This window comes from the organism of the source record quoted next, unplaced genomic scaffold, assembly GCF_019419815.1.
Source record: "Pyrus x bretschneideri cultivar Hongxiangsu unplaced genomic scaffold, Pyrus_bretschneideri_v1 Contig78, whole genome shotgun sequence".
Classification (NCBI taxonomy): Eukaryota; Viridiplantae; Streptophyta; class Magnoliopsida; order Rosales; family Rosaceae; genus Pyrus; species Pyrus x bretschneideri.
In genome coordinates, this window is record NW_025999818.1 from 499,453 (window position 1) to 643,631 (window position 144,179).

Sequence of the window (144,179 nt, forward strand, 5' to 3'; positions counted from 1 at the left end):
TCCATAAAAACCTCAATAATTTTCTCAACATAATCTGAAAATATGCTCATCATGCATCTTTGAAATGTGGCAGGTGCATTACATAAACCAAATGGCATGCGACGATAAGCAAATGTACCAAGGGGGCATGTGAAAGTGGTTTTCTCTTGATCTTCCGGAGCTATCACAATTTGATTATAACCTGAATATCCATCAAGAAAACAATAAAAAGCATAACCCGCTAACCTTTCAAGCATTTGATCAATGAATGGTAAAGGAAAATGATCCTTCCTTGTAGTGGCATTGAGCTTCCTATAGTCAATACAAACCCTCCAACCTGTTTGGATTCGCATAGGAACAAGCTCATTTTCGGCATTTGTCACCACAGTTACTCCGGATTTCTTTGGAACACATTGCACCGGAGACACCCACCGACTATCTGAAATTGGATAGATCACTCCACAATCCAAGAGCTTGATTATCTCCTTCTTCAAAACTTCCATCATTGGAGGGTTGAGTCAGCGTTAAGCCTCTCGAGATGCTTTGGACCCCTCCTCCAAAAGTATACGATGCATGCACGTGGTCGGGCTTATTCCCTTGATGTCAGCCAAGGTCCAACCAATTGCAGTTTTGTACTCCTTTAACACCCTCACTAACTTACCTTCTTCTTGTTCCGTGAGTGAGGAGGATATGATGACGGGCAAGGTCTCTTGATCTCCCAAGAAAACATACTTCAAATGGCTTGGCAATGGTTTAAGTTCAAGGGAAAGTGGCTGCACAACTGAAGGAATGGGCTTATTAGTCGAAATTGGAATTGAAATTGGGTCCGAAGACTTACCAGATTGTAGTGGCAATGACTCAAGGGCAGTCACTATCTCAATCATGTCAACACTAGGGGGCACAGCATGGTGCTCTCCATGCATGCCGTGGGTAGGCAATAGCCCTATTTCCTTGTCCTTGAGTTCCACTCCTCTTGTAATGACCAATTCAAGTGCATCTTCGTTCAATTGTTCAAGATGGTCCTGCGCCAACGAATCAATTACATCAATAGCAAAACATGAGTGATCATCAAGAGGGTACTTAATAGATTCAGAAAGATTGAAATTAATAACTTCCCCATCAAATTCCATGGTCAAAGTCCCATTAAACACATCAATCTTCGTGCGGGCGGTTTTCATAAAGGGGCGGCCAAGAAGAATTGGCAACGAAGGGGAATGGTTTGATTCTTCCATTTCCAGCACGTAGAAATCCGCCGGAAAGATTAAATGATTGACCTGCACTAAAACATCTTCCAAAACACCCTTTGGATAGGCATTAGATCTATCAGCCAATTGAATAATCACACCATCATTTTTTAACTCACCTAGGTTCATAGATGCATAAAATGAGTAAGGCATAACATTAATAGATGCACCTAAGTCTAGCATGGCATGTTCAAAACGATTTTGGCCAATAACACAAGGAATTGTAAAACTACTCGGATCTTTGCATTTAGGGGGCAATTTACGTTGCAAGATAGCTGAGACATTTTCACTTACCTTTACAACCTCTTTGTTCGAAATTCTCTTCCTAGTGGTGTTGGAATCGAAAGGTCTCAGCCTAAGTAGGTCAAAGAGTATAGGAGTGCAAGTTCAGTGAAGTAGGCTTGCGGCACTCCCTTGGATGGCAGATTGCACGGCATGCTTCTTCTCCTTCCTTCCTTGCTGTGGCACTAGAGAGATTTTGGTGTTTGTGGTGTGAATTATGGTGTGAGATGGCTGAATGAATGAATGAATGAGTGAATGGATGGATCCCCTCTTGCGGCACAAACTTAAATATATATATATATATATGTATGATGCACGGCTGAAAACCCTCAGAATTAGGTCTAGGTTTTGGTAGAAATCAGGTGGGAAAAGGACTAGGTGCACCAAAATCCGAAGGGAAAAGGATTGCAGGTTCTAGAGCTTCTAGAAGAGGAAGATGCGCCACCTTTCTAGGGATTCTAGAAAAGGTGGTGCGGCATGCATTTAGGGACAAATAGGGTGTTCTAGAACGATATATCTAGGTGTTTTAATGTGAAATTAAGTCCTCATTGTAGCTGGAATTAAGGTAGCAAAAGATTAGGATAGGATAAGATAAGGTTGTTTGGATAATGTTCCATGTTTCATGCTCTTTCCTTATCTTCTTTGTCTTGAACTTGTTTCTCCAGATTTGTAGCATGTTCCTAGCCTCTTTTGACTTCAAATTCGTCCATCCACCTTGCTTCCTATACAAGCTATCCATTCTATGCCCAAAACTACTCCAAATAGCTCCAAAATGCACTTTCTTGCCTCTTTTGCCATTTAAACCTGCACACACGAAAATAGCGTAAAACACTATAATAAATGGAAAATAACTATGTAAATGCAAGAAAACAAGCTAACTAAGTCGCATAAATATGCTCCTATCGACTCTACCATGTTGCATCAACATGTAGCCTAGACAATTGAGTGAAGCATCCTCTAGATTTTGAAATTACCGTTGTCGTCAAGAAGACAGAAGCTTAAGTGAGACAGTACTTCAACTGTTGAAACTCTGCTCACATTCATCTTCTAAATCAACTTTGACTCCTTTCTAGGTTAACTTTGTGAACGTAAGGTTATGGCTGAGAAATCATTCACAAAGCACCGATAGTAGCCAACAAGGCCAAGGAAACTTCGTGTCTCCATATCATATTGTGAATGCTCCCAATTTTCAAGTACTGCAACCTTTTAGGATCGACAGGAAAACCATCTGCTATGATCACATTGGTGTAAACTTGCAAGTGCACAAGATAGTTGTAATATAGTGTTTTGCAAGTACAAGTATCATTCCCACGAGGATTCTAGTTCAACCGCCAATTTGATAAACTAAATTGAATATAATTATATTAAAAACATGCAAACATGAAAATATAAACCCAAACAACAAACTAGACTCGATCTTCATTAATAATTCAATCAAAGAACGTGAAGAGTTTGTTGTGATGATTTTATAAGCGAACAAAAACATAACATAAAACTAAAACTAAGATTAAAGAGAATAAAACATTGAATTTTAAGGTAAGTGATGAAAATCTAGGGATTCAGAATCAACCACAAGCAATCCAATTCAGGTTCAATACATTCAATGGAATATTTTGTCTCTTAGATGATAATTCTCGTATCTAAGTCTGGTTAAGGCACTATAGACCATAGTTCTCCTTACGTATATGATTCTCTCCGGTTAGAGCATAGGTCGTATATCCTAACATGTAGTCTATCCGGTTAGGGCATAAATTTAACAAGTAGAAGTCATTGCGTACAAGAGAACTAGAGAATCATGCAACCATAAATCTTGTTACAGCATCTATGTAATTCACAACCCTTATTCACAAGAAGCTAGTTCAAATTATGTGTTACACCTCAAATCCTTCTTCAAAATACTATATGCAAAGCCCTAAGGTGATCAGTGAAAAAACTTCAACACAAAGCATTCAATTCTTGTAAGGAATAAGAATTCATCCAATAAAACAAAATGTCCATCAAATAGTCATTGAAAACCATAAAGATTCATGTTAGGGCATCATCCTAGCCCTAGAAAAGGGTTTAGTTATTCATAGAGTACGAAAACTTATGAACGATATTGAAATATAGAAGAATCCAACGATGGTCTATAGCTGCTGCTTCTCCTCTTCAAAACACGCCCCCCTTTGGTCTCTCCAAAAACCTCTACTTTATATAATAGACAAATCTTATCATAATTAGTTCTTGTGATATCTTTCATCATTTGTATTGCATGACTGATGATGTGGTGAGTAAACTTCCCAAGTAATTACTTCAGACCCATTTGAAAGAGGATTAAAGTCAACTAAACACGTCCTATCTTGGGCTTTGGGCTTCAACTGAATTATCCCAATAGACTTTGCAATTTCCTAGTAGACTTGGCTGACTAACGTCCTGTATGAAAATCATCAAAACATCGTCTAGAAAACTCGAAATCACAATCCGTAAAATTTTTCTTAAAGCTAACATCCATATCTTTCCAACGGGATAAGGTAGAACAACTAGTTCCTTCTTAGCAAGTACGGTTTATTTCATCAAGTTGGCTGATCTGCACAGACAGTTTCTACTTCCAAGACACAACTCGTTTCAATTGTAAAATCTATCCTTTTTGTTGTGGCTTCATCTTTACTCCTCAAACCTAGGAAAAACACAAAACTAAGTGACAGATAACTGAATCCACTTCTTGATCGGGTGGTATTCTAGGTAGACGTGGATAGACATTAGAAAATTGGATGACCAGGTTGAAGGAAATTTTTTGAAGAAATAATGCTATGTTTGGATGAGGGAAATAAGCTTGGAATTGTGACAAAAGTCAATTTATAAATTGACATGCACCAGTTCCCTTGTTTGGATTTGCAAACATTGAAATTTAGAGTTTCCGTGTGGAAAAAAAGAAAGAAAAAAAACCTGAAATTTGGACCTTTAATTCCCAAGGTTAAATTCTATGTAAATAGGTGTCATTTCTAAATTGCAATGAGCGAGAGTTTAAAAATAACAAATTATGTATTCAAATTTTATTGTTCTTTTAGGCTAACCAAACAAGAAAATTCACACGTTTTAAAAAATAAATTTCATCATTTCAATTTCCATGATTGTAAAATTCCTTAGTCATCTTAAATTTCCTCATCCAAACAAATTGTAAGTTTATTAAGCAACATAATACATGCATTTAATGATTAAATGGCGGAAGCAACACTCAACTCAAAACTTAAACCATGAAATTCAAAACCTAGTAGTTGTGGTGAACCAACACTCAACTCAAAACAAAGTGAGTTGAGAAACATTATACCTTTGATGAATCATTTTTGCATGAGCAAAGGCTAATCACCCAAGAGAGATGGTCTTCATTCCTTACTTCTTTGCTCCATGGATTTCTTGGAGAATGATGGATGAATGGATTCTCCAAAAGTCTCCAAAGTTGGAGGCCTCTATGTTCCGACACCAAGGATGATGAAGGAAGAAGATGAGTGACATATAGGAAGGAGATTGCTAGCTAAATCCCTCTTATGTGGCCGACCTCCTAGAGAGAAAAAGAGAGAAAAATGTTCTCTCATCTTTCCTCAAAGAAACCATAATAAGGGATGGAGTTATAAAGTTTCTCAAATGAGTGGCAAACTTGTAATAAGTCCACCAACACCATCTTTTCTCTCTGTGGCAGGCCACATTTAGTTAATTAGGGTAATTTGTGATACGAGCATATTTATGCAACTTTGTTATCTTATTTCTTTGCATTTACTTAGTTAATGTCCATTTATTTTGGTAATTTAAGTTATTTTCATATTATTGTAGGTCCAGTTGGTAAAGATGACAATAAATAGCCAAATAGAGCAATTTGGAGCAGTTTTGAACTTGGATTGGATAGCATATGGGTTGGACGTTTTTGGTGTTTAAATGGTGTTAAACATGTGCTAAACTCTGGTGAAATTAAAGTTGAGGCTTGGAAGACAAGGAATTACACAAGAAGAGGAATCCTAGTTGAAGAGGAACATTATCTTATCCTATCTTATCCTATCTTATCTTATCTTATCTTATCATATCTTATCCAACATTATCTTATCTTTTCTCCAGCTAAAAGGAGGAATCCTAATCACATTTCAACACTTTCTACATGATTCTTAGAGTTCTAAAATAATTTAAAATTCCCAAAACCTTTTCCTCCTTGGATTTAGCCGTTTCCCCCTATATATATGAAATTCCTGCAACGATTTAACGGGTGCCACGCCTACCATTCATCCATTGAAGTTGCTAGAATTTTCAGAGTTCTTTCTCTCTTTGTTTTAAGTTTCAATGTTTATTTTAGATTGCTTCTCAGTCACGATGAACATGCGTAACTGAGTTTCTTTTTAGCTGGAGGTGAATTCGAAGCCATGATCATATGTTTTATATAAATTGATTACATCTAGTTATTGTTTCATAAAACATGAATGCGATTTACTTATCTGCTTTATAGAGAACTTATTCTTGTATGTTTAGTTTGCTTGCAGGGATTTGATGCTAGAATATAAAGGAATTTCACCTAATCGTTATGAACTTATATTCGCAAGTAGTAAAAGTCACTAGTCATGATTAAGTTAAGTAAATTCTTGGCAGGAGTATCATGCTTTTCATAGTGACGAATGCCTTGTCAATGCTTATGATTTTCACAGAACTTAATGATCTTTGAGATGTATCTCTATCATGTTTTTCATAGTTAGGGAAGTTGAGAAGAATAATTTGGTTGCGTCGCTGAGTCCAATTCAATGAACTTAGGAAAATCTGAGAGTTAATTAGTGTTGTTCACAGTTAATTTGGGGCATTGTCATTCATGGTTTATAGGAATAATAACTAGAAATCGATTTGTATGCATATGATGCATGTGTGGAGAAGAATCCTTTGGCCATCCTTTCATCCATATTTCATTCATAACTTAATTTACTTGCTGCCATTTATTTTTGTTTTCATTAAATTCGTCCAAAATCTCCCCCCTCATTGTTTTGATGTTAGTTTAACTTAGTTTTCAGTTTTATGAGTTTAATTTGTGTTGATTAGCATCCCTTCTAATCCCCGGAATAGAATGATCCCTACTTACTCGTACTACGATTGCATAATTTATAGGGTTTAATTTGTGTGTTAGTTTCTACCACACCAATTTGTTCATTTTGTTTTAGTTATCACACAACTTAAACCTTATGTGCATTTTGGACCAAAACTCATTTGGGTCCCGAAACCAAAAACTAACTTAAGGTCTAAAACAAATCCTTCATTCTTAATTAAGTAACTTGTAATTAATCCTTGCCCTATCCAATTAAACTTCTTAGTTGTCTTTACTCATCTGCATTATATCCTTTAATCATTACCTTACACGGTGTGCAATCCATTAGGTTCCTTTTAGCGAGGCAGTGTGTGAGTAGAACTCTTAGTAATCGATTGTGAATTGAAACTTACTTTCAATTCTCCCTTTAGTGAGTATACATCTTTAGGGCTTCCACAAGCCATGAGTGACACCTAGCAATACATCATGTACTGCTAGGTTCCTTGCCCTATCCAATTAAACTGTTTAGTAGTCTTTACTGATCTTCGTTATATCCTTTAATCATTACCTTACACGGTGTGCAATCCATTAGGTTCCTTTTAGCGAGGCAATGTGCAAGTAAAACTCTTAGTAATCGATTGTGAATTGAAACTTACTTTCAATTCTCCCTTTAGTGAGTATTCATCTTTAGGGCTTCCACAAGCCATAAGTGACACCTAGCAGTACATCATGGCTGCCCAAGCTAATCAGAAGAGGTTGGAGAACCTATTCAGTTTGGGTTACAAATGCAATACAGTCTTTCTCTAATATAAAACACTTGATCACATTGTTTGGTTTGATAGGTTGTTCATATCTACTACCCAATGTGATTCTCTTACTTATATGATTACCTTGAATGTGATTTGGAACGACTTGCTAAATCTCATCCATATCCAAATCAGATCGCAGTGTCTTGTGGAATAAGCATGGCCATCCAGCGAAGTCGTCAGAACTCTGCCTAGTGCCCTGGAGTAAAGTGATGATGGCACCGCTACTCCATCTGATACAACTCTGGAGCTGGTGAGTGCACGACCAGACTTTTGAGGTAACTATATTCAAATCAGCCTTACTCTGGCATTCGAAAATCAAGGTCCCACATCTATGACGTAGCCATAAAGTTTAAACCATTCAACTGAGATGTTTTATAGATCCTTCTAGACTATCTTAGAGCTTGTGGTGTAAGAACTACGTTGTTACGTCTGCTGAGTATCATCTTGTCTCTAAAAGAACCCATTCCTTGAGTTCTATCTCTCATTCATTTGCTTTATCTTAGGATTATGCTTATACAAACACTGCTCTTAAGCACACATGCATTAAGTCAATTGGCATATGCAACCCCAAATCTTAACTTGATTAAGACTTATCTTTCTTTCAAACTACATCTTATGGAGTTATGTAACATTTTGGAAGACATTCTAATTAACAATCATATATTTCTTGGAAGTGTATCCTATATATGGGTAATTTGATAATATTTAACGAACCACATCTAATTAGAGTTCGTTATTCTCCCAATGGAGAGTGATCTTCGATGAATGTGATACAACATGAGTAATATTATCTTATGGATAAATGCCACTAACATCTAAGTGAATTAAGCTTAACAACTTTGTGACTATTTCTTCTTTCCAAAAGAATAAAGATTCGAACATTTCACCTTTATACAAGTTTAACAAGAAGGCATTGGATTCGGATCAAATGATCCAAAGCATCCATATATGGCCAACTTGTAATTTATGTTTTCATGGTGTCACAATTCAATAGGGTTAGTCACTACCTTGTAACCTTTTGGGTTTTAAGCATCATTATATTCTAAATAGTTAGCACTTACGCATCATCTCTACGATGTAGAGACAATCAATCGGATTACAATAATACAAATATTTACTAATAAAGAACAATGTTTTGTCAAACAAAACAATTCATACATCTCTTAAAACTATAGTGATGGAATTAAGTTCCTTATTCAAATTGGAATGTAAAGTCAATCTTTGTTTTTTCAATTTCTTTGGTAGTTCGAATGAGGAAGTAAGTAATAACTACTTTCACATGTATCCATATCTTTATTCACATTCTGAATGAGAAGTACTTTCTCTTCTCTCACTAATCTTCTACTTCATACTAACTCTTTTACAACAATTGCAAACATAGTTACTAGTATAGAATCAAACATTCAAGTAGAAGAACCAACTGCTTTGAACTAGTATAGAATAAAAAATTCAAGAATAATTTACACCGTCAAAAGGTGTGTTCTTGACACTTGCAAGACATTTCTTGCATCCTACCCCTTCCAATATCCATCCCTTCATAAAGAAAGTTTGTTCCCTTGGAGTTATTTTTCCTTCTTCATTTTACTTCTCTTATGACTGCAATAGTCATGGTCCCTAAGCTCCTACTGTGTCTTGAAACTTATTTCAAATGTGTTACACACATCAAACGATGTGGAGAGTGCGTGGTAATGGTTCACCATATAGTTTACAATAAACTTTGCGAATCATTAGGATAAGCACACAAAGGTGAAGTCCTAACCTAGTTTCTATCTAGTGAAATGGTTTAACACTTCAACACTCAATGATTCAAAAAAAATCATAAGTCCATATGATTTTAAATCATCATTCGTTGTATTGATGGACCATTTTTGTCAAACAACCATCTTGTTCTAAACAAGATTACAAACTTTCAAGAGTTGTTCAAGACATCTCTCATTTCTTCATGCAATAATTTGTAAGTGAAGAATCATGGCACATAAAGTGTCCATGCCCTTGTGCTTACCTCTCAAGTTCCTTGTTCATTTAACAAAGAAACAAGCACTAGTGTTTATGTTAACTAAGGGTTGTTCAAAGCAACTCTTATTTCTTCATACAACGATTGGTAAGTGAAGAAATATGGCACTTAAAGTGTCAATGTCTTTGTGCTAATCTTCTTAAGCTCCTTTGTTCATTCAACAAAGGAATAAGCACATGTTGTTTGTGTTATCCTCTTTATGATAGACATATCTAACTTGTTCTTCCAATGATACATTATCAATAGGATTATTGTGAGGATGAGACTACTTAGGTACATATACAATCTATTCAAGACAATCTATGAGATTGTGGCACCAAGTATGGAAACTAAAGCCTTTGATTTTTCATTGTCAAGTTTTGGATAGCGTTTTGGATATACTAATAAACAATACATAATGAACATAAATTGATTGATTTTAAGCCATTTGATCCGGTTCTTTAAATCAAATGGCACTACCCACTATTTTGAAAAATTACATATCCCTCAAAAGCAATTCAAGAGTTTTGGAGAAAACTCTTAGTAAGGTATAGGAGACTCACTATTACCGGCCCACCTCAGAAGAATATCATACTGGCTAGCTTTAATAATAATGAGAGAGTACATTTACTCATTTACATCTCATGTAAGTACCCATCTTATTTGGCCTCTAGAGAATGATGCATCAGAAGAATGTCATATTGGCACCATTGTACTTAGTTAAGTTATTCCCACTATGCCAATTCATGCAGGGGTTCAAAAATGGCCTCAAAAGAATATCATATTGGCCATACAAGTTGCCTAACGTACAACATCATGTATGTATATAGAACCCATCCTGAATGTAAGCACATACTTTGTATTCCCCATAACTGGGTGAAGACGGTGTATGAGTCACAAACAATTGGAGTCTACCACGGTGGAAGGTCACAAAAGAGTATTCAAAGCACTCTCATGCTTGTCAACTTAGTAACAATTTTATTGAGGGTTTTAAATCTCATCACATATAAGCATGCATCTTAATCAGATTAAAACAATTTGGTCGTATTACAACTATTGATTCATGTGATTGATTTTAGTAGTATATGATACTCCCACTATACATGTAAAAAAATTTTAAAGCAAGAGTACATGGTACTACTAACATAAGCTTTGCATTCATTGATGGACTATATAGTTGCCTAAGGGCCTTAGGATGACTATGAACCTTTGATTTGATCCGACACGAGCCTAATGTTGGATCTCGGTCTAGGGATGGTGATTGATTTTAGTTGCGTGTTTAATCATATTAAGGTGTGTTTCCCTATTAAGCGTTGGACCCAACTACTCCAATTTCATGCATATCAAATAAAACATAAGAGGATTGCTTTAAAAGTAAAGAAGAGCTTATGCTCTTTTACAACATTTGATCAAATCAAATTACAACCAAAATCTAATCTACACATTCCCATGGTTTAAACAAATTTGAAAGATGGCCTATCACATAGCTTAATTATCGTAGGCTAAGGTTCATTATCACTCTTTCTTAAAGAGTGATAACCCATCACATAACTCAATAGTCGTAGGCCTATCTCATTTAAAGAGACAAAACTATTTTGTTCTCATCCTAATTTGGGTCAAAATGCAATAACCTGAACTTTTGGGCTACAGTGCAAACACAAACTTTTGGGGTTACTTTGTAAAAATACAAAAGTTCACTAATTCATGTAATTACAACTAGAACCCAAAAATTTCAACAATTAAAAAAACTTCATTAAAGGAGAAAAAAAAAATTTGTCCTTTAGTGATTTTGGGCATTTACGTAAAAACGTAAACTTTTGGGTCAGAGTGCAAATACACAAAAGTATAGAAACTTTATGTAATTGCAATAAAGCCCCAAAAGTACCCCCATTATAGTGGTGGACTGACACGCTGGATCCTAATATTCCCCGAACACTAGAGTAGGCACGTGCTGGTCGACACTCGAAGGTGATGAAGACATATTAGGAAGCATGAGAAACAATGAAAATAAATAAGACTTATAAATTTAAATGTAATTAATATATAAATGAGGAACGTGTTCAAAGCATACAATTAATTCAAGATATTAGAAAGGAAATAATATAAAATTGAATGAGCAAAGGAATGGGTCCTACACTGAGAGGACTCGAAGATGCCGATGCGGAATTGCCTTGACGCTAGGATTGTATGCCTCGATTCTAAGTCCTGAGGGGGCGCAAAACAAACATGAGTGGACCAAGTTGATATATATATATATATATATATAATACGAAAACAGTTATTCAATAACATACTAACCCCCAAAGTTTTATGGAAATTCAATAATACGTTTTTCCGAAAAACCTAGCATGCCATAAAACTTTTCATAAAACATATGTCGTATATAGTGTGCTAACTAGTGGTATCATAATCGACCCGAAGGCCCTTACATCACCCAACCCAAAGGCCTATATATAAATTTCATCGCCTGTTGGCAGAACAGTGACCACTAGATGTGCACAAAACATTGAATATAATCTTTCTAAACATAGGTACATATATCTCAAAATCATCTTCATAGCATATAGTCATCCATCATATATACTATAAAGAATTATCAAGAAAACATGTTCATAAATAGTATATAGCCATCCATCATATATACTACAAAGAATATAAGTTCGATAAAATATGGTATTCCAAAATATTCTCAATATAGCATGATAATCATACAATGTAAATCCAATTTACTTATAAAACGTTTCGTAAAATGTAAACATTAAATCATGCTTTTCATGTATGCATTTTTACTAATAAAACATGCATTTTAGAAGGGGTCCACTCACAGATACTTCGCCGCCAAAGAGCCACACAAACTAGCGAAGACGGAATCGCCATAACAATTGCCCCTAAGCACATAAAGGGTCCAATTAATAAAAATATATTGAAATGATTGAATTTCAAAAAACGGACGTCAAAAACGGATCCAAGACGTCGAAACTAGCCTAGGAGGGGTCCCAAACAGACCCGAAAAAGTCAACAAAAGTCAACGTTGATCGGTCAAAGTCAACGGTCAGTGTTGACCGAAGTCAACGGGTCCAGGTCGGGTCAGGTTAACCGGGTCTGGGCTTGGGTTAGATCCAGGTTAGGCTTTGGGTCAATGGGTTGGTAACCAAACCCAAGGGGAAAAGGTTTAAGGTTAATGGGTTTAGGGTTTTGGGCTTAGACCCCAGCCCAAAGGAAAAGGGTTTAGGGTTAAACGGGCCGAGGGCCCTGGGTTGCATAAAAAGAGGCTTGGGCTTGAAAGCCCAACCCAAGTGCCTTTGGGTTTTGGTTTTTAAAATGAATAAAATGGTTGTTGGGTTGGGCTCGAGTCTCACGAGCCAAAGGCCCAAGTTCCACATGGCTCGAAGAGCTGAAAGACAAGGGTTTGGGTTTGGGCTACCCTAAGGCTTGGGCTTGGGGTTTAGGCCCAAAGGCCTTGGTTGCTTGTTCTCGTTGGGGAAGGAAGCCAGATCCTTCCGTGCTCTGATCAACGACCAACCAACACTATAGGGTACGATTTAACCATGAAATTGAAGGTAAAGGTGAGAGGGAGAGGTTCCTTACATTTGATTGCCATGAAAGGACAGAATCGGTCAGAGATTCGAGCTCGACTACATGGCTCGCCGAACCTAGGTGTGTCGTAGGTGTCCCAATGCTTCATAGAGACGGGGGAGAAGGAGAGAGAAGGTCCAGGTAATGGTGTTAATGTTGTGGTTCGTCGGAAGGGATGGTGTATGGGTGTGTGGGTGCGGATCGTTGGGGAGGGGACAAATAGGTGTAGAGAGATATATGGGAGTAAGAGGGATCCGAGAGTGAGAGAGCTGAGAGAGTGACTCGGGTGAGAGAAAGAGTGAGGTGATGGGGGTGTGGGAGCTGCCATGTGGCAGAAAATGAAGAGGGGAACTGGGGGAACAAAACAGAAGGTAGGCCCCTTGGCACACCAATTAAGGCTTGAAAACAACCCATTTCAAAACAAACATCCCAAAGTTAGTGAAATTACAAAAATACCCCTTTGTTCTGTAAATCCTGGGACAGGTTGCTGCATGCACGGTTTTAACGAGTGTTGATGAAAAAACGAGAGGTAAGGTGGTGATTGAATAGTGATGTGAATAGTGATGAGGAATACTGATGAATAATGTTAATCATCTCACAAGTCACATCAACTATTACAAACAAGTTTCAAATAAAATTCAAAAACAATTTTTAATCAAACACCCAAATCTTTACATTCCTGTTATGAACATGAAAAACACAACAAGAACATTTAAAAACATCCATGAAAGCCCATAAGAGTTCCATGAACATTTTTCACCCAAAGACACCCTAAAACCTCTCCAACTTAAGGGAAATAACATATTAACAAACTAGGGTACTTAGGGGGTTCCTAATATCACTTTAAAACTCTTTTAACAAGACAAACATGAACCCAAAAATCCACCCTATGGATTTGGCCGAATTTCCCAAAACAAAAGGCAACAAATTTTAGCTCCAAGTTTCATGCTCCTATGAACTACATCTACAACAGTTGAGATGGCAATTTTCAAGCAAAATTTAGATTCAAAGAAGCAAGAACATGCTTGTAACCATTACAACATGCAAATCAAAAGCTATGAACAACAAAACCCAAAAGGGTTCACCAACTACTAGACTTAGGCTCTTGATACTACTTGAAGGAAATTTTTTGAAAAACTACGTTCATTAAGCAACATAATACCTGCCTTTAACGATTAAATGGCATAAGCATTTTTCTATGCACTTTAAAACAAAACTTAGACTATGAAATTCAAAGCCTCGTAGTTGTGGTGAGCTAAGACTCAACTCAAAACATAGTGAGTTGAGAAACATTATACCCTTGATGAATCCCCTTTGCATGAGCAAATGCTAATCACCCAAGAGAGAGGGCCCTACTTCTTGCTTCTTTGCTTTATGGATCTCTTAGAGAATGGATTCTCCAAAAGTCTCCAAAGTTGGAGACTTCTAAGCCCTGGTTTGGTACTGAGGTGCTTCTGAAATAAGAAAAAAAGAAAAAAATTTCAAAAAAAGTTAGGAGCCTTTTGTGTTTGGTAAACATTCAACTTTAACTTTTTTTTCAAAATTTTGGGTGAAAAAAGCCAAAAACACAAAGCTGTAAAACCCAGTTTTGCTTCCACAACTTCTGCGCGAATTGATTTCGCAAGAGGTGCTAAGGCCTTTAATGAAATTTTCCAATACCCAAATGGCCCTTAGCAATTAAATAAATTACACATTATACCCCGTCGACTTCGTTGCCGACCTTGCCATGTCTCTTTTCCGTACTCTCTGACTATAAGCATTTTCGGATTTCTGGGACAGGAGCAGCATAAGGTTCATCGAATTTCTGGGCTTTGTCAAAATTCGGGGCCTCTTCGTCAGATTTTTGGGCTTTGTCAAAATCTAGATCGCACAAAGAATGCTAGATTTGAATGCTTCTGCTTGACACCCAAAATCTCAACAGGAAAGCCTCAACACCTTCGCCCCTAACACCAACGGTAAGTCCTAAAATTGGAGTCCATCCTTCCTCCTCAAATCAGTTGATGCGACCTAGCCTTCCTTTCTCTGCGACCCAGCCTTCCTTAGGATCTGGCAGAGAAAGACAAAGAGAGAAGGGGAGAAAAGGAGTGAGTGGCAGAAGATAGAGTAAATAGAGGTTCTGCAAAAATAAAATAGGGACAAGGTAAAGAAGAAATGACCCTTAGAGAAAAGAATAGAATAAAAAATTATAAATATCTTAATAAAAAAAAGGTAAAGAGTACATTCTTCAAAGCTCACAGCTATTTATAAATAGTTTATATAAATATTATAAATGTCATAATAAAAGAAAAGATAAAAAATATTGTTATATAATATTCAACATCCCCTTTTTGTTGGAAATGTGCCCTAAAACCAATCATATAATCATACTTTACGGAAATTTCACACGTTAAACTAATCTAGTTTAATATAAAGGGAAAATATTATTGTTGAAAGCCGTCTCATATAAATGTTATATGTTTAAACGATAAATCCAAGGAATATGTAATTGGGAGAATGTGATCTAAAAAAGTTAGATTCATGAGACCATTCTCTTTCTTATATATATCCTAAAAGTTTCTAATCATAGGATTGCCAATTAGGCATTGACAGTCCGTTAAGATCAGTATGTGCTATGTTTTCTCTTAGGGAGAGTGACTGGTCTCGAGTCATTGGTGTGATTGACACCAAGACAAACATGTAGGTGCTCAATAGAGAATGAGTTCACTGAACGCGATCAACAAGGAGTTCTCATACTCATGTCACATGATAACTCATGGTTAGGATAATGCAAAGTAGTCCTTTGACTTGAGGCATCATAGTTGTCTTGTGGTTAGGTCCTTGATCTTTGACTATGTCAAAGTCACTCCGTCAAAGGGTGTCCCATAGCATAGTTGGGGTTAAGCCACTTAGTCATGGAGGTAAGTGAATGCGCAACAAGGGATCTCTAACCTTCAAATCGTTTGAGGGAGAATACGCTATGATATGATTAAGAATCTCTAGCCAGAGTATGAATGAGATTTCGGAAGTCGTTCCAAATCACGTTCAAAGTAATCATATAAGTAAGAGAATCACATTGGATAGTAGACATGAATAAACTATCAAACCAAACAATGTGGTCAAGGGTATTGTATTTGAGAAAGACTGTATTGCATTGTAATCCTAAACTGAATAGGTTATCCATCTCTTTTGATTAGCTTGGGTAGCCATGATATACTGCTAGGTGTCACTCCTAAAGGTGTATAATCACTAAAGGGAGAATTGAAAGTACGTTTCAATTCACAATAGATTTGCAAAGTTCTAATCACCCACTGCCTCACTAAAAGGAACCTAATGGATCGTACACCGTGTAAGGTAGAGATTGAAGAAACAATGGAGATGAGTAAGGATAATTAAATGGTTTAATTATTTATGGCTAGGATTAATTAATATGTTAATTAATCAAACGAATAAGTTCGTATTAGACCTTGGGTTAGTTTTGGGCCTTAAGGTCCAATGGGATTTGAATGTCAAGTCCAATAACTCAAGTTGTATGACAACTTGAAAACACAAAGGGCTTGAAAGCCCAATAAACCCATCAAGGCCGGCCATAAGAGTGAGGGGTAGTGAACTTGGCTTAATTGCAAATTTGCCACTCAAATGTGAAGTGGTATAAATGCATCTTTATAGCTATTTCATCAATAGGGTTTTCTTTGAGGAAATTGGAAAGAACACAACCTCTCCTTTTCTCTTTAAGAGGCCGGCCAACCTAGAGGAAAATAGCTAGCAATCCTTCTTCCTCTAGGTCACGCATCTCTTCCTCAATGCTCTCTTTGGTGTGGAGACTTAGAGGTTCCCTATTTTGGGAACTTGGAGAATCCATTCCATCATTCATCCAAGAAGTCATGGAGCCAAGAAGCAAAGTTCCTCCATCCACATCCATGAAGTCAAGGGGCAAGGAGACCAAGGAAAGAAGGCCCTCACATAGGTGAATATCCTTTGCTAAGCAAAGAGGTGCTTCAAAGGTATAAAAGTTTCTCAACTATTTTCTTTAAGATTTGAGTTAAGTATTGGTTCACCACAATTACTAGGCCTTGAATTTCATGGGTAAAGTTTTGTTTTTGAGTGCATACAAGCATGATTCCGCCTTTTAATTGTTAATTGCATGCATAGATGTTGCTCAAGTGAACTATTTTTCACAAATATTTCCTTCACTTTTTTAGTCATTTTACATAGTCACAGCTGTTTTACATAAAAATTGACCAACGCTATAACATTGCTTTTTTTTTTTGCTAAAAGCACTTTTACAAAAAAGTTTACCAAACACTCTACTGCTTTATTTCACAACTATTTATTCTCACAGCATAACAGAAGCAGTTTTTTTTCAATGCATAACAATACCAAACCAGCCCTAAGTTATAACACCAAGGATGATTAAGGAAGAAGATGAATGACATAGGATGAAGAAGATTGCTAGCTAAATCCCTCATACGTGGCCGGCCTCCTAGATAGAAAGAAGGTAAAATGTTCTCTCATCTTTCCTCAAAGAAACCCAATGTAGGATGGAGCTATAAAGTTGCTTTTATAGTCATTACAAATGAGTGGTAAAATTGTAATTAAGTCCACCAACACCATCCCTTCTCTATGTGGCCGGCCACCCTTAGTTAATTAGGGTAATTTGCTCGTTTTATTTTAGTTCTCACACTACTTAAACCTTATGTGCCTTTTGGACCAAAACCCATTTGGGTCTCAAAATCCAAAACTAACTTAAGGCCTAACGAACATTTCATTCTTGATTAATTAACTTTTAATTAATATTTGCCATATACAATTAAACTATTTAGTTGTCCTTACTTATCTTCGTTATATCTTTCAATCATTACCTTACGCAGTGTGCGATTCATTAGGTTCCTTTTCGTGAGGCAGTGAGTGATTAAAACTCTTACTAATCGATTATGGAAACTTACTTTCAATTCTCCTTGAGTGATTATACATCTTCAGGGCTTCCACAAGTCATGAGTGACACCTTGCAGTATGTCTTGTTTACCCAAGCTAGCAATACGGTATTTCTCTAATACAATACTTTTGATCAATATGTGACATCGGAGTGAAGGTAAGATCATGGATCCCCAACTTCTTGTACCAATTTATAACTTCGGACTTGGTAAATTGTAATCTATTAGTATTGTGTGGGGGATCCTGAATCGGCAGATGATGTTCTTCCAAACGAAGGACTTAACAAACGCGACAATGATTCTTGTTAAAAGCTTCTCTTCTATCCATTTCAAGAAGTAATTTGTTGCCACTATCAAGTACTATATGTTTCCTAAGGCTTTCTTAAGAGGTCCTACTAAGCCGATACCCCATTACATGAAAGGCGATGAACATGTCAAAGTATTGAGTTCTTATGCGTGTTGATGGTTCATAGGAGCATACCCTTGGCATTTATCGCAACTTTGGGAGCAACTAATTGCGTTTTGCTGCATGATGGGCTAATAGTAGCCTGTAGTCATTGCTTTCTGGGCCAGCGATCTTCTTCCAACATGGTTTCCACATACTTCATAGTGGAATATCATTTAGAATTTGCAAGCCCACTTCTGGCGTAACACATAGAGTATAAGGCCTGGAATAGGAGCTTCAGTAGAGCTTTACGCGGATAATCAAATATCTTAAATCTTTTTGGACCAGCTTCCTAGCTAATTAGCGATCTTCGGGTAGTGTCTCGTCTCGTATATAGTTGATGGTTTCATCTCTCCAGTTTTCTCGAGCATCGATCACAACAATGACCTCCGACTATATTTCGTGGATACTTGAGATTTTCAAGAAGGGGATTGTTTGTCGAAGGGAGTAATCCACGTTTGAAGCTATCTTGGCTAGTGCATCAGCATGTTTGTTTTCTCCTCTTGAGATCTACATAATTTTTGTAGTTTTCAAATCTTTAGAGGAGTGTTTTGACCTTGCTTAGGTAGAGCCCTATTGTAGGATGATGGACGGCTTAATCCCATGTGACTTGATTATCTATAAGCATCGAGTCATAATGAACCAGTAGCTCTCTTACTTGGAGCTTTTCCGTGATCCTGAGTTCTACCAAGACTGCCTTATACTCCTTTTCATTGTTGCTTGCTTTGAACCCGAGTTTTAGAGCATGTTCAAGTATGGAGCCGTCTGGCATTTGTAAACCATTCCTACACATAATGACTGGAACAACCTTGCGAATGTCACAAACTTAACACTTTACGTTGTTCCACAGTCCACCCGATTTTGTGCATCAACAAACTCTAATATGAAGCCGAACATGTTAAACACCGATGATTAGTTCTGATCAAATTCAAAGAGAATCAGAATCAGCTTTACATTGAATTCAAAAAGTGCTAGTTTTGTTTAGACGAGGCCTCTTGAGACATGTGATCCCAGTAGATAGCATTCTTGTTAATCCCCAAAAGGTTGCATCTATGGAAAATTGGAAACTCTCAAAGTGTTGCGAAATACGAGACTTTCTTGGTCTTGCCAATTACTATTGGCAGTTTGTAAGGACTTCTCGACCAACCATAAAGCTAAGTGTTGTTTCACTCAACCGCTTGTCCTTATACATTTCGATGACAACAACAATTTCGAAATCTACAGTGATAATTCACTAAATGATCCTTAAAACAGGAGATTCTTAGAGATGAGAGCTGGCTAGCCAATCCCCATAATAACGAGGATTTTCCATGTAATCCAACAAGGAATCCATCGGCTCCATTCGCATCTTTTCATCACCAACAACATGCAACCTTGTTCAATGAAGCAACACTTATCCAGTGCAAGCCTAGAAGTTACATCATCAGCAGAAACTTATCCAGCCAGCCACTGCAAAATACTTGTTTATAGGGTAAATTACACTTTCATACCTCAGGTTTGGGGTCTATTTCAATTCCTTACAACATCTTCAAAACATTTCACTTTCATACCTTAAATACTATTTTATTTCAAAATAATATCTCCGACGTGGTTGCCACATATATGCCATGTGGCTGCCAAATGTCTGCCACGTGGCAAATAAAATAATTTTTTAATTTAAAAAAAAAACCTGAATTTAAAAAAAAAAAAAAAAAAAAAAAAAAAAAAAAAAAAGAGAAACCCACATCTGCAAGAAGAAGAAGAAGAAGAAGGAGGAGGAGGAATGGAGATGGGTCTGGCTAGGTGGGGAGATAGGTCGAGGTGGGTGGGGGGACAAGAAGAGGGTCACGGGGGGTGGTGGGGGTGGGTGGTTTGGGTTCTGGGAATTTGAAATCCAGTTCTAGGAATTTAAAACCCATTTCTTCTTCTTCTTCTAGGTCGTTGGGGGGAGGGGGGTGGGATGAACAACCTTTTTTTTTTTGTTTCTTTCTTCCTCCCTCTTCTTCTTCTTCTTCTTGCAGAAATGGGCTTCAAATTTTTTTTTTTTTTTTGAGAAAATTTTTAAAAAAATTATTTTTATTTGCCACATGGCAGACATTTGACAGTCACTTGGCATATGTGTAGCAGCCACATCAGCATATAACAAATCAATGGATGGAAAATGTAACAAAGGTATTATTTTGAAATAAAATAGTACTTAAGGTATAAAAGTGAAATGTTTTGAAGATGTTGTAAGGAATTGAAATATACCCCAAACATGAGGTATGAAAGTGTAATTACCCTTGTTTATATTAAAACTGATATAAAACCACATTCCGTGTGTATTCGATACCAAACAAAATATAACAATCGACCAATCTATTGAAAAGTTTAAGGTTTATAACCCTTTATATAAATCCTTTGACCTGCCAAGAATTTAGATCAGTTGACATACGAGCACCATTAAGATGCAGTCCACGTTCTTTTGCAGCGACCATTCTACAAGACCATACATCCGAAGCATGAAATCCTTTAGGGCCGATAGCTGTGACGAATTTACCTATAGTTATGTTTGCAGCCACGATTAGATTTTAACAGGAGTCATTAAGAATATGTAATGAATTTAGGCAGACTGTTACCTAAAGGAAAAATGAAGAAAATAATAGAGCAGATACGTACAATTGATGTGTCAATAAACCCAGATTTATGATACAAAAAATTCTTGGGACTCCATTGGGGATGACCAATATTGCACAAGTGATTCTACAGTCAACCTTCGTGTTGCACTAAGCATAGATATGAAAAATCGACAACCATCAATTTTGTATTCTTCAAGAGGATTCCTGTGCCCGAAACTCCTTACGTTTACCTGCCAGATATTCCATGTAAGCCCGTGACTATGTCCAAGCTAATTGAGATTTAAATCGACAAAAGATAAAGAATACCGCTGAGCTGAGCCTGTTCATGTTTACAAGATGATCCCTCCAGAAACAATCAAGGGTTTTCACAAGAACTGCTCTCTGTTTTCAGATCAATATTTTAGTCAAGGAAATTAACTATTAAAACAAAAATTAAAAAAACAGATAAACATCTGGTAAGATAATATGTAAGCAAATCTGGAATTTTTACACAAATCTTCTCATCGAAGTTTCATGAAAATACTACTATTTTAGGGCAAACTCAAACCCATTTGTTTACAACCATTAAGCATGCATCATATTTACGTTAACCATATAGCGACACAAATTCCAACTTAAGAGTGCTGGAAATCTTTTTCTTCTCAAACGCAATAATAATGATAAGCTAATAAATCAACGTTAGCATTCATCAAGGGAAGTGATTTCACACCCGTTTAGCTTCTCAAACACCCATCTTTATTTATGGGGCATCGGATTGAATAAGTCAAACGGAATCAACAGATATGATTAAACAAGGGTATGTAAGAGGCTAAAAAGGGTGTGAGAAAATCACTTACCTTCACCAACTACCATAGATATAAAAAGTAATAATGAATGATCGAAGAGAAGATTCTTACTTCCACTTCCTTAACATATCCATCATCATAACCAGATTCTTGAATAACATCCAAATATGAAGCAATTAAAAGATCTCCAAGGTATTTGCGGAGGAGGCTAGTAGTAGCATGGTACCGTCCATTCCTAAAGCAGACATATCAGGGAATGATAAAACTCATAATATTGTTAAAAGGAAAACAGAAACAACAGAAATGATACAAAATAAACGAAGCATTCCAAATTATGGGTATGTGTGAGGGACGGGAGCGTGCACACACAAGCAGAGAGTTCACTCACTTAGTCATATCATCAGAGCATATAGCAAGCCAGCGTTTCAATGAAGAGCTCTTCTTGCGGATTCCTCTCAGGGCATTTGGAGGTCTTGGCAAGTTTGGAAGGTGAATGTCATGAATATCTCTAGAGTTTAGTTCATGTGAGTCTGCTAGAGACTTTAGTAAAACTTCCTCTGTAATGCCTGTAAATGAATCTGGAGAAGCTCCATTCCATGAGGATTCATGTTAAACAAACAAGGAAATGCAGGAAAGGGATACAAATGTATCAGTTTACCATCCAGTAGTTTCCCAGAAATTGTCATAAACTCCTTCAAAAGCTTCCCCAAATTCCAATTTCTTGGATGCTATTAAGCAGTAGGGAATCAGTACGATGAATTAGGGGATAGAAGTATACAACAACCAATTGGAAATTCCGTACTACCTTCAGTGCATCAACGTTTCCAAAGACAATTTCATCTACCACTGCCTGCATGTACCTGTTAACGACTTTCAATGAGTTAATTAACAACAAAGATGCTGCAAAAAATTTGAAACTTGTAAAAACATATTAAATTATAATCATTTGGACATTAAATTAAATGGGAGAAATTAGTAAAAACAAGAAAGTGGAACCCAGCTAGATTTAACAAATCAAGCAGAGTGGTATAAAATATGAAACAGGCCAAGAAAGAGAGTAGCAACAATTAGCAATACAATTGCATGCTTTATCTGCCAGTTGTACACTTTTCAGAACACGAGTACTGAATGTTGTCACACTCGGCAAGCTTAAGTTTTCCGATGCTTCAGAGTCTCACACTAAAATAGTTTTCAATTATCTAAAGCTACTTTCAGGTAGATAATGACTCAGTTATGCATTCTGGGCACTCCATTCTAATTTTACGTATCAAGAATTCTAAAAGAAAGAGGTCTGAAAATTAAATTACAAGTTATCACCAATCTTTCTATAACCCGGTGAACCCTTTTTCTTTTGTTCCTTCTCTGAAACACACATTCACTAACAATACCCAAGTATTGTGTAACGGCTAAAGGATGTAACTTCAAACAAGCATGCTACTGTAAAATGAGTACCTTGAGTGTGGGACTTAGAAACTTACTGGTAAATGTTCTGGGAACAACTTTCATCATCACCCGTTAAAATGGACTGTCTAAGTTCATAGACATGCTTTCTCTGAACCTGGAAAAAGGGAACAACACAATTTAACGAACAAGATGCTGGGTTTTTCCAGCCCATGATGAGTTGTCCTAGGTCTATTAGGAATTATAGTCTTAGAGGATTAAATTGTTTACCCAATTGAAGTTGTTTTCCCAATTGGAGTTGTTTACCCAATTGAAGTTGTCTACCCAATTTAAATTGTTTACCCAGTTTAAATTGTTTACCTAATTGGAGTTGTTTTCCCAACTGGAGTTGGTTTCTCAATTGGAGAAGAATTCATAACCAGATTCCAATTAGGATTAGTAATCCTTATTGAATAAGACCTTGTCTATATTAGAAGGCTATTGCCAGCAAATAAATTGTGTACCACTCAAGGAGTTAGAGTGAAAGAATATTGTAAGGGCAAACTGTGTGCGAGAGAAAAGAAAGAGATAAGAGTAGAGTGTATTTCTTGTTCTTGTTCTTTCAGGTTTTTGGTCAAGTCTTAATCCTAAAGGCTTGGCAAGATTATCCGCTGTACTCATTATTGATATGGTGAAAGATCGTTGTTACTGCCCCATGGACGTAGGCACATATAGCCAAACCACTTTAATGCTTTGTGCTATTTATCTTGGTTATTTTGTTTTCGATTTCCAAGTTGTCTTGTTTTTCCCATTTTTAAACACGATACAACACAAGCAAGCAAGGGTCATCATCATTTAAGCTTGACATGCAAGTAAGAAGGACCCTTTTTTCCTATTTTCCAGTTTTGAATTTATGCAAGTAACTTACCTGCACAACGCATCACCTAAAGTTTGCTAACTAATGATAAAGATATACCTGATTTAGTACTTAAATCGTAGAAAAGGGATACAATGTCCAATGGTTACTCCTCATGGAAATTTAGGGATTACAAAGTTTATTATACTGCTCTCCAGTGACGAAAGTTCAAAACTGAATAATAAATCAATGTGATTAAGAACAAGTTTGCTCAGTGTTTGTAAATAGTGCAGCAGTTACTACTCCAATAAAGACATTGTGTTATTCATAAATGCATACCTCTAATACTTCATCAAACTCAACAAGGCTCTTCCTTATGCCAAAGAAGTACTTCTCTGCATTAACTTGCAGGGCCAGTAGCTAAAATTCACAAGTATTAAGCAGATACTTTTAGAAACAAAAGAGAGTGAACAATAATGTGTGAGATGATTAACTGAGAGGTCGCCAAGCACGCTTAAAATATCAGAGAAACGGATAAGAACATCATTGACAAGAGATCACGAATTACCTGTTTAACAATTGCACCACCTTCAATTGGCATATCCTCATCATTTGTAATTTTGGAAATAAGTCTCACAGCCCACTTAGTGTCAAAATTAAACTTTTGAAACATCTCATCCTGCAAGCTATTACATAAATGAACAAATAATAAGGCATGGAATAACCATGAGTTTTACAGTCAAGAAAACATGCGCAGTTCAAGACCAATGTGGGCCAGCTCTTAGACTTGCAAAAACCACCAGTTGGAACAGAAGGTTGCATGGTCCAGTGTGAACCAACAATAAAGATGACTGAAATCATGATCAATAAACCAGTCTGACTGGCCATTACATTGATTGAGATGAAGCAATGTTGACCGAGCAGAAGTGAGCTATGACAACTTGGTAAGGTTTTATTACAAGATAATACCAACAGACATGAACAGACCACAGATGCTATAGACCCACCACAAATCATGTCTTTGTGCGACCATATGAATACTGAATCCATGTAAGCCTAACCCGCTGACGAGTGAATTACCTCACCATAAATCGTGTGGATCCAGGATCACCTTGCCTTCCAGCTCTTCCACGAAGCTAATGTAGTAAAAACAAAAAACATTATCATGATAATCAAAATAAAAATTGTCAAACGAAAGAAACAACCAATATATAAAGAAAACTCTTGGCAGTTCCCAAAATGGAATTGGATGACCACATCAAACTATATTTAGCTCATGCATAAGTCCATTCTTCATGACCAAATGGTAAATAAATATGAATACAAAATGTATGCCAAAAACAATCACCTGGTTATCTATTCTGCGAGACTCATGCAAAGATGTTCCTATCACATGAAGACCCCCAAGATTTTTTACTTCAGACCCTTCTTTAAAACAGTGTACCTCACAATCCTTCAGAACAGACAGATAAGCAAGTGCAATTGTAGGGCCAAGAGGGTACATCTCCGACTGTTCATCAACAAGCGTCTCTAAATCTTTCAAATCTTTTGACTGACTCATTTCCACTGACTCTGATATCATAGATTTTGCCTCCTTATATGTCCAGCTCTTGCCTTCATTTTTGCAAACATACTTGGCTGCAAGATGCATAAGAGAATATTAAGAAGTTGTTCGGATTTTAATTGGAAACTAGTTTATACTTTTCAAAGAAGATGAAACTAACTAAATTACTTAATACCCAATGGTTTCAAAAACAAAAAAATTGGATCCAAGAATGATACCAAACAGGCTCTAAAAGATTATGATTACAGATTGATGACTAATGTGCATTTGTAAAAGCATAAAATATTTTTGGTGAGAGCACAGTCACAAACCCATTAGTGCTGTCTTAGCGAGAAAAGCTAATGATGATGGACCGACCTTTATCTTGGACAATACCTACAACAAATGATTAATTAGAAACAGATTCAAATTGGCATGCAGCTTAAAGGATCAACAATGAATCACCTTTTGTGAAATTGCCTCTCCATCAACATCAACATTTGGAGCTTCTCGTGTCAGGAACGAAATTAAACTGTCTTCTATGATCTCTTTTGCAAGCATCTTCAGTCATTGCAAGTACAAAAGGAATTAAACCACTGTTTAGTTTCTACTTATCCACACTGAGTCCAGACAAAGATGCATTAGAGTAAAGGATAGATGCATATGCATGAAGTACATGTTTGAATAGATTCCTGAAAATAATGTGTAGGTTCATTTAGAATAAATTAACAAGGAAAAAGGCACTTACTTTTGGATTTCCTCCCAGAATTATGTCAGTGCCTCTGCCAGCCATATTGGTAGAAATGGTAATGGCATATTTTCTTCCTGCTTGGGCAACAATTTCAGCCTCCCTTGCAGCATACTGATGAGAGAAGTGCATAAACACAACGGCAATGTAAAACCAAATTGTCAAATGAGATTATAGTTAAAAAATAAAAATTTATAGACCGCCATGTGAAAGCTCCAATCAAGTTAAATTTCAATAAACCTTAGGCCGTGCATTTAGAATATTGTGGGGGATATTCTGTTCCCTCAGCAGATCAGACAAGTACTCAGAATTCTCAACACTGCATTATTAAAATGAGAGATCATAGTTATAAATCTGCTGATCTCTGCATACTCAAGACATGAAGTCGACCAAATACTAGTATCTCCTCCTCATGCATAAACTTATCCAGTGTAAATATGATTTAGTTTAACTTTAATCCAATAAACAAGTCATTTGGATCAACGATATGCCATTTGGTCCAAATACCATTAGAATTCTTACAAAAGCACATGAAACAACATGCCTCCACAGATATAACCATGATGACAAAGTTTGAAATAGAGACTGAAAAAGTTTCAGCAGCTTTATCTGAATCACGAATCCTATATATTTCTGATTCAACCCTCCACCATGACCATGACCTAAGTAACTAACATACACGGCCATGACAATTATAAAAGTCAAAACAGATATATAATTCAGCATCTGGGATGATATAAAAGGTACCAAAAAATGCTTGACTATCAATGATATAATGCAAACTCCTCTTGGTCACAAAGTACAAAACTTCTAAAGTTTAACATGCATATGATTGCTGAGTCACTGACATAAGAAGGTTATAACATGGCAGCCGCTTTATTATCACAGAACCAGATGCAAGAATTTAAACATATTAAATTAGATTTACCTGGTAGTTCCAACCAAAACAGGACGCCCCTGTCTGAACATGTACTCCACTTCTTGACGAACATATTCCCACTTTCCTTGAGCAGTCTAAAATAATACAAACCGAAACCTTCTGTCAAGTTGACGATAGAGTTTATTGGAATTTCGAGGTATAGAATTTATAGACATCAGATATACTTGAGGGTGAGCATTAAATATCCTACCGCAAAAGCTTGAATTGGTAAATCATTACGAATGTTTGGAAGATTTGTTGGCACTTCAATGACTGGCACTTGAAACATCTTCAAGAACTCTTTCTCCTGAAATTATTGAAGGGTAGATTTACATGAATATGCAATTATGAATACAAGTTAACCAAAAAATTTACTTTGAAAAATACATCAGAATGCTTGTAAACGACATACTTCCGTTTTTGCAGTTCCAGTCATTCCTGACAGTTTTGGGTAGAGCTTGAATAAAGATTGATAAGTGATTTGTGCCACAACAACCGAATCAGCCTAACAAGTACATTGATATTACAACTTTGAACTAGGATGGTATATACATCATGTAATGAATTGCAGTGAAAAAAAAGAAAAAAAAAGAAAAACCTTCAGGTACTAGTTGCCAAACATTTGGATGTACCTGAATCTTCAAGCCTTCTTTAGCTTCCACAGCCTGATGAATCCCCTCAGACCACCTTCTCTTCTCCTCAACTCTGCCAGTCAGCTGTAAATATTTTAAGAACTTTGAGTTTCTAATGAGTCACTTAATTTCTACTTGTTTATAAAGTGCACCATCGATGAATTTTTGATCCACATTTATTTCAATGATTCTATTCCTTCTGTCATCAATATAAGCCACTCAATGATTGGATCAAAGACAACTCAAAATTTATAAAAATGGAATTTGGGATAATCAACTTATCAATTGAGGAAAGTGAAATGTTGAATTGGTCTTTCCTTAATTCACTTAGGGTATCTAAAATTATGATGCATACCACAGTTTATCTTTTGTATATAATAGTCTGCCTAATAAAAATATAAATCATACCTCATTTATTATGAGAGCCTTCCCATTTCTGACAATGTATTGCACACCTTGACGATAGAACTCTTTAGCCTTCAACGCATTCATCACAAATCTACATATTTCAAATTTCAATGCTAAAAAAATAAGTTGAGACAAAAACACACACCTTGATTGCCTATTGGCCACATTTTAAACTTCAGTACTTGCTAATAATTGCTGATGGTAGGTCAAACAATTGTGATAATTTAACGGAGAAGGTCTATTATATGCCTATCACTCTCAGGTGTGTTATGTGTAAACATGGAGCACAGGGCTTAACTTGTATAAGAACGGTTGAGTTTGATCATTACCTAGCCCAAGGATCATTTTCATCCCACAAGTCATTTGTTTCAAGGGCCATCTCAGCAAGAGCTATTCCTTCTTCAGTCAACTCAACTGAATTATCTTTAAGTTCTACATTGTAATGCTGTAATGTTGGTGATTATGAAACATAAAAGTTATTCTCAACATATCAATACCATATCGACATGATATCAATAATACAGAATTAGGGATGACACATTGACGACATATTGAGTATCCCACTCCATGACAGTGGAGCAGGATCCCCTTCAGAAGTTCTCCCTCCTATTCCTATATATATATATATATGCGTGGGAAAACAAATGAATAGCTGCAGAAAGTTCATCTGAAAATAATAGGAAAGACTAATCTCACAATTCCTCGCACAAGCAAATCTGCCACTTTAGCAGCCACAGGATAGCGTGCAGCATCTTTACTAGCCTGAGAAGGACAAAATTTAATAATGAATGTGTACAACAATGAGATCTTTTTACAAATGAAATTACACATTACCATACCAGATTAAGCTACTATTAAAAGAAAAGAAAATCAGCATTCAAATTATAACATAAAAAATATAAAATGGAAACCTTACAAAAAATTTACCTCCCCACTAATTAGCAATGGATTTCGTCCTTCGTCAATAAGAACTGAGTCAACTTCATCAACTATTGCAAAATGAAATGGCTTTGGCCTGTTTTTACAAAGTAAAACTGCTGACATTAGAAATAAATAAAAAAACATGTATTCATGAACTAAAATTATTTGAGATGTACCATTTCATAACAAGCTGTCCACTGTTTCCAGCAAGGTTATCTCGTAGATAGTCAAAACCAAGTTCCTGAGTGAATCATTATGAATGAGATATCAGGAAGACAGAAATTTTCTTCTTCTTTTGTTTTGGTGGGAACAAACTAACTAGTAATCATCTACACCATGACTAGCAAACATTAGAAAGAAAAACAAAAGGTTTCTATGCAACTACCACAAAGAGTAATGCAAATAATACCAACAAGCAGTAGAAATGACTTACTGAGTTATTAGTGTATGTTATGTCACAGCTATAGTTGGATCTCCTTTCTTCAGCTGTCATCCCCCTCTACATTGGAAATAGGAACTCAAATAAACATTGAATTAAATACATAAATAAATTGAAGTGTATCCAAGTTAAACAACTGCAGGCCGCCATGTCTCATAATTAGGAATCAAGTCTATTGCATACAGATTCACATGGAGAGGAAATTACCTGAACAAGACCCACAGTAAGGCCTAAGAAGCGATGAACACGACCCATCCAGTCAGCATCTCGTTGTGCAAGGTAATCATTTACGGTTACCACTGTTTCAACAGAGAGCAAATTATGGAATTAAATTTTGACAAATGTACACGATAAGGAAAAGTACAAACAATTGGGCATTCCACCCATTGTACAACTACACTTGCAAACAAATAAAATTCTTCTATAAGATCCAACACAGAAAACATACCATGAACACCTTCACCTGTCAGGGCATTAAGATATGCCGCCAAGGTGGAAACCAACGTTTTTCCCTCTCCTGTTTTCATTTCTGCAATGGACCCATCATGAAGCACCGCCCCACCAATAATCTGGTGTTAACATTGACAACATATATAAACAAACAAAAATATTAAGTTGACAATTTACACATAAATTACATATGTAGAAACTATATGTACAACCGCAAATGTAATCATGAACGTAATGAAAGCGAGAAATAGGAAACCTGCACATCAAAATGACGCATACCAAGCTTCCTATTTGCAGCTTCACGAACAACAGCAAAAGCCTCTGTAAACATTATAATTCAAGAAACAGAATTACTCCAAAAGTTTAGAATCCAATTAAAATAATGGACAATCTTCTAGTAAGCAGAGAAGATTTGGAACCAGCTTGGATATCAGCAAGTGTCTCCCCCTTTCCCAGCCTTTGCCGGAACTCCGCAGTTTTAGCAGTAAGCTACAAGAAACAAAAACAACCCAGTTTTCAAAAAGCCAAAAGAAATCCAATACAACAAACAAACAAATAGAACGAAACCACCAAACCTGGTCATCAGAGAGACTCTGTACTTGAGGCTCGAGCGCATTTACAGACTTCACAAGGCGGTAATAGTCCCGAACAACCCAGTTGTTCAAACTAGTGACATCACTCCAAGTTTCCCTTATAAGACCCAAGTTTTCCTAAATCAAAGAACAACCCATTCACGCATTTCATCAAACAGATGATGGGCAATTGAGTAAAAGAAAAAAGCGTACTGAAAGACGGAGGATATATAAATTTACCTTAATAGAGGCAGCAATGGGTTTGCTTCTGAGCCTGAGACGACGTCGTGGAGGCCGAGAGAAGGTAGAAAACGAAGAAAAGGAGCGGGCTTGGTCGGGGAGGACGGAGGTGGAGAGTTGTGAGAGAGGTTTAAGGGATAGGAAATAGGGGTTTTGGAGAGAAGGCAGGGCAGCCATAGCTATGGAGCTCTCTCTGGGATATGCAAGTGCAGAAGCCGAGTAGGAAGCGGGAACTGGTCAGCTACGATTCTCCCTCCAGTGAAGACTACAAAATACATACAATATTAACATGTGTGTTAAATACAATACAATGTATTTAACGTAATTATCGTCTAACCGCCAAGATGGTGATTATAGTTGTTAGGGCCCAAAAATGTAACGCTCCAATCCAACCAAGTTCCAAGGCCCAATTATTATGCAAAGCCTATATTCAAGCCCAAACACATGCCAAGGCGCATGATCAACGAGGAATATATTTACCAACATGGCATGCTATGATGTTTAAGCCAAATATTCACAACATGCTTCCTTAGCCACAATTCATGTTAAGCCCAAGTCACATATTTCGGGCTTGTCAAGTGGATTGTGATGTGGATGGTTATGAAAGGTTATCGGGCCTACGTGAAATTGGGGTCATGGAAGGCTTTGGGCTGCTTGGGAGCCAAAAGATCCAAGGCCATACCCTTTGCATTTCACGTAGGCATCATTGAGAGAGAACTAGCCTAGTTTATCCTTTTCCCTAGCAAAGCCAACCCCCTTGGTTATGATTAAACTAGTTTCTTGCATCAAATGCATGTTAAGCCTAGTAAATCAGGCATTTAATGCTGACTTTCCCTTCCCAGCTTGCACAGATAGCTAACGTGCAAAAGCCATGAAGCGTGCTACCAGATTTGCACTTGCAGAAGGCCACCCCTGGGAAAGATACACCTCAGGGAGCAGTAATCTGTAGGTCTCAAAAGTGCAGATAGTTTACACCAAAATGGAAATAATAGGATGGCTAGGAAGAAAGGAGAGGAAGACCAAGCCACAAGGGGATATTCCCTTGAAACCTAGAGAAGAAGCCTTCACGTACATAAGGAGGGAGAGAAGCCATTAGAAGGGGATTCAGATTAACTGAGAGGAGGAGATAGAGAAAATGTAGTGCAAGAGAACCACGAAGAAAGAAGCCCAAAAAGTTCCATTTTAGTCCAAAAGCATACTCCAAGTCTCAGTCATCACCATTGATGCAACCTTGGCAATTTCCACAAGCCTGCTATCAAACATCGCAACCATTAGAAGCCTTGCTAACACCATAGGAAAGCTTAAAACATGCAGCTAAGAATGTCATGCAACCATGCCAACCTCCTCTCTCTCATGTAAATTGATAATCTTCTAACTTCCACACCACGCTCCGCTTGAGCAAGTTATTATCTTGATCTTTCATGCTATCTTCGAGCCGTTGATGTTACCGAAGTATTTCTTAAGACAAGCTAACTCTTTCGAGATATCTCGGGACTTGTTACGAACCTGTACCAAGGGAGACAAGAGGACGTTCTCAAAGCCTAAGTCCACCTCGATCTAAATGTCCCCCAACAATAGCCAAATCTAGGAAAAAAAAAAAAAATATTTGAGTCCAAGTTGGTGGGTTTTAAGCCTCAAATTGTATACTTGAACATGTAAACAATTTGAGATCAAACGTTAGCGTAATTGCATTGGTTAGAGCGCACATGCTGCCTTATATAATTATATTCGAATCTCCTCACTACGATTTAAATTAGTTCAGTATAGTATAGAATATCAATTCAGTCTCAAATTGAACTGATATACAAAACCACCAAACTGGTTCAGTTTACCAGTTTGCACGGTTCTTTTGGATGTCGACCCAGCCCTAAATCTTAACGGGACGTTAGGAATTTCTTACATGTCCATCGTTTAATCATGTATGTAAGCAAGGTGCAATACTTCAGGCAAAACACGCATCGTTACGACTTGTATTAGTATATACAATCATCATTTCTTCTTATCAGAAAACTATACATAAATAATCATATTTGTATCAAATGTTTCTCTGTCGTGAACTCTTGTATCGTATTTATATGACCAGCATTTTGACAAATATATTGTGTCACGCTCTACACGAAATTGTGTATCTGCAGGACTGCTAGGGTGCAAAGCAGCAAACATTCCCAGTAGCACGATGCTTGTCTATGACTCCATGCCACTCTCTGAGTGGGACTTTAAACTTCGTACCATCGAGGATACACAAATCTGGTGTTAGATTTCCTGGCTCAACAAGTACTTGGCATTGGCTATGGCTAAGCTTTCCACAGACGAAAACAAACCCAGCACAACAGCATACCCATGGTTGGTCATTTACCATAGTAAGATACCTGTAGCAACCAAATTAAGATATCCAATTTACCGTGTCATAAATAAAAAGGGAATTGAACAAAATCATCGTTGAAAAAGAAGTGAAAAGAAGAGAGCAAATTGTGTAACTGGTTACCGCAATGGAAAAATATGAAACATACCACGATATTCCTATTAGCACATCCAACAAAAAGCTTTCCTTGCCAACCTAACAAAGTTGTTATGACAGAATCACAGGGGATGGATCCAATAAGTCTCGAGTCTATTTGGAACTCGTCGCCAGACAATTCCTGTGACACGCAAATGAATTTGCATGAGTTCAAAAGTTTGATAACATAGCAAACCAGCTTCATCACATAAAAATACTGGAAATAAAATAAAATAGGATGAAACCATATTTTGCACATGTACCTGTACATTGACAGTTTTATCCAACCCTCCCGTGAAAAGCCATTTTCCCTCCATGCCAGAAGCAAATACTGCACCGTTGTGCATTTTAATGGATTTCATGAACACATCATTCCTCCAGACCTGAAGAGATCCGAAAAAGAAAAGGCAATTTAAAAGAAAAGTTGATCAGAATGACAATGGTCGGGTTGATTAGTCCATTCTACAATGCCAACTTGAAAACTTGAATGCTACGGCGATCAAAACCTTCGGGACAAAACTTAGTATATAACCTTAACTAGTTTTAGGGTCCTGAATGGATTCATGTATGTTCATCCTCAGCATGGAATTTACCCCATACAGCAGGAGTCATATCTTAACTATACGTGGTAGGATATCAAAAGACTAACTTGAGATGCAATCTATAAATGCCCAAATGAACACATAATTCTAGCCCGGATCAAGTAAGAATAGGGGTAAAAAGAACACCTTTACACATCCATTGTCATGAGTTGCAATAAGCATGTGCCTGTCAACAGCAAGAGATAAGACAGAGGCCACGTTTCCTGATGTGTCTTCGCCTAGTACTGTCAAAGGACTGTGATCGCTAAGACTCCATAATCTGATGGTTCCATCCCAACTACCGCTATAAAGAACACCATCACAAACTGCAAGCGTTGAAACTACTGATCTATGACCAGACATAGTGCATGACAAGGTGCCATCCTGAATTTTTTCAAAAGAGAGTTTCTTCCACATAAAAAAGAGATGCATGCCAGTAGAAAATAACAGACAACATAAATAATGCAAACCCCTCACCCGCATTGACCATGCCTTTACTGTTCTATCTCCGCTGCCAGTATAGACATATCCATTTCGGCAGGCCAAGGCATGAATGCCACTAAAGCGCCAATCTTTATCCTCGTGGAATGTCTTTAAAGGCTCTTGCCGGAGAGGGGTACATGTGCCCCAGACAAATATACCACCTCCACTGTCACCACTAATGCACAAGGGTTGCTCTTCATCTACATAAATTAGAGCCTTGATGGTATGTTCATGGCCCTTAAATGTATGTACATGAGAGAAGTCCTACATGAAAGTTGCACTGACAAAACTTAGCGAAAGGGAAACATGGAGAAAATTAAATTGATATAAATCACCAAATTCAAACTATATGAAGTCCAACTTATACTCTAAGAGGCCAAACTCCAAAAGGTTGGCTTCTTGTGTGAATATTAGGAAGCACACAAACAACATAATCAACAGTGCCCGCTTGTCAAATCATTTATGATATCAAGCATGCAATAAACAGATTAATAGAAACAAAGCTGCATTTATAAGTTACGACATAAGAAGAAATTATATGGAAGATGTGGTAGCAGGCACTCATGTTTGTGCATTTCAAACAAAATTATTATTAGCAACAGTGAAGGTAAAATGCTAACACACTCATCCATGCGCTCTCAAGCGCGCGCACACACACACACAATTAATTACATGAAAAAACTAACTCCAAAAAAGACAACCATTTCAGTCTGTACCTGCAACGACCATACATGGATAGTTTTATCGAACGAGGAGCTAAATAGAAAGTCCCCTACAAAAAGAAGTAAAATCCATATTAAATTTCACATACTTGATGTATAGAAAAAAGTATGCACTGAGTATGACAAATGTTCAGTTTACATATTCTTCTCTTGGCTGTCCGAGAGTTATGCACCATTGGAAAAGGAAGATGCCAAACTGAGGGGATGTTTGTTGTTTCACACAAATCACTTAACACATCTTAACGTAAGTTCTATGATGCTTTAGGCTTGTTTAATCATCTTAAGATGTTTTTTAGATAAAAAGATATACACACACACACACACACATTTTGTTTGCTTTCGTTAAAATTTAATTGTTTGATCAGTTTATTGAACATTTTAGTCTCAAACCTGCCCTTCCATCATTCTTCGTTTTACAAGTCATATCCACAAATTCTTTCTTCCCTAATCGAACAACGCCCCCTCCACCTAACTGGTTGATATTTCCCTCACCTTGTGTCGCCCAAAAAAGGAACACTTCTATTAGTTTCAGCCGTCTGTTGGAATTCTTAGAACCTAATAAACAAAATGGGCAGACTACTGCAGCATAAACACTGCTTAACCGAAACAGCATGAGATGTGCTACCTAAAAAGTATTGTGTAATGATTATACCTCCAACAGCTAACCCTGTAATAGCATCACGATGACCCTGCAGAACTTTAAACTTGACCTTTCCCCCTGATAGGCCATCAAAAAAATCACTGTCAGCCCTCTCATCCCCAACTTGATCAAAATCTGATCCTCCACAGATTTCATTTCCTTGCAGTCCATTTTCTTTTGGTGTTTCTAATATTTCCTTGCGTGTCCCACAGAGTTGCCCCAGAATCAAGCAAAAGCTTCCACTATCTTCCTTAATCACCCCCTCCAAACTGGCCATGATATCACATTGCGGCTTAATAATCAGTTCCCTGATGCATTTCATCAGATCCATCACAAGTGGGCGACTTGCTGGATCATAATTCAAACATTGGCAGAGGTTTTCCCTTAGGGATGCATATTCCTGACCCAATCTCCCTTCGATCAAAGCACGGACTCTTTCAATCCAGCTTACATAAGTTACATGGTCAAAAAAAGAGATTCCACAATTCTTCACAAGCTCTTCATCAAACTCTTTTCCAAGTAGCAGTCTTAGAAACACACAGGCTAATGACCAAACATCTGAGCCACATCCAACCGGATATCTCGAGCTATCACATTCTACTGCAACGCCCTGTTTCTGCAACAGCTCAATCAACACCTCCGGGCTAACAAAATCACCATCTTTAAACAAATTCCAAAATGCCACTTTCAATACTTCAGCATCAGTTGATTCAGTTCCTATTCCACCAGAAACAGAATCTACAACACTTCTCCATACCTTCCTTCCTGTCACTAACACCTGATTCAAATCCACCTCAACGTGACCAAAATCATCGAAACTAAAGCACGAAAAACCAAAACATCCAGCAACAAACCCCTCTGAATTCAAACCAGACACCACCTCACACACCTCCATAGCAATCATTGCAAATGCAGGCAACCCATCTTTAGTAAAACCATCCTCCCCAGCTCCCAACTTCCCCAAAAAACTCCGATTTCGCCTCTCACACCCCAAATACAGAAACCCATCTTCCAAATTTCCCCAAAAGCCATAAACTTTACACACTCTCCTACAATGCCTCACAGAAACTCTCAGCAGCAATCCCATTTCGTTCCTCTCTTCCTCTCTCATTCCACTCAAACACTTCAAAACCCTTGCAGTGTAACTGAATTCAAACCCAGAACTATCCGAACCCGGTAACGAACCGACCCGAAAAAGGCTGACACTCTCGTCCTCTCTAAACCAAACCCGACCCGACCCGAAACCAGAACCAGTTCTTCCTTTCAACACAGTACAAAGCTCATCTCTCGTTCCATCATCAACCTCGGTTTCCACCGAAACGGCGTCGCTTGGAAGCACCCAGTCCTTCCACGTGACGTAAAACTCGTCGGACCAAATGCACGGCAAGAAACTACCAAATCCATCGGCCGATTGTTTATGGGGTGTTTGGGAAATACCGGAATTAGGGTTAGGGTTTAGTGAGAGGGAGAAAGAGAGGAGGTCGATGTTCTTGGGCAGAGCTGTGGGTCCCTGCGGAGGGTACTTGACGAGCTGGGTGCACGCCGGGCAGCGAATCGTCTCGGGGTACCGCTCGGGCAGCCTGACCAAACAGGCCTCGCACGCCGAGTGGCCGCACGCGAGTACGCGCGGAATTGTGGACTCGCTGTCGTAGTTCTGCAAACACACCGGACACTCCGGCAACTCCGGCGACTCCATGTCTCCTTCACAAGCCAAACGACATCGTTTCGAGATTATATTACACGTTTGGATTTTTCTTCTTGTTGGACCTTTTATTCCGCTTAGTTTTGTCATATTATCGAAACTACCCTTCACACATATATAAATCTCTCTCTCCGCACTTGCTGAAACTCGAGTTTGCTGTTCGCGTCGTGACGGAAGGGGGATCTAAAGAGCTCAGCAGTAGCTACGCTTTTGTAAGGAGGTCCGAGGTACGTTTTCTGTTTGGTTCCCGAGAAAATTTAATTCGCGCCCAAATGAGCATTGATTATTTATTTCTTTTTCTTTTTTTTTTTCAACTTCTGGTGGATCACATAGGAAATTCTGACATACTTTAGAAATCTGTACTCAAATTATTGTTTTGGGATCGAAAATTCAGTAATTTTATTCGATTTTAACGGTAAAGATTTGATTTTTAAGTATACAAAGCAAAGAGATCTGGTGGGTTGCAAACCCTTTTTCCCTTTCTTTTGAATTATGTGAATTTTTTTTTTCATTTATTTACTTATATTTCTGCAATTGAGCATTTCTGGGGTTTTTGTTGTTGATATTGTTTCATGTGGTCAGCTAGGAGGCCATGGCGGGGCCGGGCAGTTCGATGCTGTATTCCATCCTTCTGTTTACTGTGATTCTATCACTTCAACAGATGTACAGAGGGAAGTTAGCATCAACGGAGTTGTTTACCATTCTTGGGGGTTTCATTAGTTCTCTCCTATTTCTTGCGCTGCTCACCGTAAGTTCTAAACCTCATTGTTTCAAAGAGATTGTATGATTTGTTCTCTTGTATGTCAAGATTATACAGTTATACTTATCGGCGTTGGTTTCTGCTATTGCAGTTCATTGGCAATTTCCAAGAAACAAGTGGTGTAAGGACTGGCTGGGGTGCGGGTGAGTGTCTGTTAATTTCTTTTTTATTTATTTAGTTCTTTGAGAGTCGGTGTGAACTGGAATCTTCTGAAATTCTATACATGTCAAGGAAGATTCATGCTTGCAGTTTGTTGGATTTGACAACATATCTAAAGTTGTTGAAACACATTGAATTTTTAACGTAAATGAGCCAGCGGGGAGACACAGAACTTTGTGCACAACCTAGGTTTCTGCATCTTGGTAACCTATTTGTCAACTCTCATAATGGCTTGCTCCTTGACATCTCTAGGTTTCCAAGCCTCTAGGATTAGTACTTGACAATATAAAACCTGAAAGAACAAGAACAAGAACAAGAAATACACTCTTATCTCTTTTCTTTTCTCTCGCTACTACTTGAGTGGCATACAACTTATTGTTTTGCTTCAATTCAAAACTAGTGCAGTAGTCCCTTTATGTAGACATAATTAAGGTCATCTTCAATAAGGAATACTCATCCTAATGGGAATTTAGTTATGAATCCTTCTCCAATTGAGAAACCAAGACCAATTAGGAAAACCACTCCAATTGGAAAAACAAGTTAATTTTCTAACACTATAAATCCTAATACACTTAGGACAACTCATCATAGGCTGGAAAACCCAACACTTATTACATATTTCTTTGAAGTTTGTAGGACGAAGGAAAAAGAAAAAGGATTTTCTAGTGTTTGGGAAAATTAGAAACAAAATTACAGCGATAATGCAACTCTTTTATTCTAGTAACCTATTATACAAATTTTCTAGTGTTTGGCTTTCGTTGTGAGGAAGGAAAATGGAGATGGATGAAACATAAAGCTGCATGAAAGTTTCTTGCATGACTCAAAATGTTTCATGTTGAAGTTTTGTAAATGATTTTTGTTGTAAGGCTCATAAATAATCTGACCTCGCTTCAGTTGGTTGTGCAAGCGTAGCACGTATGAGTATAAAAGTTTTCAAACTCAATCTTTGCGTTATTTCTATTTAATTTATTTGTGGTAGCTTCTGAGAAGTGTATCTGTGAATGAATCTCAGTGCTCGAGTTTCTAATCAGAATGTATTCACCAAAATTATTTATTTTTCCTGTTTGCAGTCATTATAGCTGAAGTAATTGCTCTTATTGCTGCTGGCACTGTGCATCGAGTTTGCATCACAACATGGTAAGTGCATGTAATCAAGTATTCTGTGAAAAATATTCATGCGTCTTGTACTCCTGATCCTGAGTGCATTTTCAAAAAAAGAAAATAGGAAGAGGGGGGATTTGAATTCAAAATATTTGACACAGAAGCCAACATGCCATATGATTGACTGCACAGCTTTTTTGAGTGTCTAGACTCTTGGACATGCCGTTAAGTTGTCTTGGAGATGTATATTGACGACAATGCTAACGATCCAATTTTACCATGCAGTTTCTTGTTTTCCGCTTGCTTACTCTATGAGGTCAACAAGCTTTCAGGGATAATGCTAACCAAAAGTGAATCTAAAACGAAAAGGTACTGAGCGGAATTCTACGGTTTAGGATATGATGGTCTGCTGTTCTGTAATTTTGTTGTTTACTTTCCTAATGAGGTATAATTTAGAGAGAGAGCAAAAAGGAGTATCATTTTAATATGTTTCAGATATTTTTCAACCTTACAAACCCGAAAGATGTTATCTGTTGCTTGGCTGCTTGTTACAGGATCATCCACCTACCATCACTTCCTTGCTTAGTTACTTATCTGCTTTATGCCTCTTCTGTCTGCATGTTGTCAACAAAAAAATTTCAGACAAGCATGTGCTTTTCACTTTTCAGTAGGGATGGTTTAATCATCTCGCAATTGTGCAATTTTGCAATTTTGTGAAACCCTAAGACCATCTAGTTTCTCAACAACAGACAGCAAAAGCTGCATGAAAGTTCACCAATACTTTGACGTGTGCATGCTCGGTACAAACTGCTTCAACTTCATGCACTTCCAGACTTGACGAAAGACACTAAATGCCTCCTCAGTCTCTTGGAGTAAACCTTTAGAATTCGTATCGTTTGAGGCCCTATGGACATTCTTGAACTTGTTAGCCTTACAAAAAGCGTCGATCAGCGCATTGTACACAACCACATTAGCCCTGATTCCATTCCTTCCATCTTCAAGAATGCATCAACAGCATCTTCACCCTCCCTGCCTTGCAAAGAACATCAACCACGATACCATAAGTTACCATATCAGGATTACAACCCACATCAATCATTTCTCTGAACACCTCCCTCACCTTAGGCGAGTTCGGATCCCTCCCCCATCCGTTAATCAATATACTGAAATGCATATATGCCCATGAGTACTCTGCATCCAACATCTCCATCTCCGTCCACAAATATTTCATCCATGTGAAGGAGAGTCGGAACGTAGTAGCTCCACATATTGAAAACAGGCAATCAACCGTATATTCTAAAACTCTCTGTCCATTCCCACCGTCTTCAGTAGCTTGGTGAGGTCATAGGACTTGAAGCTTTTGCCATAACATAAACCCAGATCCAGCGGAGTTGTGCCGTCCTGGAATACACACAGCAGTTTCGGTAGTCAGTTTAACAGAAAAATCCTTGCTCCTTCTCTACTATATATGGAAGCAATCCGAAACGGAATTGTTTTCTTTTTCCATCAATTTTCCAGAAAGATGATAATCTCACTCAAATTTTGTTTCAAACTTTCAACATCCATTGCAGTGAACACAATTAGGGTTCTACAAGTTGTGTTTTGAATTGGAAAATATATTATTTGTTGGTTTTCAAGAGTCTGTAGACCTTGAGATCATGAACCACACCAATAACTGAACCAGCTGCAGCAGATAGAGCAACTGCAAGGACGAAAAGACTCAGGATTTGGAGGCAAATCCATCTCATGTTCCACTCTGCTATCTTCTTTTGAGCAATGTACATCTCCACAGGGAAGTAAACTGTGAGTGGCCAATACCCTAGAGCCCCGAGAAATCCAACCACATCGTTAAAGAACGGGAGAATCATGGAGATCACTGTGGTTAGAATCACAAAAAAGGTCATCCACACCAATTTGGAGAGGTTATGGTTGTAGGAACCAAAACCCGGGATTGGTATTTTGATGTCTTTTGTGATGAACTGGCTGTTTGGGAAACTTTTTGCTGCTGTTTTTCGACTAATGCGAAAATGGGTTGGGCGAAAACTTGGTATGCACCAACAAGGTGGATCACAACGGCGGCATTGGCTATGTCGATGAGCCAAAATGGGTTAGATAAGCCTTTGTCAATGAAGAGGTTTCCGGGAGCTATGCCTGCGAAAGCAGCGTGGCCCGTGCAGCCACATAGAATGTAGAAAATGGATGTCACTGCCAAACTAAATCGAGTGGCCTTCTTCATTGTCTTCATTTCAAGTGGTGGGGATTTAACTGTGTCCCGTTACATTTATATGGTTGGATTAATTACACGAAATCATCACGAAAAGTTTAAACATTGATAATTTAATTTGAAGAAGATATAAACCTGAATTTCAATGAGGATGATTGAGTAAGAGTACGCAAAAGCTGTGTTACAAAAGTGCATGGAAGGTCCTCCACATCTTCTGGGCAGGAGTCACAACCCCAATACTCATTCCAGTCATACTTCCCTTGATTTTTCGATTTTCTGGTATATCCACAAAAAACAAGACTGAACTAAATTTACAAGAACCATTTTAATCCTCAAAACCAAGTTCAAATTTTAAGGCATTGTTTGACATTCGAGTCTCGTGTCGACCTAGAGTTTGGGGTAACTCACCTTTGAATTTGATATCAAGCAGGGAGAATAAATGGAGGCGATTTTAATGTATTAATCTCAACTATTGATATCAAATTTAAAAGTGAGTGACCATGCATTTCTTGGTCACCTGGTGACGGCGAGAACATTTCTCCATTCAACATAGCAGTAATAGAGAAAACTATGTGTACCAGCGACTTTAGCAACTCCAGGGGCTAGTCCAATTCCTGAGTAAGTGAAGGACATGACTGCAGCAACAATGGAGAGTCAAGACAACTTATCAAAATTTGGAATTTGAGACAATATATTTTCTGAGATTCCAAATGCTAGCAGATAGGGATAGTAGCTGGTATGACATGGATCTTTTCCACCACTATTGTGGAAGCAATTAGACCTCTTTATAGCCCTGTTTAATCAACACGAAACTCATTAACTCAGAAAATATTATGTGATAAAAAATTATCAATTTCTTAATTGAGTTTAAACACTCGAGAATTACACCAGGCTTATAGAGGCTGTTACAGTATAGCCAATAGTAGCTCCAAAAAGGGTCAATTACTGAATAAAGACACACATTTTGACCCCAAGTTTACCTGAGAAATTCAAATTAACACAAACAAATGGGGATAAAGACCTTTGGAGAAAAGGAGGAAAAGAAAATCACTTGTTTCATATGTCCAAAACAATCAAAGTATTACGCAAAATTCACCAAGGTGGGATCGAACAGCATCCGAGTAGGTGCAGTTCTCTTCCCAGTGACGGGATCCCGATAGCAGGAAATGAGAAGTGATGACGGAGAGCATGACCATCACAACAGGACCAGCAATCCATCCTAGCTGAGCCATGGCCCAAGACCCAACCACAGCAGTGATTATGTGTGAACATGCAGTCCAAATAGTTCCTTGTACCACAAACAACGCAAAATTAAAATGAATAACAATTCAACATGAATTTACCGGTTTGTTTGGGAAGGCCATCGTCATCGATGTAGTTGGAGCCTCCCTGCACATTGAGTGAAACATCAATAACTGGGTTGTGATGAAGCTGCAGCTGCTTCCTTGCGGCAGTGTTGTCACCCATGAAATTAAAATGCAATTATGCAAGTCTCAGTGCCAAACAATTCTTTAGTGTTCTTCTTTAATGCATCCAAGTGTAGTTTAACGTTCATTGGTATTAGTATTAATGATAAATTTGATACTAACCAATATATATATGCTATTTGTTCGCTGAAAAAAAATATGCTGTTTATTGACTACATTATCCATTACGTGAAAATATTTTGGCATGTCTCTTATACTGCCACGTGGTGTAATTATCTATTTATCCTGGCTTATGTGTATTTATATAGTTTAACTTCATGAATAGATACACACGCACAGATACAAATATGGTGTTTCCAAATTACACCATATTGTCCATTGATGTTGGGATGGTGCTTACCTCCTAAATCGCCTTATCCTTGGAAATAGGTCAAGTGATTGACTGAGTGAGTGTGTCACTACTAAGTACTTCAAGTTAGAAGACAAGTTGAATGGATTATCGCACGTTAAAACAATATTGACTTCTAATCTAGCGCGTGGTTGTGCCTCATAAGCAATACTAGTATACTACTAGTAATTAAACATTTTCTTATTTAGATTAGATTAATTACATTTGCAGATCCATATATGCATAACCATATAAACAATACTAGTATACTACTAGTAATCTAACAGTATTCTGTACTGTCGTACAAAACCAAACAACTTCATCACATTGCAGTACGCATTCAGTTAAATGCCAAAACCATGTAGCAATGACCAATGGCAGTTCAGTAAATGATGCCTTTTTAACTAATCCAACGCAATCGCTTTAAAACCGAAAGATGCAACGTACTTTTGCTTCTTAAAAATACACGTTGCACGAATAGAAGCATGAGAAGTTGCACTTTTATGCAGTAGCTGCTTATGTTGTAAGAGTTTGGAGCTCAGGTGTGGAGGACATGTACTGCCTGCAACATCTGACCGCACTGCTGCAACGGCTAAAATTCATGAATTTCACTTCCTCAGCTCGTCCTGACCAATCGGACTGAAAGTTCACTCCGCCTCCAGATCCCCCACTTTTTGGATATAGACTAATCTGTTACTTTTCAAGCAGCTCTCACATTTGAACCTAGAATTACCATCCCCCATTCTACTTGAAACACTTCTTCTCGAACCATCAACATTTCGCTTATACAACAAAGACGAGTTTGAACTCTCTAACGGTTTCAGCTTATAGGCTTCATAAGCTTCATGCCTATGTGCCACAAAATTAAAGGCAACCCTAAATAGTCTTCCTAGGAACTAAGGGCAACCGGAGATTATCATGAAAAATCTGCATATTTCCTTTATTTCCATTATGACCTCAAAATTAAAGCGCAAACCATGACACTGATCATATCTGTCATTCCAAGTCGCTTTAGACACCAAATTAGCAATCAACAAAGGATTCAGATCAAGATGTTAATGTTTGTATTTGTATATATTCATTGTGTACGAGTGAGAAAGAATATGAACATTCCTCAGTGATTTACAGAGGCTGAAGCATTCAACCATTCTGAGAAAGACAAAACACAGTAACACAAGATAAAGGAGAGCTAAACCTGATTAGAAACCGACATAGCTGCCCAAAACCATCTGAGCCCTAGCTACTACAGACCTTCTAGAGATGCAAAATAGTTTTCTCCGGCCATGAGCAGTGAGTACTTGAGGAATTTGTTAGAGTCAAACTCCTGGTCCTCTACTCATTTGTTAGAAGTTCCCATCTTGCTCTTTCACTTGGCAAGAACCTAGAAAACCCAAAAGCAGTTTTACGTGACTCATTACCAAGTGGCATTGGTCTGTCTGGTAATTTGGGAATATCAATATCACCCTCCAACATCTTGAGGGCCTCAGAAATTGTAGGCCGAAGAGCAACCATAACATGAGCACAAAGAAGTCCAACAAGAACAAACCTCTCCATCACACCCTTTGGTCCACCCTCCCTTATTGCCTCATCAAAAATTTCATCCACATTCCCTGATTTCAGAACCATCCATGCCCAATCTGAGATCAAAATGAACGAAGAACTTGGATCAGAATTTGGTGAGTCCAGTACTTTCCTTCCACTCATGATTTCAAGAATCACAATGCCGAAGCTATAGACATCACTCTTCTCCGTCAGCTGTCCATAGAGGGCATATTCTGGTGCCAAATAGCCACGCGTGCCAGCAACCCTTGTGGTGACCTGAGATTGTCCCTCTGAACTTTGTTTTGCCAATCCAAAGTCCGCAACTTTCGCCTTCATTTCCGAATCCAAGAGTATGTTTGCGGCTTTTATGTCTCTGTGATAAATGGCAGGCTTGATCCCATAATGCAAGTAAGCAAGGCCTTTTGCCACATCTAGGATTATGTTCTTTCGTTGAGGCCAATTTAATCTCTCCTTGCTGCTCAATTGATCACTGAGATTCCCATTCGGCATAAGATCATAAACCAAGAACCTTCTTTTGCCTTTCAAATCATCACTTGTTACACAACAGCCTCGAAGTGAAAGAAGATGCCGGTGCCTTATTTTACTTATGATTTCAACCTCATTCAAAAAATCTTCATCTCCTTTCGAGTCCAAATCAACAACATGCTTCACCGCAACAAAACTCCCATCAGAAAGTGTTCCCTTGTACACAACCCCATATCCACCTTGCCCAATCATGTTCTTTTGAGCAAATCCACCAGTGGCTCTTTCAAGCTCGGATACAGCAAACCATTTTGCTCCTGAATTGGGCAGATAGTTTGCTCTGAAAGTAGTCACATAATCCTCATGAAGTGCATTTTGCTTCTTCTTCTTATCCCATCTCTTGTACAGAACTATAATCCCAACGGAAACCAAAACACCAATGACAGCACCCGACACCCCAAAACCCCATATCATCAAACTCTTCCCGCTCATCTCATTCATCTCCTTTTCGCGTGCGGAGCCATAAAGAGGCAACCCGAGAATGCAAGTAGCCGTTCCGCGATCACTCGGCCCCAACTGGTTAACAATCCCAGCAGCATACAACACAGTGAAGGCAAAGCATTTCTTGCCATTTGGGTCGAGACCATACAACTGCTCATTCACCAACTTGCCGGCCTCAACACAAGATTGACATTCTGTCAGTCCCTCTAAGTCTCCTTTGCAGGCGGTGTCCAGGGGGGTCAGTAGCCCGACCCTCGCTATCCAGTCCTGGACTGTTATTATCCCGGCACAATGAGAAGGGCTGCCCACAAACTGTGTTGAGTTAAAGCACATGGGGACTCGAGATGCAAGCGCGAGGGGTTCGAGTTTGGTCTGCAGATGCAAGAGGCAGGAGGATAAGGAGTTTGAGTTGGGGAGTTGGAAGAGTGAGGTTTCTCTGAGGTGTTGGGCAAGGCCTATGCCTAGGAAGCTTAGGAGGGTTTGGCAGCAGGATTTTCCGAGGGGGTCTATGCACACTGAATGGTCCCACGGTAGAGTATCAACGTAGCTGAAATCTATGGGACATGAAGAGGAGGAGGAGGAGGAGGAGGAGGTGGAGGTGGAGGTGGAGGTGATGGAGATTATGAATAGGAGGAAGACTAGGGAATATGGGAAGGCCTTATTCATCTTGATTTCCTGTGACTTCTGATAATTGTGGTGTTGGGACAGTTAGATGTTTAATAACGGATTATGTCAATTTACACCCGAGTTCGAATGTTATTCCGAGTAATTTAGAACAGATTAACGGGTCGTCGGTGAAACGAATAGAGTTTTTGGGGGTTTGAGTAACGCGTGGTCAAGAATGGTAGGCGATGGGTCAATGTGCAGACCAAACTCCTCATTTTATGTGGACTAGTATTAGTCGATAACTCGACATGTTTTTCGTATGTAGAAAGCTACTACAAAATTTTCCTAGCACGTTGTTGCGGATCGAAAATTCAACTTTAAATTATTTTGTAAGCACAAACACACACATATTCAAATATAGAGAAATTAAAATGGAGACTGCAGAGCGAGAGTAATGTCTAAATTTATACAATTTATACAAAGAACATTGTCAAATGTCTTGCTATTTACATACAAAAATGGTCAGCCTGCTATTTCCCATTGATAAATATCCTAGTTTTTCATTGGCACTGCCACTTGCAGATAAAACATTTCAAAAGATGAGATTGTTTATAGACACAAAAAAATGGGGAATTGATGTTACGATGGGCTATTTAGACGCATAAAATATGAAGGAACATTGTTCTTGTTTGTACAATGGATGAGAATATTGTTCAGTGCAGTACCAAATGTTTATTCTCGGAGCAGCAGCTGTAGACAAGTTTGTGTTATTGTAAAAAAAAAACAAAAAAAAAGGGAATGTTAAGAGATATGGAATAAGTTTTGTATATGAATGGATTTACACTGCTGAAAAAATAAGAATAAACTGCTAGAATAAGAACGAATTACAAAATGATTTGCTTATTTTGGTAAGAGATTAACAAATCAGGTATAATTTATGAGAGTAAATGTAAGAGCGGATAAAACACTTTAAATAACTGTAAGTTTTATAGAAAAACTTTTCAATCCAACATCATCCAAAACTATGAAATAACAGAATCTATACCAAGATAAAAAATAAATAAAAAATCATATAAACCACCTAGGTATAAAGAAATAAAAAGTAGATCAAAATTCAGGATCGACTTAAGCTTGGAGTTAACAAAATGGTTTTGAGAGTAGTAAATGTTCTGTTGGATTTGAGTTCCTTGTAATGAGATATCGACTCTGCACAAACAGTACAATGGCAAAAATGGTAGCCTATTTAAAAAATGAAACCAAATTAAATAAAGAGAAGGACGCTAAGATGAACGAAATTGAAACCCCAGACAACAAATTGATAGCTAGGAAGAAAGGAAAAAACGTGCATGAATAAAATTTTCAATTTCTAACTGCCCCTAATTTATAATTAAGCTAAGCAAATAAACAGTGAGCACAATACAATCTTAACAATAAGAACTGTCAAATAGCATCATATATTTATGAATTACTTTGCACAGAAATTTCAAAAATAGATAACTAACTTGTAATTTAGAAAGTTTGTCCTCCACTTGCTTATTGATTAAGAATCTAACTTTGGAAGAGAATTTCATGAGCTGCAAAACACAGTGAAACAAAGAAAATCAAACAAACACAAAAGGAGAATTCCATAGTTAGTTATTCGTTGATTATTCGAACTGATTGTGTTTTTACAGGGTTGACTATAATGATATAATTATTTTCATATTTTGTTAGATAACTCAATGTGTGTGTGTATATATTCATAGAGCTATATTGTACTGGTTGTGTTCTTGTAATTTCTATTTTCCCTTTAAAATTTCAAATCCAAAACCACCCATGCTTAAGTCAAGTTAATTCCCGTAAAAAAAATTATATAAAATTTTCTGACACCCATGTAAAACTTTAGCATGCATAGTTCTTTTAATTCCAACACAGAAATATTGGAATTTCCGACAACATACCAATACGAAATCAACTTAAACCGTAAAATCTGAAATTCCAATCCCAAAAACAAACTATAATTTCAAAAACCACAAACACGCAAAACCAAATTAAATCTGCAAACAGTTCAGAGTGATAAACAAAAATTTTATTAATCTCTTATATCTCACAAAAAAAAAATGGATATGCATGACCACTTCAGCTCTTAAAACTAAAAGGAAATATCAAGGTTTCTTACCCAAATCCATCAATTTGAATCAAATCTCTGCAGCCCTGCTTGGAATCCGTCTGAAATCACCTCGATGAACACAAATCTTATACATGCAGAACATTTTAGATTAAGTTGTGAGAATGAGTGATCATGAGATTAAAGAAACAACCAAATTCCAAACGAAGTATTAATTGTTAAATGTACAACATCAACAACAAAACTAAATTTTTACATATGCAACCCAAAGTTAACACTAATAAAAAAAGCATGAATCAAATGCATAAACAAAAGAAGATGTTAAAACATGAGAAAAATTACATGGAAAAGAAAACAATGTTAAATATCTTAGGTGTTCCATTTACAATTATTCTTTATTTCTGTATATTTAAAATACCAATCATTGATTTGGTAGAAACCAACACACAAATTAAACCCTATAAATTATGCAATCATAGTATGAGTAAGTAGGGATCGTTTTATTCCGAGGATTAGAAGGGCGGCTGCTAACCAACACAAATTAAACTTATAAAATTGAAAACTAAGTCAAACTAACAACAAAACAGTGACTGAGGGGATTTCGGACGAATTTAATTTAAACAAAAGTAAAAGGCAGCAAGTAAATTAAGTTGTGAATGAAATATGGATGAAAGGATAGTTCAAGGATTCTTCTCCACACATGAATCATATGCATACAAATCGATTTTCAGTTATTCTTCCTATAAACCATGAATGACAATACCCCAAATTAACTGTGAACAATACTAATTAACTCTCAGATTTTCCAAAGTTCATTGAATTGGACTCAACGACGCAACCAAATTATTCTTCTCAAGTTCCCTAACTATGAAAAGCATGATAGAGATACATCTCAAAGATCATTAAGTTATGTGAAAATCATAAGCTTTGATAAAGCATTCGTAACTATGAAAAGCATGATACTCCTACCAAGAATTTACTTAACTCAATCATGGCTAGTGACTTTTACTACTTACAAATATAAGTTCATAACGATTAGGTGAAATTCCCTTATATTCTAGCATCAAATCCTTGCATGCAAACTAAGTATGCATTCTTAATAAACATACAAGAATAAGTTTTAGTCATGATAAAACACTAAAAGGGAAGTCACTAGCCGCACAAAATCAAGAGGATGAGTTGGTTACAAACTTTCCTCATCGTGACATAACTGCAAGGTGAAGCAGTTATGGTTTTATGCGATCAAAACTGCTGCATGGTCACTCTTCTCGAACACTAGTTCATTAAATACAATCCCTATCAATTGTAGAGCCTCACAAGCCCTAGAGAAGAGAAGAACACATCCTTCATCCTAACCATTTTTCTGCAGTAAACTCATTACTGCAAACCCTAGTATTGATAGCTTTTTGATTGCTTGCTTCTGGTTCATTATGGCAAACTCTGCTAGTAATTTTAAGACATGGAAGCAGCAAATTGAGATGCATCTTGGCATGTTGGAATTCATCATCGCATTCTCTCAAATTCAGCCACCTGAATTAACAGACACAAGTCTAACTTCTGAGAGAGACATTTTTGCTATGTGCGAAATTCAATGGAAGAACACATCAGGGGTGGCATTCAAAAGTGTGACTTAGCAAAGCAGTACATGGCCAAGATTGAAGAAAAATATAAAAGATCTGATAAGGTTGAGACTGATAGACTTGATCGATGGCAAGTTTAGTAGTGTAGGGAGTGTCCAAAGGATCTGCTTAAGCTTGTCAATTTGTCTAACAAGCTTAATGCAATGGATGTAGCTATTGTAGACCACTTCCTTGTTCATTTGGCTTTGTACTCTTTGCCAAATGAATATGAACAAATCAAAGTGAGTTACAATACTCAAAAAGAGACATGGGATATCAGTGAGTTGATTTCCATTTGCTGTCAAGAGGAAGAGAGAATGAAGAAAAGCAATAATGAAGTTGTGAATCTAGTGCAGTATGGAAAAGGAAAGGCCAAAGCTTTTGAACCAACCAAAACTACCACTTTCAAAACAATCAAAGCTGCATTAACCAAGTCAGGTTCTTCTTATCTTGGCACCAAGAAACATGCTCCATTACTACCATAGCTGTCAAAACTAATCTTGCCTCCACTAGCACTGGTCTTAGAATTGACAAAGTTGATATTAAAAGTGTTATCATTGTGGTTCCACTGAGCATTTGAGAAAGAAGTGTGCTGCTTTTAAAGCTTGGCTTATTAAGAAAGGGATTTCAAAACCTGAAGGACCAAAGTAAGGAGCATTACAATGTCCAAGTTGGAAATGGAAAAAAAGTCAATGTTGAGTCAGTTGGTCAAGTCATGTTAAAACTCTCTTCTAGTTATGTTTTAGTGTTAAATAATATCCTTTATGTACCTTCCATAAGAAGGAACTTACTTTTAGCTTCAATGTTTGTAAGGGATGGTTTTTCTTTCATTGGTGATGACAATTGTATTCATTTTTTCCTTTAAAATAAGTATGAAAATTTGCTTGGTTATGCATCATTCAATGGAGATCTCTGGCAGTTACAATGTTCTTATTTTCATGAATGTCTCAATGTGGAAACCTTAGCTCCTAAGAGATTGGTCACTAATAATGATTCTTCCATGTTATGATATCAAAGATTAGGACACATCTCAAGAAAACGATGCTGAGATTAATGAAAATGGGACTATTGCAGCACTTAAATTTTGAAGGGAAAACCACTACATCTATTAAAAAGACTAGTTCCACTAGAAGCCAAGGTCTATTAGAAGTCATTTACACAGATGCTTGTGGTCCATTTCCAACAAGGATAATTTGTGGGAACTGTACCTTTGTGCTCTTCATAGATGACTACTCTAGGTAAACTTATTTGTATTTAATCTCTGAAAAATCTCAAGTGCTAAATTATTTTAAAATTTATAAATTAGAAGTGGAAAAACAACTTGGGAAACAAATTAAAGTAGTAAGATCAGATAAGGGAGGTGAATATTTTGGAAGGTATCCAAAAATGGGACAACAAAAAGGGACCCTTTGCTTTGTTGCAGCAAGAAGGGAACATAGCACAATTTACAACACCAGGAACCACATCTCAAAATGCATTTGATGCTAAAATATAAGGGAGTTTACCTAATAGTTATGAACTTATATTTACAAGTAGTGGAGGTTGCTAGTCACGATCGCGTTAAGTAAATTCTTGGCAGGAGTATCATGCAGTTCATAGTTCCAAATGTCATGTCAATGCTTATGATTTTCACATAACTTAATGATCTTTGATATGTATCTCTATTATGCAGTTCATATAGGGAACTTGATAAGAATAATTTGGTTGCGTCGCTGAGTCCAATTCAATGAATTTAGGAAAATCTGATGTTTAATTTGTGCAGTTACCGGTTAACTTGGGGCATTGTCATTCATGGTTTATAGGAATAATAACTGGAAATCGATTTGTATGCATATGTGTCATGTGTGGAGAAGGACCCTCTAGCAAGCTTTTCACCCCCTTAAGTCACCTGAATTCCGTGCAACCTTTACTTAGTTCTGCAACTTATTAGTTTTAAGTCAATTTTCATCCAAACAAACCCCCCTTAGTATTTCGTGTCAATTTACTTAGATTTTCGTCCAAATCACCCCTTAGTGCTTGTTTTGAGTTATTTGAGTCAGTCTAGCTTAGTTTTGTGTTATTTGAGTCTAGTTTTCAATTTTTGAGTTAAGTTAGTGTAGATTAGCATCTCTTGTAATCCCCGACCTAGAACGATCCCACTTTCATATACTACAAGTATCAAAAAGAGGGTTTTAATTTGTGTTAGTTTCTACCACTATCACTAGTGTCCGGCAAACTTTAAATGCACCAGTAATGACAACAAAGGAAAATCCACATCCGGTCGGACATGGAAATTGTTGACAGAAAATTTGTAAACATGAATCTCTCTGGTCAACAACTCATTTCTCTCACACAAGGCAACTGTAGCTACACCAACGCAGAGGTGCGGGATGATGAACTGGAGTTCTCAATATCATAACAATCTGGATGCCAGAGATTCATTACATCCCATTCGTAATATTTTCGTGACAGCGTTAATATACAAAACCATAAACGAAAGTAGTCCTCACCAGGGATTTTACAGATAAAAATGAAAGTCTTGTAAATTTGTAATAGAAAACGGAAGCGAAATTCATCTCATCCTGCTTTACAGCTGCAAACCGGCAATTTCCACAGCACATGCTTCGTCGCTCCCAAAGAGAAACGTTTGTGAACGCTAAACGTATCAAGCTCTAAAGAATGATCGTCGTATAAAATATTAAGAGAGTTCCTCCTTGTTGAACTTGTTCCAAGCTTCCTGTTCCAGTAAGAAACCAACGCTTAATAAAGCCTTAATATAGATACTTTGCTTGTATTAAATATTTGATGCGTTGATAGAGGTACCTTAAGGATATCGAAAACCTTCTCTGCAGTATATTTTTGTTCCAGACTAGCACCTTTCTGTTGAACCTTATCAGGATGGACACACAATGTGGCCTTTCTATAAACCTTTTTGACTGAACCAGAAGTGATCAAATCTGTCAATGAAACGGGTTCCCATCCAGATTCTGCCCAAAGGACCTGTTAATCATTCCCGAAAAGAACAAATTAGTTGGTACTCAACAGGTTTTATGACATCTTGGGTGATGACGCAAATAAGGCCCAAATTCTAAACAACTCAGAAATCGAAGGTCAAACATTATTGTACAAGAAAGCAAGTGAAAGTTTCAATTTTCTTTCAGACGTCATTGTACACGTAACTCTAACATACTGCCTTCAGATGTTGTGAACGCGTAATTTTGAAATCTTATAAAGCTCAGAATTCAAGTGAAAGATAACTAAAAAACCGTTTAAACTTTTATAGTAAGATGTTCAAAAAACAAAGAAAAGGGGAAGACAAAGGACAGCCGATCATTTATGGTGCACTCAAAAACTATAGTTTATGCAAAATATTCAAAGCATACTTCTATGTAATATTACATACAGATTGCAAGGATGACAGTAATGCGCGCATGTTGCCTTCTTTCCCATAAGACCAGCTCTTTATTTTAATATCCAAATTCTCGGCAATTCTCTGCAAAGCAATATGAATAATACAACTAGGTCAATAAATATAACAACTGTGATGTAAAAACAAAACCATATAAAAGCACGAAATACAAGCCACTCCTAGACCCAAAAGATATAATTTACAGCATATTTTAAGATTGAAGATAGATAACCAACCAATTTGTAAAGAATCCCCATGCACAAAATCATGAAATACGTGCCAATGCAATGGATTAAATAATACTTACACGTCTATCTTCTTGCTCCTGCCGAGTCTTCCTATCACGTTGGTTCATATCAGCCACTGCTTGCAACTAATTAAGGAGGAAAAGAACAGTCAAATTATGCCAGAGTATAGATACAAAAATAGTTAAGCCTAAATCTACAATAAATTCGCAGGCCAGTCCATCATGAACATTATCTATGTTCTATAGATCTTAGATCCAGCATCAAGATGATGTAGCTGAACCTTACGAGGATAAATAACATTTAATTTTTAATAACTGTTTTTCACCTAGCTTATGACTGAGTAACATTATGCTCAAATTGCGAACATTGCATTATCGCAGTGCAGGTAATAACATGGAAAGGGGTCAAAAGAACGAAACAAACCCCGAAGGTATAGTAAATTTTAGAATAAAAAAGGTCTTGTACAATTCATGTTTGTTTATTGTGTCCTTTTCCAAGTAACTTCTCTCTATCTGCTCCTCACTTTAGCTAGTTCATTTGTATGGACCTTCCTTTTGCAGTCATCAAAACACAAAAAGAGACAAAGAAGAGCAATAAAAGAAAAACAGCAAAGTGATAAGAGAGAGAAACACAGACCGCACGCTGCTGTGATCTCTGGTGACGTGCCAATCTGGCTCTTCGTCTTTCTTCACTTTCGCCTTCAACTTCCTCAAATTCTACAAACCCAGTGGAAGCTGATGCAAACAATAATATCATAGAAATCGGCAAAACAAGAGGCTTTTCTACAAATGAAGTAGAACTTTTAACAACTAATTACCTCCATCCATCGAAAAAAGGCCATCAAAAAGACCAGTTGCAGATGAAGACTTCTTCATGCTATTTGAGGTAACAGATGCCCTTTGGGGCGTAGGTCTTCCTCTGTTGTTTGTCTGCGAATCAAATACTGAGTCCTGGAAATTGCACGAGTTAAATAACTACATAAGTCACTGGTGTTGGAAATAGCATCTTACTAAAGTTATGCTTCTCACCAAATTTGTAGGTTTTGACCTTGGTACACTGTTTGATCTGAAACCCATTAGATCATCTTCAATCAATCTGCCTCGTCTGGTGGCTGAGGTCTCTACCCTTTCTTCATAAGAAGGAACATTTGTGCGTCCAGTTGCATTATTTCGCACCGTAGCTCTGGCAAATTCCTCAAGTTCATCAATAGAAGACACACCAGAGCTCCTTTCTGCAATCAATTAAGTGTGTAATGAAGGGAAAAATAAAATTCAACTTTGCTTTTTAACTTGAGGAAGGAGGAAAACCTTTATCTCCCTTTGAAGCTTGTGCTGACTTTGGAGGGGATTTCAACTTTGTGGAACTATTTGATGAAACGCCGGGTTTTGCTCCTCCAGAATTGCTGAGCTTACTGATCTGTTCCAGTTCTGAAAAAATATCGGAGGAATCATATCCAAGTGTTGAAGCTGAAGTAGAAACTGACTCTAACACCACAAAGGGGTCGTCCATAGATGAACCGAAGTTTGATTTAGTTGAATGAACGGTTGATGGCAGAGGACGATTTTCGGGTGCTCTGAACATAAAGATTTTAAAATGAGAACATCCGCGTTTCTTACCCAGGTTACTTATAGGGACATTAGTAACTACATTATGGCATCCATACACAAAAGTCATACAACTTGCTATGATCAAGTAAGTCGGAGTAATCACATCCGAGAACAAACCAAGGTAACACGCACATTTGAACAACATTTCCATTTTCATTCAACAGAAGTATAAGAGTAATTTACAACAGTAAATGCAGTAGGCTGAGACAGCGATGAGACTAAACTGTGCTGCATTATATATGGAATGTTAAACTGGAAAAAAACAACACAATGTATCACCGAAATTACGAAAAATCTAATGAAATCCCATCTTTTAATGATTAAGCTAGCCATAAAAAGAAGATCATCAATTGACATTAAACTAAGACGACATAAAAAAAATTGATTAACTGATTAACCTATCATTCGGTTGATCAAAACAAACATACCCATTATTGGAAGGGGTGCTTCCACCAAACCCCGGAATCAAATCATCAAAATCGCCTCCCTTCTTGGCCACCTTTCCGGCCGAATTAACATTTCTATCGTTCTTCACGTTCAATCCTTGCAATTTTTGTCTCACTCCGCTAAGATCACCCAGCAAGTCATCAACCGGAGCACTCTGCTTCGAACCGGAAGCAAATGACCCGAAAATGTCATCATCTTTTGCACTACTCTTACCAGAACTAGAGCTCTGAAGGCCAGGCATTCCAGCAAACACATCGTAGTCATCATTATAGCCACCAAACGACGACGTTTTCGCATTCGAACCCACAAACATCGAGTCGAAATTGAAAGAAGAGCCACCCGACTGCTTTACTGGCTTACTGGGTGCGGTGAAGATGTCGTCGTAGTCGTCCAATCCTCCAAAGCTGCGTGTTTTGTCGTTAGAGCTCGACTGGAAAAGCCCGTTCGGACCATCAAAGAAGGACGCGTAATCGGAATTGGGATTGACGGGAGGAGATCCGGAGGAGTACGACGACGTTTTGGTGCTTACACCCGAACCGACCCCGAAGTCCCAGGATTGGGCGTCGTTGGCGGCAGCGGGTCGTTTCGATGAGGCCATCGGAGCCGATTTTCCTTGGGGCTTCAACCCAAATCGCTCCGTCAACACACCGAACTCGTCCATATCGGAATTCGACAGAAATTGGTCACAACTGAGCTACAAAGAAATCGAATTTTGGGAAAAGAAAAGGTGGGTTTGATCGAGCTAAGAAAAACTCTGAGAAAATTACGAACTTTAAAAATCTGTGTTTTGTATAATTTTGATATATGATCTACAGATTCTACAGTGCGTGTAATTTGAGGGGGAGGGAGAAAAAATGAAATTTTCTGCAGGAAAGGGGGAATTGGGTTTCAGATGGCGAGGACGAATTGGCGGCGATCGGGTGATGGGGAGAGTGAGAGAGAGGGAGGGAGGAGGGCGTTGGATAGTTTTCCGGGGATTTGTGTGAAAGAACGCGGCTTTTCTCTTTTTTCTTACTATCTCTGTCTCTCGCGATTCCCCTCTCTGTCTCTCTCTCTCTGTAGTGGCAGACCACGACAGTTGCCACGCAGCTTCACAAATGCTATAATTTTTTTATGAGAATTATTATTAGCACTCCAAAAATCTTATTTTATATTCCAAACTTTCTATATTAAGAAAGAAAAATACACTTATGAGTAGTGTAGAATAAGATTTTTGGAATGCCAATAACACTTCCATTTGTGATTTATTCTTCAATTTTCACTTTTTTTTTTTTTAATTTCATTGGATTTTAAAAAGTTTTTTTTATTAGCACCCATATAATATTAAATCCACCTCAAATGTGCAATGACAATTTTAACTTCATAAAGTTAAATAAAAAACCTAAATACACCCCAAATCACAACTTTAACATGTATATCCTACAATTATTTTTCTTCAACTCTCAAAACCAATCTTATCCTCTATTGTAGTACAAAACCTAAATCAATGAAATCACAAACACATTGATCACAACTTTAGAGCACAGGGATATTGATCAATAGCCTTCTGATTTTCATTCACCGTACCACTACAAACTTCATCTCCGTATGAAATCAACAAATCTGCCTTGTTATGACGATTTTCACAGAGGGGACTCAGAATTTGCAGATTCTCATTATGGCGCTTCAAATTACACCCAAACAGGAAGGGAAGGAGAGGAGCGTCCAAGTCAAGCTACTCGCCCCTTTGGCTGTGATACCAAAAGCTCTCGCAGATGCACATATGATTGGTTGTTTTGTACATACAATGAAAATCTTCAATCCAATGATTCATGGGGACATTCTATCAACCCCACATTCTTCTTCAACCTGGTTTTATTGAGTAAAATTTTTTTTTTTTAAAATGTGGAGTGGAGTGTAGGTAAAAAAATGTGGGGTGTATGTTGAGAGTATGGGGTGTGAGGGTATTAAGATCAACTCCAGCATTTGTAGTAGCCCGGTGGACCGGGGACTTTTTCAAGTCAATTGCCTCCCTTCTTTGCTCCAACCCATGCAGGTGATTGGGCTGAGGGGGGGCCCGAGTGAGAGGGAGGGCTCAAATCGCAGGCTCGACCGCCTGAGGCCAGATGATCCAAGACTGACGTCAGCCATGTAATTAAAAAAATTTGCGTCAGGCGTATGTTGCACAAGTGTGCGTGGGGGCACGTCATTGACAGCTTTTCAGTCAGTGGGGCCCATGATTTGATTTTGAAATTTTACCATTTCCTGGGGGCACGCGGCAGCTTCTAGGCCATTGGATTTCAACGGATAATTATTCTGGACCATTGGATTTCCAACAGTAAAAAAAAATTCAAACCTCCTCCAAACGACTAGATGACATGGCACAATATCAGCTGTTGGATTTCAAATCAACGGTCCATGTTATTCGCCTTTAAAAATTAAAAAATTAAAAGAAAAAAAAAGAAAAAAAATCAGAAATCTTACCATTGTGCGATGTGGCACAATTTGGAGGGTTGGATTTCAATTTTTTTTAATCCAACGGCATAAATTAATTAAGTTAATAAAAAAATTTAAAAATTAAAAAAAAATTATTTTACTTTTGTATAAATACATTCTCATTATCTTCTACCTTCCACCACAATTTCATATTTTCTCAAATACTTTCAACCACATTCCAATCTTTCTCTCAAGGTTTCAATCCAATTGGTTTCCAACAAAATGACTAATGATGCAGGTATGAATTGGACACTTATTGAAGATGTTACATTGTGTTCTAGCTAGGTTGAAGTTACTCATGATCCGATAACGGGTAATGAGATGTAGTTGCGAGAAATGTGGAGTCTTATTCATACCCTTTTTCTTGAGAAAATTGATGGGAAAGAACGAAAGAATTGTTGTCCAGTCGTTGGAGAATACTCAGCCAATCATTTACTCATTAGAGAAACGCCTTGGCACAAGCTAGTAGTAATATTTGAAGTGGAGAAAATTTTGCAGATCAGGTAACAATATATTATTTATTTGTTTGTACCATACCCAAATTTACATTAGCTACTTTGATTATAATTATTTCTTCTCCTGCATTGTGTAGACACTTCAAGCACAAGCTTGGTATAATGCCAAAAACAAAAACAAATCATTCACCCCGTGGGAATGTTGGAATATTGTCAAGGATTGTCCTAAATTCAGAGTTGTGCATGTCGGTCCAAAAGTTGTCATGAACAACACCCAACTACACTCTACGCCCGATCATGACTTGCATGTTCATGAAAGAAACACAGAATAAGTGCCGAAAGCGACCCCTGAACAAGGGTTGGGGTTGACCCGTTATCCAAGTAGGCCTCAAGGTAAAAAGGCTTCAAAAAGAAAAGGGAGTGCTTCCAAGGTGAACTTGCTCGCCAAGGTGAATTGACTTTGGATCGGGAAATGGCTAAATTTGAGGCTGATAAGGCTGAGATGAGGCAAAAGTTCCAACTGCTGAGAGATTATTTCAAGTTAATGAGAGAGAAAGAGAGCTACTTAGGCAAGAAAGGGAAGATCGTAAAGAAAAATGAAGGGCTCAACAAGATCATGACATTATGAATGAGCCTGTAGAGGTGATGTCTCCAAATTCTAAATATTTTTGGAATTCGGAGAAAGTGGACGTGGTGCGAAGGAGGCGTGCAAGAGAAGCGAGAACAATAAAAGATGGTCCTAGCACCACAAATTAGTTAGGTGATGATTTTCCATTCACAAGGGACTAGGGAATTTGTTTTTAATCGGAGCCCATAATTTTCCAATCACTTTGAGTTGTAATTTCTTATTTATTGAATAGAGTACTTTATGTTGTTTACAATTTATTGAATTTAGTACTTTGTTTAAACTAAGAGTATATTTATTTAATTTGGTACTTTATTTAAACTAACAGAATCTTTATTCAAAGGACATAAACACACCAAATAAAATTACATAAACATACCAAATAAAATTAAATAAACACACCAAATAAAAACAAACACACTGAATGAACTTAAGTTTCTTGAGCTTGTTTCAATTCCCACTAGTGCTCTATCAAGTCAATTTGCCGGGCTTTGTGAATGTATGAGTCATGAAGTGAAGTATATCGTTGAATGAGCCCTTCATTGTAACGTCCATCCTTTTGTAATGGCTCATGTTGCATAGGTTCTTCGGTGGCATCATGAGCACAATATATTTATGTTTTGGAATTGTTCATCATGTCTGGCTCATATTCATCAATGGCATCATAATCATGCTCATACTCATCTTCCACAATCATGTTGTGAACACGCTGGAAAAACCGTTGCATCTCATTGAAGAAATACTTGTTTGAAATCGCACCCGCACCTGATCTGACACGATTGTGTCCACCACCACTCCTGCTGCTTCACGATTTCCCAGAACCTGCACCACACCATCCTGCTGCACCACGACCACTACTTCGCACTTGCCTGATGCACGATGTACTTGACAGCATCGCACCCATCTACACCCGCACCCATTAAAGCTGCATCTCTCGACCCTAATCGAACTATGTGATCCACAGTTCTCATGATCTGACGATCGGTTTTCTTGTCCAGAAGCTCTTTACTCCACAAGGTGCTACATTAGTTGTCTGCTTGGATTGGTTATTGAACCAAAAGGCCCACAATCTTGTCTGATAGTTGTTTGTTAGCCTACATTGCAAAAGGAAGTGAACATGAAGGAAGGAGACGACTTGTTTGCAATTAAGGGAAGATGAAAGGAAATAAACGTCAAATAATGAGTAATGCTAAAGAGACTAAATTTGTAGATAAAATTTTGAAAACTAAAAGACATGGAAGTTGATCGTTAGTTCATTACTTAAATGTTGATAAACAAACTTATTCATATTGGTGACGCATCATTTAGTTTGCAAATTTAGTTTCCCCATTACCCTTAAATAATAGGGTAAATCTCAGTTTACTACTCTCAAGTTTCGTGGTTTTCAACATTTGGTACATGAAGTTTTTTTCGTACTAGAGTCATACCTAAAGTGTTAATTTTGGAACAGTCTTATACATCTATTAGTCTAGCTGTTAAGTCTCCGGTTAACTGATGACATGGCACCCATGTGGATAATGACTGGATGCCACGTGTCATTAAAGGGTTCACGTGGAAATTAAAAATTAAAAAAAAACATTTTTTTAACCAAATAAAAACCCTTTTGTTACTCGTCTTCCTCCCAGAGGAAGTTCGATCCGCCCATCCATCCCCAATCCCCTCCTCCATTCTCTCTTCCGCGTCCCACCCAACCTTCCTCTCCTACCTCACCCTCTGGCCACCTCTTCTTCCAGATTAGCTGGACCCACTTTTCCCTGCAAATACCTCAAAACCAATGGAGACTACGAAGAGTTCTTACACAAACTCTAATCTCCTTCAAGAACATCCAGTAATTTGATTACAAAAGCAAAACCCAATTACCGGAATCCAAAATTAAAATTATCAAAAGCTAAATCTTCTAGGCCACACAATTGCCTCCTGTAAATTCTACTTCAAACTGAAAAATTCAAGCAAAACCCAATTACCCAACAACCACCTGCAAATCAAACTAAAATATTCAAACAAAATTCAATTACCCAACAACTTCTGCAAATCATAAACTCAAAATTGGGCATGTGGGAGGACAGGACTTGTGAGCTTGTTCACTTTGTGAACCTTCTCGTTGCAAGCCCAGCACACGGTGGGAGGACAGAAATCATAAACTCAAAAATAGATGCTTGCAGCGATTTGACGAGGGGGAAGGCTAATTGGATACTCACGGTGGGTATTTGATGAGGTGGGTCCGGCTAATCTGGAAGAAAAGGTGGCCGGAGGGTAAGGTAGGAGAGGAATGTTGGGTGGGACGCATAGGAGAGAAGGGAAGAGGAGATAGGGGATGGATGGGCTGATATAACTTCCTCTAGGAGGAAGACGAGTAACAAAAGGGTGTATTATTTTATTTTATTTTTGTGATAAAATTTTTTTTTAATTTTTTTAATTTTTAATTTCCACGTGGACCCCCTTAATGACACGTGGCGCTCAATCATTGTCTACATGAGCATCACGTCATCAGTTAACTGGAGACTTAACAACTAGACTAACGGATGTATGAGACTGTTCCAAAATTAACACTTTAGGTATGACTCTGGACGAAAAAAACTTCATGTACTAAATGTTGAAAACCACAAAACTTAAGAGTAATAAACTGAGAATTACCCTAAATAATAATACCTAATGACACTACGACTCAATCAAAATATGACATATTGTAAAATTTAACTATGGTTTTTTAGTTTCATAATTACATAAAAATGAGAATCTATTATAAAGATAAAAAGAAAAAGACCAATCACCTAGCCCTCCACCTAAGAATTCGCCCCTCCCTGGTAGAAGCTGATGTCAAGCATCGTTTGACTAAACTTTGAGAGAAAAAGCTTTATATTTTCCATTCTCAAAGATTTTTCTATCAAGGTTTGCACAATATTTTGAAAATTTGTGTTTGCAAAAAGAAAATGGTTCATCACCTAAAAAATAAATAAAACGAGAGAAAACAAATTAGAGTTCAATCATATGTAGTCGTTTTCAAGACCAAAGTCTAAACAATTCCAATTAATTCACTGAGAGAAAATATGAAATGATGGGATTTCAATTGTCACATCCCGGCTCGGGGTGGAACCACTTCCCGGGCCCGCTCCACCACCGTAGCACGATATTGTCCGCTTTGGGCCCCGACCACGCCCTCACGGTTTTGTTTCTGGGAACTCACACGAGAACTTCCCGATGGGTCACCCATCCTGGGAGTGCTCTCGCGCGTTACTCGCTTAACTTCGGAGTTCCTATGGAACTCGAAGCCAGTGAGCTCCCAAAAGGCCTCGTGCTAAGTAGGGATAGGAATATACATTTAAGGATCACCCCTGGGCGATGTGGGATGTCACAATCCACCCCCCTTAGGGGCCCGACGTCCTCGTCGGCACACACGCGACCAGGGTTAGGCTCTGATACCAAATTGTCACATCCCGGCCCGGGGCGGATCACTTCCCGGCCCCGCTCCACCACCATAGCACGATATTGTCCGCTTTGGGCTTATTCCCTCACGGTTTTGTTTTTAGGAACTCACGAGCAACTTCCCAGTGGATCACCCATCATGGGATTGCTCTAGCCCCCTTCTCGCTTAACTTCGAAGTTCCTACGGAACCCGAAGTCAGTGAGCTCCCAAAAGGCCTCGTGCTAAGTAGAGATGGAATATACATATAAGGATCAGTCCCCTGGGCGATGTGGGATGTCACAATCCACCCCCCTTAGGGGCCCGACATCCTCGTCGGCACATTTCCGGCCAGGGATAGGCTCTGATACCAAATTATCACATCCCGGCCCGGGGCGGATCATTTCCCGGGCCCGCTCCACCACCGTAGCACGATATTGTCCGCTTTGGGCTTACCATTCCCTCACGGTTTTGTTTTTGGGAACTCACGAGCAACTTCCCAGTGGGTCACCCATCATGGGATTGCTCTAGCCCTCTTCTCGCTTAACTTCGGAGTTCCTACGGAATCCGAAGCCAGTGAGCTCCCAAAAGGCCTCGTGCTAAGTAGGGATAGGAATATACATTTAAGGATCACCCTTGGGCGATGTGGGATGTCACATCAATTCTTTGAAGACAAGGGAGATTTAATACATAAACTGGAGGAACGGGATGAAAGGAACAAGCATCCCTTAGGAAACTGATCAACCCATATTAAAGTTCTTTTTCCACCTTTAGACTTGCAATTGAAGCTTTTCCGGTGGAGGGACAAACATCTCGTAAGGGGGGGCAAGACAAAGACAATGAGAAGGGGATTTCTTAGAAGAATTCCACTTGGACTGGTAGTGAGAACCCGGTCTCCAGTAGCTAATTGGGAAGGTTCGAAACAGATTGACCGGATCAATAGAGGAGGGGTGGGGTGTTTTTGTTTTATTTTAGTTTTAACGATGAAAATAATATTTTTAAGTTTTTTTTTAGGTATAAAAAATTTTAGTTAAATTTTATCATGTGTCAAATTTTGATTGAATAGTAGTGTCATTAGGCATTATCCAGTGGCATGTTGAGCCCCACATAAGATTTTCTCCACATGGGTGACTTGACAAGGTGGTTGTTAGGCTTGTATTGGGAAGTACGTTGTTGGCCACCGCAAGGGTCACTAGTTTGTTTGGATTGGTGACCACTTGAATGACGTTATGAACATGGCAAATTAAATATTTTGCTTATTTTTTTGGAAGTTTGTTCGAAAATTTGCACTTGCATTGGAAGTTTGCACTAGTACTTGCATTGGCAATTTGGCATATGTACTGACATTGGAATCTTGCATTGGCATTGGCATTGACAATGACACTGGAATCTTGCACCAGCATTGGCATTGGTACCTTACAATTAAACTGATCAAATTTCATATGGGAATTGGTATCAGAAGTTAGCATAACAGAGCTTTGCATTCACATCTGTCTATTGGTAAACCCATGTTGTGTATCCCTAGGAGTTTGACAGGAGTGTTGAAAAATATTAATATTTAGGTTTATTTTAATGTTTGGTTTTTTGGGTCTAGCTCGTTAGTATTAAGGTTTCATTTCCTTGTTTATTAAGGTTATGTTAGTTTTCTATATATATATATATGATACTTTGTGACTCTATAGGATAAGAAGTCAATTATGATGTAGTCCATTCGAGTAATGTAGCAGTCTCGGCGAATTTGTATATTTGTTCGTTTTCAATAATATTCTTAGTTTTTTAATCCCTTGGTTTACTTGTTCGTTATGTGTACTTTAATTTTCAACTATCATAACATAAGACATACATATGGACCATTATTGTATGTTTTGCATAAATTATTATTATTATTATTATTTTAGAAAAACACTTGTATTGCATCATACATTTTTAACTGTTTTCATCTGAGGCTTCCACTCAGTTTAACTAATATGTTGTGTACATGTTTGACTTGAGTGGACGTCACGCCCGTGTGGTATTTGTCTTAGTTAGAAATTTATGTGTTGCATTAATAGTTAAATGATCTATGAATAGAGTTAGTGTTGATTGCATATAAGATTAGAGTTAGTGTTGATTGCATATAAGATTAGAGAGGTTTTTATAGGCTTTTATTATACGAAGCAGTTTAGAGTAGATGAAATTTTATGCCAAATTACTGTATTAATCAAATTATCAATCCTACCATATCAAATTATTGTGAAAATTTGTATCATTTGGTAAAGGTACGATATTTGTATGAAATGATACATTTTCGATACGATAATGGTATCCAAAACTATTACCGGTGGTATATTGTATTGAAACAATATTATTAATAATATATATACATTTTATTAATTTATATGTAACTATATACTATGTGATTATTATTAATGATTATTCTTGTATATTTCACTTTTTCCTAGTCCTTCAGCATCTCCTTTCTCACCTTTGCTTGATTTTTTGTTTTTTTTTTTCGGTAACACTCTTTGTTTGTTTCTTCAATTGTACAAGGAAATAGAAGTGGAAACAAGTAAGAATGTTTTAATTTATTTAGTAAATTAAATGATATTCAACTTTAATTCTTGTTTTAAATGCTACTAATATGTTTTTTTTTTTTGGTAATGTATGCTTGATACAAGCTCAACCTTAATTTTCTACAAGCTCAAACTTGAAGAATTGATCAATGAATTTTTAACTCGGATACATTAGAACACTTTCAATTTTCGTTTGGTTTGAAATTTTAACTTCTATTTGGGTTTTCCAATTTTCATTTGGTTTGAAATTTAACTTCTATTTAGGTTTGTAAACTTAACTTCTATTTGATTTGGTTTGTAACTTTTATTTGGACTATAACCTTAATTTTTATAATGAATCTTGATGCATTATCTGATTTACTTTATGTGTGTGAATTGTGAAGATGAATGAAAATTGATGAATCTTGAATTTAGGCTACAATATATGAGATAAAGGCATAAAAATTGAAGACAAAAAAGCGTCTAGGGCTTGAATTGGACCGAAAAATTTTAGATTTCGGCCCAAAAAGTGGTTCAAAGTAAATTAGCAATTACCATTATCATATCATGTCAACTAAACTATTTAGCATACTGAAATTCGGTATACCGAAAATTTGACACAATAATGATAATAGATTTTGTATACCAAAAGTTTGGTTTGGTAATTTGTATGGAGTTTTTGATACAGTAGCTGTATCAAACTCACCCCTAATTTAGAGAGCTCTGGCTTTGATTTTTATTTTTGGTAAAAACACCTTGACAGAACATGGTGAAACTTCTATTACTAATAGAACAAATTTACAACAAAGACCCAAAACATGTACACAAAGCAAAATGGGACCTTTCAAACAAAACAACAAATGCTGGACCAAGTGATTAGACCCAAAAACACACAAACCAAAAAAAACCCTAGTTCTTCTGCTACTAAAGCCGTCGCAACTTCTCTTGATCAACTTGACCAATATACCCTGACGAAAGCCAGAATTTGAACCTAACAACGCCTCAAAAAAGGTAGGAAAAAGACTCCATCATCCAACAACCAATCCCTCTTCGATTGCAGCCACCAAGTAAAAGAAATCAAAGAAGCTAGTGGGATTCTGTTAGGACCTTAGAATTATTAGACAGTTGTCAAGTCTAACCTTTATAGTATTTTGTCTTGTTCTGGTAGACTTGGTTTCATCCGACGGTAATGAGGGTAAAGTTATGTCTCAATCTGAGCTCTTCCTCTCTAGGGTTGTATATAAGGAAAACTAATGAAAAGGGCTTGAAAACTTTGAGTTTTAATGATAAGGACAAAATAAAGGGTAAAGAGAATAGTACCAGGATTGACTTTTTAGTGTAAAAATGTGGTTTTTCTTTAAAGTGAACAGTACCATGGGCTTTTCGTTAAAACTCCCTAGTATATATGCCCCCTTTCACTTTTTTGGGAAAGGTATGAAATGAAATGAAAAATTTGATGCTTTAGAATTTCTTTTCCTTTTCTCTGTTCTTTCTGCACTGTTCTATTACTTGGATCCTATCATCTGGTATCAGTGACAGGTTGGTGCCATCCATAGGCAAGAGCAAGGCCTGTACAGTGGTGGTCAACACCATGAAGGCCGACCCTGAACTCGAATACCAACAACACCAAATCCTAGAGCAGCTTAATGGTTTCCATGATTCGGTGTCCTTGCTCGACAGTCGCCAGAAATCGTTCCAATCGAATCTGACGGACATTCAGGCTTCTTTGGTTAATATTAGCCTTGTCCATAACCACCTCATAGAGGAGATTTATGCCTCCAAGAACCACCCACCCCCGTCCACCACCCCCTCCCAAATCTCAATCGGTTCCCTTCACATTCCCCTTAGTTCCTCTTCCACCCTGCTACCCCCACTTTCCCAACCCCTTCCCTCTGCCCCTTCTCCAATCTAAGGACCCCCTACTTCTGTTCCCCCTCTCTCCTTTACACTCTAATCCCTGGTTACCCACAACCCTTTCATATCCACTTCACCTCTACCACCACCTTCCTCCTTCCATCTTCCCCACCAGCCCCCCTTCCCTCATACACCACCATTCCCCTTCCACGAACCGACACACATGAAGATTGAGCTCTCCCACTTGTCTGGTGATGACCCATATAGTTAGCTTGCCTTAGCCAATGAGTATACGGATTACCATGCCGTCAATGCCGCCAACCGGGTCATTATTGCGGGTCTCCACTTCTCTGGGGATGTTACCTTATGGTTCAAATGGTATAAATTGCATATTGGGTCTGGGCTTTGGGCCACTTTTACAGACTCCCTTCTCCAACGGTTTGGGCCGAGCGACTAATTGAATTTCCATATGTTTTTTTTCCCATGTCACTCAGAAAGGCCCCCTAGAGGCTTACATTAATGACTTCATTCGGTTGTTTTGCTGAGCCCAGGGATGGTCTGACTCCCAACTCCTTGGGGTTTTTCTGGGTGGGCTCAAATTTGAACTTCAAGATAACGTTTTGGCCCAAGAACCTTTTTCGTTAACCTGCACCATTGAGTTAGCCCAAATTTACGACAACAAGCATCAACATCGTATAGGTCCATTTCGCCTCTTCCCTACCCGTTCCCCCATCATAGCCTCTGCATCATTGTCATCTCCTCCACCCATATCTCCCAAGCCCGCTCCACCCCGTTCAACCAGACCACCCCTACGCTTCTCCTCCGTGGAAGTCCGTGAACGCCGTGCCTGCGGCCAATGCTTGTATTGCCCAGACAAATACTACCTAGGACATACATGTGCCACCCCGCACCTGCTGCTTTTGGATGCCACATCTATCTCTGAGGTCACCACCGAAACACCCCTAGACGAACCACTACCAGCCCTCGAGGATGTTTCGTTGGAGGACCCTATCACTCTCAATGCCCTATCTTCTCCCAAACGCACTCGTGGATATGTTATGCACCTGGTTGGTCACATTGGGTATCTGCCTATTGGGGTTTTCGTCGACTCAGGGGCTGACCTTAACTTTCTCAACCCTTCCGTTGCTACCCAACTTGGCCTCCACATCGACCATTCTATTACTGAGCCTGTAACGGTTGCTAACCGTTTATGTTACACCCAATGGCTTGCTTTAGATGTCCAGATCCGATTGCACGACTACTCTTTTTCTTCGAACATCCAGCTTATATCCGTGGTGGAGGTTGCGACTTAATCCTTGGGGCTGAATGGTTGGAATCTCTAGGCTACATCGGCTGGCACTTCAAGAACAAGATTATGGAATTTCACCTTAATGGTTGTAACTACAGGTTGGTTAGCTTGCGTACCATAGATGCCCAGCCCTCACCCGCTTCTTCAAGGACAAACTTGGGTTCTCTGGTGGCTTCTATGATGCAAGCTCTTTCATCTCTTGGTGTCGCTTCTCTCACCCCACTACTCATTGAACCACTCCTCACCACATACTTAGACATCTTCACTTCCTCTATGGGCCTCCATCCTCCACGAGCTACGAACCACCGGATCACCTTGTTGCCTGGCACCTAGCCAGTGAACGTCTGTCCGTATCGATATGCCCATGTCTAGAAAGTAGAGCTCGAACATCAAGTGGCAGAGATGCTCACTGCTGGCGTTATTCGCCCCAGCTCGAGTCCCTTCTCCTTTCCCGCTCTATTGGTCCATAAAGCCGATGACATTTGGCGATTTTGCATCGATTACCGAGCTCTTAATCAAGTTACGATCAAGTTTCCTTTTCCAGTGCCAATAATTGACGAATTATTAGATGAGCTCCGTGGTGCTATTATTTTCTCCAAATTGGACCTTCGCTCAGGTTTCCACCAAATCCGCATGTATGAACTCGACATCCCCAAAACCGTGTTCCATACGCATGAAGGCCATTTCGAGTTTTTGGTGATGTTTTTCGGGCTGTGCAATGCTCCCTCCTCTTTCCAAGCCTTAATGAATTCTATATTCAAGCCCTTCCTACGCAAGTTCGTCCTTGTTTTCTTCAACGATATCCTTGTCTTTAGCTTGAACTTGCAGACCCACATCACATATTTGGTCTCTATGTTTGATGTCCTGCGTGCTCATGACTTGCAGATCAAAGCCTCTAAGTGCTCATTCGGCCAAACCACAATGGCCTACCTTGGGCATATCATTTCGGCTGACGGTGTGGCTGTTGATTCTCAGAAAGTGCAATGCATTTTAAAATGGCCTCACCTTCGTACAATCAAAGGTTGGCTACTACCGCAAATTTGTACGTAACTTTGGGATATTGGCTCGTCCCTTAACAGATCTATTGAAGAAAGATAATTTTCAATAAACCACTGACACGGAATCTGCCTTTTCGGCACTCAAACAGGCGTTTGCATCCACCCTGGTGTTGGCCCTTCCTGACTTCACTCAACCTTTCATTATTGAATGCAATGCGTTTGACACCGACATCAGGGCTATCTTCTCCCAAAATCAACACCCAATTGCCTTCATCAGAAAATCCTTGGCGGATAAACATAGAACTCTCTCTGTCTATGATAAAGAAATGATGGCAATTGTGTTCGCGGTCTAAAAGTGGCGCCTTTACCTACTCAGCCATGCTTTCACCATTTTGACAGACCACCAAACATTGAAATACTTTTTAAACCAGAGGATTACCACACCAACTTAGCAGAAATGGCTGCTCAAACTATTAGGATACAATTACACCCTTGAATACTGGCCGGGTTCGTCGAACATCGCAGCCGATGCCTTGTCACGTCAACATGGGTGCCTAGCACTTATGGGTCTCTCTTAACCTCTTTTCTATAGCATTTCGGAGATTCAAGCAAAATATGTTCAGGATCCAGAGGCCTTTGTTATCCTCCAAGCCTTCCACAACCATCAACAGCCGCGTGCCCATTTCTCCCTTTGTGGCGACCTTCTATATTACAGAGACGACATCTTCGTGATGGCTACTTCTCCGTGGAGAACTCGAATTTTACAGGAATTCCACTCCTCCCCCATGGCAGGCCATTCGGGATTCCTTTGCACATATCAGTTGGTTCGTCGAAACTTCAACTGGCCTGGTTTAAAGAAGGCAGTTAAATCCTTTGTTTCAGGTTGTGATACCTGTCAACGCAACAACTATGAGTCCATTAAACCTCTGGGGTTGCTTCAGCCATTGCCGATCCCTTCCCAAATTTGGACTAATATCATAATGGATTTCATTGAAAGCCTTCCCCACACTCATGGCCGCAATGCAATCGTCGTGGTCGTCGGCCGCCTTTCCAAGTATGCCCATTTTATTGCCATCAAACACCCATATTCAGAAGCCAAGGTGGCTGAGGTATTTCTCTATGAGGTATTCCGTATCCATGGTATGCTAGTGACCATAATAAGTGACAGGGACCCTATCTTCATCAGCACCTTTTGGGAGTCTTTTTTCAAGCTCAATGGCACACAGCTTTGCTGAAGCTCGGCCTACGACCCCCAATCCGATGGCCAAACCGAAGTCTTGAACTACACCTTGGAACACTACCTACGTAGCTTCGTAGGCGACAAACTCACCACTTGGGTTGAATAGTTGCCATGGACGGAGTGGTGGTACAAGACTAACTTTCATTCAGCCATTCAGATGACACCTTTTGAAGTGATCTAGGGGTACCCACCCCCTCGTATCTCCTCTTATCTCCCAGGTTCTTCCTCAGTTCACCTCGTAGACACCACCTTCTGAGACCGAGATGCCTTGCTTCGCCTCCTTCGTGAAAATCTGCAACATGCTCAAGAACGCACTACTACGCTAACAAACAGCGCTCTGAGCGCCAATTCAATGTGGGAGATTGGGTCTTTCTCTGCTTACAGCCCTATCGACAATCCTTTGTCCATCACAACAATTGTCCCAAGCTCGCCCGTTGATTCTATGGCACTTACAAGGTCTTGGCTCGCATTGGGAACGTTGCCTACACCTTGGACTTACCTCCTAACTCCCGCATCCACCCCACCTTCCATGTCTCCTTGCTCTAGCCTAAACTGGGCTCAAATGTGGTTGCTTCGACAAGTCTTCCTCCCCTGTACGAGTCTGGACTTGTGGTGTGAACACCGGAACGAATTCTCCAGCGTGGCATGTTCAAGAGGGCCAACACGGCGGTCACGCGTTGGCTCATCAAATGGCTAGGTCTTCCTGAACACAATGCCACTTGGGAATATGCTGATTCCATCATCGACCGTTTCTCCAATTTCACCACTTGAGGACAAGCTCCTTCTTAGGGGGGCAGGATTGTTAGGACCTTAGAATTATTAGACAGTTGTCAAGTCTAACCTTTATAGTATTTTGTCTTGTTTTGGTAGAGTTGGTTTCATCTGACGGTAATGAGGGTAGAGTTGTGTCTCAATCTGAGCTCTTCCTCTCTAGGGTTGTATATATGCCCCCTTTCACCTTTTGGGAAAGGTATGAAATGAAATGAAAAATCTGATGCTTTAGAATTTCTTTTCCTTTTCTCTGTTCTTTCTGTTCTTCTGCATTGTTCTAATACTTGGATCCTATCAGATTCCTACAAGCAACACTACCAACAAAGGCAGACCGAGGGAAGGAGGTGGTGCGAACACCCGAGCCGGTATGAATACCGAAACTCTACACGCCTTCCTGATTAACCACAACAATTGTGGTCAAAAGTGAATGAAAACTGGATTTGGGGAGAAATTGATGAAGGATGGAGTGAAATTAGAAAGTAAGAATCAGAAGAAAACATAGATTGATGATGGATGAGGGATGTGAAGATGGAGGTAGAACAAGGGATAGAACAACTGATCTGAGGACATAGAATAGTTTCGATGGATTATGAGGTGGAAATATCATGCAGATCAGAGTGGAGAACCGTGGGAAAACAATAGCTGGAGGAAAGAAAACGAAAAATAAAAGGAAGAAAAAGGCTACCACCGACCATAGCAGAATGGAAATCTGGAAGAAAAGAAGGGGCAACCTCACACAAACAGTGAGAAAATCTCTCAATGGGAGAGGACTCTCACCGACAGGGAGAGAAGAAAACTTTGAAGAAATATCTGTTGACCTTATATATTTATGACGGGAACTGAAAGCAGGCAAATTTTTGAAATATAAACTAGTTTTTTGTTTTTCGGAAAATTATAAACTAGTTATTTGGGGGTCATATCTTGAATTAAATGGCAGCTACCGTTCCCATGGAAATTTATAAACAATTATATAGTGTGTGAACTGGTGTGAAGACATTGCTGGTTTTACAAATAATCCAAGTTGCCCAGCACATTAAAAAAAAAAAAAAATTCTTTTCACTGGAAAAGAGCATCCTAATAGACTTATGAAATATGAGGCTTCTAACTCTAGAAATAGAAAGGGATATTTGGAAAATAATCAAATTTTAGATACCATGTAGCATTTAATTTTATCATAATTATAATCAAATTTTGATATAAAAGTACAAATACGAAACACAACCTATAATATTGTAGATTTAAATATAGATGGAGAGAGTATTCCAAATTTCCACATTCTTTTATTTTCATTATTGTATGTAACATTTAAACTACCCTTGAATGTCTGCGATTTTTATACACTTATAGATGACCGCAACCTATAAACTAGAGCAGGCATTAAAAACAAAAAACCTAAATAAAAGTTATAGCCTCACAAATAAAAAGTGTCACATACGACCGGTTGTACACAAAAATATGTTTTAGTTATCAAGGACATGTTCCATGCATGCACGAACATACAAAAGTTTTGGAGTTCCCCTTCCCTATATAACATTGAAGATAGAGAAATCTAATAAGAACTGAATTAAGATGAGTCACGTTTGATTACAAAGAACCGAATTAAGTTTAAAAGTTTGATATTAGATTTAATACGAATTATTTGGATGTGTAACATTTGCTTTTATTCATCATACATCTCAAGCCTTCAAATTGTTGATATGTTAGTTCTAGAATTAATACTTTTAAAATCATCATGATTCATGTGGGTGTATACTATTTTCATTGAAAATGTATAATTTGATATATGTGATATACAATATGCAGTTAAGAGTGATATCGTAAGTCACTCAAGTGCAGGTGTACAACTTATGTTTTCATAACTTTATCTAGTAGATATCATATTATTGAGTCGATAAGTACTAGCACCAGATGCATTTATACATATGTGAACAATTGATACTATTATCATAAGATTGAGACAAGGAGCAATGACAATCATTATTCTACCATACAACATACTAACATGTCATATTATTGAGACGAGGAGTGTTGGCATCACCTACTCGCGCATAAACAACTAAGGCTATCATAATTTTATGTAAGAATTAACTTCTTAGGAACAAGAATGAGTTCCTTCTCAAGATACTTAGCAATAGATTAACGGAATTTTGTGCTCATAATCGAAATCATTTATATTATAAATCACTATATAAAGATCACTTATGTAAAAAACTAATAAAATATGAGATCATTTAGTCATCGAACTATGTAAAAGCATATAGACAAATTTGGTAAAAGAATTATGAACCGTCTATTCATTTACTATAGTTGATTGACAAAACGATCCTGTTTTGAATTGTTTTTTTCAAAAATTATCTTTACATGATAACTTATAACATGAACAACTCACACAAAGTTCTACAAATTAGTCATAAAATATCTTGAAGAGGAACTCCTCAATCTTAAAAGGCCAAGTCATTCTCTTCTAGTTATCCGTGGAAAAAATACTTATTTATAACGCATGAAAAACAAGTCTAGCAAGTACTAAGAGCATCCTCAATGGGGGCTTTATCCTCCTTGAGGCTACCACATTTGTAGGTCTAATGAAAAATTTCATCCCCAATGGGCCGGAAAATGGGGCTATAGCCACCACATGGGCTAGCAACTTCAATCCTTGGATAGCAAAGAGTTAGGTTATGGGTTGAGGTGATTTTAAAAAAAGCTGGTATGAAAAAAAACTGGGAGAATTTTTGGTGTTTGGTAAATTTCCAGCTTCAGCTTTTTTTCACATTTTTGGGTGAAAAAAGGCCAAAAAACAAAATCAGCAAAAGGCAGCTTTGAAAAACTGGCTTTTCAGCTTCTGTGCAAACCTCAAAACATAGGTGAACAGTAACCCCTTTAATGAAAGTTTCTAGCAATCCTACCCTTAAATCCAAATTATTGATTCGAATAGAACGACATAAACATAAATCACCACAAAATCTCATCTCTGAAATCCAAAAACGTCATGAACATCACACAAAAAGTACAGATTTTCAACCTGAAAAACCACCTACTCAGAAGCATTTCATCTCAAATTTTCCACCTATCAGTTAGATGAACCCAAGAGCCATGCAAACACAGCAAGCACAAAAATCCCAGAAACAAAATAATACCCACAAACAGATGCACTGCAATCGCATCCAAACATCAAAAGAAAAAGGAAATTTACAGGCATACTAAAATGGCAATATACAAGAAAGTGTGGAACTTTATCGAACAAACACGTACACTCCCTTCATCTCTATCATCCCCTTTTTGCTCCTCCCAGCTTCTCTCTACCAAAGATCTTTGAAGATTTGTGTCGCCCCCAGCTTTATCGTCGAGCTCGTTGTCGAAAGGCATCGCTTCTCCTCTACTCAGATCCTCTGCTTCCTCGACTCCCAATCTCGCTCTTCGCTCGACCATCGCCTTCATCTGCTGCGACATCGTCGACAAACTCCACGATGCTAGCCAAAACCCAGAAGACAAAAATACCGATCTGTCGAAACCTATATGAAATTCAGCTTGTGAAAAATCCAAAAAACAAAAAACCCATATGACAAATCTAGAAGTTTTTTTTTGAATGAATGAGAAAAAATGGAATTTGATGATGAGGGAGAAAGTGGCGAAAAGAATGGAATTTGGTGATGAGAGAAAAAGTGAAAAGGGAGAGACAGAGAGGTAGTTGGACAGGAAGGAGAAAAAATGAAGATGATTCTAGAGAGAGTGTTCTAGAAAAGTAAAAGAAAAGAGAAAAGGGAAAAAATCTAAAAGATAGAATTAAGCTCGGTTATGGGGAATGGAGAAAAAGAAATATGATAGAGAAGTAGCGGAGGAAACGAAGAAAAAGAAATATGATAGATAAGTTTGGTTTTGGTCATTTCACAGTCACAACTGTTTTACATAAAAGTTTATCAAACGTTATTATATTGTTTTTTTTTCCCAAAAGCACTTTTACAAAAAAAGTTTACCAAACACTCTGCTGCTTTATTTCACAGCCATTTATTCTCACAGCACAGCAGAAGTATTTTTTTTTCAAAGCACAGCAATATCAAACCAACCCTATATCTAGCCCCAAAAAGTAGGGGACACACACCAAATTAAGGGCCTAATCTTGGTTTTTTTTTTTTTGAAGTTTAGAAATGGGTGAGCCCCATCTTCAATTTCAAAACATGATTTTAAGGTTTATTTTTCAATCGTTTAGGATTTTAAGAGTTTATTTTCAACCGTTTGTTTGATTAAAAAAACATATACAAATAACAACTATTTTTTGTGTGATTGATTACGAAAAAAATGTTGTGCTTTGTGCTTAATTTTCTAGATTGAAAAATTCATAAAAAGGTGATAAAATTAAATTGGTAGTTTAGAGACCTAAACCTGATAGGAGCATATTATGCAACTTAGTTAACTTGTTTTCTTGCATTTACATAGCTAATTTCTACTTGTTAGAGTGTTTTAAGCTATTTTCGTGTGTTTTTAGGTTCAATTGACAAAGTTGGCAAGAAAGTGCAATTTGGAGCATTTTAGAGCAGTTTTGGGCTTTGAATGGATTGCACATGCATGGAGCAAGGTGGATGGACAAATTTGAAGATCAAGAGAGGCTAGGAATGTGATTAACATCTGGAAGAATTAAATTGAAGACTTGGAAGATAAGGAATCAACTACAAAGAAGGAATATTATCCAAATTTCCTTATCTTATCCAAACTTTATCCAACCTTATCTTATCTTATCCTATCCTAATCTTTTCCTACCTTAATTCCAGCTTCAAAGAGGACTTATTTTCACATTAAATCACCTAAGTATCATGTTCTAGAAGCCCTATTTTCGTGCCCTAAGTATATGCTACATGTAACATTTCTAGAAGTTCTAGAATCTGCCACAAAGACCATTCCTTGTTCTCCTTGGAATCTGATTGAAAGTGTCCTTGTTCTTTAGTGATTTGGAGTTCTAATTCCTCTCCTTTTCAGCCCAATTTCGTGCCTTCCTTTCACCCATTGTGGTAGAGGGTGGTGGTTTATGAGTGTTGCGGCATCATGTATTTATAGGGTGAAGGGAAGACACGAAATTGGGCTAAAAATGAGAGGAATTAGGACTCCAAATCACCAAAGAATAAGGACACTTTCAATCAGATTCCAAGGAGGACAAGGAATGGTCCTTGTGGCAGATTCTAGAACTTCTAAAAAGGTTACATGTAGCATAAACTTAGGGCACAAAAATAGGGCTTCTAGAACATGATATTTAGGTGATTTAATGTGAAAATGAGTCATCTTTGAAGTTGGAATTAAGGTAGGAAAAGATTAGGATAGGATAAGATAAGATAAGGTTGGATAAGGTTTGGATAAGATAAGGAAATTTGGATAATATTCCTTCTTTGTAGTTGATTCCTTATCTTCCAAGTCTTCAATTTAATTCTTCCAGATGTTAATCACATTCCTAGCCTCTCTTGATCATCAAATTCGTCCATCCACCTTACTCCATGCATGTGCAATCCATTCCAAGTCCAAAATTGCTCTAAAATGCTCCAAATTGCACTTTCTTGCCAACTTTGTCAATTGAACCTAAAAACACACGAAAATAGCTTAAAACACTCTAACAAGTAGAAATTAGCTATGTAAATGCAAGAAAACAAGCTAACTAAGTCGCATAAATATGCTCCTATCAAAACCGAAAATATAAACAAATAACATAACTAAATTGTGCTAAGATAATCCAATCCAATGGTTGTTATGAAATGAAAATCTTCTTTGATTTCGGAGAATGTGTCAATCAGAGAAATAAACTAACGGATGAGATTGAGATAAGATAAACAAATCTAATGGTTGTTATGAAATGAAGTATTATCTTGTCTGATTTCATAGAAACAAACCAACAAATGAGATTGAGATAAGAGAGTCGACAACAGTGCATAAGTGATGAAATCTAACTTTGTCAGAATTTGAATTTTTTTAGATTAAAAATTTTATAAATAAAAATTTAAGATAACACTCCAAAAATCAAGTTAAAAAAAGTTAAGACAAAAATAAATTTACTGCATAATCAAATTACTACAAAATAAAATATATAGTTCCATATAGAGTTCGAAAGATATATAATCCCTTATTAGAAGAAATTCTTTCTTAGAGCTCCAAAGGTTGAGCTCTAAATTGGGCTATATCTACCGTTTTTTTAACTCCCTATAAAGCCCTTTGACCCAAAAAAAGGATGCTTTCTAAACTCTTGTATAATAATAATGCTTCGGCCGAAAGACAAATCTCAAAACAAAAACGTGAGCTTTGACCACCAGATCCGCCTGCCATTGTTGATAGTAGTTCAGTTCAACTTCTGAACATCTCAAAGCATCTTTTATTTCACAGATTCAAATTGTGTCCCAAAACAACCATTTTATCCGAACCCCCAGAAAACCAAGATGAACAAACCCATCCCATTTAGTCCCCTCCTCTTCCTAATCCTATCCATCTCCGTCACCTCCCAAATTAATCCAACCTCCTCCTCCTGTCCCATTGATCTCAGCTATGTCCATACCCTCCCATGGGACTCTTCACTTTGCCAAGATCCCACCGGAAAGCACTGCTGCCAAACCCTCCTCAGCCTTTTTGGGATTGGACTATCCCAACACCTCAAGCAAACCTCCATGTTCCAATTACCCAACTCAAACTCCTCCTCCTCCTGCCTTTCCGATCTCCAGTCTCGCCTCGCCGCCCTCAAACTCGACCCCTCCGTGGTCCCATTGTGCTTCGAGAACTCGACGCAGTTCGTCGCCAGCCCGGCTAGTTGTGCCGGGATTGTCACAATCCAGGACTGGACAGAGAGGGTGGGGCCAATGACCCCCCTGGACACATCCTGCAAAGGGGACCTGGAAAGCTTGACGAGATGCAGCTCCTGCGTCGATGCCGGCATGAAGGTGAATTCCCAGTTGTCGAGTCTCGACCCGAATGCGACTAAATGCTTTTACTACACTGTGTTGTATGCTGCAGGGATTGTTAACGAGTTGGGTCCGGCAGAGCCCCGGACTGCTGCTTGCATTCTCGGTTTGCCTCTGTCCGGCTCGGCGAACAAGAAACAATCCACTCAGGTGAGCAGGAAGACTTTGCTGAAATGGGTTTTTGGGGTTTTGGGTGCTGTGATTGTTGTCCTGGTTGGTGTTGGGATTATAGTCCTATACAGGAAGCATGATAAGAAAGAGAAGCAAATTGCAATGCATGAAGAGTATGTGACAAGTTTTAGAACTAGCTTTTTGCCCAATTCGGGTGCGAAATGGTACGCTGTGTCCGAGCTCGAAAGAGCCACCAATGGATTTTCTCAGAAGAACATGATTGGACAAGGCGGGTATGGGGTTGTGTACAAAGGAACACTTTCTGATGGGAGTTTGGTTGCAGTGAAGCATGTTCTTGTTTTGGACTCGAAAGGGGACGAAGAGTTTTCAAATGAGGTCGAAATCATAAGCAAAATCAGGCACAGGAATCTTCTTTCGCTTCGAGGATGTTGTGTGACGAGTGATGATTTGAAGGGGAAAAGAAGGTTCTTGGTTTATGATCTGATGTCGAATGGGAATTTAAGTGATCAATTGTCTGGAAAGAAGAGATTGAATTGGCCTCAGCGCAAGAACATAATCATTGATGTGGCAAAGGGGCTTGCCTACTTGCACAACGGGATCAAGCCTGCAATTTATCACAGAGACATAAAGGGCACAAACATTCTATTGGATTCGGAAATGAAGGCTAAAGTTGCAGACTTTGGATTGGCCAAGCAAAGTTCCGATGGTGAATCTCACCTCACCACTAGGGTTGCCGGCACGCACGGCTATTTGGCGCCGGAATATGCCCTCTACGGACAACTAACAGAGAAGAGTGACGTTTACAGCTTTGGCATTGTGATTCTTGAGATCATGAGTGGAAGGAAAGTCTTGGAGACATCGAGTTCGGATTCAAACGCGTTCGTGTTGATCACAGATTGGGCGTGGATGGCTCTGAAGTCAGGGAATGTGGAGGAAATTTTTGATGAGGCAGTAAGGGAGGAAGGACCAAAGGGTGTTATGGAGAGGTTCGTGCTTGTTGGAATTCTTTGTGCTCATGTTATGGTGGCTTTTAGGCCTACAATTTCTGAGGCACTAAAGATGTTGGAGGGGGACATTGATATTCCAAAATTACCAGACAGGCCAATGCCACTTGGAAATGAGTCACATAGATCTTCTTTTGGGCTTTCTAGGTTGTTAGCAAGTGAAAGATCACCAAAGACCTAGTTTTAGTACATCAAGGATGAGCACAACATAGGTTTTTTTTAATTGTTATTTTTTGAGACAAGCGATATTGGAGTAGGGGTATTCAAACTCAAGACCCTTCAAACTTCAAAGGTGGTGTGGGCTATATGTGTGTGAATTTTGTTTTTTTCTTTACTTCTTCATGTTTTTGTGACTATACAAAGAATTGAAAGATGTATGCAATTATTCATTAAAGAAAAATTTGCCATTCCCAAAAATCAAGTGGCTGGGTTATTAGAGCAACTCCAGCGTGTGAAACCTCCCTCCAGGCAATACACTATGCTATCCACTTGGTGAACAGTAACTGCCTTTAATGAACAGTAATCGCCTTTTGCTTCTCCATCGTTGCACTTCAATAGCCCTGACAATAGGTAATAAAATATTAGTATTTTTTTTATTTATAAAATAATACAAAATAATTTTAATTGTAATTTCGGATAAGATTTTTAATCGTTCTCGTTGCGCCACGTGTCATTATCCGAAGTATTATTAAATAATACAAAATAATTTTATTTGTAATTTCGGATAAAATTTTTAATCGTTCTCGTTACGACATTTGTCATAAAATCCAAAAAGACAATTATTGGGGATGGATTTCCGATAAAATTTTTAATTGTACTCATTGCGCCACGTGTCATTATCCGAAAATACAATTATTGGTGATGCATTTCTGATAAAATTATTAACCAATCATGTCGCGCCATGTGATAGGAGCATATTTATGCGTCTTAGTTTGCTTGTTTTCGTGCATTTACGTTGTGTTTCTTTAGTTATTATAGTGTTTAAAGTTATTTTCGTGCAATTTCAGGTTTTAGTGTCAAAGTATGCAAAAAGAAGCAATTTGGAGCATTCTAGAGCATTTTTGGGCCAAGATTGGATAGTGCAAGCATGGAGGCATGAGGATGGACGAATTTGAAAGGCTTGAATTCAGTTAGGGAGTTGCAAGGGGGCCTAAAAACCTGATTTCTAGAAGGCTACATTGCAGCCACATGCACTTCCATCCTTTAAGCCATTCCACATGCAATTCCAACCTAATCCACATGCATTCATCATCATAACCTAGCTGTCATTCCACCTTTGTGCCATGACTTCCCCTTCATTCCAGCCATTCCACATGCATTTCCAACCCACATGCCCCTTTAATCATTCAAACATGCACCCTTTATTCTTTCATCATTCCAGCCACTCCACATTCATCACCAACACAATCATCAACAAAAGACCCATTCCTAGCTGTTTTGCACATGCATTCCCTTAATTATTTCAACCACATGCACCCATAATCATTCACACCTTGCAGCCACATGCACATTCACCCCTTTCTCTCCCTATAAAACCATGCAATGCATTCATACAAACCACCACCTCTCATACACATTCATTCACGCCAGAAATTCATTCCCTCTCTCTAACACAGCCATACTTCACCATTCTTTAGATTTTCTGCCCAAAAATAAGCTTTGAAGTCCCCTACATCCATCCCTATCCTAAACACATCATTCTACACCATCCATAACCCCCAAAACCTATCCTTAGACCTTGTGCCGCAACAAAGAGGAGGAGAAGGGCCTAAACGTTCATACAATTCAAGTTTGAGTTGTTGGAATTTTTAGGTGTTTCTTTTCCTTTGAATTCAATGTTTAAATTCAATTCTCTTTGTTTTGTACGTATGAGGAACTAAACCCCCCCTTGGCTAGGGGGGGATTCGAAATATATGTTTATGCTTGCATTTTGATTTGATTACTTCTAATTGCGTTTCATAAGTTATGGATTCAATTTGTTTAACTGTTTGATTGATAACTTATTTATGTATGTTTATTGAGAGTGCACGCTTAATTTTCATGCATGAATATGACGCTAGAATATAAGTGAGTTTCACCTAATAGTTACGAACTTATATTCACAAGTAGTGGAGGTTGCTTATAAACAATCGCGTTAAACGAATTCTTGGCATAAGTTTCATGCAATCATAGTAACGAATGCCTCGTCAACACTTATAATTTTCATAGAGCGTAATGATTCTTGCTTGTATCTCTATTATGCAATCATGTAGGGGACTTGTGGGGAATGTTTTGGGTTGTCGTATGCAATCATCCAATTCAATAACGTTAGGAAGATTTGAAGGTTAATTAGTGCATCACGGTTAACTTGGGGTGTTGAGAATTCATGGTTTATTGAAATGCAATTGGAAATCTTTTTATTATGCAAGTGTAACATGTGTGGAGATGAACCCCTTAGCTAGCTTCCATTCCATTCATTAAATCCAAATTCGTTTTAAAATCTGTTCGTTTTACAAAGTTTTAAGTTTTGTTTTCAAATTCGTCAAAAACTCAATCCCCCTTTGCTTTAGTGTCCAACTTAGTTAGAAAGTGTCTTAGTTTGTGTTTCTAAGTGTTTTGATTCATTTTATTACCCAATTTCGTCCAAAGTAGTCAAAGTGCTCAAAACTGCCCAGAAAGTGTTTTTAAGGCAGTTTTGAGTGTTTTGGGTGCTGTTTGAGTCTTTTGGTTTGTTTTAGCGTTTTAAGTGTTTAGTTTTGCATTCTTTGAGTCTAGTTTAGTGTTAAAGTGTCTTAGTTTGTGTTTGTAAGTGTTTTGATTCAATTTATTACACACATTCGTCCAAATTCACCAAAGTGCTCAAAACTGCCTAGATTGTGTTTTTAAGGCAGTTTTGAGTGTTTTGGGGCTGTTTTGAGTGCTTTGGTTTGTTTTAGTGTTTTAAATGTTTAGTTTTGCATTCTTTGAGTCTAGTTTAGTGTTTTAAACTTTATTTTACGTTTTTGAGTCAGTTTCCAAGTGATTTTGCAATCCCTCCTAATCCCCGGTTAAGAACGATCCCTACTTATACTTATACTACAATTGATAAAAAGAGGGTTTAATTTGTGTGCGTATAATTCTCGCATCACCATGTGTCATAATCTGTTTACAATCTTTGAGGATAGATTTCCATGAAATTTTTAACGAATGACGGCATGCCACGTGTCATTATCCGAAAATATAATTATTGGTGATGGATTTCTGATAAGATTATTAACTAATCACGTCGCGCCACGTGTCATAATCTGTTTACAATCTTTGAGGATAAATTTCCATCAGATTTTTAACGAATGACGGCATGCCACGTGTCATTATCCGAAAATACAATTATTGGTGATGGATTTCTGATAAGATTATTAACCAATCACGTTGTGCCACGTGTCATAATCTGTTTACAATATTTGAGGATAGATTTTCATCAGATTTTTAGCGAATAACGGCATGCCACGTGGCACTATCTATAACCTAATCCTTTCTGAATCCTCCATATAATCCACCATCCATCCTCACAAATCTCACACCAATTTTCTCAAGATCTCTATCATTATTCATAGTTTCTGCTTCATTCTTCACAAAAATCTCTATCATTATTCATAGTTTCTGCTTCTTTCTTACAATGTCTTCTTCTTCCTCAAGGATGATGTGGGAACTCGATCAGCAAGAGGAAGAATTGTTTAACCAATCAGAAGGAATGTTCAATCTCTAGGTGGCAAAAAATGAAAGGGAAGAGGATGAGGAACGTAGAAGGAGAGATGACGAAGCAAGAATGGGCAGAGCCTCACATTCCTGTCGAGTCATCCAAGCTGTGGCTCAGATCTGCGGGCCCAGCCATTCCGGAAACCTTGATAGAAGCAGGCAATGACAAGGTACGGAACTCTTGGACGATTATTTTGTCCGTAATAGTGCATTCCCTGATACGTACTTTAGATGTCGTTTTAGAATGGAACGACATTTATTCAACAAAATCATGATTGCTGTTTGCGACCATGATTCTTACTTTGTGCAAAAGAATGATGCTTTTGGTGCTATGGGTCTCCTTCCTCAACAAAAAATTACAGCTGCCTTGCGGATGCTTGCATATGGAGTATCTGCAGACCAAGTGGATAAGATAACGAGAATGGGGAAATCAACCATTCTTGAGTCCCTGATGAGGTTTTGCGGAGCAATCGAATCTATTTACACCGCAGAGTACCTCCGGAAACCTACAAACATGGACTTGCAAAGGCTTCTGAAGAAGGCCAAAATGCGTGGTTTTCCTGGGATGATTGGAAGCATTGATTGTATGCACTGGATGGGGAAAAACTATCCAAGTGCATGGCAAGGCGCTTATGGGGACAGAAAAGGAGCAAAAAGTATCATTTTCGAGGCGGTGGCATCTTTTGATACATGGATTTGGCACGCCTTTTTCGGGTTCCAGGAGCTCAAAATGACCTCAACGTCCTTACCCAATCCCCAGTGTTCAATGATGTCCTACAAGGAAAGGCACCAAAAGTCACGTATGAGGTCAACAGACGTATGTACGACGGACCATACTACCTAGTTGACGGCATTTACCCAAGGTGGTCAACATTTGTCAAAACAGTGCCACGTCCGCGAAGTGCAAAGGAAAAAACACTTTGCAAGCTATTAAAAGGGGTGCAGGAAGGATGTGGAGCGTTGTTTCGGTATCCTCCAAGCTCGCTGGGCGATCATCAGGGGTGCTGCCAGATTGTTTGATGTAGAGTCGTTTCGATCCATCATGATAACATGCATCATTCTTCACAACATGATTGTGGAAGATGAGTACGATTATGAAGCCGTTGATGAATATGAGCCAGACATGATGAACAATTCAAGAATACGTATATATTGTGCTCATGACGCCATCGATGAGCTCGTGCAACATGAGCCATTACAAAGGGATGGACATTACAATGAAAGGGTCATTCAACAATATACTACATTTCAAATGCCAGACATGCACAGTGCCCAACAAAATGACTTGATAGAGCACCAGTGGGCATTGAAACAAGCTGAAGATAATTAAGTTCATTTAGTGTGTTTTTTATTATTTGGTATGTTTATGTAATTTTATTTGGTGTGTCTTATTATTTGGTATGTTTATGTAATTTTTTTAGTTCAGCTTTAGTGAGTTTTTTATTATTCGGTATGCTTATGTAATTTTATTTGGTGTGTTTTTGTCATTTGAATAAATATTCTCTTAGTATAAATAACTTACCAAATTCATTTGAATAAATATTCAATAAATTGGAAACAACATAAAGTACTATATTCAATAAATAATAAATTACAACCCAAAGTGATTGGAAATTTATGGGCTCCAATTACAAAAACTACTATATTCATCATCACTTAACCAATTTGTGGTGCTAGGATGATCTTCTCTTGTGGTGCTAGGACCATCTTGTCTTGCTCTCGCTTCTCTTGCACGCCTCCTTCGCACCACGTCCCCTTTCTCTGACTTCCAAAAAAATTTAGAATTTGGAGACTTCCCTTCTAAAGGCGTGTTCATAATCTCATGATCTCGTTGAGCCCATCTTTCTTCTCTAACATGTTCCCTTTCTTGCCTAAGTAGCTCTCTTTCTCTCTCATTAGCCTGAAATTCTCTTTCAATAGTTGCAGTTTTTGCGTCCTTTCTAGCCTTATCAACCTCATATTTCGCCATTTCCCTCGCCAAAGTCAATTCACCTTGGCGAGCAAGTTCTTCCATGTACTTTGCATAATCATTCTTGGAAGCACTCCCTTTTCTCTTTGAAGCCTTCTTATTTTGAGGCCTAATTAGATAACGGGTCGAATCCGATGCTTGTTCAGGGAGGGGCGTTTCAGGCACTTCTTCTGCATCATCTTCATGAACATGCGAGCCATGATCGGGTGTAGAGTGTAGAGAGGTGCTGTTCATGAAAACTTCTGGACCGACAAGCACAACTCTAAATTTAGGACAATCTTTGACAATATTCCAACATTCCCACCGGTTGAATGATTTATTTTTGCTTTTGGTTTTGGCACCGTACCAAGCTTGTGCTTGAAGTTCCTACACAATGTGGGAGAAGAAATAATTATAATGAAAATAGGTAACAAATAAATAATACAAACAAATAATTATAATGTAAGTAGGTAACAAATAAATAATACAAACAAATAATTATAATGTAAATTTGGGTATAGTACAAACAAATAAATAATATATTGTTACTTGATCCGAGTAATTTTCCTCACTTCGAATATTAGTACTAGCTTGTGCTAAGGCGTCTCTCCACGTACTAAACGATTGGCTAAGTAATTTCCAACGATTGGACATCGATTCTTTGGTTCTTTTCCCACCAATTTTCTCAAGATAATTGGTATGAATAAGACTCCACATTTCTTGCAACTACATCTCATTACCCGTAAGTGAAGTATGAGTAACTTCAACCCAGCTAGTACACAACGCAACATCTTCAATAAGCGACCAATTCATACCTGCATCAGTAGTCATTTTGTTGAAAAAAAATGGATTGAAACTTTGAGAAAGAAAGGAATGTGATTGAAAGTAGTTGAGAAAATATGAAATTGTGGTGTAAGGTAGATGATAATGAGAAGGTCTTTATAGAAAAGTAAAAACTATTTTTTTTTCGAATTTTTTACCATTTTGTTTTAATTTTTATTCAACTAATTAATCTCTGCCGTTGGATATAAAAAAAATTTGAATTCCAACACTCCAGATTGTGCCACGTGTCATAACGGTAATTTTCTTAATTTTAAAACTATTTTTTATTTTAATTTTTTTATTTATAAAGCAGATTAATATCAATCGTTGATCTCAAATCAAACGGTTGATATTAAATAAGATTTTTTTTTTTTTTTTTTTACCGTTGAGATCGAACGGTCCAAGTTAAGAGAGTCGTTGAGATCGAATAAACCTGGGAAGCCACTGAAGGAAAATTTGTGAAAAACAAGTTCATTTGAGCAACATCAACAACATGCAATTAACAATTAAAAGGCGGAATCATGTTTATATGCACTCAAAAACAAAACTTAACCCATGAACTTCAAAGCCTAGTAGATAGGTGAACCAAGACTCAACTCAAAACAAAGTGAGTTGAGAAATCAATACCTTTGTAGATTCCTCTTTGCATAAGCAAAGGCTAATCACCCAAAGAGAGGGCCTTCATTCCTTGCATCTTAGATCCATGGATTTGGATGGATGAAAAGGTTTCTCCAAGTTCCCAAAATTGAGAACCTCTAATGATTCATCACCAAGGCATAATGAAGAAGAAATGAGTGACCTTGGAGGAGTTTGATTGCTAGATGATCCCTCCAAGGTGGCCGAAATTTTAGAGAGAAAGGAGAGCTTGTGTTCTCATCCTTTCCCCAAAAATAACCCTTAGTAAATTTTAGGCTATAAAGTCCTTTATATAGTCCCTTCAAATAAGTGACCTAATGGACCAAAAGCCCTATTCTTTTACACATGGCCGGCCTATAGGTTTATTGGGCTTTCAAGCCCTTTGTTTATTCAAGTTGTCATACAACTTGAGTTAATGGGCTTGACATTCAAATCCCATTGGGCCTTGCGGCCCAAAACTAACCCGAGGTCTTTAACGAACTTATTCGTTTGATTAATTAACATATTAATTAATCCTAGCCTTAGATAAATAATTAAACCATTTAATTATTCTTACTCATCTCCGTTGTTTCTTCAAACTCTACCTTACTCGGTGAACGATCCATTAGGTTCCTTTTAGCGAGGCAGTGGGCGATTAAAACTCTTTCTAATCGATTGTGAATTGAAACTTACTTTCAATTCTCCCGTTAGTGATAATACACTTTTAGGGCTTCCACAAACCATGGTTGACGCCTAGCAGCATGTCATGGTTACCCAAGCTAATCAGAAGAGGTGGAGAACCTATTCAGTTTTAGGATTACAAATGCAATACGGTCTTTCTCTAATACAATACTCTTGACCACATTGTTTGGTTTGATAGTTTATTCATGTCTACTATCCAATGTGAGTCTTGTGCTTATATGATTACCTTGAATGTGATTTGGAACACATTCCTAAATCTCATTCATACTTTGGCCAAAGATTCTCAATCATATCATAGAGTATTCTCCCTCAAACAGTTTGAAGGTTAGAGATCCCTTGTTGCGCATTCACTTGCCTCCATGGCTAAGTGGCTTAACCCCAACGATGCCATGGACACCCTCCTGATGGAGTGACTTTGACATAATCAAAGATTAAGGACCTAACCACAAGACAACTGTGATGCCTCAGGTCAAAAGACTAATTTGCATTATCCCAACCATGAGTTCTCATGTGACATGAATATGAGAACTCTTCGTTGATCGTGTTCAGTGAACTCATTCTCTATTGAGCACCTACGTACTTGTCTTGATGTCACACACACCAATGACTCGAGACTAGTCACTCTCCCTGAGAGAAGACATAGCACGTACTGATCTTAATGGACTGTCAATGCCCAATTGTCAATCCTATGATCAGGAACGTTTAGGATGTGTCAACGAAAGAATGGTCTCATGAATCTAACTTCTTTAGATCGCATTCTTCCAATCACATATTCCTTGGACTTATCGTTTAAGCATATAACATTTATATGAGACGGCTCAAACAATAATCTTTGCCCTTTACATTTAAACTACATTAGTTTGAAATGTCCGTAAAGTATCATCATATGATTGGTTTTAGGGCACATTTCCAACAGCCACGTGGCTTCCAACGGTGACATTTCAGTCTGAAAAGTGGGCTGACTTTTCTAAAAATATGTCGGGCGACACGCCCCCACGGTCGAGTGGGGTGCACGCGCCTGACGGAAGAAAATGAAGAAAGGGCCTGACACCAGGCTGACGTCAACCCTGGCGTCACATCCACTCGGGCTCTCGGGCTGGCAATTCTTCACAGGCCCTAAGCTTGGACCTCCATCTCCACTCGGGCTCTTTCATGCTAGAGCGAATCCACAGGGCCTCGGGCCCTTTTCTCTGGCCTGTCCCCCGAGCAATCCACCACAGTGGAGTTGCCCTTTGTTGGCCTAAGGCTCGGAGAGCAATTTATATGAAATATAGTGTACTTTATGGATTTAGATCCATCTCCTCGTCTGATTGAGGAAAGACTTAAATGAAATTGGGTGGATACTGCATGAATAAGACATATATATATATATATGGGCATAAATCTAGTTTCATGCAAGTTTTAGCTCTAAATTTGGAGAAGATTTTTACAATATTATGTGTAATGTACTACAAAGAAAAGCTTAGGTATAATATTGTGTCAATAATATGTAACGTAACTATAAGAGTGTAGCTGTATTATAAAAATTACAATACCAAAGTATAATTGTATCATATAAGTAGCCATAATTGTATCATATAAGTAGCTCCTTGATTTCAAGTCACCTCTTCCCTAAGGTTGAATTGAAGTTGAGTTTGAACTCTGAAGTTTCTATTTATAAGGTGTCCAAGTCAATGTCCCTTTATTAGTTCTATTTTGGGTCAAATTCAAAGTTCAAACATTTTTGTTTGTTGGGTCAAAATCAAACTCCAAACCTTGTAAGCTGGTTTTTTTTTACCAAACTTTCTGGTTAAAGATCAAACCAGTATGTGGTTTATGCACGAAACAAGGTTCAGGCTAGGGACAAGACTGTAAGGGGCGTTTGTTGCGCCGGACTATCTCGGACTGGATTAGCTTCAAGGACTAAGCTGGACTGGCTTAGACTAGACTAAACTGGACTAACTTAATGACGCGTTTGGTGCAGTATTGGACTAAGAAACTGGATAATAACAAATTCTAATATTATATTATTTAATATATAAATTATTAATATTTTATTATGATCTTATCTTTTTCTCCATATTTTATTATGATCTTATTATAATTTTAGCCTCCATTCAGGTAAAATCGTAATCTTGTCACTCCCAGCTTCAATTGGGTATATTTTATATGAAAGTTGGTTGTGAAATGGATCTGAAAGAGAGTCGAAAAGTTAATGATTGATCTAGGTGACCAGAGATGACGAGGAGTCTATCGGGAGTGATCGTTGAGCATGACGAGGACGAGAAAGAGAGGATAGTCTTAGCTAGTCCCATGGTTATTGGAGGGTCTCGCTAAGACCTCTTGGTGAAGGGTTTTGTCCATGATGAAGGAAAAATTTTGTCCTAGCTAAGAACATGTAAGAACATTTGAATACATATGCAAACTAATAACACTTTAAAGTAGGCATGCATTCAAAAACAATTCATAAAACCCATGACTTTCAAAGCCTAGTATATGGTGAACCATAAGACTCTTTAACAATATTAAAGAGAATAAGAATTTAGAGATTCTTTACCCTTGAAGCTCATCCTTGATTGCACAAGGGATTCACCCAAGTGGAGGGCCTTCAAGTCACCTCCTTGCTCCTTGGATCTTCCTTGTGATTTCCTCCCTTTTAGTGCTCCTTTTCTTCTTTGAGGATTTGAGGATTTGTTCTCCAAAACACCAAAGGTTTGGTGTCTCTAAGTCTCCACACCAAAGATGTAGTGTGAAGATGAAATGGATGACTTAGGGAAGAAAAGATTGCTAGATGTTCCTCCCCTAAGTGGCCGGCCTCTATGTAGAAAATGAGAGAATATGTTTCACCCAAATTCAATTAGAAAACCCTAATTTTGAAACAAAGCTATAATGTTGATTTTATACTTCATTTCATGTGAGTGGCAAACTTGTAATTAATACAAGTTTGCTACCCCTCACCCTTATGGCCGGCCATATGTTGTTATTGGGCTTAATTGCCCATTTTGTTTTAGTTGTCATACAACTTAAACATAATGGGCCTTGTGGCCCAAAACGTTTTTGTGCCCCGAAGCCCAAAACTAACTTAAACGCCCAATACGAACGTTTCGTATAATTAATTAACTATTTAATTAATCTTGACCATTCTTCAATTAAACCATTTAATTGCTTATCCATTTCATATAATTTCTTCACTTATATCTTTACTCGGTGTACGATCCATTAGGTTCCAATTAGCGAGGTAGTGGGCGATGTTACTCTTAACGATCGATTGTGAATTGAAACCACATTTCAATTCTCCCTTAAAATTAGTGTTTGCTAATCTTTAGGGCTTCCACAAACCATGGGTGACGCCTAGCAGCATGTCATGGTTACCCAAGCTAAGTAGAAGTGGTTGGAGAACCTATCCAGTTACAACTACAATGCAATACGGTCCTTCTCTAATACAATACTCTTAATCACATTGTTTAAGTGATAGTTTGTTTCATGTCTACTATCCAATGTGATACTTCTCTATATGATTCAATTGAATAAGATTTGGAACAAGCTTCCTTAGTCATATTCATATGCTTTGGCCAAAGACTCTCGAATCATATCTTAGAGTATTCTCCTTCCACCATGGAAGGTTAGAGATCCCTTGTTGTGCATTCATATGCCTACATGACTAGATAGCTTGACCCCAACAATGCCGTGGACACTCCAATGGAATGCCGTTGACATAATCAAAGATCAAGGACCTAACCATTAGACATCAATGATGCCTCAGGTCAAAGGACTACTTTGTATATTGCAACTATTGAGTTCTCACATGACATGTATGTTCGAACTCTCGTTTGATCGTTGTTCAGTGTACTCGATTACTCTTTCGAGCACCTATGTGTTTGCCTTAGTGTCCAACACCAAATGACTTGAGACTAGTTCATACTCACGCTTGAGTCGACATAACACATACTAACCTTAGCGGATTGTCAATGCCCAATTGGCAATCCTATGGCTAGGAACGTTTTAGGAATGAACATAAGAGAAAGGTCTCGTTAGTTTAACTAACTTAAATCACTTGTCTCTTAGATCAAATACATTCCTTGGATTCTCTTATTGCTTAAACACAAGATACAATAAATAGTGATTAACAATAAGCTTTGCCCTTCATTAAACATATAAAAGTTTAATACATTAAGTATTCCCAAAAGCTATTACATCAAATGAGTGGCTTTGTGGGCATACTTCCAACACATGCTAGTCCCCTTTTGTCTCATTAATGTTAGTCCCAGCATAGAACAAACACAGTATTGGACTAATAGCTAGTCCAGTTCAGTCCAGTCCAACTTAGTGAGGGCAAACAAACGCCCCCCAAATCTTTTTACTTTTAGAGTGCATTTGTTGCACTGAATTATTTCGAATTAGACTAACTTTAAAGGCTAAGTTGAATTACCTTGACTTATTTTAAGTAAGATCAAGTAGTGAGGCATTTGATGTAATGCCCTGCTAGCTGCGGACTAAAATACCCAAAAAATAATTAAAATTAAAAACAAAAAAACCTCACATCACCACGTTTCACTGTCTCTACCCCTCCCTCTTCTCTCCAAGAATTTGCCATTTTCATCTGCTAATTTTGTTTCTAACCCAGATGGGCAATGATCCTTCATCGCCACTTTAGCTGATTATCATCCTCAATTTTAATCTGAGCTGTGATTCTTCATCCCCTAACCCACTTACCCAACAGAAGTTGGTCAGATTTGTGAAGCTCTTAGGGGAGAGCCTCAACAAGAACTTTGAGATCAAAATTTTTGGTGCAAATCATCTGAATCAGGGGAGGGGCTTGGATTTAAGGCGTTAAACTAAGGATGCGGTGAAGTTGCAGGACGAAGGAGAATGCAAGATTTGGTGAGTCGATGACTGTGTCTGAGGGACGACTGAGATCGGCAAGGCATGTTGTAGACGATGGAAATAGGACTAGCAATCCCCTAGTTTTTTAGGGGTCTCGCTAGGATCACTTAGGGTGCGTTTGATTGAACTCGTTAGCTAGGATTGGCTTAAGTCGGACTAATGTCCTACGTTTGGTGCAGCTAGGATTAACCCAGATTCGCTCGGACAACGGACCTCTTTAACTGGCCTTAGATAGTCCCCTGTTGAAGTAGAGGATTAGCTTGGACTACCGATTACTCTTCTCCCCGTTTCTCTCTCTCTCTCTCTGTCTCTCTTCTCACTTCTCCTTTAGTTGGGGAAATTAACCTCTCTTTGAAACTCTTTTGCGCCTCCTTCTTCCCACTATTCTTCACAGATGATATGAACCTCTGCAAATTGAAACGACCCAGAACGACCTGAACCTACAAGGGTTTTTAATTCAAAATTACCGATTCAACTTGAACACACTTTAAAATTAATTGTTGGAGGCCTTGATTTTGGTCAAGTCCGACACGGATTCGCGGTCAAGCATCTTCTTTGTCTAGTTTTTAAAGTTGCAGACAAGATTGGAATTTGGATCTGGGTTCAGACAGGATGCAACAACCCCCGAACTTGGAGAAATTGATTTAAAATTCGGCCTCTCTAAGTAGTGCCGTTGTCGTTCAGTCACTGTGGCTAGAGAGAGTGGGGGACAGACATTGTTGAGATGAGACTTGAGAGTTGAGAGGATGGGGGAGGACGGCGATGAGAGGTTTTTTTTTTATTTTTTTATTTTAATTTTTTTTAAGTGATTTAAAAATGACAAAATGAAATTATGAGTTCTAAATATGTTTTAATACTAGCTAGTCTGACACTGCACTAAACGTTTTGTATTTCTTATTCAGCTTAGTCTAAGCCAACCCAGTCTAGCTTAGGTCATCTCCAACCAAATAAGGGCCAGAGGGCTCCTTTTAGCCGTATAGCCTTCCAAAAAATTATATTTTAATAAACAGTGCCGTGCCATGCCATATTTCATACCATCTCCAACTGAGAGGGTCAAGGGGCCATAGGTCAAATATAACCCTGTGACAAAAAATCATCTCTAAACGAGGGGCCAAAGGGTCATAGGCTCATAATTTATTATTTTAATTGAATTACTATGGTTACTTAAATTAAACTACCTTATTAAAATAAGGTTTTTGGATATATTAAAAAATACAACAACTTCAATTTAAAGATTCAACTACTTCATTTTAAAAACTACAACTTAAATTTAAAAACTAGAACTTAAATTTAAAAACTATATCTTAAATAATAAAGACCACACCAACTTCAATTTAAAGACTATAATCATCATCTTCATCCAACATTGTAAAAGTATAGTCGGATGTAAACAACTCCCGTCAGGCCATAATTTCCCTCTTTTTCTTATCAAAATATGCCTTACTCATTGGAGTGTAATCCGAAGTGTTCCTTTGCATGTTCCTATCATCAATCTCTTCTTGGATCTGTTTTGCCCGTTCTTCGTGCCTACAGTTCCTTTCTTCTGCGGCAAAGGTATTTTGCTTCGCCATTAATCGCAATGGGGATGCCATTTCCTATTGAAAGGCGTAATCATCCTTTGCCTTGCCCTTTTCCTTCAATTTTTGGGCCTTGTTTCGTCTCGTAGCCCTAGGTATGGAAGCTTCACCCGAAAACGGATTTTCTGCCCTTGTTTCTTGAATGGTAGGAGATCCCCAATTGCATTTGAGGAAACATTTTCGAACATCGGCGTAGGACCAAATCTTTCTTGAGGTGGATCTTCAAATAACACCCATTCTTTACAAATTTCCCAACAACCGTGATGACTATAGGATTTCTAGTTGTCCTCCATATACAATTCCTCCGCTTGGCGTACCTATAAAATATAATTACAAAAATTAAAGGAAATTAATTTTTGAAATTAAATGTAATATAATTAAATATTTAAAATAACTTGTGAAAACACTTACTTCGTCGTAGTAATTGGCTCCACTTTCATGTTTGCTTTCGGCCTTTAACACTGCTTGATGCTATTTATTCAAACTTGGATGAATATGTTTTTTCCATCTTGAAGAACAACTCTCGTGATTTCGGGAATTCGGTGGAGTGGTGTCTTCGTAGAACTCATAGTACTTTTTGGACATACGAGTCCAAACACCTTCACTTGTTTGAGAACTCCCCTTTGAACTATCTTTCGAAACCCATCTATAAGCCTTGCAAAGAGCTTCATCTTTTTTTCGGGTCTAAACCCTACATTTCATTGCAAATGTGGCCATTTGAAAATTATTGAAAAAATTGAAGGAAAGATTATTGGAAGAGGTGAGAGAATAGAATGTGAAGAATTGAAATAAAATGAGGTAAGATAGTATGGAATGGTGAAAATTATGTGAGAAATGGTGTAGGACTGACTTAGGTATTTATAGGAAAAAAAATTAGAAATTTTTATTTTATTTTTAACTTCGCCCCAAAAAAAAAAAAAAAAATTCAAACACAACGGTAACCTAGCATCAGCATGATGTTGGCTGGCTCATTTGGGCCAGGCAGTTGGCATGTTTTCCAATTTTTGGCCTGGTGGGGCCCATGAGCCCTTTAGCCTACCTTTCGGTTGGAGACGGTTTTCGTGTCATTTCGAGCTATTTTTAGCCCTATAGTCCCTTGGTCGGGTCTGTTGGAGATGACCTTAATTCATGAAGCTAGTCCATTTAGAGATAGTCCAGTGCAACAAAAGCACCCTTGGTGAAGCTATTAATCCACACGAGTCACACTTCGTCTCATTAAACTTAGTCCTTGCTTGCACCAAATTCGGACTAGTAATCCTGGGTAAGCCAGTCTAGTCCAGTGAAACTTAGTGAAGCCAAACAAACTCACCCTTAAAGTTTTGATCATTGGAAAGTGGGAGAATAACTGTGACATCCCGTCCCGAGGTTATATAAACGTACGTGTGAATTGACCTTTTTACCCCTAGTTCGTTACATTTACGTTTAATGTTGTTTTGTGAGGTGTGGCATGTGTTGGACCACACACACACACTCACACACACTGTCTCTATCTCTCCCGTGATTCCCTCTCCCTCTGTCTCTTTCCTCTCTCTCTCTCTCTCTCCCCGAGTCCTCTATCATTCTTCTTCTTCCTTCAACGCACGGACAAATACCAAACTCATCCAAACCATCACTCTCCGAGGAAACTAAGGACACCTTCGAACTCGTGAAGCTCGTACGAGTGCATCCATACCATTTTCAGGTGAGAAATCCTATGTTTTCACGTCAATTCGACAATGGCCGATTTGAGTACTATTCATGCAAACTTAATCTAGCATGTTTTTCGACTTTTTAAGCTTGTAGATGTGTTGGTGAGGTCCCAAGGAGCTTGGGAGTGCTTCGTTGGGCGATTTTGGACGTTGGGATTGCCCTGTTCAAAGTTGGCCGATTTTAGATTGTGTGGACAGGTATAATTCCTTGATTTTTAGGCCTTAAAAGTAGTCTATCGTGATTCTACTAGTCCTAAGCTTCATTTTGGTATAAAGATCATGAAAAATGGTTGAAAAACGAGTGAGATATCGAAGTTTGAAAATTTTCCAGTTTTCCGGCGACGGCGCCGGAGTCTCGCCGGAGAAGGTGATGGAATATTCCGTCAGAAAACTGACGGAATATTCCTAACGCCGTTAACGGAATCTGTCAAAACTGACAGAATATTCCTAACGGCATCAGTTGACACCGTCAGTGTGCATGGCACGTGGCCGCGCGTGGGGGCGCGTAGGTCCGTGCCTATTCTGGCACGTGGGGGCGCGTAGGTCCGTGCCTATTCTGGCGCGTGGGGGCGCGTGAGAGGTCCAAAAATTATTTTAAAAATATGGTTGTGATCCTGAGGTTGTGTAGAGCACGTTGGTATATCCATTTGTCCATTTTAAGCAATGTATGAGAAGTTATTACGAGAAGTTGGTTATGTGCTTTTAAATTAACGTTTTTGTAGTTGTTTCGCGTATAGGTGATACGTATCCCGAGGACGAGCGTGGTCACTCGAGGCAGGGGGGCTACGACCCTTCCACTTATCAGTGAGTGGGCTTTTGGTTTTCCGTATATACCTATATACATTTATATTCCCAGAAATTAAATAAAAAGGGTTATTTGTTTCATGCCATGCACCATATGTTTGTCGTTTATGCATCATCACATGCATTAGTATTGGCATACATATATATATGCGTATTAGGTGCTGTGGACGCACAGGTAAGTGCCTGGTAAAGGTTATTCATATTTACATTCAACAGTAGTTTGTGATGCTTAGCGAGCTCATAACCTGCACCCCCGGTGCTAGTGCTCCCGCCCTGAGCAGGGCACAGTCCTTCACGTGATGTTTACCTCCTGCACCACATGCTCAGCTTGGATCCAAGCTAGGTGCACAGTCCTGTCGTACAGACCACATTAGGTGGTTCTGACTCGTAGGTGACCCGCGATTATTTGCACAGCCTTCACGTGATCGTAGCACTAGAGCGTATATATATACGTCACACCCAGGCCTGTCGTACAGACCACTTTAGGTGGTTCCGACTCATGGGCAGGTTCAGTTGTTCAGTTATTGAGTTTGAGATTGGAGCTCTATATGCAGCCGTACAGGTCACGTTAGGTGACTCCGGCTGCCAGATGTTATGCTATTGATGTGATTTATACCTGAGCACTTGCATATCATTATGAGGCGGTGACATGGCATATCTTGAGCATAATTGGCATACCCTTGAGCTTGATTGACATATTTATACATACGTATATATGTTTATTTTCTGGGAAGTATACAGGTTTTACGGTGAGGGGTTAGAATGTATTTTGCTAAATGGTTTTCGAAGAGCTTTATTTTTGCCCACTCACGCTTTTGTTTTTCGCCCCTCCAGGTTCTAGTTGCTTAGCAGTTTCGGTGGTTTTCCCAGAGGGCGTCCCGGCATTTCCGACAGATACTCACCATTGTAGGGTCACCTTCGGGTGTACTATTGTCGTATCATTCTCTTTGGACTGCTGTAGTCTTGCTCTGAACTTAGCGTTTCACTTACGCTAGCACTTGTCTTAGTACGTTGTATGCTAGTTTTTAAATTATTCGTACTTTTACATTACTATCTCATAAGCTTCCGCACGTGCACATGGCTACGTCACCTTCGTGTGACGGCCATCACGCCCTGATCTCGGTCGGGGTGTGTCAATAACAACATTGCATCACATTTATGAGTAATTAGGCAAAATTTATAAGAGTTTTGTGACTTGTTACTTTTAACTTTTAAGTTCAGTATTTGTGTCCATAAAATTTATAACTCCAAATGACTTTTTTTATTTTTTTATTTTTTTACAAACAATAGTGTTAGTAAGTTAAATAATTAGTTGTTAAAGGGATGAGAGTCGATGAAGATCAAACCTCTATCATGGTGCATAAGCATCATTGTTTTCCACAATTGCACCAGAACGCTGTTTAACATTCATCAACAAAGTAAGGTTCATGCAATGATGATTTTTTCTGGGCAAATTTTCAGTCAAGATTTTCTCTTTTTGTCTATTCTTCCATACATCGTGTTGAACATGCACTTTACTATTTATTTGAACAAAAATATAACACTTTTATGTATAACTTCTTTTTTCTTTTCTTTTTTTCATTTGTAAACAGACTAATCGGTTTTGCAAAATTATACGAAAATTGTCACAAATCAATTATATTGTAATTTTTCCGGAACTTTTTTATTTTATTTTATATAATGTGGTTCAAATTTACTTTTGCCAAGAATCGAATTTAAAATCTCTCACTTACAAATGAAGAGGAATACCACTAGACCATAGTACTAAGGACATTGTGTAGATGTTTGAATCAACAGACTTCCATTCTAGCTGCGTCTAAAAATATCTTGTAACATATTCTTTACTATGCACCAAAAGGATCTCACCAAAACTATTTTTTTTTTATAATGAAAATTTGATATTATATTATTGGAAGAACTCATGCCAATAGAACGTATGAGAAAAAACTAAGCCAAGAGGCATCGGGTGGAAAACTAGCAACTTTGATTAAGTTGTTGAGATTAGCATTTGAAATGTATCTGTTGCACCTGCACATAACTACAGTAATTAGTTCAGGAGAATGGAATTGCCTAATAGGTAGAGGTATTCATCAATTTACCCCTGAACTTGATTGGCCAATTTCTTCTCTCAAACTTTAATTTTGGCCAATTGCTCCCCTCAACTCTCATAATTAGTCAATTTGCATCCTATTGTTAGATTTTTTAATTTTTCATCTATTCTTCTGTTAAGTAGGTGAAGTGATACCCGTATGACTGCCTTTAAAGGGCAAAGAAGTCATTTTCTCTACACCTTCTAGCTTTTTCCTTTTCTCTTTACTTTCTCTTCTTCTTCCTTTTCTCCAAGTTGAGCCCGTGCTGGTTCCATTGATGCTCCACCAATACGATTTTCCTAGCAAACACCAAAAGAAACAGAGGGAGGGATCTGAGCTCGTAGATCCGCGTTCACTTCTGGAGATCCATCCACTCCTCAATTTTTGGGGTGTAGTCGATGCGTCACTACTAGTCAAGGTCGATAACCATGACGCCAGTGTTGAAATGGCAGGCGTGGTGGTTGGCGAAGGTGAGGGAGAAAGAGGGGTCAGACCAGAAGGCAGAGGTGAAGTTGGTGTTGCAGTACTCCAGGACAGCGAGGATGTCACTGTCATAGAGGGGAGTGGCAGAGAGCTTGGTGATGTCCTTAACAAGGATGAGGTGGGAAGAGGGGTAGATTCAAAATTTCAAGTAGGGAAATCAGGTGGAGATTGTTTACTGGAGGAGGGAGGCGTAGGCAGCAGCGGAGGTGACGAAGTGGTAGACTGCGTTTTGGGGGCATGAGGAGTGTTGGAGGACGGAGAGGTAGCAGATGTACGAATGTACGGGTCTACGTTGATTGCTTGAGGAAACCAAATCATGTGGCCGTCGTTTGATTCGTCGAAGTCCACGCCATCATCGGGTAGGGTGGTGATTGAAGGGTAGTCTTGGGAGTTAAAGAATTGAGATGCTTCTCTAGCAGAGAAGAATCTGGGGAGTACAAAGTGTGGGTGGAGAAAAGGAAGTAGATAGAAGGTGTAGTGAAATGACTTTTTTGCCCTTTAAAGGTCGTCATGTGGATAGCACGTGACCTACTTAACGGAAGAATAGATGAAAAATTAAAAAAAATAACAGTGGGGTGCAAATTGATGAGAATTAAGGGGGGAAATTGATCAAAATTAAAGTTGAGGGGAGAAATTGACCAATCCTTGCAAGTTCAGGAAGTAAATTGATCAATTTCTCAATAGGATAAGACATGGGCTTCTCTTGGATTGCCTATTAATTGCTGTTTGAAAACTGAATTGTCGATGCTCGAAAGTTTTGAATCACCTTTTAGCATATTATCAAAAGTTGAACCCAAGTTTTGGATGATGTGGTCGTTTATGTACCGTTGATGAAATGAGCTCGCAAGAATTTGAGGCCAGTTACTATCCAAAGCCTGATTTGCTGAAAGCTATTGCAGTATTTGCAGCAACTGGAACAGGGGTAGTACTGTTGTCGCTTATATTTCCGATAAGAATAATTAAGCAGGCCCTTAACTCCATCAAATTTATTTTTTTTTTATATAATTTTAACCAATTTTAACGGATATATTCGACATGAGTAAGTAATGTGTTAATTTATATTATATTATTTTCAATTTTTTAACACTAACATTGACGGTTATATCCGACACAAATATTTTCAAAATTTTAATACTCTCTGGTGGTTATATCCGACACAAAGGCAACAATAAAAGCACGCCCCATTCGAACCCAAGACCAAGATGTCTTATGCAGAAGCACTTCACCATCAAGCTGGGAAATTAAATATATTCGTTAAACTAGCTAATATTTAATATAACAAAAATATTTGTTTATGGTTTGTTTTTGTCGAATAAATATTTATTCATGTTAAATTATATATATATATATATATATATATTTTTTTTTTGCTATAATTGGTATGAAGATGTACAAAACTTAAATTTAATAAATATTTATTCATGTTAAATTATTTTTTTTTTATAATCCTTGGTTTTTTTTTTTAATTTGTTTTTACTATAGTTATATTTTTTTTCAAGGATGTGTTTAAATGGTTGGAAGTAATTGTTTATTCCCGAGGGCAACAAGTGGTCATTGATAGCAATTTCTGTATTTTTTAGGGTGGTTAGTTGCTGTCAGATATGATTTGTATTTGTGAGGAACTAGAAGCCATAAAAATAAAAAAAAATAAAAAAATAAAAAAACTACGTAATTGATTAAGTAGCCATTAGTGTGACAACTTGTCCCTAGTTTTACGATTTTATAAATTTTTAAAAAGTGAATTTACAAAAATGCCCTAGAGGCGAGGGTATTGACTTTCGTTGACCAACATATAGTGAGACGCTAGAAATATTCTTTTTAGCGTCTTCTTGAAGTACTCAACGATATGAACACGTAAGCGCAAGTGGAATCTAATTCTGAGCTACGGTTAAAATTTTATGGAACTACAAATCCGAAAAGTACTTTTGTAAAAATTACTATTTATTATTTTATATATCTCTCATAGTTTTTATTATTATTATTATTATTTTTGTTTTTTGGTTGAGGGAAATGAAGGAAAGGGGAATAGTGGATGGAGGAAAGAAGAAAAGAGAGGGTTGCAGCCCAATCCAAGAAAAGAAAGGAGATGGGTGCTGCCAATCGGGAGAAAGGTAAAGGAGAGACCAACCAATCGGAAAAGAAGAGAAAGAGGAGTGACTAACTAGAAAGGGAAGAAAGGAGAGAAAGGATGGAGGTGAGAAGCACCAAACCCAGATCTTTTCCTCTTTGATCCGTACACCTCAACCCGACCCGCGGCATTGCTACCAATTTTGACGGGTTTTCCGTCCATTTTCTGGTGAACCACATCATCTAACTGCTGGAAATGTGCCCTAAAACCAATCATATGATGATACTTTATGGACATTTCACATGTTAAACTAATCTAGTTTAATATTAAGGGCAAACATTATTGTTTGAGCCGTCTCATATAAATGTTATATGCTTAAACGATAAGTCCAAGGAATATGTGATTGGGAGAATGCGATCTAAAGAAGTTAGATTCATGAGACCATTCTTTCGTTGACACATCCTAAACGTTCCTGATCATAGGATTATCAATTGGGCATTGACAGTCCGTTAAGATCAGTACGTGCTATGTCTTCTCTCAGGGAGAGTGACTAGTCTCGAGTCATTGGTGTGTGTGACATCAAGACAAGTACGTAGGTGCTCAATAGAGAATGAGTTCACTGAACACGATCAACGAAGAGTTCTCATATTCATGTCACATGAGAACTCATGGTTGGGATAATGCAAAGTAGTCCTTTGACCTGAGGCATCACAGCTGTCTTGTGGTTAGGTACTTGATCTTTGATTATGTCAAAGTCACTCTATCAGGGTGTCCACGGCATCGTCGGGGTTAAGCCACTTAGCCATGGAGGCAAGTGAATGCGCAACAAGGGATCTCTAACCTTCAAACTGTTTGAGGGAGAATACTCTATGATATGAATTAGAATCTCTGGCCAGAGTATGAATGAGATGTTGGAATGCGTTCCAGATCACATTCAAGGTAATCATATAAGTACAAGATTCACATTGGATAGTAGACATGAATAAAGTATCAAACCAAACAATGTGGTCAAGAGTATTGTATTAGAGAAAGACCGTATTGCGTTTGTAATCCTAAAACAGAATAGGTTCTTCACCTCTTCTGATTAGCTTGGGTAACCATGACATGCTGCTAGGCGTCAACCATGGTTTGTGGAAGCCCTAAAAGTGTATTATCACTAACGGGAGAATTGAAAGTAAGTTTCAATTCACAATCGATTAGAAAGAGTTTTTAATCGCCCACTGCCTCGCTAAAAGGAACCTAATGGATCGTTCACCGAGTAAGGTAGAGTTTGAAGAAACAACGGAGATGAGTAAGAATAATTAAATGGTTTAATTATTTATCTAAGGCTAGGATTAATTAATATGTTAATTAATCAAACGAATAAGTTCGTTAAAGACCTCGGGTTAGTTTTGGGCCGCAAGGCCCAATGGGATTTGAATGTCAAGCCCATTAACTCAAGTTGTATGACAACTTGAATAAACAAAGGGCTTGAAAGCCCAATGAACCCTATAGGCCGGCCATGATAGAAGAATAGGGCTTTTGGTCCATTAGGTCACTTATCTGAAGGGACTATATAAAGGACTTTATAGCCTAAAATTTACATGGGGTAATTTTTGGGGAAAGGATGAGAACACAAGCTCTCCTTTCTCTCTAAAATTTTGGCCACCTTGGAGGGATCATCTAGCAATCAAACTCCTCCAAGGTCACTCATTTCTTCTTCATTATGCCTTGGTGATGAATCATTAGAGGTTCTCAATTTTGGGAACTTGGAGAAACCTTTTCATCCATCCAAATCCATGGATCTAAGATGCAAGGAATGAAGGCCCTCTCTTTGGGTGATTAGCCTTTGCTTATGCAAAGAGGAATCTACAAAGGTATTGATTTCTCAACTCACTTTGTTTTGAGTTGAGTCTTGGTTCACCTATCTACTAGGCTTTGAAGTTCATGGGTTAAGTTTTGTTTTTGAGTGCATATAAACATGATTCCGCCTTTTAATTGTTAATTGCATGTTGTTGATGTTGCTCAAATGAACTTGTTTTTCACAAATCTTCCTTCAAGTGGTATCAAGAGCCTAAGTCTAGTAGTTGGTGAATCCTTTTGGGTTTTGTAGTTCATAGTTTGTGATTTGAATGTTGTAATTGTTACAAGCTTTATTCTTGCTTCTTTGAATGTAAATTTTGTTAGAAAATTTGCCATCTCAAATGTTGTAGATGTAGTTCATATGAGCATGAATTTTGGAGCTAAAATTTGGTGCCATGTTTTTTGGGGAAATTCGGCCAAATCCAAAGGGTGGATTTTTGGGTTCTTGTTTGACTTGTTAAAAGTGTTTTAAAGTGACTTTTGGAACCCCTATGTACCCTAGTATGGTTGTATGTTATTTCCCTTAAGTTTGAGTGGTTTTGGTATGTTTTTGGGTGAAGAATGTTCATGGAGCTCTTATGGGTTTTCATGGATGTTCTTCATTGTTCTTGATATGTTCTTGCCAAGAACAAAAGGTTTGGTGTTTTGATTCAAAGTTTTGATTTATTTCATAAAGTTTTTTGTTTTGAAATATTTCTTATGTTTAAATATATTAGATATTTATTTTGAAAAATTAAAGAAATTTTAGTGGGTAGGTGTGTAATGATTTATTCCATTTCACACACCCCACTTACAAAAACTTTGAAATTTTTTTTAATACTTTGCTTCAATGGCCGGCCACCCTACTCAATTAGGGTCCTTGTGGGGCTTTTATGCAATTACATAAAGTTTTGATACTTTTGTGTATTTGTACTTTGACCCAAAAGTTTACGTTTTTACGTAAAGGTCCAAAATCACTAAAAGGACAAATTGTTTTGCTCCTTTAATGAAGTTTTAGATTTTGTGGAAATTTTTGGGTTCTAGTTGTAATTACATGAAGTAGTGGACTTTTGTGTTTTTACAAAGTGACCCCAAAAGTTTAAGTTTTGCAAAATGGCCCAAAAGTTGAGGTCATAGCATTTTGGCCCAAATTAGGTAGAGAACAAAATTGTTTTGTCTCTTTAAATGAGAATTGGATTTTCATTTCATTTAGCTCCATTTAAATCAATTCTATGGATACAAAAACCAAATGAAAATGTTGCATTCAAGTTTAATTAGTTAAAGCGTTAATTAATTAAAGAAAGGGTGATTATGAACCTAAGCCTACTATAATTGAGCTATGTGAAAGGCCGTTTCAAATTTGTTTGAACCATGGGAATGTGTAGATTAAATTTTGGTTGTAATTTGATATGATCAATTGTTGTAAAAGAGCATAAGCTCTTCTTTACTTTAAAGTAATTTGATTTGATCAATTGTTGTAAAAGAGCATAAGCTCTTATTTACTTTGAAGTACTCCTTTCTTGTTTTATTCGATATGCATGAAATTGGAGTAGTTGGGTCCAACGCCCAATAAGACAACACGCCTTAATGTGATTAAACGCGTAACTAAAATCAATCACCATCCCTAGACCGAGATTCAACACTAGGCTCGTGTTGAATCGAATCAAAGGTTCATAGTCATCCTAAGGCCCTAAGGCAACTATATAGTCCATAAATGAATGCAAATCTTATGTTAGTAGTATCATATACTCTTGCTTTAAAAACCATTTTAAAAGCTTAGTGGGAGTATTATATACAACTAAATCAATCAAATGGACCAATAGTTGTAATAGGACCAAAATGTTTTAATTGGATTAAAATGTATGTTTATATGTGATGAGACCTAAAACCCTCAACAAACCATTATTAAGTTGATAAGCGAGAGATGCTTTGAATATCTCTTCGTAGGCCTTCCACCGTGGTGGGCTCCAATCGTTTGTGACTCATGCACCGGCTTCACCCTATAATGGGGAAGTACAAAGTATGTGCTTACATCCAGGAGGAGTCCATAAACATATGATGAGGTGAGTGTAGACAACGAGTATGACCAACATGATATAATTCTGAGGTTGTGCTTGAACCTCTACATAAACTAAGCATGGTGGGAATAACTTAACTAAGTACAATGGTGCCAACATGATATAATTCTGAGGCATTCATTCTCTAGAGGCCAAACTAGATGGGTAATTACAAGAGTTGTAAATGACTAAAGTGTTATTCTCTCATCATTATTTTTGCTAACCAAAATGATATAATTCTGAGGTGGGCTTGGTAATGGTGAGTCTCCCATACCCCGCTAAGAGTTCAACAAAACTCTCGAATTCCGATGAGGGAAATGGAATTTGCCAAAAATAGTGGGTGGTGCTATTTGATTTAAAGACCCGAATCAAATGGCTTAAAATCAATCAATTTATATTCGTTATGTATTGGTTTACCAATATATTTGCAAACGCTATCCAAAACTTGACAAAGAAAAGCCAAATGCTTTAATTTCCGGACTTAGTTCTACAATCCCATAGATTGTCTTTAATGGCTTGTAGATGTAACTAAGTAGTCTCATCCTCACAATCTTCCTATTGATAATGTATCATTGGAAGAATATGTTAGATAAGTCTAACATGAGAAGGACAACACTTTTAATGTCATAATTCTTCAAATACAAATTGTTGTATGAAGAAATAAGAGTTGCTTTGAACAACCCTTAATCAACACAAACTTTAGTGCTTGTCTCTTTGTTACACGAACAAGGAACTTGAGAAGTAAGCACAAGGGCATGGACACTTTATGTGCCATGATTCTTCACTTACAAATTGTTATATGAAGAAATGAGAGTTGCCTTGAACAACTCTTGAAAGTTTATTATTATGTTTAGAACATAATGGTTGGTTGACAAAAATAGTCCATTTATATGGACTTATGATGATTTTGAATCATTGAGTGTTGAAGTGTTAAACCACTTAACGAGACGGAAACTAGGCAAGGACTTCACCTTTGTGTCCCTATCCTAATGGTTCACTAAGTTTATTGTAAACTATATAGTGAACAATAACCGCACGCTCTCCAAATCGTTTGATGTGTATAAACACATTTGAAATAAGTTTCAAGAGAGATAGTGGGAGTTTAGGGACCATGACTATTGTAGTCAAAAGGGAAGTCAAATGAAGAAGGCAAAATAACTCCAAGGGAACAAACTTTCTTTATGAAAGGATGGACATTGGAAGGGGTATTTGCAAGAAATGTCTTGCAAGTGTCAAGAACACACTTTTTGAAGGTGTTGTAAAATGTTCTTGAAAAGTTCATAATAGTTGGTTCTTCTACTTGAATGCATGATTCTGTATTAGTAACTATGTTTTACAATTGTTGTAAAAGTGTGCTGAGAGAAGAGAAAGTACTTCACATTCCAAACGTGAATCGAATATAGATCTCTGCAAAAGCGGATTGTACTTACTTCCTCATATGAACTACCAAAGAAATTGGAAAATACTAAAGATTGTCTTTACATTCCAATTTTAAGGAACTTAAATCCGTCACTATAGTAGAGATGGATAAATGTTTTGTTTGACAAAACATTGTTCTTTATTAATCAATAATTAGATTATTGTAATTTAATTGGTTGTCTCTATAGTAGAGATGATGAGGTAGTTTAACTGTTTAGAATACGATGATGCTTAAAACCCAAAAGGTTGCAAGGTAGTGACTAAACCCAACTGAGTTGTGATACCTCTAAAACATAAGTTACGAGTTGGTTATAGATGGATGCTTTGGATCGTTAGATCCGGATCCAATGTCTTCTTGTTAAAATTGTATAGAGGCGAAATGTTCGAATCTTTATTCTTTTTGGAAAGAAGAAAGAATCACAAAGTTGTTGAGATTAATTCACTTAGATGTTAGTGGCTCTTATCCACAACATAATACTACTCATGTTGTATGACATTCACCGAAGATCACTCTCGGTTGGACTATAGTTTATTTTGAATAAACACAAGTCTGAATACTTTGCAAAAGGTTTCAAAGAATTCAAGAAATGTGAGTTGATGAGTAAGATGTCTAAAGTATTTACCTCCCTGGATTTGATCCAAGGAAAGATAACACTTTAGATGAGTTTCCTTGAAAGATATCAAGGAAAATAGCATCATAAGATAATGAATTTCTCCATTAGGAGAAGAACGAACTTGAATAAAATTTAGTTCGTTGGATGTTATCTATTACCCATATATAGGATATATATACTTCTAAAAACAATATGATTGTCAATTAGAAGATCTTCCAAAATTTTCATAACTCCATAAGATGTAGTTGGAAAGAAAGACAAATCTTAAACATGTTAAGATTTGGGGTTGTGTGCTAATAAGCAATATTTGTTTGATATGATCAACAAAAATAACAACCTAGTTCCTACACCACAAGCTCCAAGGTAGTCGAGAAGGATTTATAAATCGTCTCAGTTGAATGGTTTGAACTTTATGACTATGTCATAGAGTTACACCTCTTAATTCGAAAGAAATAAGAATGAAAATCCTTATGACTACACTGAGTGTATATGTATGACATATACTCAAGGAAATGGTAAAGTACCATTTGAATCGAAATAATGAAACCTTAATAGCTAATCGGTAGCTTAAGGTGACTACACTCAAAGAAAATGGTTGACTTTGAAGAAACCGTCTTTGACATAGTATTAGTTTCAATTAATTCGAAGATTGCTAGAAACAACTAAATGGTGATTCAATGTTTGGACATAATATGGGTTTCCGAAACCATTATCAAAATAGTCTTGATAATATATGTCTAAAACTAAGAATCACAAGACATATAAGTTGTAGAGATCCATCCATCATGAATCTCAGCAAGTTAGTGGGAGCTATAAGCATCTTATGAGAAAAAGGATCAAATCGTTTGATTTCTCATAAAGATGTAAATGAATCTTTTGTTTACTAGGTTTACAAAAGATTAGTGGGAGTTAATCATATTCCTAAATTTGAATATATATACATGATATATATTAATTTTGAAAATGAAAGGAATTCTTCATCGTTAAAGTTATGACTTTAAACATTCTATAATGATAGAATGTATATGGGAGACATAGTCTATATACATGGGATGGAAATCTATAATGATAAATTTCAAGATATAATTGGATTATATCAATCCCTAAAATAGACAAGAGATGCTAGGAAGTTTCTCATATGATGATAAACTTCAATTAGAATGACAATTCTAGTGAGACTAGGAAGTTGTTCTTCTCAAAGGGAATATACCCTTTGACTCCCAAAGAAATAATGCGTAAATAGAATCCTTTATGCATACGCAGAAAGGTGATTTATGTATTTCATATTGTATAAAAAACATTGATATAAGTTGTACCTAGAACGGTACAAGATGATATCAGTGCAAGCCCAGGATCAGAACCATGGCAACTGTCAAATGAATCCTTAGGTATTTAAGAAATACTAAGGATGGATTCCTCAAGAATGAGGAAGAATTAGAGTAACGTAATGGAAGCGTAAATTTATTAGATTATGAATCTAATCCATCATAGAATATCTCTTCATTATGAATGAAGTGATAATGAGATATCTCTTTATTATGACTAAAGAGATATTTGGGTGGAAACGTTAAAAGTAATGACTTTAATGTGTTCCATCATGTATGCAAAATATATATTGCCATATAGAAGCTTACAACATTGTTATTTGGATGGGAAAGTTCATTTATGAACTCTCCATTCGGTTCCAACCAGAAAGTGTATGACACTAATGGGGCGATAGCTCAAGCCAGGGAATCAAGGTCTCATCAAGGTCCAAACTCAAATGAGAGACTGAACCACATGATTGAGAATCATGTATAATGGTGACGTCGTTATTCTCAAGGTTGCTTCTATGGATAACATATAGATATCCATTGTCTAGGCCTACTACTCAGCCATTTATGAAATGACTACAGAAGAGGTATCATCACTGATGACTAAGATGATTGGCTCTAGTGCAAGTGGGAGATTGTTGGAAATGTGCCCTAAAACCAATCATATGATGATACTTTATGGACATTTCACATGTTAAACTAATCTAGTTTAATATTAAGGGCAAACATTATTGTTTGAGCCGTCTCATATAAATGTTATATGCTTAAACGATAAGTCCAAGGAATATGTGATTGGGAGAATGCGATCTAAAGAAGTTAGATTCATGAGACCATTCTTTCGTTGACACATCCTAAACGTTCCTGATCATAGGATTGTCAATTGGGCATTGACAGTCCGTTAAGATCAGTACGTGCTATGTCTTCTCTCAGGGAGAGTGACTAGTCTCGAGTCATTGGTGTGTGTGACATCAAGACAAGTACGTAGGTGCTCAATAGAGAATGAGTTCACTGAACACGATCAACGAAGAGTTCTCATATTCATGTCACATGAGAACTCATGGTTGGGATAATGCAAAGTAGTCCTTTGACCTGAGGCATCACAGCTGTCTTGTGGTTAGGTACTTGATCTTTGATTATGTCAAAGTCACTCTATCAGGGTGTTCACGGCATCGTCGGGGTTAAGCTACTTAGCCATGAAGGCAAGTGAATGCGCAACAAGGGATCTCTAACCTTCAAACTGTTTGAGGGAGAATACTCTATGATATGAATTAGAATCTCTGGCCAGAGTATGAATGAGATGTTGGAATGCGTTCCAGATCACATTCAAGGTAATCATATAAGTACAAGATTCACATTGGATAGTAGACATGAATAAAGTATCAAACCAAACAATGTGGTCAAGAGTATTGTATTAGAGAAAGACCGTATTACGTTTGTAATCCTAAAACTGAATAGGTTCTCCACCTCTTCTGATTAGCTTGGGTAACCATGACATGCTGCTAGGCGTCAACCATGGTTTGTGGAAGCCCTAAAAGTGTATTATCACTAACGGGAGAATTGAAAGTAAGTTTCAATTCACAATCGATTAGAAAGAGTTTTTAATCGCCCACTGCCTCGCTAAAAGGAACCTAATGGATCGTTCACCAAGTAAGGTAGAGTTTGAAGAAACAACGGAGATGAGTAAGAATAATTAAATGGTTTAATTATTTATCTAAGGCTAGGATTAATTAATATGTTAATTAATCAAACGAATAAGTTCGTTAAAGACCTCGGGTTAGTTTTGGGCCGCAAGGCCCAATGGATTTGAATGTCAAGCCCATTAACTCAAGTTGTATGACAACTTGAATAAACAAAGGGCTTGAAAGCCCAATGAACCCTATAGGCCGGCCATGATAGAAGAATAGGGCTTTTGGTCCATTAGGTCACTTATTTGAAGGGACTATATAAAGGACTTTATAGCCTAAAATTTACATGGGGTAATTTTTGGGGAAAGGATGAGAACACAAGCTCTCCTTTCTCTCTAAAATTTCGGCCACCTTGGAGGGATCATCTAGCAATCAAACTCCTCCAAGGTCACTCATTTCTTCTTCATTATGCCTTGGTGATGAATCATTAGAGGTTCTCAATTTTGGGAACTTGGAGAAACCTTTTCATCCATCCAAATCCATGGATCTAAGATGCAAGGAATGAAGGCCCTCTCTTTGGGTGATTAGCCTTTGCTTATGCAAAGAGGAATCTACAAAGGTATTGATTTCTCAACTCACTTTGTTTTGAGTTGAGTCTTGGTTCACCTATCTACTAGGCTTTGAAGTTCATGGGTTAAGTTTTGTTTTTGAGTGCATATAAACATGATTCCGCCTTTTAATTGTTAATTGCATGTTGTTGATGTTGCTCAAATGAACTTGTTTTTCACAAATCTTCCTTCACTAACCACCTGCAAAACATTCCCCAATGTGCCCTCTTCCCTTTATACCCCAAATTTGATCAAAATTAGCTCCTATTTCATGAAACCGCACCGGTCGGTGTGAGGGAAGTTTGCAGACGATCCACCAATTCTGAAAAAATTTCCCTCGATCACCACCACCTATAGCATTCTTATGAGCCCAGGAACAAAGCCCAACAAAGTTTGGGGGCGGCGGAGTTGTTTTGGAGTCGAATCAAGAACATCCAAATCTAGGGTTTCCGGCGGGTTCGAGATGAATTGGAGCTTTTCCCAGCCAAATTGGACTTGTCCATAGGTATAAACTTGCTCTACTCATTGATATCTTCATTCTGGTAAAATTTGAGAAATTTTGGAAATAGTTGAATTTTCTGGTAAGTCGAGGTGGCCGGCCGCCGCATGTGGTGGCTCGTGGGCCGAGACCCCACCTGACCTTCCTAGGCTAATTTGGATGCCCTGATTTCATATTAGACATCTAATTGATGAAATTCTGTTGTTTGGTTATATTTCCGTTGAGGGCCGCCACTTGGTTATTATATAATTCGACAATCCAACCATTAGATTGTCGCCAAACTTTAATACATAATAGTACATAAAATTTCAGGATATTAGCAACAAAAGGATTGGGAATTTGACGTACAGATCTTCCCAGGTTGTCTAAGTTTATAAATCTAAACGTCGGCTGCCACTTAATTTTAGCGATTGGCGGAGATCCGACCGTTGGATCGTTTCAAAACTTTAGGATATTGTTTTGGAAGCTTATTGAATCTCTTGGGAAGTTACGAATTGGAATATGAGGTGCAAATCGTCCGGATCAAGTTACGTAGGGTTGTGGACCCTACCGTTGACCTTCGATCGACGGTTGACTTTTGGTCAATGGGTTTCAAATCATTCTAGAACGTCTTTGGAGATATATTTTATGGAAGTTACATGTTTTATCGATAAGAATTATGAGACGTGATTTGGTATTTGTGGTAGGGAGTTGTAGCGCGGACTTCAGGTGAGTGGGTCTTTTGCTTTTTATAGTTTATTTATATGTATGATTGATAGTTTCCATTTATGCATTTGAAAAAGAATTTCTTAAATTTTAACAAAGTGAATTTATGAAAATGCCCTAGAGGCGAGGGTATTGACTTTCGTTGACCAACATATAGTGAGACGCTAGAAATATTCTTTTTAGCGTATTCTTGAAGTACTCAATGATATGAACGCGTAGGCGTAAGCAGAATCGAATTCGGAGCTACAGTTAAAATTTTATGGAACTAAAAATTCAGAAAGTACTTTTGTAAAAATTACTATTTATTATTTTATATATCTCTCATAGTTTTTATTATTATTTTATTTTTTTGGTTAAGGGAAATGAAGGAAAGGGGAGGGGTGGACCGAGGAAAGAAGAAAAGAGAGGGCTGCTGCCCAATCAGAGAAGAGAAAGGAGAGAGGTGCTGCCAATCAGGGGAAAGGCATAGGAGAGACCAATCAATCGGAAAAGAAGAGAAAGAAGAGTGACCAACCAAAGAGGGAAGAAAGGAGAGAAATGAGGAAGGTGAGAAACACCAAACCCAGATCGTTTCCCCTATGACTTGTACACCCTAACTCGACCCGTGCCAATTCCACCAATTTTGACAGGTTTTCCATCCATTTTCCAGTGAACCACATCATCTAACCCCCCGGAAAACATTCCCCAATGTTCCTTATTCCCTTTACACCCTATATTTGATGAAAATTAGCTTCGATTTCATGAAACCGCCTCGGTGGGTGCGAGGGAAGTTTGTTGGCGATCCACCACCTCTGAAACAATTTCCCTTGATATTCACCACCTATAGCCTCCTCATAAGCCCAGGAACAAAGCCTAAAAAAGTTTAGAGGTGGCTGGAGTCGAATCAAGAACACCCAAATTTGGGGTTTTCGGCGGGTTCAAGACAAATTGGAGCTTTTTCTAGCCAAATTGGACTTGGCCACAGGTATAAAACTTGCTCTACTCATTGAGATCTTCATTCTAGTAAACTTTGGGGATTTTTTGTAATAGTTGAATTTTCCGGTGAGTCAGGGTGCCCGGCCGCCGCGTGCAGCAGCGCGTGGATTGAGGCCCCACCTGAAATTCCTAGGCTAATTTGATGCCCCGATTTCATATTAGACATTCGATTGACAAAATTCCGTTGTTTGGTTATATTTTCGTTAAGGGCCGCCACTTGGTTATTATATGGTTTGACGATTCGACCATTGGATCGTTACCAAACTTTAATACGTAATAGTACATAATATTTAAGGATATTAGGAACTGATGAATCAGGAATCTGACATACTGATCTTCTTGGATGGGTTTTCTAAGTTTGTAAATCTCAATGTTGATCGCTACTTAATTTTAGCGATTGGGGGAGATCCGACCGTTGGATCATTTCGAAACTTTAGGATCTTGTTCTATAAGTTTATTGAAACTCTTAGGAAGTTACAGATTCAAAATTCAGGGTGTGGATCTTCCGGATCAAGTTACGTAGGGTTATGGACCCTACCATCGACCTTCGACCGACGGTTGACTTTGGTCAATGGATTTCAAATCATTCTAGAATGTCGTTAGAGATATGTTTTATGTAAGTTACGTGTTCTATCAATAAGAATTCTGAGATGTGATTTGATATTTTTTCTAGGCGATGATCGTTCGTGACGCCTCGATATTCGTGTTAGGGAGTTGAAGCACGGACTTCAGTGAGTGGGTTTTTTCCTTTTTATAGTTTATTTATATGTATGATAGTTTCCATTTATGTATTTGAAAAATAATTTCTTACGTACGCCTGGTTTAGACTAAAGTTTATAAGAATTAGCGAAATGACAAAATTTATGAAGTATGCTACATCCTACGGGATGCACAGATATGCTTATAATCTTTGATGCCATAATTATAGCTATGGCTATGAATGTTAGTATGTTGATTAGAACTATCGAATCACTATGGCATGCTTATATTTATGTAGTATACTCATCATTGCTGCACCCCAGTGTTAGTGCTTACATAGCGTCATGGCTAGTCTTTTAAGCGTATGTTCACCTCCGCACCGCACGCTCACCTTGGATCTAAGTAGGTGCCAATCCTGTTGTACAGGTTGCATTAGGCAACTCCAACTCGTAGGTGAGCGCGAATAGCGTTAGTCTTCACGTGATCTGATGCGAACATTATACGCACACAAATTAAACCCTCTTTTTATCAATTGTAGTATAAGTATAAGTAGGGATCGTTCTTAACCGGGGATTAGGAGGGATTGCAAATCACTTGGAAACTGACTCAAAAACGTAAAATAAAGTTTAAAACACTAAGCTAGACTTAAAGAATGCGAAACTAAACGCTTAAAATACTAAAACAAACCAAAAGACTCAAACATCACCCAAAACACTCAAAACTGCCTTAAAAACACTTTCTGGGCAGTTTTGAGCACCTTGGTGAATTTGGACGAATTTGTGCAACAAATTGAATCAAAACACTTATAAACACAAACTAAGACACTTTCTAACTAATTTGGACAATAAAGTAAAGGGGGATTGGTTTTGGATGAATTTGAAATTAAAACAGAAACTTGGAAACAAAACAGATTGTAAAACGAATTTGATGGAATAGAATGGATGGGATGACTAGCTAAGGGGTTCATCTCCACACATGTTACACTTGCATATAAAACGATTTCCAATTGCTTTTCAATAAACCATGATGCTCAACACCCCAAGTTAACCGTGATGCACTAATTAACTCTCAAATTTTCCTTATGTTATTGAATTGGATGATGCATGCGACAATTTAAATCATTCTCCAATGGTTCTCAACATGAATGCATAGAAGAGATACAATGAGAGATCATTATGTTCTATGAAAATTATAAGTGTTGACGAGGCAATTGTAACTATGAATGCATGATACTCTTGCCAAGAATTCATTTAACGCGATTGTTTATAAGCAACCTCCACTACTTGTGAATATAAGTTCATAACTATTAGGTGAAACTCACTTATATTCTAGCGTCATATTCATGCATGAAAATTAAGCGTGCACTCTTAATAAACATACATAAATAAGTTATCAATCAAACAGTTAAACAAATTGAATTCACAACTTATGAAACGCAATTAGAAGTAATCAAATCATATTGCAAGCATAAACATATATTTCGAATCCCCCCTAGCCAAGGGGGGGTTTAGTTCCTCATACGTACAAAACAAAGAGAATTGAAATTAAACATTGAAATCAAAGAAACACCTAAACATTCCAACAACTCAAACTTGAATTGTACGAACGTTTAGGCCCTCTTCTCTTCCTCTTTATTGTGGCACAAGGTCTAAGGATAGTTTGATGGTGTGAATGGTTTGGGGAGTGGTGGAAATGGAAGGATGGTGTTTGGATTGTAAGGGAGAAGGCACGGCACAAGGGGATTTTCTGGAGTGTGAATTGTGTATGAATGGGAATGACAGCTAGGTTATGATGATGAATGCATGTGGATTAGGTTGGAACTGCATGTGGAATGGCTGGAATGAATGGGAAGTCATGGCACAAAGGTGGAATGAGTGATGGGATGCACGGTTTTGGGAGAGAATGGGAGTGCATGTGGCTGCAATGGATTAAAGGATGGGAGTGCATGTGGCTATGGATTAAAGGATGGAAGTGCATGTGGCTGCAATGGATTAAAGGATGGAAGTGCATGTGGCTCTAATGTAGCTTTCTAGAAATCAGGTTTTTAGGCCCCCTTGCAACTCCCTAACTGAATTCAAGCCTTTCAAATTTGTCCATCCTCATGCCTCCATGCTTGCACTATCCAATCTTGGCCCAAAAATGCTCTAGAATGCTCCAAATTGCTTCTTTTTGCGTACTTTGACACTAAAACCTGAAATTGCACGAAAATAGCTTAAAGTACTAAAATAACTAAAGAAACACAACGTAAATGCACGAAAACAAGCAAACTAAGGCGCATAAATATGCTCCTATCATGATCGTAGCACTAGAGCGTATATTATGATTACACCCATTCTTGTTTTATTGGTAGCATTAGGCAACTCCGACTCGTGTGTTAGCATAGATTGACGAGCATCAGTTCAGTCATACAGGTTGCATTAGGCGACTTCAATTTGTGTACTAGCATAGATTGATTAGCACCTGATTTTACTTTTATTACTGTTGAGATTTCATGATTTTGGATGTCCTACCCCTAGTTACGAGATATTGTGCCGTAATGAATTCTTGAGATTTTGCAGGTTACAGTAAGTATATTTTGGGAACTATACTTGTTTTACGGCGATGGGTTACAATGTTTTAGAAAGGTTTTTATAAAACTTTATTTTTAGGCCCACTCACCCTTATTTTTCGCCCCTCCATGTTTTAATAGCTGAGCTTTCTTATCGACAAGGATTCGTGACAAATCTTGGTATTGGAGATTACCTTTGATGGTATGATTCTCAATCCACTTTACTGTACTTTACTTATGCTTTGACATCACGTGTGAAATAGGTTCATTCCCGCTCATAGCGCACTCTTATATTTAGGCACTTTTAGGTTTAAATTTATTCACATTTTCCACTAAACTACACTTTATGGCTTCGTCACATTCTAAGTGTCAGCACAACTCGATTTGGAGTCTAAGTGGGCATTTCGGGTCGGGATGTGTGAATTAGTGTAAATATTTTAAATTGAAGATTGACTTTGTTCATTGTGTTCTTATAGGATCAAGGGGTGTAGCCATAAAAAAAAACATCAAAATCAGAGCTAAATTTATCGTTAAATAGTGATTTTTTTTTTTCTGTAACTGTCGAAATTTTGGGTCCTGTTACCAAATCTCCGAATGTTTTTATTTTTGCGATTTTTACGCATGCTATCTTGAAGTATATACAAACTTGTTTGACGGTTAGATCGTTGAAAATAGTTTCATAGAATGCATATCCCATCAAATTGATAGATTTAACAAACACTTGAGAGTTTATTTTATACTTCCAGTAAGTACAACATAAGATATTGTGGTATCCACTAGTGCAATATTTTCAATTGAAGATCAAATTCATTCATTCTATTCTTACAGGGTCGAGGAGTATAGCTGTTAAAAATCATCAAAATTGGAGCTAAAATAACTGTTAAATTGTGATTTTTTGCTTATAACTGTCGAAATTTTTTGTTCATTACCTAATCTCTGAATGTTTGTTTTTAGCGATTTTTTACTTATGCAATCTCGGAGTGTGTACAAACATGTTTGATGGTTAAATCGTTGAACAAAGTTTCATAAAATGTGCATTGCGTCAAAACGGTAGATTAAACAAACACTTAGAAAATCATCAAAATTTGTTCATTGAAGATCGAATTTGTCCATTAAGTATCAAATAAGATTAGTGTAAATATTTTAAATTGAAGATCGAATTTTTTCATTGCATTTTTATGTGGTCGAGGAGTGTAGCTTTAAAAAATCATGAAAATCGAAGTTAAATTTTGTGATATCCACTAGTGTAAATATTTTAAATTGTAGATTGAATTTTTTCATTGTGTGTAGCTATATTTTCTATTTTATTTTTGGACAAAACTATGAATGAAATCTAAATCTTACAAATTATGATTTTCTAAGGATGGGCTTATGAGACTCCTTTTCATGAATCATTATCGTTGCCTACCAAGTTCATCAATTATGTCAATGTTGACGATGAGCTAACAAATGATGACACGGAATAATTTTATAATTTATTTTATGCTTTTTAAGTATAAACTATATTTTTGTGTGGTGATGTTTTTATTGTACAATTATCTTTTTGTTTCTTTATTGCATATATTTTATATAAGTTAAGTTCTATTTATTAAAATACTAAAATGTTACGTAGGCTAAACAAAAAATAAATAAATAATAACTGATGATATTTTGTCCTTGGGTTAAACATGTTTTTTAAGCTTGTAAACTGTCGGTTTTAGCCGACGGAATAGCCGTTCGCGTCGGATAGGGTTTTAAATATTTTCCTAGGAATTTTTCCGCTTGTTTTGCATGGAATTAGTGGTGTCCTTTTCTTCTCATGTTCCCAGCAACCTTCACCGTGGATGAACAATTCGAAGAGCAATAATTCAAAGAGCAAGAGTCTGAAACTAGTGCGTTTTTAAATTATTTGTATTATCTTCCTTTTGTTTTTCATATTTTGATTATGTTGTGAAATAGAGTTTGTGTTTTGTATTTTGATTAATATTATGCATAAATTGAAATTTGGTCTTTGTTTCTCGGATTCATGTATCCTTTGGTTTTAAATATGCATCACATATGTTTGCTCTTTATTAATAAGGAACATCTCAACAAAGAACTCGCGGACCAGCAATCCCAAAATGGGCAAGATAATAGCCTTGTTCATCTAATACGTCCGGCAAATGCATTAGTTCAAATTCTGGTGATTTTTCAAAGTATATAGCGTCTGAGGTTAGAGATCCTAGAAATCTTCCTTTGACGAGGGATAGGTGCTTGGTTAAGGAAAAAGACAAGCATGTATTGTGGGATAAAATAAAGGTGTGTGTATATATATATATTGTTTTACTTAAAAATGGTTGAGCTAGTAAATGACTTCAAACATAATTAATTAGCTTGTATTTTTTTTATGAATTTAGGGAGGTATTCTTTTTCGAGAAGATTTAGAGAAAATGCCTCTTATCTGCAATATGACGCTTGCTAATTCAAAGCATTCGCACAAAGAATACATAAATAATATTATTCTAGTTATTAATTAATTATTATTAGTTAATTATTAGGGCAATGGATATTGATATATAATATTATTTTTAGTTATTAATTAATTATTGTTAAATTATATGTATATGGTTTATATTTTTTTTATAATTATTAATAGTGTTATGTCATCAGGGGCGACACGATGTTGATTTATCTGACATAATTTATTATTTTATTCAATCAAGAAACTGAAATATATTTTTTTATTATTCATGGTTAATGGCGTCGGTTATGGGCGACATAATATTTGTTTATTTTATTTATTCAAAATCTGAAATATTTTTTTCATTATTAATGGTTAGTGGTGTTGCTTAAGGGCGACACAAACCTTCTCTATTTGAAAGGTTTTCTCAGTATTTAATGTCGTCTGTATCCAAAATTACTATCCTTTTTTTTATTTTAAAACTATCTTGGCGGTTTAAGGGAACTAACCGACATCAACAGTCTTTTCATGACACAAGCAATGCTGTCGGTTCTTTTATCCGTCATTACATGAATTTCTGTCAGATTTTTGCTAATATCAGACATAAATGGTTTTTCTTGTCCTTTTTTTAAATGACACTACTGGGTGCTTTTGTAGTAGTGTTTTTTTCTTTGTCCCAATATCTCACCATCTCTGCTCACTGTGTATAATCCACATTAGGAGGAGGGTTGTAGTGCTCCTCCACTGCTCTTTCAGTATAATAATTATTATTGTAGTCATTTACTAATTCTACTATTTCCAAGTAAAAAAAAATTATAAACCTTTCTTCTATTCCACAACACATCCTTATCTTTTTCCTTAACCAAGTGCCAATCCCTCATCAAAGGAAGATTTCTAGGATCTCTAACCTCTGACGCTATATATTTCGAAAAATCACAGAATTTGAACTAATGCATTTGCCGGACAAATTAAATGAACAAGGTTGTTTTCCTATCCATTTTGGGATTGCAAGTCCGCGAGTTCTCCATTGAGATGTTCCTTATTAATACATAACAAAAATTTGTGATGCATATTTAAAAATCAAAGGATACGTAACTCCAAGAAACAAAAACCCATTTTTAATTTAAGCATAATATTCTTACAAAACACAAATTGAAGATAATAAAAATAATTTAAAAAGAACTAGTTTTGGACTCTTCCTTTTCGAATTGTTGCTCCTTAGATTGTTGTTCTTTGAATTGTTCATCCATGGTGAATGCTGCTAGAAGCAGAAGAAAATGGAGAAGGAGAAAGAAAGAATTGAAGAAAAATAAGCAGGGGAAGAAGAAAACGGGGAGGAAAAGGGGCGCACAGAGGAAATGGGGGAAGAAAGGTGTTTTTATTAAGGGTGAAAACCTAGCGTCGGTTAAAACTGCTAGTAAAAGTAATTATGTCGGCAAAATCCAACACCAACTCTTAAAACTGACAAACCTGCATTAATGTATATCTGACACAAACTGCTATAGTATCGGTTACAACCGACACCACCTTGACCCACTGACATCACTCTGCCTAATTCATTATTCCGTCGGCTACAATTGACATCCCCCTGAGCAAACTGACATCACTCTGCCCAATTAATGATTCCGTCGGTTAAAACCAACACCACCAATTCCGAGTGCAAAACAAACGGGAAAATTCCCGCCAAAATATTTCAAATTATCTGACACAAATGACCAATGTCTTCGGCAAAAAGCGACAGGAAACTAGCTTGAAAAAAAAATGTTTAACCCAAGGAAAAAAATCACCAGTCGTTACTTTTTTTTGTTTAGCCCATGTAACGTTTTAATATTTTAATAAATAAAATTTAACTTACATAAAAATATGCAACAAAGAAACAAAATGATAATTGTACGATAAAATTGTCATCGCACAAATTAAAAATAGTCTAATTAATACTTAAAATTCATAAAATAAATTATAAAATTATTCTGTGTCATCATCTGTTAGCTCATCGTCGGCATTGACATAATTAACGAACTTGGTAGGCAATGGTAATGATTCATGAAAATGAGTCTCTTCCACGCCAACCCTTCTATAGAAATTTTCATTGTCAAGTACCCGATCATCCAAATTAGGTATGGCATAATCATCAATTGCATCATTATCCTATAATACGTCAAACAAATCCCTCGGTAGCATTCGAACAACTACGTACCAATCTGTTTCAATTGTGTCCTCCATATAAAATACTTGTAGTGCTTGTGATGCTAACATGAAAGGATCCTCTTTAAATCCCAATCAATTGAAGTTCACCATAGTAAATCCATATTGATCGGTCTTCATTCCTCATGGACTTTCACTATTAACCCATTTGCACTTAAACAACATCACAACTCGACCTGTATTTTCTACCTTGGTAGGACCACAATATCTAACCTCGAAGATATCTACAACGCTGCCTTAACAATTCACTTGCCTAATTGCACTAGGGACACCAAAATTTTGATTCTTATGCTTATCATCCACAAATTTTATACGAAATATGAATGTCACATCCCGGCCTAGGCCCCCACCACATCCCGGACTCGACTCCACCATAGCACGATATTGTCCGCTTTGGGCCTCGACCACGCCCTCACGGTTTTGTTTTTGAGAACTCACACGAGAACTTCCCAGTGGGTCACCCATCCTGGGATTGCTCTCGTGCGAACTCGCTTAACTTCGGAGTTCCTACGAAACCCGAAGGCAGTGAACTGTCAAAAGGCCTCGTGCTAGGTAGAGATGGGAATATACATATAAGGTTTATAGGATCCACTCCCCTGGGCGATGTGGGATGTTACAATGAACCCATGAACAATGTGAATTTTATATCTACTGATAGCCCTACTAGGATAATTAGCTAGCCAATGCAAGTCTTTAGATATGAACATGTCATTAGCATGACATCTTGAATTAATATGTAATAAGTATGAAGATAAAAATTGACAAGACAACTATAAACATATCATAATTAAAATGTAAAAAAATAAAAAATAAAGAATGTGATTGTTATATCAGCTCACATGTTGCTTGAACCATTCTAGAAATTCTTTTTTGCGTAGCTCCTTAATTTGTCACATAGTCAACCTTTCTCGACGATGTTTAGTTTTCAAGAATTCCTCATGTTGCCTAGGCAATTAAGTCCAAATTTATTTAATTAATTTTTCAATGTTAAGAAAACCAATAAAACATTAAGACGTATGACTAAACGTTCTTACCTTCTAAATGGGTTGACTTCATCACAATTGTTTAAAATGTATCTATGGCATTGATCAAGAACATTTAAATCGAGCTGCACATTTTCTCCTGAACCCATATAACATCCTTTAGAGTTAAAAATTGATAACTCACCACATACTCCATGTCCAATACCATCTTCATTTCGACCTCTACGGGTGCGACGAGACTCGATATCTCTAGGATACATGGAGTAGAAGGATAAGCACTCATCCACCGAATATGCTTCAACAATAGAACCTTCAGGACGACCCTTATTTCGAACATAGAGCTTTAGTGTTTGCAAATGCCTACAATTATAGCACGGAACACAAATTATTATAATTATTAATTAAGTTATGACTATAACTATAAAAAAATTATAAAAAAAATTGTTAATTACCATTCAATTGGATACATCCATCTACATTGAACAGGCCCTGCAAGAGCTACTTCATCTGCCAAGTGAATTGGGAGGTGCACCATTATATCAAAAAATGCAGGAGGGAATATTTTCTCAAGTTGACATAATATCAAGGAAATTCTTGAATTCAATTTCTTGAATCTTTCCTCAGACTCTTTCTTGCTACCTAACTATTTGAAAATTGCACTCAACTCTAATAATACCATAGTAACAAATTTAGGCAAAACTAGACGTATTGCATGTGGGAGTAACTACTACATTAAAACATGACAATCGTGGCTTTTTAACCCAAGTATTTTTCATTCATTCAATTGAACAAGCCCTGCAAGAGCTACTTCATCTGCCAAGTGAATTGGGAGGTGCACCATTATATCAAAAAATGCAGGAGGGAATATTTTCTCAAGTTAACATAATGTCAAGGAAATTCTTGAATTCAATTTCTTGAATCCTTCCTCAGACTCTTTCTTGCTACCTAATTGTTTGAAAATTGCACTCAACTCTAATAATACCATAGTAACAAATTTAGGCAAAACCAGAAGTATTGCACGTGGGAGTAACTGCTACATTAAAACATGACAATCGTGGCTTTTTAACCCAAGTATTTTTCATTCATTTACGTGCACACATCACAACAAATTTGATGAATATCCATTAGGGACCAAATAGTAGACAACATTTGCAAAATGCAACTTTTTCTTCTCATTTCAACGTGAACAATGTTAGAGGTCGAAAGGTTCTATTTCCTTCTCTACGTGGGTGTCGACTACGTCTTATGTTCAAGACTTCAAAATCTGCACATGCAGCCAATCCATCTTTAGACTTTTCTATATCTAGCAATGTTCCCACCACATTGTCATATATATTCTTCTCGATATGCTTAACATCAAGATTGTGTCTAATCAACAGATGCCTCCGATATGGTAGTTCATAAAAAATAGATTTCTTTTTCCACTAACTGTTACTACTTCTACTGCTCGAAGTTCTTTTTCTACGTTGCCTAATTGAAGCATCTTTGTTGGTTTTCCAAAAGTAAATCTCAAAGTATAAAGTTCTTGAAGACATTGTAAATCAGTCAATTGCCTTGGTGCACTACGATGCTCTCACCAACCATTAAAAGTTGTGGTTTGCCTACGCAACCTATGATTATCTGCAAGAAAGCGTCGATGCCCCAAATAACAAATCTTACGACTCGCGAGTAAGTAAATAGATTTTGTATCATGCATGCAATGTGGACAAGCTTTATATCCATATGTACTCCATGCTGACAACATTTCCATAAGCTGGAACATCACTTATGGTCCATAAGATAACATCCTTCGTCATAAAATTTTGGTTAGAATATGCATCATAAGTAGGAGTGCCCACCTCCTACAACTCCTTTAACTCGTTAATCAATGGACGCATGTACACATCAATCTCTTTACAAGGACGGCACAATCCTAGTATTAACAGAGACATCAACAAATTCGATTACTTCATACACATCCAGGGCGGCAAATTGTAAATTGAGAGCACCACAGACCATGTGCTATAGCCATGCCTCATTTTCCCAAAAGGATTAAATCCATCACTGGCTAACCCTAATCGAACATTTCGAATTTCTAACGCAAACTCTGGATATAAATTATCCAAATGCTTCCATGCTAGAGAATATGAAGGATGTCTCATAAACTCATCCTTAGGACATTCAGTTGCGTGCCACCTCATATGTTCAGCCGTATGCTTTGACATAAAAAACCACTGCAATCGTGATTTTAAAGGAAAATACCACATAACCTTAGCTGCAATTTTTTTCCTTGAGCTATCATCTTTGTTGGTTATTTTATATCTTGATTTACCACAAACTGAGCACGCAGTCAACTCCAAAGTGTCTTTCCAATAAATTATGCAATTATTGGGACACACAACAATCTTCACATATGTCGAACCCAAGTCATTTATAAGTTCTTTTGCCTTATAACAAGATTCAGGCAAACAATCGCCCTTAGTCAACATTCTTTTAATTAACTCAACTAACGTGATGAAGATTGATGTGAGAATTACTTGACACACAAATTAAACCCTATTGATGACAATTGTAGTAATGATGCAAGTAGGGATCGTTCTAGACCGGGGATTAACTAGGGATGCTAATCAATGTGAAACTGACTCAAAAACGTAAAAACATAATGTAGAACACTAAACTAGACTCAAAGAATGCCAAACTAGAGTTTAAAACACTTAAACAAACCAAAAGACTCAAAACAACACAGAAGCACTCAAAACTGCCTTAAAATCACTTTCTGGGCAGTTTTGAGCACAAACACTAGTTTGAACGAAAACATGTTGTCACTTGATTCAAGACACTTAAAAACACAAATTATCTTGATTTCTAACTATTCTAACGTTTCAAAATAAATGGGGGATTGATTTTGACGAAATTGAATTTAAAACAGAGACTTGTAAACAAACTTCAAACAAAACAGATTGTGATGAAATAGAATGATGAGAAACTAGTTAGAGGGTTCCTTATCCACACATGAACATATGCATATAATTTGATTCCCAGTTATGACTTCAACAAACGATGAATGACAATGCTCCAAGTTAATTAGGTCCGCTTAAATTAACTTTCAGATTTCCCTAGATTCATTGGATTGAATGGGATACGCATTACAACCAAATTATTCCTCATCAAAGTCCCTAACTATGGAATACGCATGATAGAGACATTCAACAAAGATCATTAAGTTCAACGGAAATCATAAACATCGACTAGGCATTCATAACTATGGAATACGCATGTTAATCCAGCCTAGGGTTTACTTAAACATAATTGTGACTAGCGATCTTTACTACTCATGAATATAAGTTCATAACGATTAGGTGAAATTCCCTTATATCCTAGCATCAAGTTTAGGCATGCAAATTAAGTGTAGACCCTCAACCCACATACATAAACAAGTTCTTAATCAAAACAGAAAAGTAAACCACATCTAAAGTTCATGAATTCATAACTGGAGTAAATCAAATCATAACCAACATATGTCCATGGCTTCAAATTTGCCTCTAACTAAAAAGAAATTAGTTCCACATGTTTAACATAATTGAACAGCAAGTTAAATTAAACATGAAAACAGAACCAAAAGAAGAAAGAACTCCAAACACTCCAATAGTTGCAGATTGCATGTGCAAGGTTTCTTCCTTCCCTTTGGACTGCACGGCACTACTCCTCCTCTCCTTCAATGGTGGCGGCACAAGGTGGTTATGGTGGTTGAATGGTTGCTTGGATGGAAGGTTACAGCAAAGGTGGTAAAAGTGGCTGGAATTGTGTTTCTAGGATTTTAGGATGTGTAGAGTGGTGTGGCAAGATGAATGGACGAAAATTGGGTGAATGAGTCATCCCCCCCTCGTGCCTTGTTGCAAAGCCTTATTTATAGGGCTAGGAAAGGTTTAGAACTTAGTTGAAACCAAAAGGTTTTGTACCAGAAATTAGGCAGAATGTGGAAAATATGGAAGAGAATGTTTTTTCTCCTTCTCTTTCTCTACAAGATTACAAGGATATATATACATGAAACACTTAAGGGATACAAGTGTGTAGCTTGGACAAGGTAGGACGGCTTGGACAAGGTAGGAGACAAGGTAGGACGGCTAGTTGTGTAGCTTGGACAAGCTAGGAGACAAGGTAGGACGGCTTGTGACAAGCTAGGACGGCTTGGACAAGGTAGGAGACAAGGTAGGACGGCTAGGAGACAAGGTAGGAGACAAGGTAGGACGGGTTGTTCTTCCAATACAGAAATTAGGCAGAAATTAGGCACCATGTATGAATAGATAAAGCCTTCTAGAAATAAGGTTTTTAGGCCCCCTTGCAGCTCCCTAACTGAATTCAAGCCTTCAAATTCGTCCATCCTCATGCCTCCATGCTTGCACTATCCAATCTTGGCCCAAAAATGCTCTAGAATGCTCCAAATTGCTTCTTTTTGCATACTTTGACACTAAAACCTGAAATTGCACGAAAATAACTTTAAACACTATAATTAACATAGTTTAGCTAATTAAATGCAAGAAAACAACCTAACTAAGTCGTATAAATATGCTCCTATCAAAGATCCCGTTTGGCATTCCCACTAAACACTTGATCTGATAGAGTCTTACAACCACTTCCAATTTCTTAAACTCCTTACAATCGGGGCACAAATTTTGATCTGCCTCTTCAAGCAACCTAAAAAAAGTCTCCACCTCTTCTGGATGCCCTTCCCCAATAGGGGGTTCAGTAGACGGCCTAACACCTTCTTCCGTTAATGGTTGGACAAATACATCATTAAGAAAATCATGCATCTTGTTTCCGCTTCTCCAATTGCCACATTTTGCTTTCCAATGTTGGACTCACCATGATGTCGCCACTATGCGTTTTTATAATCTTTATCCATATCATACAATACAAAATGTTCAACAATAGTTTTCCTAATAAAAGTATATCGATTACAACATTTTTTGCAAAGACATCTAAACTTATTGGGGCCAACACCATTCGCGACTTCTTGATCCAAAAATAAATTAATTCCAGCTGTATACCTTCCGAATTTCGTGGTATCGTCAACAAACTCTTGTCCATGTTTTACCACTTTATGAGGGAAAAATATTACGTTGACACTAAGATCCCTACAATCTTTCAATCCCTATTATGTAGGCATAACTATTAGACTTTTCAATTCCTATCTTTCAACCCTCGAACTCTATCATGATTGCAATCTTTTAATTTCCAACACCTATTATAGTAAAAACAAATTAAAAAAACAACAACAAAAGGTTATCAAAATTATGCTTATCTAATCTTGATTATTTGTTAAATTCAAGTTTTGTATATCCCCGTAACAATTAGAGTGCAAAAATAAATTAATTTAACATAATATATACCTACATTACAAAATGTTGATAGTTTATGTTATATTTAATATTGTTAATTTAACATAAATGCTTATAAATAGTACAAATTTATCTAATTAATTAAATTAAAATTTTTAAATAAATAAATTTCTGTATTATACAATTTAAAAATTAAGGAATTTAGTGATAGAAATGTGAATTATTGAAGAATTCCATCGTCGATCAATTCTGTATGTACTCAGCCAGCTCAAATAAAGTCCCTACAAAATTATATTGGAAACAAAAAACAAACATAAGAGGAGAAGATGAAAATAATAGAAGCAAGAAAAACTTATTGTGAAGAAGAAGGAATAAATGAAGATGAAGAAGAACAAATAAGAAAGACGCGAGAGAGGAAGAAGAAGATGCGGGGTAGGCTATATAAAGAGCACCAACCTGTCGGATACAACCGCCAGGTAGTTTGAAAATATTTAAAAATAAAAATATATTGTCGGGTAAAAGCGCTAGAAATGGTTCTTTAGCCGACAATAATTTTTGTCAGTTAAAAGCGACCCTATTCTCCATTTCTTCAACACTCTTAAAAAAAATAGAAAACTATCCGACGGAAACATGCTAAAGGGCGGGAATTTTCCACTTCACTATTTCTGTCGGAAAACAAAGCCTTTGTGTCAGTTATATCCGACATTTATATCTTATGTCCGTTATAAGCGACAGTAATGCTTTTTCATCCGACATAATATAAAAAGGTTGTCAGAAATGTCTTATCTAACAATATATTGTATAAAACCACCACCAATCTTCGACACATTAAGCCACTTTTGGAGTAGTGGTAATGACATTTATAATAATGATCTTGAGAATCATTGGAGTTAAGAGCTGTTTAAAAATGTTAGATAAATGTTTGTTTATATGTTCGTTCTTCTAAAGATAGCAATTAAGGGCTATGATTACTTGTATGATTAATACCCTCATAATAGATCATGTTAGTGCTTTTGAGTTTTGGCATTTATTTATAAAACAAAAATTCATGTATTTCTAGTTATAGCTATTTTCTTATTGAATGAAACTATGATTTTCTTAATTTTTTCATGCATTATTGATGGTCCAAAAAATATCACTTGTTACAAGTTCTGGATAAAGACAACATGATGCCATTGGTGTATAATGTATACGATCATTCAACTAACTTTAAGTAAAAGTACAGTGTTGCTTTCATAGTTTTGTTGGTACTTATATATGATAATATAGTGTATATTTACATAATATGTAGTTCATTATTAAAACAATTCACATCTAGTTTATTACATAATTTATAGATTATTCATTTTTAATAATAATATGTTTTTGGTTTATACAATTAAATAGAATAATTGCATCACCATAATTTTTTTACACCTAGCATTTATTATTAACGACGCTTTAGGTAGCATCGCAATGTTGTTGCAAATAGTACTTGCGATGGCCATACGGCGACCTATATAGTTGCCAAAATATTTGTGACATAGGTTTGTTGTGGCGCGTGCATTACCATCGTAAGGCCGTAGTCAAAAAGCTTTTTACGACGTTCTTAGCACATTTTGCAACCCATTTGTTCTGTCGCAAAAGACCCTTTTATTTTATAGACCCGAGAAGGGACAAAAATCCATAGTTTAAGGAAAAGTACGTGAGAAAGTGCAAAGCCAAATTAAACATCTACAGAATGTACATCAGGGATATGACCAGCCCAGGATGGGTATCTTAATAAAACCTCGTTAAGTAGCAAAAACCTAAAGGGAAAAATGCTCTTAATCGTTAGAAAAAAGAGTATATTAAGATCAAGTAAGTATACTTCAGGATACTCCCCCTGAGTTTGATATAATTCCAAAGAGAACTAACACTGTTACAACTCATAAAGTTTACGCAAACCAATTCCTTGAACAAGCTTCTGAAATGTCTTATTCGAAAAATCAATTATGATCTCATTTCTATTCCAAACATCATCCAAGCCAGCATAATGGACCGAAATCTCTCTATTCTCAGGATGTGGATTCATCTCTTCCAGGACGCTTCCATATTCTAGAATTTTCTCATATGTAGAATAAAATTGAGTAAGCGATGGTCGGGTTTATGGTAGGCTCATTGGCCTATTTCGTGGTTTTCCTTTTTTGGGGTTGTGAATCATTTAAACCAATATGTCTGCCACGCTTCTAGGTTGGAGCTAATGATTGGCTAACCACTAATGTATGAGAGTCTGCCATAGTGGCATTCTGACATTCCGGGATGAAGGTCCGTCATACATTTAGTACATCTATCTTTGCAAGCACATTTGCATCTGGTATATGTGATCTCGTCACTCTCACTAGATAGGTGAAAGCATCTCGCTTGCTCTAAGCAACATTCTGAGGATCTAGGATGCATTGCACTTCTATCTCAGACTAAGCAGTGCAGGGATCTAAGTGGGAGTGTCCACAATCGCATCATTCGTCTAGAACATTGACGTTCTTATCTCCTTTCAACGACAAGAAGACCGTCTTATAGAAGCAACAATCCACAAAACGAGCGATAAAAAGATTGCTTGTCAAAGGTTCTAAGTAACAAAGGATATAAGGAGAATCATAACCAACATAGATTCCATCCTTCTTTAAGGACCCATTTTAGTACGTAAGGATGGAGAAATCGGCACATAGATGACAAAGACGCTCATATTAAACCTGACAATTTCTTACATGACCTGTTAACATGACATGTAAATGACATAAAAATAACGGATTTTGGGTCAATACGATAACTTATTGGGTCACACGAAAAGTACCTGTTAAGATTGGGTCCTTAACAAGTTTATACGAGGGTGATACGTGGGTAACCCATTTTAACACGTTAAGAAAAAAGTTATTTTGATGATTTTAATTTTTTAAACTACTAAAAAAACTTACTATGAAATACAATAACCGTAATTTAATGTAAATATTGTAATATTAAATATGTAGAACTTCAGGTCTAATTAAATTAAATTAATTAACTATTTATTGTTTTATTGGACTTTAGACCAAATTAGGAAAATTGATAGAATAATATAAAAGGAAAACTAATGAAAAGTGCTTGAAAAATTTTACTTTTAACCAAAAACATGTTATAAGTTTGTTTAATGGTTAGTATAAGGGTCATATTAAAGCAGTCCAACTAAAAATGGCCCAACTATAATAAATTATGATTTGTCAATTTTATCCATAACTTTTTAGGTTGAGTTGTTTTAAATTTGTTCAGTTCGGTTTTCTTCAAGGTTCAGCTTTTTTATGTGAGAGCTGGTTGAAGGCTTTGAGAACCAGACTTCTGAATTCGTATCCATTGGAACATGATCGTCGTTTCAACTTTTGAAGTGCTAATCAAATTGAATGTGATCGTTGCTTTTCAGATCATCTGTCATCATTTGTACTATATCTGAGACATTTTTTCTAGATTTTCGTCGTTAATGGAGTTCATCGTTGTTTTGCAGTTCTTCTTTTTCTTTGAAAAAAAAAAAATTAGATCCTCATGCTATTTAATTTATGTTTTGTATTATTTCATTGAAACGTGATCGTCGTCATTATTCATAGTGTATTCGAGGTATTGTTTTTCAATTTTTCATCGTCAGTGGAATTCATCATTTGTTTCTCCATAAAAAATAAAAAAAAATAAAAAAAAAAGAAAAAGAAAAAATAAAATAAAAAAAAAGAAGATAAATTTGAGATCTGCATGCTATTCAATTTGTGTTTCTTATTAAATTTTGAGATATGCATGTTATTCAATTTCATATTATTTCGTTGATAATTGTATATGAGTTGTAGAAGGTTTTTTCTCGTTTTGCAGATATAGTGTTAGCTTTTGGTTCACTTTTATAATGAAATAATGTGAGCTTTTGGTTCAGTTTTTCCAAATACAATGTTGTTTTTGTTCATTTTTTTATAAACAGTTTTAATTTTTGTTCAATTTTCGAGAAACACTGTTATCTTTTGGTTTACTTTTATAATGAAACAATGTTAGCTTTTGGTTTTATTTTTTCAAAAACAGTTTGGTTTTTGTTCAATTTATCCATAAACAGTGCTAGTTTGTTGTTCATTTTTTCAGAGATAGTGTTAGGTTTTTGTTCATTTTTCAGATATAGCGTTAGCTGTTGGTTAAACAGTTTGGTTTTTGTTAAGTTTTCCATAAATAGTTTGGTTTTAGTTCAGTTTTTCATAAACAATGTTAGTTTGTTGTTCATTTTTCAAAGACAGTATTAGTTTTTTGTTTATTTTTCAAAAAATAGTGTTAGCTGTTGGTTCAGTTTTCAAGAAATGGTGATATTTTTTTGTTCATTTTCAAAGACAATGTTTGTTTTTTGTAGTCTTTACATTTTGTTGTAGGTTATTGTTATATATGTTCATTTAATATTTGTGTATTGGTTTTGTTTTTGTTTTGTTTTGTGTTCTATAGTTATGGAGAATGGTAAAATAGCTCAGTTTACTTATGGTGGTTTATCCGTCATTAGTTCTATTTCATCAGCATATACATTCGATCAGATTTGTGTTGATCTTTGCTCTAGGTTTAAAGGTTTAAGACTAGGTGTTCTGAGTTAAAATATTCTTTGAGTGAAGGTTTTACTTGTCTATTGGATTGTGATGCCAATGTTAACAACATGTTGTTAGTTTGTGGTGTTGTTGGAAAACCTCTAGTAGAAATATTGGTTTTTGATAAATTTGTAGGTGCTCTAGTTGAGTTACCTACAGATAGTGTATCTTCTTCGTGCTATACATCAGATTCTACAATGCTTGTTAGTGAAAATTATCATTTAGGGAAGTATGGTTCTCATGGTAATCATAGCTACATGTCTTTTGAATAGGAAAGCTATATTGAATCTGTGGATCAAGTTTTTTGAGGAGGTTGTGCCGATTTTCGTGATATGTTGAAGAATTTCTCTGTTGAGTGTGGGTTTGAGTTGAAATATTTGAAGAATGATAAGAGTCGGATTAGCGCTGAGTGTTCTAGGAAAGAATCTAATGGTTGTCCTTGGCGAGTATGTGCATCCAGGTGTTCGATTAATGATTTTTTTGTTATTCAAAAATTGAACAATGTGCATACATGTAAGGGAATGATTCGAACGAATAAAAACAATGTTGTTGGTTGGAAGTTTGTTTCTTCTCTCATTAAGGACAAGGTTCAGTCAAATCCCCTTATCAAACTAAAGGAAATCATTTCAAACCTAAAACAGTTTTATGGACAAGATATTGATTATTCTACTGCATACTTTGGTAAAGAGAAGGCAATTTCTGAGCTAAATGATGACGATGTTGATTCTTACAAGTTGTTGCCTTGGTATATAGAATCTACCCTTGCAAGCAATCCTGGATATGTATTTGAGCTTAAAGTTGTACCAGAGTCCAACAGGTTTCTTTGATTGTCCATCGCTTACAATGCATGGATTAAAGGATTCATGTTTTGTCGCCCAATGCTATTCATTGATGGTACTTTTATCAAGAGCAAATACAAGGGCACACTTCTATCCTGGTGTGCACAAAATGATAATGATGGTGGGTTAATAGTTTGACTTTATATTTGATGTTATATGTTTTATGTAAACAGAAGTACATAAAAGTTTCATAAACAGTTGTATCATATTTTAGGTTACAGAAACAGTTTACACCTGACAGTATTTTGTTCCTTTTCGAGGTTGCTTATGCTATTGCTGATTTAGAAATAATAGCAAATTGGAGAGAATTTTTGTCAATATTATCTTTGTATATTAAGGTCTCAAGAAAGGGTGATCACATTTATGTCGAATATACATGATGGTATTTTGAGGCGCATTCCTGAATTTTTCCTTGAATCTCCACATTCATATGTATTGTTTATTTAAAACAGAATGTTAGTAGCTTATTTTCAAAGGGTGCTGGTAAGGGACTAAAGAAGAAGATGAATTTTTTAGCAAACTGTACTTATGCATGCACTGCATCTGATTTTGATGATTGCATTATTGAATTTATGGATAACGGGAAAGGGCATGTGAAGAATTTTTAGTTGATTTGCCTAAAGAGAACTATGCTATTACTCACTTTCCTAGTAAAAGATGGGGATCAATGAGTAATGCACTTTCAAAGTCTTTTAATACCATAGTGTTGAATAGCCGTTGTATGCTACTTATGGATCTTCTTAAAGACATTAGAGTTTGGCTGATGGTTAGTATGGCTAAGAAGAAATTATTTGATCAGAATATTCATACGATTTTGTGTCCAAAGAAAGAAAATGAGCTGAAGCTGCTATTGAAAGAGGGCATGCATTGGATGATTAGTCATTCTGACATGGATGTTTTTGAAGTTAGGACGGAGTGGAATCATTTTGTTGTTTTTCTGGATGATAGGACATGCTCTTGTGTTCAATGGCAGCACAATCCTTTTACACGTTCTCATGCATTGTACGTGTTGCAGCATGATAATCGTGATGCATTTAAGTATGTTGAAGAGTACTGGAAGGCAACTTTTTATCCGGAAACATATCAGTTTGTCATGAATCCAGTTTCAGATTTGGATAAACCTAATGTTAATAATTTTAAGAATGGTGTGAGGCCACCTAATACTGAGATTTCGTCTAGAAGGCCAAAGAAGATTAGGATTAAATTTGCTGGTGAAATTAGTGGGACTAAGAAGATTGTGACTTGTAGGAGATGTCAAGGTTTAGGACATAATAAGGTTTCATGTAAAGTTGTTATCCAAGACGGTTGAATTTTTTTTTTTTTTTTGTTTTTTTTTTGTAGATGGGAGCTATTCGTGTATGTAACAGATTTTAATCTTTGGAGATTGCTTTTTATATTTTCAATTGATGTTTCAGATTATATAATTTTTGGTTTATACAAATGTACTTCTTTCAGTGTTAGTTTGTGGTTTAGTTTTCTAGACACAATGTTAGTTTCTTTGTTAATTGTTCAAGAAACAGTGTTCAGTTTTGGTTCAATTGTTCAGATATAGTGTTCAATTTTGGTTTCTTTTTTTTCAGAAACGGTGTTGGTTTTTAGACAAATCAAACTGTTTGTGGATCCAAATTGTAATATATCACAGAATTTGTTGGGTGTTGGTTTTTTACTCTGTTTTTAGACACAGTGTTATGTTTTGGTTTTTTTTTTAGATACAGTGTAATGTCTTGGTTCTATTTTTCCAGCAACAGTGTTGGTCTTTACACAATGTAAGTTCACAAATAAAAGTATTATCCTATTAGTTTGAGGCTTATTTGGAACTTGATTTTAATCTCACTTTATTTTTTGTAGCTCAAAAGTCGCCACTTTACTCCCTAAAACTCAATGTTCGGTCCACTTTGCCCTTGAAACTAGGGATGGGCAAAATACTCATGGTTATGGGTAACCATGGTTACCCGCCCATTTAAAATTTACGGTTATGATTATGGGTATAAACGTTTACCCTTGAAACTTAAATGGGTGGCTATGGATATTAACCACGGTTATAAATGGATAACCATTTACCCATTTATTTTAATATATGTAAGATTAACATAAAATATATTCCCTATCGGACAAAACTTAGATGAATGTTATTGACTATAGTGCATGGTTTATGTACCTAACTACATCAATGTTATTGACTATAGTGCATAGTTTATGTAGCTAATTATAATATAGTTTTCCTTAACCACTGGTCCATTATATATATAAATATATATTATGTTAATGCTTTATATCCTGGGTAAAATAACCCAAGAATACTGTCTTGTTGCATGATGTTTTCATCATATTCTGTAATTCTAAACAGTTTTCCTTCTTTAGATAATTTCTTTGCTCTAAGTTATGGTAATTGAGTGTTGTTTTATATCTGGTTTGCATATGTGCCATCTGAGTTATGGTAACCGAGATACTTGGAAAATATACTATATTACTTTCATTGATAATAGTTAAAAATATCTTATGTAAACTATTATTTTAATCATTGGAATTGTATGAGGACTTAAAAGATTAAAATACAAAATGCATAATAAATATACCTATAACAAGATTAAAATACGAAATGCATAATAAATATACCTATAATGGTGTTTAATTGTTAGAAAAAGAAAATTATGACAAATTTTTCTTTTTGAATTTTCAAGTTGTTAGAAAAACATGTAGAGTGGTGAAAAAGGGTAAATGGTGAAAAAAATGGGATAAACTAGTAAATGATTACAATTAAATGGATACACGGTTATGGATATGGTCAACTATTTATAAGGGGTTATGGGTATGAGTAGGTAAACGATTATGCGGGTATGAGCATAAATGGTTATGGGTAAATAATCGCGGTTGCCCGCCCGCCATAATTGTTGCCCATCCATACATGAACTCGATTTTGATCATATTTTTCCCTTGAAACTCGAACTTGTCTCTATAAAATTCAATATTTGCTCCACATTGGCTTAGATATGTTAATTTCCTATGTGGATTTGATTTGAGTGCGCCCAGCTAATCAATTTCTTTCTTATTTTTTTTATCTCTTCAATTTCTTTTAGACTTCTCTAAGTGTTGAATGTTAACCAATAATAGAGATTTATAACCAAAATTTATTGCACATATGACATAGTCTTATTGGGTGTTGGGTCCCAAGTATGTTTCAAGTTTAAGATAATGTTGTATTGTATCATATTTTGTGTGTGTCATGTAAACCTTTATATGTGGCTATGAGTTCAATCCACAAAATAATTGGACTACTGTAATATCCCTCGTTTAATCAAGAGTGAAGTATGTTATAATTGTTTTTATCCTGTTATAAACTTTCTAGTTTAAGTGTGATTGTGTAAATCCTAGATTAGATTTGATTATAGTTATTCTTTCCTATATGGACTTGTATTCCTTTGGGATGAAGGATTTCTTCTCTCCCTTATTACTATAAATAAAGGCACTACATAGGGGGGAATAACACATCCTTTAGTCATTCTTCTACACAACCCTACAAACATATCTCTCTCTCCAATCTCTCTCTCAGCCGCCAGCCCCCTTCCCCTATCAGATAAAATAGGCTAAAACATGTTATCAGCACGATCCTACCATTATGCTTAGGAATATGATGTGGAAGCTTTATGGATCAAACCAGTTCATCCAATATCATCACACAATTAGGTTCTTCCAAAACAACGGTTTTTATCTCGATATTTTTGCAGGCCTGATAGCATGAACATTCACTATAATGCATGACCCAACTTTACGTTTTTCGAATTTTAGATTCTACATAAATTTTGTATGCATTATATTCATAATTGTTGAATTATGTGAATTTGATATTGCCATGAATTGCATCAAATATATGTCCATCCATTACATTATTGAATTGAATATGCATGCAATTGAATTTTATAATTTGGAAAAAAAATAAAAACAAAATCGCAAACTGCAACCCACGATCTGAGCCGCAAACCCAAGCCACTAGCCTAGGCCTGCAGCCTGTATGGCTGAGCCACGCCGAGTAAAGAGACCACAAGCCGGAGCCAAGGGTTCCAGGTTTAAAAACCCAGAAACCCTGACATCTTGCATGGCGTCTTCACCATCATAGGTGGGCCTGCAACCCAACCTTGACCTTGGGTCACCGTCCTGATGGCCTGAAACTCGTCTACCGACATAGATTGACTAAGATTCCTTTGAATCTAGTCAAATTTTCTTTGAAATTCCTAATCGAATTTCTAGGGTTTTGGTTGAAACGTTGAGATTCCTCTATCTCCGTTTATATTCATGATTCCCATTGCCTCATGAACTCGCCCTGAGAGTTTTTGTCCCAAAACACGGCCGCCAAATGTGGTAGCGTTGGTCTTCTTCCTCGACGAGCACACCTAACTACGACTGGGGTGTTTTTGGTCCCAACTCGAACCCAATTAGGCCTTGGTTTTCTCAGCCTAAAAGAATTTTTTTTTTCTTGGGTTTGCCTGAAGCTGCCCAAACCTTTAGCTCGGCCCAAATTCGACACCAGCTCGTAAGGGTATGGTGTCCCTGTGCATGTCACCACACCCAGCCCGTAGCTGGCGAATCGGTGCACATGTACCGTGATGCATAGGATTACGTCCCCTAAGAACACAGACACTGCGAAGTGGAGCACTCATCCGCATAGGACTTGCAGTCTTAGCCTGCTCTTCGTTGCACCAGATCAGAGCACATTTGGGCCTTTATCTTTGGGCTTGCACCTGCAGCTCGTTTTGTGTGATGCTGGGCCAACTTGCATACTAGGCATGAGGCCATTCAAGCCCAAATTTGGGCCTGGACCTTACGGTGCAAATTTACTTAGCCCACCTATGGGCTTTGGTCCAAGTTTTTGGGCCTTGAGTTTAATTGCCTAATTATTTTAGGCCCAATGGGTTTTATAATTTTTTTCACCCACACTTTAAATTTGGCACGAAGTCCAAATAATTAATTCGATTATAATTCTAGACCTGAAGTCCTATTTGCATATTTTATTGGTGCATATTTTTGTATATATATTTGCATTTGTTTGCAGGAACATATGAACCTAAAGTTCATAATTATTTCGAAACTTGAAATTTCTAGAAACATGCCTTGTTTGACAACCTGAAGTTTTCCTTAAAAACATCACCTATGAAAACCTGAAGCTTTATCATGCAAATTTAAACCAATACCTGTTTATTAGAACCTAAATGTTCTACTTCTATGTGAATGGATTGATATTTTTCTCCATTACACTAATCACATCTTGTCCCTTGTTTTATGATAGGAACATGTCGAATTTAAACAAACTCGACTTTACCGATTTAGAGGTCTCAGGAAGTAACTACCTCAAGTGGGTCGAAGATGTGAAGCTCCACCTCACTGCAAAGAATTTGCATTCCGCCATTGAAGATGAGACAGACAACCCAATTGGCGAAGCTGAGAAAGCTATTGCCATGATCTTCATCCGAAGACATATTCATGACGCATTGGAAACCAAGTACCTTGCTAAGAAGGATTCACGAGCACTATGGGTCACTTTAGCTGATCGTTTTGATCAGCAAAATAACACCTTCTTGCCTGAAGCAAGACATAACTGGCTACATTTGCACTTCCAAGACTTTAAGTTTGTGAATGAATATAATTATGAAGTTTGTCAAATCTGATCACTTATCAAGTTTTGTAATGAAACTTTGACTGAAAAGGATCTTCTGGAGAATACCTATTCGACCTTCTCTACTACTAATATTGTCATGCAACAACAATATAGAGCTTAGAAGTTCACTAGGCTCTCAGATTTGATCTCTGTTTTACTTCTCGCTGAAAAACAGAATCAGTTGTTGATGAAAAATCATCAAGCTCAACCTACTAGGGTGATTGTTGTGCTTGAAGCATACTATAGCACAAACCAATGCTCAAAACGCCAAAAAATATGTGGTAGGGGTGGCCAGAAGAGACCCCGACAAGGTTAACAGAGCCAAGGCCCATCTAAGGGAGGAAACAAAGCCCAAAAACACTCTAACCTCACTCCCAAGGCCCTAAACTTCAAGAATAAGGGCAAAACACCTTAAACCATGGATGCGGACATGTGCAATCGTTGTGGTTCAAAGAACCATTGGTCTCGTGTTTGCCAAGCTCCCCAGAAGGTTGTAGCGAAACACCATTCTCGTCGTAAGAAGTTTGAATCAAACTTTGTGCAAGTGGATGAACCGGATAGTACCAAGATAGAGGTTTCTGACTTTCAAGAGGATATCACCCCTATAGAAGATTAGAATCTTAGACATAAACTATTTTTCTAGTTGAACTTTAGACATTGGGGCCGAATTCCACCTAGTGGGCGAACCCCCTTTGTGTTTTTGGTTAATTTTGAACAATTTTCCTTTATGTTTGGATTATTTGTTGGTGATTTGTTTTTTGGATATTACGTTTTTAATTAATTTGCGTCCTTGAATACTTAAAATTATTTTGAATGGATATTTGTTGTTAGAACTTTTACGCATGTGACCAATTCAAATTAATTTTCTTTCTAGGTATGACTAGTGGGGAAGTTAGTTGTCTGGCAGATAGTGCAACCACGCACATCGTTTTGCATGAACCCATCCGTTTCACTAACTTCATACCTAAGAATGTACCTCTGACAACACTCTTAGGCTCATCCAACCTGATCGAAGGATACGGTAAAACACGTATAATGTTGTCCAATGGTACAATTTTGACCATTGATGAGGCACTTTATTCTTTGCATTTGAGAAGAATGTTGCCGAGTTTTAAGGACACTACAGATAATAATTACCATGCTGAAACCTACGTAGAAAATGAAGTTGAATTTATGTGCATAACTTCCTACTAATATGGCCAGAAGCGTATTCTAGAGAAGATGGAGCGTATCCTGAGTGGTCTGTATACTACGATCATACGCCCCATAGAAAGCCACTATGTGGTCCGCTACCTTTGGGACCGTGCATGAAATTACACTTTGGCATGATCATTTGGGACACCTTGGACGAACAGTGTTGTGCCATATCCTTAAATCATCACACAAGCATCCACTAACCCGAAGTTTAGGTTCAATTCAAGGAATCCCATGTCAAACCTGCTCTATAGGAAAGCTTATCATTAAGCTTTCTTATGACAAGATTCGTTTGAGTCCTCCTATTTTTCTACAAAGGATTCAGGGGGACATTATGGACCGATTTACCTTCCATGCGGACCATTTAGATATTCTATGGTCTTGGTTGACGCCTCCATACGTTAGTTACACATATGCTTGTTATCCACAAGGAACACTGCATTCACCAAACTATTGACTCAGGTAATCAAGCTCAAGGTTCATCACCCTGATTATTTGATCAAATATATTCGATTGGATAATAGTAAAGAATTCATATCTAAAACTTTCGATGACTATTGCATGTCGGTTGAGGTTGAAGTTGAACATCCAGTACCCCATGTTCACACCCAGAGTGGCCTGGCAAAGGCATTCTTTAAGCGTTTATAAATGATTGCTTGATTGTTGGTCATACGTACCAAGCTCTCGATCGTTGCTTGGGGCCATGTTGTATTGCACGCAGCCATGTTGGTCCGCCTCAGGCTTGTTGTGACCTAACCATATAGCATCATTTAGTTGGTTACCGGATACGAACCTGACATATCCCATCTACGCATTTTTGGTTGTGCGGTCTATGTGCCGATTTCGCCGCACTTACGTACAAAAATGGGGCCTCAGCGAAGGATGGGAATCTGTGTCGGATATGGTTCTCCTTTGATTATTTGTTACTTAGAACCTTTGACAGGTGATATGTTCACCGCTTATTTCGCAGATTGTCACTTTTATGAAATTGTCTTCTCGTCGTTAGGGGAAGATAAGAACGTCAACGTTCCTGAAGAACGACGCAAATTATCGTAGACAACTCCCATTTTATCTCATTTAGATCCTTGCACCGCTCAATCAGAAACTGAAGTGTAGCACATATTAGATCTTTAGAGCATAGCTCAGAGCATGCCAAATGCTTTCACCGATCTAGTGTGAGTGACGAGATCACATATTCCATCTATGAATGTGCCTGCAAAGATGGATGTACCTAGGGGTGGAAAAAATTCCAAAAAATCCCGAACCAATCCGAAAAAATACCGTTCCCAAACTGAAAATGTCCCAAACCGATTTTCCCAAAATTTTTGGTATGCTATCCCGAACCAATACAGAAATTTCAGTATGGGAATCGGGATTGTCTTCACAATATTTTGGTATTCCCATACCGAACTGGAAATATATATTTTTAATTATTATATATATATTTACACAGATAATAATATACATTATTTTTTTAAGAGAAGTGTTATTGGCACTCCAAAAATCTCATTCTACACTTCTCACAAGTGTATTTTTCTTTCCTAATATAGGAAGTTTGGAGTGTAGAATGAGATTTTTGGAGTGCTAATAACAATTCCCTTTTTTAATTATAGTTAGAGTTAATTTGAACCGTTGGATTGTTTCAAATTAATTTATGTCGTCCATTCCTTGTTAGGCTTTCTCCTGTCGTTTCGATTTCATTTATTTCTCACTCAGTCTCTCAGCTCAGCCATCGAGGGAACCCTCTCCGCCTCTCTATTTCAACTCTCAAATCCAACTCCGGCCAGTCACCGACCCACCACCACACAGATCCATCATCCACCGCTGCCTCTTTCCGACGGCGAATCCTTCCTTCACGACACAAAGCCACAACCACTGGTCTCTCTCTCGCGAGACAATCTCTCACTATTTTCTCTCAGATTCAGATATAGGAAAATAAATATGGGAATTAATTTAGGGTTTGAAATTTAATTTAGGGTTTGTGAAATTTAATTTACGAATTCTAGATTAGGGTTTGTAAATTTAGGGTTTGTTTGGTTTCACATATTCTATTTAATTGATCTAATGGCTTTTGGGTTTTTGCAGATTGGTGAAGGAACTGGGCTCTTTTGCTTTGCTTCTGCAGCATATGTGCTAGAGTTTTATTTACCAACAGGTAAATTTCTCAGATGGGTTTTTACTTGATCTAATGGCTCTGGAGTTTTATCCCACTATATTATGAATGTGACATTACATATTAGAACATCATGCAATATATGTTGAAAAATATAAAAATTACAAGATAGGCTGGAGTAACAAATGAGCTCTAGTGTTATGTTGATCAATGATCATTGTATCATGATTCATGCCTTTTCGAATGAAGAATGATCAACATTTTAAGTCTGTTGCCATAATCGAATTGACTGTAACTTATTTGGTGTTCTCTAATTGGCTAGATCTGATACATAGTACGTATAGCATTTTTCTAGTAATAGAACATTTATGAGTAATGTTATTGATGCTTTGTAGAGGTTAGGAGAATTAAATGAATTCAAGTGGCTGCATCTATGCCAAAATCGATGAGAAATGAATATATACCAAATGGTAATCTAGTGGACTAAACTAAGACACAACATACTTGGTCAAAAGACATATTGTACTTGATAGGTTTAGATTGTATGTTCATTTGTTTGAGAAGGTGAGAGTTACAATTCTTGTGCTCTGCTAATGATTTTTGTTTTCCTTGCGTTACAATTCTTGTTTGTTAGCATCAACGTTGAGAAAGAAAGTTTGGCAATACTTTTTGTGCTTACTTGCACATATTGAAGTCTAATAGCCCTAAAGCCCAAAACTATTTTGGGATTCCCGATTGTCCCGAAATTCTGAAACTATTTCGGGATTCCCGAAAATTTGGTTTGGGATCAGTATTGAATTTGGGATTCCCGAAAACTTCAGTTTGGGAATCAAGACTTGCATTTCGGTTTGGTATGGAATACCGAACTAGCCCTATATGTACCAAATGTACGACGAAGTTCCCTCCTGGAGGCCCGGGATGCCAATTTTTGTGATCCATGTACATTAGCAGCTAGCCAATCATTTTCCCTTACACATAAGCATGGTAGACCACTTGGTTCAAAGGATTCACACTCTTGGAAGAGGAAACCCACGACACAGCTAGCAGAAGAGCCTACCGTGAATCCGACTGTCGCTTAATCATTCTATCCAACTCATGAGGAAACTCTAGATTACAGAAGCGTCATTGAAGAGACGAATCCACCTCACGAGAATCGTGAGATTTCGGTCTATTATGCTAGCTTAGATGATGTGTGGTATAGAAATGAGATAATTGTCGACGATGCATTAGGATATATAGTAGCTACTGAGATTATGTTAAGCGATGATATTGAACCCCATTCCGTTTATGAATGTCGACTTATAACCGATTGGTCAAACTAAAAACAAGCAATCCAAGTCGAACTCGATTTGCTTGCGAAACGTTAAGTGTTTGGACTTGCAGCTCATACTCCTCCACATGTGAAGCCCGTTGGCTACAAGTGGGTTTTCGTTTGGAAGCGTAATGAGAAGAACGAAATGGTGTGTTACAAAGTTCATCTTGTTGTGCAAGGCTTTTCACAACGCCCTAGGATTGACTATGATGCAACTTATTCACCTATTATGGATGTGATTACTTTTTGCTACCTTATCAGTTTGGTAGTTTCCAAAAAACTGGGTATGCAGCTGATGGACGTAGTAACTGCGTATCTCTATAGGGATCTTGATACAGAAATTTATATGAAAGTTCCCAAAGGACTTACATTGAATGGATCAAATATTTCCAAACCCCGGAACACACTCTCAATTCGGTTGAGGCGTTCACTCTACGGTTTGAAGCAATCCAGAAGAATGTGGTATAACCGTCAAAGTGAGTATTTCACTAGTCAGGGATATGTAAACAACGAACTATGCCATTGTGTGTTCATTAAGAAGTCACATTCCGATTTTGCGATTGTTGTAGTATATGTCGATGACATGAACCTTATCAGAACTCCTGAAGAACTCGCGAGAATTGCTACACACCTAAAGTTAGAATTTGAGATGAAAGATTTAGGAAATACTCGATATTGTCTCTGTCTCGAGATAGAGCATCGTTCGAATGGAATCTTAATACATCAAACGAACTACACCCATAAGGTGTTTCGCTACTTTAATGAGGATAAAGCGTAGCCTTCGAGTACTCCTATGGTCGTTCGATCACTAGATACAAAACAAGATCTCTTCCGTCTAAAGGAGGATGATGAAGAGATTTTGGAGCCTGAAGTTCCTTATCTAAGTGTTTATTGTACTTAGCTCAATGCACTAGATCCGACATCTCCTTCGTTGTTAATCTTTTGGCAAGATACAGTAATGCACCAACACACAGACATTGGACTGGTGTTAAAGACATCTTCCGTTACCTTAAGGGTACTACAAATTTGGGCTTGTTCTATCCTTATGGATCCTCGAGTGATGTCGCACCCCCTTATCTCAAGTCGATTCTCACCTTGTTGGATATGTCGATGTAGGATACTTATCTGATCCTCACAAGGAGCGCTCTGATAGGAGCATATTTATGCGACTTAATTGGCTTGTTCTCATGCATTTACGTTGTGTTTCTTTAGTTATTTTAGTCCTTTATGCCATTTTCGTGTGTTTCTAGGTTCATATGGCTAAGGAAGCAAAAAGGTGCAATTTGGAGCATTTTGGAGCAAAATTGGGCTTAGAATGGATAGCTTATGCTTGGAGCCAAAGTGTTGGACGAAATTGAAGCCTTGTATGCACTTTAGGACATAAAACAAAGGGCCTAGCCCAATCAAACAAAGCCTTAGAACCAGAAATTCCCATACACACACCAACACATCCCTTGCCGTGTGTTGCAATTGCATTTCCCTTTCATTTCAGCCACATGTATTCATCATTGCAGCCACATTCTTCCATTCCCACCTCAATCATTCACCCTAGTTGTTTTTCACATGCATTCCCAACAAATAAATCAACCAACACATG

General features: G+C 37.3%; 6 protein-coding genes and 1 pseudogene across 9 annotated transcripts; 2 read left to right on the forward strand and 5 right to left on the reverse strand.

Moving 5' to 3' along the window:
- Positions 1-20,482: 20,482 nt before the first annotated feature.
- Positions 20,483-37,472, reverse strand: LOC103962859 (protein translocase subunit SECA2, chloroplastic). Of its 3 annotated transcripts, XM_009375626.3 has the most exons (37): positions 35,693-37,472; positions 35,035-35,090; positions 34,313-34,582; positions 33,983-34,219; positions 33,518-33,637; positions 33,268-33,396; positions 30,521-30,655; positions 30,365-30,434; positions 30,202-30,266; positions 29,944-30,064; positions 29,703-29,794; positions 29,490-29,555; positions 29,233-29,297; positions 29,063-29,150; positions 28,832-28,897; positions 28,465-28,580; positions 28,136-28,226; positions 27,728-27,811; positions 27,508-27,600; positions 27,307-27,402; positions 27,105-27,190; positions 26,417-26,495; positions 26,177-26,290; positions 25,894-25,989; positions 25,761-25,824; positions 25,234-25,523; positions 24,966-25,021; positions 24,454-24,571; positions 24,225-24,305; positions 23,128-23,207; positions 22,455-22,509; positions 22,308-22,377; positions 22,038-22,227; positions 21,761-21,884; positions 21,171-21,245; positions 20,905-21,094; positions 20,483-20,785 (listed from the first exon to the last, which is right to left on the reverse strand). In XM_009375626.3, exons 1-36 carry the CDS (start codon positions 37,470-37,472, stop codon positions 20,930-20,932), a joined length of 5,583 nt encoding a protein of 1,860 aa, XP_009373901.2. In that variant the 3' UTR covers positions 20,483-20,785; positions 20,905-20,929. The 3 variants fall into 3 exon arrangements, with proteins under 3 accessions (XP_009373901.2, XP_009373899.2, XP_048431098.1); XM_009375624.3 differs by lacking the exons at positions 33,268-33,396; positions 33,518-33,637; positions 33,983-34,219; ... (1 more) ...; positions 35,035-35,090; positions 35,693-37,472 and adding an exon at positions 30,758-31,067; XM_048575141.1 differs by lacking the exons at positions 20,483-20,785; positions 20,905-21,094; positions 21,171-21,245; ... (26 more) ...; positions 30,365-30,434; positions 30,521-30,655 and adding an exon at positions 32,699-33,126 and having other exon boundaries at positions 35,693-37,391.
- LOC103962866 (protein KRTCAP2 homolog) lies at positions 37,468-39,975 on the forward strand. 2 transcript variants are annotated; one of them, XM_009375636.3, is made up of 5 exons: positions 37,468-37,609; positions 37,965-38,130; positions 38,234-38,285; positions 39,372-39,438; positions 39,688-39,975. In XM_009375636.3, the coding sequence occupies exons 2-5, from the start codon at positions 37,975-37,977 to the stop codon at positions 39,776-39,778; spliced, it is 366 nt and encodes a 121-aa protein (XP_009373911.1). In that variant the 5' UTR covers positions 37,468-37,609; positions 37,965-37,974; the 3' UTR covers positions 39,779-39,975. The 2 variants fall into 2 exon arrangements, with proteins under 2 accessions (XP_009373911.1, XP_048431099.1); XM_048575142.1 differs by having other exon boundaries at positions 37,479-37,609; positions 37,969-38,130.
- Positions 39,835-44,774, reverse strand: LOC125472963 (annotated as a pseudogene).
- Positions 42,140-43,093, reverse strand: LOC103962868 (amino acid permease 3-like). Its single transcript, XM_048575135.1, has 3 exons — positions 42,970-43,093; positions 42,723-42,914; positions 42,140-42,261 (listed from the first exon to the last, which is right to left on the reverse strand). Exons 1-3 carry the CDS (start codon positions 43,091-43,093, stop codon positions 42,140-42,142), a joined length of 438 nt encoding a protein of 145 aa, XP_048431092.1.
- Positions 44,483-46,753, reverse strand: LOC103962861 (probable receptor-like protein kinase At1g11050). Its single transcript, XM_018651296.2, has one exon. The coding sequence runs from the start codon at positions 46,631-46,633 to the stop codon at positions 44,774-44,776; it is 1,860 nt and encodes a 619-aa protein (XP_018506812.2). The 5' UTR covers positions 46,634-46,753; the 3' UTR covers positions 44,483-44,773.
- A 5,916-nt stretch (positions 46,754-52,669) lies between these two features.
- Positions 52,670-57,027, reverse strand: LOC103962862 (auxilin-related protein 2). Its single transcript, XM_009375630.3, has 9 exons — positions 55,971-57,027; positions 55,243-55,508; positions 54,964-55,166; positions 54,753-54,885; positions 54,572-54,669; positions 53,995-54,060; positions 53,682-53,771; positions 53,102-53,278; positions 52,670-53,015 (listed from the first exon to the last, which is right to left on the reverse strand). The coding sequence occupies exons 1-9, from the start codon at positions 56,648-56,650 to the stop codon at positions 52,977-52,979; spliced, it is 1,752 nt and encodes a 583-aa protein (XP_009373905.2). The 5' UTR covers positions 56,651-57,027; the 3' UTR covers positions 52,670-52,976.
- Positions 57,028-77,904: 20,877 nt separating this feature from the next.
- Positions 77,905-80,148, forward strand: LOC103962863 (probable receptor-like protein kinase At1g11050). Its single transcript, XM_009375632.3, has one exon. The coding sequence runs from the start codon at positions 78,055-78,057 to the stop codon at positions 79,885-79,887; it is 1,833 nt and encodes a 610-aa protein (XP_009373907.3). The 5' UTR covers positions 77,905-78,054; the 3' UTR covers positions 79,888-80,148.
- Positions 80,149-144,179: the final 64,031 nt, after the last annotated feature.

Excerpts from the sequence above, each read along its gene's own strand:
- LOC103962859 (XM_009375626.3), bottom strand. The coding sequence starts at position 37,472 with ATGACAAAACTAAGCGGAATAAAAGGTCCAACAAGAAGAAAAATCCAA. Across the intron at positions 25,990-26,176 it reads TTCTGGGAGGAAATCCAAAA|ATGCTTGCAAAAGAGATCAT; the intron begins GTAAGTGCCTTT and ends CAATGACTGAAG. Across the intron at positions 25,022-25,233 it reads CTCGCAGAATAGATAACCAG|CTTCGTGGAAGAGCTGGAAG; the intron begins GTGATTGTTTTT and ends TTACTACATTAG.
- LOC103962866 (XM_009375636.3), top strand. The coding sequence starts at position 37,975 with ATGGCGGGGCCGGGCAGTTCGATGCTGTATTCCATCCTTCTGTTTACT. Across the intron at positions 38,131-38,233 it reads TATTTCTTGCGCTGCTCACC|TTCATTGGCAATTTCCAAGA; the intron begins GTAAGTTCTAAA and ends CTGCTATTGCAG. Across the intron at positions 38,286-39,371 it reads AAGGACTGGCTGGGGTGCGG|TCATTATAGCTGAAGTAATT; the intron begins GTGAGTGTCTGT and ends TCCTGTTTGCAG.
- LOC103962868 (XM_048575135.1), bottom strand. The coding sequence starts at position 43,093 with ATGGGTGACAACACTGCCGCAAGGAAGCAGCTGCAGCTTCATCACAAC. Across the intron at positions 42,915-42,969 it reads TGGCCTTCCCAAACAAACCG|GAACTATTTGGACTGCATGT; the intron begins GTAAATTCATGT and ends TTGTGGTACAAG. Across the intron at positions 42,262-42,722 it reads TGCTGTTCGATCCCACCTTG|TCATGTCCTTCACTTACTCA; the intron begins GTGAATTTTGCG and ends TTGTTGCTGCAG.
- LOC103962861 (XM_018651296.2), bottom strand. The coding sequence starts at position 46,633 with ATGAATAAGGCCTTCCCATATTCCCTAGTCTTCCTCCTATTCATAATC.
- LOC103962862 (XM_009375630.3), bottom strand. The coding sequence starts at position 56,650 with ATGGACGAGTTCGGTGTGTTGACGGAGCGATTTGGGTTGAAGCCCCAA. Across the intron at positions 55,509-55,970 it reads AGCACCCCTTCCAATAATGG|AGCACCCGAAAATCGTCCTC; the intron begins GTATGTTTGTTT and ends CTTTATGTTCAG. Across the intron at positions 53,772-53,994 it reads AGGAGCAAGAAGATAGACGT|AGAATTGCCGAGAATTTGGA; the intron begins GTAAGTATTATT and ends ATTGCTTTGCAG.
- LOC103962863 (XM_009375632.3), top strand. The coding sequence starts at position 78,055 with ATGAACAAACCCATCCCATTTAGTCCCCTCCTCTTCCTAATCCTATCC.